The following is a 123250-nucleotide window of genomic DNA, read 5'->3' on the forward strand; positions in this document are numbered from 1 at the left end:
ACGCAAGTGAAGTTTTATAGCTTTAGATTAAGTCTAGTACCGCATTACTGAGAGAGCCGCCACTCTTCTCATACAGACAATGAGATTTTCTCCTCTCGCCGATCAGAAAATGTAGTTTGGCGGGGAACAGAAAAGTTATATACGGCTATAAAAGGCACCTCATGACAAGATTTTCCAATTTACCGGCTCGGTCACCTTTTTATGGACTTCGGTCACAACACCCCGAGGGAACAGCAGTGCACTTTGGCCGATGTTGGACTGACATCGCCTGGCATTCATCAGCAGAATGAAAGCATGTCCAGTACTCCCTCTTTTTTGTATTGATGCTTTATTATTTTTGCCTAGTAATATTTGCTTCTACTTGAAACTATGTACATTGATCTATATAAATAATTCCCCCTTTTTCGACAAGATTCTCATTCGAATAGCACTAATAAAAAACACAATTACAATTTCATTAGCCCAGCCAACTACATAAATGCTGTGCTGACCCTTGAAACAACTGGTCCAAGCCAAAAAAGCAGTTCTGCACAGTGTTGTAAAATATTAACCTTTTAAGACCCTGTGGTCACATATGAGGACATTACATTTTGGCTTTGTTATGCCTTATACATCTTTCTGCTTCACTTAGACCTGTTGTCCCCATTAGTAGACACTTTTGTCTGCTATCTAGAAAGAACTGTGTGCCTTGCGCCCATTGAAAAGCTGGCATAGGCTCCAGCACCCCCCGCGACCATAATTGAATAAGCTGTTAAGAAAATAAATAAATGAATGAGTATTTATGCCATTAAACATGTCATTGTTTATCATAGACTGGCAGGACACCCTTGAAACTTTAAAAAATGTGTTTCCATATCAGATATCCAAAAAATTTATTTATTTAGTAAAATGCATGTATTATTAAATTATTTTCCATTTAAATCGTGTCTTTCTTGTACCTGCCTATGTTATGTGGATGACTAGAGCTGTCAATGTTGAAAATCACGTCTGTCTATGTATATAAACTGACCAGCTGAATACTATGGACTAACCGAGTGCTGTGGTTGGACGGCCTTTATTATAAGATCTTACCACTAATTTAGGGTTTGCTCCACTGGAAAGAAGAGCAAGAAAGAATTTGATAGATAGGGGAGAGTAATAATCATCAACTCTTTCTGACCAGAAGATGGCTTGTGTGGAATCTGCTCCCCCTAGTGCCTCAACAAACACTGACACTTTAAAATTTGACTAGGGTCCCAGTGCAGGGATTTCTTTCTGGGTTCTTGTCCAAGTAAAGGCCCACTAATATATCACCACAATGAAAAAAAAGTCCATTAATGGTGAATGAGCTGGTAATTTGGGAAACTTTGCCATGGGTGGCTTTTATAGCAACATAGACGAGTCAAAAGTTTACATACATTTGGATCAAAAATTACACGTTTAATTTGCGTCTGATTGAAGTTATGCACTTTTCCACTGCATGGTACCCTACGGTCCAGTACAGCTTTAAATCAATGATTGCACATTTTGTGGTTGTTTCCACTGGCAAGTACCCATGCTAAATTTGTTTATCCTTCTTGACCAGGGACCAATGGCCAATTTCATCACAGCCCTACCTTCAACAAACTCTCCCTCAGAAACAGATACAACTGCACCGTATTGTACTGTATTGCACTGTGCAATGGTAAAATGGATTTTTGAAGTTTGTCTTTAATCACATGGACAAGGGCAGCACAGTGACTCGGTGGGTGACACTGCAGCCTCATGGCAAGGTGGTCCTGTGTTTGATTCCCAGGTGGAGCACTTTGGGTCTTTTGTGGGTCAGTTTGTGTGGTTCCTCTGGGAGCTTCGGTTTCCTCCCACAGTCCAAAGACGTGCAAGTGAGGTGAACTGGAGATACAAAACTGTCCTTGATTGTATTTGACATTGATAAAAAAAATTTAACTAATGAACCTTGCGTAACCAGTGATTACCTGTCCTGTCATGAATGTAACCAAAGTGTGTAAAACATGACATTAATTTAAATTTTACAATTTAAAGCTTGTTTGACTGTGTACTGTCACATGTTGCATCAGTTTTTAATTCACAACAGATCTTATTTTTTAGTAAGTACTAGACTTAATTGGGAAAACCTGTAAAGATGTCAAACTTCTCCTATGTGGGTTTTAATGGAGCTGTTTTAAAAACATATTTAAACCGTGTTAAAAGTAAAGTAAAAAAAAGTAAAGTGTTTTTCTTTATGATCTGCATGTGTAGTGCTCTTATGCATCATACCTTGGCTTATGCTCGCACAAGAGGGTTTAAGTAGGAAGAAACAAGGTAATTACAAACGCAAAACAGGTGCAGAAAATCAAGGAAATTAACGGAGCTGAAACAGGGTGCACAAAAAAACTAAGTCAAAACTCCAGGGACTTAGAATGGGTGGGAAATGAACATGGCTAAGTCTTTGTAGCGCATTATTAGGGGTTTATTAGGGGTTATTCATCACTAACGTTTTGCTGGAGTTTTTGTTTAACTCAGTTTATTAACATTTTAGTTATTTTATGTTTTTTTTGGTCTGTTAATCATTTATTTACATTGATTATTAACTGTACTGTTGTATGTGCTTGTAATGTCCTTTAGTATCTTAAAATGCACTAATAATTAAACATTATTATTATTATTATTATTATTATTATTATAAATGCATAATTGGAGTTAGTTGGTTGGAGTTAGAGCTAAATAAACAGCGGTGCATAGTGCATATTAGCTAATACGTTAGCAAAATATGCTAAATGTTATGGAATCAGAAGCTCTGATTTTCTTTATACACATTTAACAACGTTCATTTTAAAAACATCTATTTTAAAAGGTGAATTTTAATAGACTGACAAACAGTCAAAGTTGTAGTAATTAATAAAAGCTTAAAAAATAGTGTAACATGAAATGGACATGGCTGAGACGGGTATAAAGTCTTTGTAGCGCATTATGTAGCTTATATGAAGGCATTAGGGGTTATTCACTCCAGCTGGCACGACTAACGTTTTACTGGAGTTTTTGTTTATCCCAGTTTATTAATATTTTATTTATTTTATGTTTTATTAGTCTGTCATTTTATATTTTATTTACATTGATTATTAATGGTACTGTTTTTGTATGTGCTTGTTGAGTCTTTAAGTATTTTAAAATGTGCTTATAAATACAATTTTATTATTATTATTATTATTATTATAAATGCATAATTGAAGTTAGTTGATGGGAGTTAAATGAGCTAAATGAATAGCTATACATTGTGCCTGTTAGCCAAAACGCTAGCTAAATATGCTAAACATTATGGAATCAGAAGCTCTGATTTTCTTTATACACATTTAACAATGTTTTAAATACATCTGACTAACAGATTAAGTTGTCTTAATTAATAAAAAGCTTAAAACAATAGTGTTATATGTAAATCTTTCATAAACAGATTCATCAGTGCACATAAACTCTACAGAACAACACTGATTCTCCTAAAAACACCTCACATGGATTGAATCTTACTTCTAACATTGCACCAGATCCACCTCACTGCCCAAAATCTTTAAAATTTCTAATCTATTACAGAAAGATTTATCACTAATCTTTACACAAAGCTACACAAGCTTTATCCGCCCCATTAAACCTGATAAAACTGCTCCTAGATCAGCGTAAATGGGAAAAGACAACAGATACAGAGGGCAAATTTGGGATCAGAGACACCCATAGGCGACACATGTGACTAATCTTCAGTCCATGTCGGTGCCATTGGCAGTGAAGTCTGGGTCAGTGGCCCCTGGCTGGGGTCACCGAGAGCCTTGTGATATGTGCTTTATTATTTCAGCCCCTCAGGGACCAAACCAGGTCCCACCAGGTTCTACCAGAAGCCGTGTGGCTTAAATAAACACGGCTACTCATAGATGGATGGACGTGATATGAGATGATTAATGGATTCTGAAAGGATGGAAACAGGTATCTAAACCAGCTCTGATGGGCAACTAACAAAGTGTTACAAGGGCCAAATAATGGATGTCTGGATTGCATTTAGGGTTAGGAGGGTATCAAACATGGACAAACAGTATCAGTGTAAAGGGACATAGGGTGCAAATTAAAGCCAGCAGAAGACGCCAGTGTCCAGGACTGTTTTACAGGACAATACAGGACAAAACCTGGACCCCTGAGCAATGAAAAAAATTAACATTCTTTAAATGTCCAATGGGACAGTGGTAGCCTAGTGGGTAAAGCTTTAGGCTATCATTCGGAAGATCGCTGGTTCAAATCCAGCCTCTGCTATGCAGCCACTGTTGGGCCCTTAACCCTCTTGGCTCCAGGGTTGCCGTACAATGGCTGACCCTGCGCTCTGACCCCAACTTCTAAAGGCGTTCTTATATATTGTTAAGTAAAGTATGGGGGATCCGAACTGGTATCAGCATCTGGAAATCATTTTGTCCAATAATGGTTTTAGTATGGTCATGTAACAGCCAACAAATAATGCAATTTCACAGGAGCAGGTGCACTCTTTTCCAATGTTGTTCCCATATTCCAGGATGATCATTCTTCTAAACATAGACCTAAATTACAAAGGGTTTGATGAACACCAGGATGAGGACATTTATAATAGCTTTATACCCAGGCCTGGGCATCTGCAACCTCATTAATCATCCTACATCCTACTACACACATACACACACACACACACGAACAGATTTTAATGATGAAGATGCCAACCCACCATCACACACGTTGACTTGTCCTGCTTGGAATGAGCCAGTGCCACCCGCACATGCTGGCACGGACTCTGTGCCAAATCTCAAGCAAACACAACAGACCACCACGACCACAATATGCTTCATCTTGAACCCCCCCACAATGAAAGAACTCCCACAATGCATCTCATATGGCATCTGCTGCATGATATCGATGACCCAACTTCTTCTTTCAGCACTGACCCTCCCTGCGCATTGCTGTCGCTCAGAGTCCAAGCGTAATCCATCACCGCTTCACCCGTGTCCTTCAGTTCCACACAAGATAAACATCGCCGCTTCTACACCGCTCCTCCGCTGTCCTCCTCGCTGCCCCTCACTTCCTGTTCCTTTCGAGCCGATTCGCTACAGTGCCGCCTCCCTTAACTCATCCGGGCTGAACAGCCGAGCAGGTGCGAAAACAAAAAAAGGATGAAGGGACGGCGAAGAAAAGAAGGGCGCCGGCATTCGGAACGGGGCAGCGAGCCGCAGTTGTGAGGTCATTCTTCTAATAGAGTTTCATTAATCAACGTCAGAGATTTCTTCGTTCAGTCATTCAGAGCCATCACGCCAACCAATCCCATCAGGTCATGAATAAATGGGGTCATAATTGTTTCGTACCCATTGTGGTATTTGTAGGATCTGGAGTGGTTGTGTCACTTATCATATGCTGAATCATATGAAGATAATGTCTTCCAATTTCAGTTATTCTAAAGGACTGGGACGAAAACCATTATTGAATATGCTAAATAACCAAAAAACAAACAAACTGTGACCTCAAAGTTGGAAGCCTAGAACTTATTTCAAATCAATGATTTTATGCACATGTTGGCAATGGGCATGGATAAATCACTTAAACCCAATTATTAGGATGGGGTACTCATACATGTAACATGTAAATGACGGAAGGCAGGATTTATAAAACCAGGCACTTGGAGAGTGATGTTGGCCAATATTGGGCTGGCCATCACTGACTATGATACCAAAATTGGAAGACACATGGGTAAGTGGCTGTTAGCTGAGAAGCCACCAGATGTACAGATGGGCCTTTCATTTCCAGAGACTTCATTACGAGAAACGTCGTACATGCTAATTTACTCGTGTCGAGGAAATTACGCTCATTAAGGAGATATTCTCTGGTTTGGCAGAAGTCTGTGGGATTTAACCTTCGTCAAGACTTTCAGAAGAGCTTCCTCGAGCACGGGATTACGTATGAGCCTTGCAAAGTCTTACAGAGTCTGACAGATGTATAATTCCGTCATCAAACCCTTGATTAAGTATTAAGTCGAAGGGTTTTGTGGGGGTGTACTTAGGCTGCGTGATTATTTGGCCCTTCTAATTAGCAAGTTGAGGTCTTTCTGATGGTGCATTCTGATGAGCATGATGGTGACCTTCGTGTACAAACCAAGGACAATAAAGGCATGATTTGCTAAGTTTGGTTGAAAAGCTCCAATGATCTTTACACAGCCTTGATCTTAACCATATTGAACACCTTTAAGATGAATAGGAACACTGATTGACAGCCAGGTCTGCTTTTCTGAAGTCAGTTAACAAAATTGGCACATTTACCTCCAGTCATACTCCATATCAGTGTAAAAAGCCTTATCAAAGACCTAAGTAAAGGCTCTTTGCTTGCCAATTTAATATTAATCATATTGTTTTAAAAGTGTGTCCACATACTTTTGGCCATACAGTATGTTTTCTTAATAGTGTTCCCTCAGGATAGAAATGAACAGAGCTATGAGTAGAACCAACTGTGTAGGATTAACCTAAACTATCAGGAGCGTATGTATTTGATCCCACTCATATGGTGGACTATCTCAGCTGGGTTCCACGGTTTTAAGTAGAGCTCAGTCCAGCACTTATAAATAAACTCCTCCTGATCCTCCACCACAAGCTCCTATAGATGATAGCGGTTTCTGCAGCGTTGGCACACAGATGCCATTCCACAGCGGTGACCAGCAGGGACACTTATATGGAAAATAATCGCTCGTTCCCCTTCGTTATCTGGTTATTCCTGGAGGTGGACGCTGTACAAAGCTTATCTGTTCTCTACCCTGTCTGTCTGATAATGGCCTCTCATTAAATCCAGAGCAGTAGGTGGGGTTGTGGTCGGCTCAGTATGATCTTACCACCCTGCACGTCTCGGTAAAGCAATGATGTTCCTACTCATGGAAGTTCCCACACACACCCCGTTTTTACTACGTTGGGTGCAAGAGTTAATGTTGCTAATAATCATTAATGATTTTGAGATTTGATTTAAAATTAAATATGTACTTAAATATTTAACACATTAAAGCTGTAACTGGCCTACTTGCTGTATAGCTCTGAAGGAAGGTACAGATTATAGTATCATGCCCACCTTCCATGCCCTTCCAGTTTCTTAAAGATTTAACCATGTACTTAAACTTGGTTATGTACTTAATTCTACACTGTCTGTTTAATAATATTCTACCCTAAAAGAAGGAGGTGTGAATTACAGTATCATGCCCACCTGCCATGCCATTAACAGTATGCAAGAACACTGCATTTTCATAAGGATATAACCATCTACAGTGCATAACATTTTTAAAAGAAAACCCACTTCAGAAAACAAAAGTAGTCTATGTAACTACAAATGCATGTTAAGACATCACTAAGCAAAGTGTATGCCGGTCATCAAGCATTTGCTGTAAGAGCCTTGACCATCATCAAGGGTCCAACAGCAGGATAAAGACCCGAAATGGAAAATAGACTGATCTTAATGTAACTGACATATTTGGAGAGAGCTGGAATATGCTAGGTGTCACAGTGGCACTGCAACTTGAGTCTTGAAGACCTGGGTTCAAACCTTTTGCTCTGTGATGGAATGGCGAGCTGCCCAAGGTGTTCACCCTGTGAATCAGATCTATCTATCTATCTATCTATCTATCTATCTATCTATCTATCTATCTATCTATCTATCTATCTAATGAATAGTGGCATCATTGTCGTCACTGTTGTTGTTGACTGTACCATACTGTACCAAGTCAACATATGGGCACGCTTCAGAGGAGGTACCCTGGGGCTTGGCCCCTGCAGTGTATTCTAATAGAGCAGTTTCTACTTTGATACCATTGCTCATAGGGCTTAATAATGTTCTTCTAATACGTAATATGTCAGTAGGAGTGCTTTCCAAATGTCATCCTAAGCACCATCCTAAAATATGACTGTACACGTCACATGCTCACAGAAACTCACAAATCATAATAATAACGATGTCCACATGGTTCACGTTGTTCTGTCCGTCTGTCCCCGGACCCTCAGTCGAAGCTGTCCCGCTGTGATAAGCCTGGTGGCATTTTCACCAGCGCTGCTACTGTCTCAGTGCCATTTCCATAAGAAAGAGGTTCCAATCCGACAGCCTTCGTCCCATCTTCGGGTTCGGGATTAGCAATCTGGTGTCTGAAATCCCTTCAAACGGAAGCACATGAAACAAGAACTGAGCAGATAAACCAGGCTCGGCGAGGGAATGCGTGCTGAGGAAGAGGAGGAGGAGGAAGATATTGTGATATGTATCAGCACTTCAGAAGATTAGCAACAGTTCAGCCGGAATAATCTTTAACCTTGTATGAAAACTCCTGGGTGTGAATGATGATAGATGTTTATAACAATAAATTGAGTGTGGGTCTGTCTGAAAAGCTAGTGAGCTGCCTTGCTGCCTACTGCCTACCTGGGCAGCTGCTTAAATAGAGAGGATTCTAATAAGACATCGAACTTATAAGGCAGATTATTTAGACGCACTACTTAGACAGCGATGACGTCACCACAGTTAGCTCTAGGCCATTCAAACCAATGGGCTGAGGTGGCACAACCCACTAGCATGCCAGCTAACATCTCCCTCTGTGTACTGAAAACATATAAACTGTCACGGACAAGCCCAAATTTGCACACAAAAAAAAAAAAATTACAGTTGTTCTCCTTAAAATTAAAAATGAATGAGAATTGATTTACATTTGAAAAGAACTCTGTTGGTTGCTCTACATTCGCTCACCATATTTGTCTTTTTTTTTTTGGGAGAAAAGTTGCCACGCTGAATGCTGGGATTGCCTTCACAGGTAAGGAAGCACACGAAGCTCCATCATTATTCAGTCAGAATATTGCTTGGCATCATTAGGCATCTCGGTAGGCAGCATTTTAAGGCATCTAAGAATTTAGACATGCTTCTTCTTAGCAGCAAATAGGGTGACGTAAAATGGCATCTATGTAGAGCTCACTAAGTATTCAGACAGACCCCCAGTGAGCAGGGTCTACTGCTGGCGGAATCATAACCAACGACAAGATAATGGGGGGGTTGATTGGGGCTAAATAGACGTATTCTTAAAGTAACATGGCTGATTCGACCCTTGTCTCATCTCGGAGCCAAAAACAGAGCGTTCTCACGTGCTATAAATCAACCATCATATAGCGCTCCTCAACCTGCCGCTCGTCGGCTCGGGAATGCCGAGGCCCCGACGTTTAAAGCGAACAGATGTTTCAGGACGACACGGTACTAAACCATCAGGGTAAAGAATTGTTTGGAAACCAATGATCATTAGAGGAGCTACAAATTGCAATCGCGGAGGAGATGCCAAGGAATCCGAGACACAAGTCGGTCATTAGAATGGCACGCTGGAACATCTGCTCATATGACGGGCCGGGCGGTGCGATAACCGATCACAGCTGAAGCTACGGCGTACGGAACTAAGCGGAGATCAATTCCTAAATCATAAATACAGTTTCATGAAGACTAAAGTACTATATTATTACAAGTGGGAAAGAACTGTAGTATTGCAGAATTATTAAGCATATAAAAATCGAACATTTGAAATAAAAAAACATTAGACCATAAGTTAAATCCACCAGATCCTCAATAGCCAAGACTGTTGCTTTCCACCAGGATCTTTTTTCCAGCCTATTTTTTTTTTCTCACATACTGCTAGGGGTACTAGCAAGGGGTACTCGAGACAGATGATTTTGATTAAAGGGGTTCAGCTGACTAGAAATGGTGGAAACCTCTGGCTTATACGATTACGAAAGAACATTAACAATTTAAAAGAAATATTTAAAAAAAAAATGTATAATATTTATTTCTTTTTCATGCATTTTCTCCCCATTTTTCTAGTGCACTCAAATTTGTCTTCCGCTGCTGAGAGATACCAGATCGCATCCGAGGAGAGCACGTCGCTGTACACGCGTCTTCCGACATGTGCTTTTTGCCCCTGCATTCTGCACAGGCGTCTCTTCCGCCGATCAGGGTCCTTACACAGCGTACAAAGACCCACCCACACATAGTCCGGCCCCCACCCTGCAGAAACAGTGGCCAATTAGTATCTGCTGCAGGCACTGCCAATTATGCCTGCTATATGGCGCCCAGCCAAACCAAGGAGTTCATAAACTCAGTGCTGGTGTGCTAGTGGAATATCCCGCTGCGCCACCTGGGTGCCAATATTTATTTTTTTTTAAATAAATTTTATAGTATGTACAGTTGTACCTTGTAACTCAACGTCTCCTAAACTCAAAATCTTTGAAACTCAACGTCCCTCATTGAGAAATTTGTACCCTTAAACATGTTATTTCAACATGTTAAATAAATGTATTTATTTAATTCCAAATTAACAATGAACAGCCACTTTGATGACGTTTTACAGCACCGCTCAAGCCGATCGCTGAACAAAGTGCAAATATGAGACGAATCTGCATTTGTGTGGAATAACCATCAGATCCATTCTGAAAGCTCCACATATCTACGTATCTGTGTTTATCTGGATTTTTCTCACTGTTTCACTTTTAAACTTGTGTTACAGCTCGAGGTTCTGAGAAATTGCAAAAATCAGCTTTTTATTTCAGTGTTTATATATAATATTTGTGTTATTTTCAGAGTGTCAAAAACAATCCCATTATTTTACATGAGCCTAAAATATATGCAAGTCCACGGGAGCATGGAACGCATTAACAGGTTTCCCATACATCCTTATGGGAAAAAATACCTTGAAACTCAATGCCTTTTACACTAAACACCACTCCTAGAACCAGTTGACGTTGAGTTTTAAGGTACCGCTGTATATTGTCATTAGCATTTGTTTTTTTTTCCTTTGATGGTGATTCTTTCTAGTACAAAAGGTGAGTAGACTTAAGCTTAAATTTTCAGTTCGAGTTTCGAGGTATGTCTTTCGTATTGTGCGCGATTATCAATTTTTTGTACAAAACGCTTTCTTTCGCTGCTTTTCTCACATTACAACCCTTGTTTTCTGTCTCTACGTTTTTTCCCCTCTCACACAGTCACCACCTGGTCTCTATTCAGCGCCTAATGGCTACGAGGCCCAGCGATCAGCTGCTCCGAATCAGCATTTAACCTACACAATACCACCATGCTTCAAAGAAGTGCCTGAAAATTACGATTAGCTGCCTCTCTGCCTGATCTCCATCTTTATGCTTTATTTTCTTTCTTTTTTTCCACCAGCAGTCAAATGAGATCAGGTTAGCCCACCTTAAAAAGGAGGAGGAGGAATCACAATGCTTCTCTTTCAGGCTGGCTGGTCTTTGGTGTGCTTTAGTTTAAGAACAGCCTTGTTATTCATCCCTGCTTTTGACAGGTAGAGGATCTGACTTACCAGTCAAGCCTCCTAGATTCCGTCTTTCGCACCCTCGACTCTTTGGTGAGCCTCTGAATCGATCACGACGTGGACAATAGGACAATAGGACAATAGGCCCAGGATGGTAGTCGTAGAGGGGGAAGGAGATTGGGAGGTGAGTAGGTGGAGATCTGGGCTGAAGTGAAACCTCGCCATTCTTCTGAGACTCAAAGAGTGAGCGCGGAGTTCAGCGCAGCGTGAATGCAGGTCCGTCCCTTCCTCCCGTCCAGCTGTATAGGTGCAAAGAAGCCCTCATTCTGCTCTTTGTGCCCAGGTTAAGCTTCATGGGTGTTGCTGAACACAGGAAGCTGGATCTTTGGTGTGCACTCGAGTGTGCAACCAAGCCAGGTCCATACAGGCCACAGGATAAGCCGGTGTGGGTGAAGGGGCCAAACGTAGCCTTACTTGCACCTGAAGTTTTACTTGTTGAAACAATATCTGATCTTCTTTTCTAACTTTGTCCTTTTGATGTCAAAGAAGGGGGGCACAAATTTGTCCAACAATGTTCCTCTATAATGGATCTTCCCTTTAGCCTGACATTAGAATGTTCAAACAAACCCCATTTCCAGAAAAGTTGGGACATTTGGAAGTCGATTGATCATTTCTGCATTTAGTGGTGTTGGCTTTTAAATATCTGGCAGGGTGGTAGTGTGTAGGATGCTTTGCGATGTGAGAATATGGTAAGCTGCCATTATTGAGGGAATTATGAATTCTACTTTTTATAAAATGAATAATATTCAAGGTTCATATTATGAATCATATTAAATCTTCATGGAAAGTTCTGGAGTGCAGACTGTCAGGCAGAACTTTATTATCCTTTAAATAAATTAAAGAACTCATTTTTACCATAAAGAATCATTATAGCAGCAAAAAGAGGAACGACTCTTGATTGGTGATGTTTGTTTGCTGATTTAGTTACACACGTAGGTTCAATAGTTTAATTACTGACTCAGTGGTTGCCTGTATGTCAATTTCCATCATATTTATAAGTAAATGATCCACTCAGACCTGCGCCTGACACACACTTTATAATTCTGGGTCCTGCGGGCGACGTTAATGCCACCGGCATGCCTGCCGAGCTGGCTAATGTCATTCTGATGGTTTTTGGGGGAGAGCAGGGAGCGACGGATATTAAAAGATAAGACGAGCCCATAAAGAATTAAGAGCTAATTTGGTTCAGCTTTCTTCCTCTATTCTTTTTGTTCAAAGTAAATTAATCTATTAGGAACGGAGGGGGGACAGGGTTTTTTGGTGTGCCCTTGATTATTTGGTTTCTTTCATCAGTGGGGTCTGGCTGTGTTTATTTGCTGGTTCTAATACAATGTTAAGTGAAGTGGTACTTTTAGGGAGGGTTTTGTTTAGTCATTAATTTTTGAGTCCAGCTGCAAAATGAAAGTCTGTACTAGATTGTGCTGCAATGTTTAACATTTTTGGTCTTATAGTACTCTTCTTAGGATTCTTGATTATATTGATACAGTGGATTCAAAAAGTATTCAGACCCCTTGACGTTTTTGCCCAACAATCTACACTTAATAGCCCATAATGTCCAAGTGAAAACATGTTTTTAGATACAGTATAAGCACTTAAATCACCCATCAGATCTCTATTAACCAGACTTAAGTTGACGAATATAAATTGTGTAATTTGTTGAGAAAAAATTACATAACGAGGGTCAGTGGAAACCAAAACCTCAAGCCATTGAGACCTGGATTCAAAATCGAGGTAAAAAGTAAAATAAAAGTTAAAAAAAAGTGGCAAGAGTAGACTAGCTGTTAAGATACTGGACTAGTAATCAAAAGGTTTCTGGTTCAAGCCCCACCACTGCCCAATTACTACTATTGGGCCCCAGAGCAAGACCGTTAACCCTCAATTGTTCAAAATCATGTTCAGTTATAACTGTACGCCGCTTTGGACTAAATGCCGAAAATGTAAATATTAGATACAGTTGTAGCCTAGTGGTTTGGGTACTGGACTAGTAATCAGAAGGTTGCTGGGTTAAGCCCCACCACCGCCAAGTTGCCACTGTTGAGCCCCTGAGCAAGGCCCTTAACCCTCAATAGCTCAAAATCGTGTTTAGTCATAACTGTACATTGCTTTGGATAAAATGGATCTGTAATGTAAATGTTAGATACAGTTGTAGCCTAGTGGTTTAGGTACTGGACTAGTAATTAAAAGGTTGCTGGTTCAAGCCCACCACTAAGTAAGGCCCTTAACCCTTAATTGCTTAGACAATATACTGTCACAGTACTGTTAGTTGCTTTGGATAAATGCCAAAAATGTAAATGTAAAAAAATGATCCATCACAGCAGCTCATAATGTGACTCAGTAGTGTGTCTGGCCCCCACGTGTCCGTATGCACCCCCTATAACGTCTGGCCATTCTCCAAATGAGACGGCATTAACTCTCGCAGCTACATCAAAATGGAAGTTGTGTTTTCCTCATGTGTTTTCATCTTGAAGCCCCTGAGATGAAGCCCTCCTTTGAATGTCTCAAAGGAACTTTACAGAATCTAGGACTGACAGACCAAAACCCCTGTTAAGCAAACCAAGGGCGACAGTGGCAAGAAAAATCTCCCTTAAAATTACAGGAAGAAACCTTGAGAGGAACCAGACTCAGCAGGGACCTCTGTCCTCCTTGGGTGGCCTGGAGAATAATTTAAATTAGACTTACACAAATCATACATGCACAAAATTTATTGAAAATAAAAGTTATAATTAGCAATAAGAATAAATAAGCAATTGGAGTTCTTCATTATTCCAGTCCAGTCTGTGAGTTCTGGACATTTTCGGTTCAACACACCAGATTCCCGTCATATCTAGCAGGAGCAGCATTGTTGGCACAGCAGTCTCAATTTTCAGTTCAATAGACTCACACAATTGTGACCTGGTTTTGTTTTGTTTGTCCACCACAAGAATCATGTGCATAAAAAATATGTTTTCTTAATCGACTCCTTGTGGGAGTGAGATAACATGTTTACAAGTCTTTGAGACTCTAAATGAGTCACTAAGTTGCCTGGGAATGATTCGATTCGCTAGTTCGCTCTCCGAAGACCCATCAGAAGCTTCATTTGAGAGTCGTTTTCATCTTCAGGTTCATTCCATCGAGCTGAAGCGGTGACGATAATGGTGGCGCTGGCATTTTCTTTCGTCTCTGGACTGGCATTATAAATGAGTAAACAAAATAATCAGCGTCCCGCTGTGTGCCCGGGGAGGGGAAGATTGACAGCGGCGTATCTTTCTGGATTCCGCTTGCAGGAACGGATGCGGGGGATTCGTTCTTGCCCTCTTTGCCATCACAAGACTTTCAGATAATAATACTGTGTACCAGTTAATAGGAAAAAGTAATTGCCCCCCTTCTCTAATCCAGACTGAATGACAATGGAACAAAGCATAGAAAACTGACTGTAGCCTGTCTGGTTTAGGGTACAGGAGAAAAGACCAACAGAAAGGTTACAGTCAGGATTTGGCTCTACTGTCCTGTTATCAAACTGTCTTGTATGCTGCCCTCCCCAAGCTGCTATTAAATGCACAGATCAGTTTAAATTCTGTACATAAAATCAATACAGTTTGTGCAATACCACCACAGAGCAGGTATTATTTGGGTGGTGGATCATTCTCAGCACTGCAGTGACACTGACATGGTGGTGGTGTGTTAGTGTGTGTTGTGCTGGTATGAGTGGATCAGATACAGCAATGCTGTGGGCAGTGTCCTGTGACCACTGATGAAGGTCTAGATGATGGCCAACTCAAACAGCAGCAATAGATGAGCGATCGTGTCTGACTCTACATCTACAAGGTGGACCAACTACGTAGGAGTGTCTAATAGAGTGGACAGTGAGTGGACATGGTATTTAAAAACTCAACACAACACACACTAACACACCACCACCATGTCAGTGTCACTGCAGGGCTGAGAATGATCCACCACCCAAATAATACCTGCTCTGTGGTGGTCCTGTGGGGGTGAAAGCAGTAATTGTAGAACTACAAAGTGCTTCTATATGGTAAGTGGAGCTGATAAAATGGACAGTGAGTGTAGAAACAAGGAAGTGGTTTTAATGTTATGGCTGATCAGTGTATGTTGGTCAAGAAAGCATCAGTTGATGGAAAAAAATGTAATTTCCCTTTAAACATCCTCTTAAATGTCTTTTTTTTTACCTCTGCATTAAAAAAATAACTCCAAATGCATTTAAATCTCAAGAATCTAAGAATTCGGCCCCACATCGTAGCAGGTCCCGCTGTTCTCCGCAGATGGACTCAGTGAAAGTGACTGTAATTACAGGCAGGACTCATTTCTGCACGGTCGTTATCTCGAGGTCAGGACACTCGCAGACCAGCTGGTCAGCAGAACCCACCAAAAAAACACCGCAGGAGTTCAAACGACCTAAAATCCACCTGCCTTTAGTATCTGTCTCCACCCAATCAAAGGGAGCCCGGAGCGCCAACCCCCCCTACCATTGATCCTGCAAGCTGTCCCAGATCAGACAGAGAGGAAACTCCACGAGCGAAACATTAACATATAAAGAGGGGCAGGGATGGGGAGAGGGGGATCGTTGAGCCTTGTTCCGTCAGGCCCTCGGGCCTTTTTTAAATGGCTGATAAGAGGCGACCCAGGTCCCCAAGCTTCATCAAAAGGGAACAGGATTCGCCGTCGGTCATCCGTCAGCTGTACCTGCGAACCAGCTGGGGTACGGGGCGAATCGTCAGATGTGTCTACAAGCCTGACAATCTTGCACCATCGCTGCTTTTTAACGAGGCTATTAATTCTTTGTAGTCTTTTTTTTTTTTTTTTACTTTATAGCAACCAAAAATTGAAGTTATAAGGTGTCCATATCAAACTTGGACGTGTCAAACAATCAAAAACGATTTTATCTCCATACATTAAAAGCAATTGATCATTCATTCATTCATTCATTCATTCATGGTCTGTTTTACCATCGATTTACTCAGGGTTTCGGTGGGTCCAGTTCACTGGGCGAAAGGTAGGAAACGCCCCCAACAGGTCGCCAATCCATCACGGGACTGCATGTCTTTGGACTGTGGGAGGAAACCGGAGTACCCGGAGGAAACCCACCCAGGGAAAACATGCAAGCTCCACAGAGAAAGGACCCCGACCGTTCCACCTGAGAATCAAACCCAAGACCTTCTTGCTGTGAGGCGACAGTGCTACCCACCGGGTCACTGTGCCACCCCCAGTGATGAATCATCCGAGCATATTTAATGTATGAGAATTAGATCTGAAGTATCACTGGTAGCTCAATAGTTAAGGTACTGGACTAGTAATCAGAGGGTTCTTGGGTCAAGCCTCACCACTGCCAGATTGCCACTGTATGGCTCTTGAACAAGGTGCATAACCCTTAACTGCTAAAATGCCAGTCATGGTAAGCTGCAATGCCTCACGATTTTGCCCAATGTTTATTTTCCTATAACAGCACATCCTATTGTAAACCTTCACCACAACTTAGTTGCCAGTCTCCTCTCGCGGCTGAGATTTATAGATTCATATAGAACAGCAGGTGCTGTTGGTTCATATTTATATTCCTGTCTGCAGACTCCTCGGATATCTCGGAGACTGATGATCTTCCTCGCTCATTTAAATTCCTCCTCTCATATTATTGATGATTTTCTATGGCTTCAGACAGCTGCCGCCTACTGATCTTGATGCTAATGCCCGCGTTGATGTTGTGTCTGTGTCTGCAAGTTTATTTTTTTCCCACATAGCCAGGAAACTCAAAATTCGTACAAGATGCTAGATGGTAGTGAATCATAAAATCATCCCACTACAAATCATGTCCATAAATACTGGCAGCCCAGGTAAACCACCACCATGCTTCAAAGTGGGGACACACCCATATCTTGTGTCTCATTAAAAGTACCAGTAAAGTGTGACACTGCTAGTCCTTGAGTTTGTCGATCATTGACAGCAGACCCTCCTAAACAACCCATTGCTAGTCTGTCAGGGTACAGGCATGATTAGTGGGGGAACACCTAGGGTGTGAGGATCTCTGACTCTCTGTGAGGATCCAGCGCTGGCTGGTGTAAAGAAGCAGTTGGCGACTGCACAGTCGACGTGTTACACTGCCGTTCTTCTCAGCCAGTGTGGGGGTGGTGCAAGCAGCCTGATTACGCCAAGGTAATTACACCAAAGTAATATTTGTAATAAAATATATGATCCAATAATAGCAAGCTAATGATAGAATATATAAACCCAGTTTTGTCCACTAGGAGGCACTAGGGACAGCTAATCAAACTGTTTCTTTATAAACCATTTCCCAAACTGTTCCTACAGTTAGAAGCATGTCATTTACCTTGTATAAATTTTTATGGATAACAAAGTATGTTGCAGAAACAACTAAAATCAATCATCAGTCATGGTGTCCACATACTTTTGGCTTAATGGTGTATTTGTGGCTTCATAGCACCAGACGTGCTTTATTTTAAAGCTTTTCCTGGTTGTTTATCAGTGTATGAACTGGAAACACTGAGGGACAGTTCTCTGAGGATTAAAAATATGATATTTTTATTTTTGAGAACCATCCAATTGGAGCCAAGACCAAACAACGACCCTTTTTTTGGACCACAGATGGATGGAACAAACCCACCAATCAAGGCCGATATTAAAAAGCTTTTTATTAAATACAACCCCTGACAAATGGAAAGTCTTCGCACCTCATCCACCCGCACTGACTTTGATATATGGCTTCATTTGATTCCTAGATCCGTTCTTTGTGTTCCTGTGTCATTATATCACATTTACCAGTCTAATTACAAGACCTCCTAGAGGCTCCACCCTCAGCGGAGAGGCCTGCGCCCGCTCGCCCGCCTCCCTCTGCCACCACGAGCAACATTAGCCGCGCAGCACCTGAGACCAGTAAGATCTGTTATCAATTACCGATCCTTCATCTCCGAACTCCTCCCGGCTCGGCGTCGCACTCTCTTGATTATCGGCTCTTGTTCCCGTTCCCCGCTCTTCCCGGCTCTTGCCCCTCTCCCTCAGTTCTGCACCTAATAGTTTCCCTCTGGTGCTGTGGTATTGTTTACTTCCCGCAGTGATCAGGCTCATCCTGGAAGCTAATTTGTGACCCTCAGGCTCTCAGACTTGGGAAAAGTGGCCATGAGATGATGGCACCTGGTTCCTTCCATCTCCAACCTTATTAGGAGGCATTTTCTCTGATCCTTGATCTGTAACAGCCAGGGGCAAGTTCAGATTAGCCGGTCTGCCTGCGGGGCATGTTGGAGGAAGCCAGGACCTACAGCTCAGGATCAAACCCTGGATTCATTCTTCCTCAGTAAGTGCTTTATTACGTTCAGGGTATTGTGGGTCCAGGGCCTGCCGGATACAATGTTCACTGATCAGCCATAATATTGTGCTGCCAAAACAGCTCTGAATCCTTAAGGAAAGGACCCCACAAGACTTCTGACAGTCTACGGTGGTATCTGCTGTCATTAGCAGCAGATCCTGTTAGACAGGCCACTGCCATTAGGGGGCAGTGTTGCCATGTAGGGCTGTACTTGGTCTACAACAATAATTTGCATTTTCCCCCAATTTAGTCATATCCAATTACCCTATTGCATTACGCTTCCTCTCTACAGATGTTAACCTCCACTCTGACCGAGGACAGCTGTGACTAACACACACCCCCTCCGAAACGTGTGCAATAACCGACTGCATCTTTTCACCTGCACAAGGGATAAAATATCCATTATCTGGTACAAGTAGATACTGAAATGAAACCACGTTCCTCTAGGACCATGGTGCACCACAACGTGAGTGCAAACAATGCAATACAAAATATACAGTTCAATCAAATGAGGGCTGATTACATTGCCCAAGGGTCCAACAGTGGCATTCAGTTTGACAGAGGAGTCCGTCACCTGCCTGACTACATTGTGCCAACAGCATGGCTGTGCCCCAGTGCCCAAAGCAAGGTCCATTAGGGTATGGTTGAGTGAGTTTGGTGGAAGAACTTGACTGGTCCACTGAGAGCCCTGACCTCAACCCCAATGAACACTTTTGGGATGAACTAGAACTGAGATGGCAAGCCAGGAGCTTTCATCCATCATCCACCAAAACAACCTTTCCAGAAGAGTGGAAGCTGTTATAGCTGCCAAGGAGTGACAAACTCTTTATTATTGCAAATGTAATCAAAGCTCATGTAGGTATAATGTGTAGGTGTCCCAATACTTAGTCCACATGGTGTATGAATGGTTTTTCTTTTCCCACTGTGTTTTTCTGCTCTCATAAGTTCATAAGCAGGTTTAAAAGACATTCAGCAGCTGGTGTGGGACATGTCCACATGACCCCGGTGACCCCAGCTGCTATCCAGATGCAGGTCAGCTGTAGGGTTCAGGGTTGTTTCTGTGTGAGTTACAGCCCACCATAAAGAATGAGTGGAACGGAAAAGCTGAACCCCACGATGAACGGCAAAATCCCACCTCCTGCTTTGGTATTAATTCCTGTTAGATATTTTATGTTCAAACGTAACATGTGAGGAACGTTTCTGCCCTTTTTATTAAACATGACTTCTGGTATCAGCATCAGCACCGCTCCAGCGCTATTATTGTTTGATAATGGTCCACCACGGTCCCGCTGCATCGGCCCGACCGCTTCAGTAGAAATAAAAGCTCTTTTATTGCCGACTGTATCGTTTAGCCTGCTGAACCCGCCCCGCCCCTTTCTATTCTTTCAGCAAGTGCCATAAAAAGCAATGAGGCGGAGGAATATGTTTACCATATGGCCCCTGGTTGTTAAAAAGGAAAAAAGAGGTTTAAAAATGTAGTAAGTCCTATAGAAAAAGGGGCACAGTGTGAATAGTTCCCAGACATTGGGGCAGGAAGGTGGGATCGTTAATTTAAATTAAAACAAATAGTCAATATATTTAAATACAATATTTAATTCCAAGAATATCTGGGACTGTAAGATGAAAAAAAAAACGTATATTTGACCAATATTAAATGACCAAACCTTTAAAGCCTCAAATGTAAAACAATCAAGTGTCACGAGGGGCTAACGGATGAGACAAGAGGGGGCGGACACATACGCAGAGATGTAAAATTAAACAAAGGTTTTATTGATAACACAAGCTAAACACAAAGGCTAGTAACATAGCTAGTAACGAGAGCTAAACACAGGAGCTAAACACAAGCTAAACACAAAGGCTAGTAACGAGAGCTAAACACAGGAGCTAAACACAAGCTAAACACAAAGGCTAGTAACGAGAGCTAAACACAAAGGCTAGTAACGAGAGCTAAACACAGGAGCTAAACACAAGCTAAACACAAAGGCTAGTAACGAGAGCTAAACACAGGAGCTAAACACAAGCTAAACACAAAGGCTAGTAACGAGAGCTAAACACAAAGGCTAGTAACGAGAGCTAGTAACGGGAGCTAAACAAACACAGGCGCTTAAACACAGGCGCTTAAACACAGGCGCTTAAACACAGGCGCTTAAACACAGGCGCTAACCCAAACCAAACCAAATAGTTCCCCAAAGTCTGTACAAAAGCTGCTTCCTTAAATAAGGAGCAGCTGGGACCAATTAGTTCAAATGAACCAATCAGGAACAGGGGTGTGGCAGGAGACAGCGTGTGCTCCCAGTGAGAGAGGGGTGTGGTACTTGTGCACACAGAAGCACACTGGAGCACACAAAGGCTCCAAATGTGACATCAAGATGATAGTTTTTTTGTTTGTCTCTGGCCCGACGATCTTTCTAACCACAGTATATGTTTTAATGTTTTTACTGTGCATCAATGCATTCCAAGTAAGTTTTAGCCCAAAGTACCTGTCAGCTTGTCTCGTCGATGTGACTTAATACAGTCTTAATTTTAATTATAGACACAGTGTACTTCCAAAACCACATTTTTGGATCTTCAGTTCTCATTGAGAAGCTCATTGCAGCCCAAATGAAGATCCTCTACCCATCCTTGCTCATAAGACTTTTATACCCAAGCGTGGTGGCATCACTTGTCAACTCGAGTTGCTCCTGTACCAACTTTTCTGGCTTTAATTAAGGAATGAGTGAATATTTACAAGTTGATTAAGCCAATGTTCCGCCCCGGGACTTCAATCGTCATTATCAATGTACAATGCCTTACTTTGGTTCTTATATACCAGCACTGTCGCCTCACAGCATGAAGGTCCTGGGTTCGGTCCCCAAGGTGGGGCGGTCCGGGTCCTTTCTGTGTGGAGTTTGCATGTTCTCCCCGTGTCCGTGTGGGTTCCCTCCCACAGTCCAAGGACATGCGAGTGAGGTGAACTGGAGACACTAAATTGTCCATGACTGTGTTCGATATAAACTTGTGAACTGACGAATCTTGTGTAATGAGTAACTACCGTTCCTGTCATGATGGTAACCAAAGTGTAAAACATGACGTTAAAATCCTAATAAATAAATAAATAAACAATAACAGTAACATAAGCTGCGGTGTCGCATCAACTACTTTTTCCGTCTCCGAACAAAAAGCCCTCTGAACAGTGGACCAGAGAGGGACTGTTTTACTACCACTTTGTCCTACTCAGGGTCTTGATGGGTCCGATTCACTAAGCAAAAGACAGGAAACACCCTGGACAGGTCACCTAGTGGGGACCTCAGTATCTCCAGTTAACCAGACTGCACGTCTTTAAACTGTGGGCGAAAACCAGAACACCTGGAGGAAACCCACACAAAAAGGACCCAGAACGTTCCACCTGGGAATCGAACCCAAGACCTTCTTGCTGTGAGGCGACAATGCTACTCACAGAGCCACCTATTTCTGATGGAACATCTATGGACCAGAGTCTTTCTGATTATGGACACCCCATGGCTTTGTCACCCTTTCCAGCCTGATATGTTTTAATATCTTTCTTTTTAATTGTTAATTTCAGTAAATAAAACAAATGTTTCTGTCTTTTAATTGTTTGTTTCTGAATTTTTATTTTGTTTCTGTCATTTGTTAAGCACTTTATATTATAAACACTTTTTCAAGCCACTGAATCAAACCAGGCGCTCTGGGTTCTTTTGCATAAAATATAACATAACACCACTATTATATTCACATGATTACCTTTCATGTACATCACAGACAGCAGCTCATAGCACGCGGTGAAAATGGGTCTTTGTTGGCGGACTGTAGCATCAGTCTCTGTAGCCGTGGCCGTGCTTCGTGCCATGTAGACTGATGGCGATTGGCTTTTTTTGAAAAGCATTAAGGAGCTCAGCCAGAGCCCTGATAATTAGGTTTACTAATCACGCTTTCATTAACCTCCAGCTTCTTTCATTCGGCCAGCTTCTCTTTCTCTTCAGTTCTTCTTTATTGTGTCTTTTTTCTCATGCAATACGTAGCGTTGTTGTTCCAATAAAAATGATCGTATAATTATGTGCACAATAATAATGGAGACTTTAGGACCTGGAATAAATCAAGCCTCCTCCATGCTGTGTCTGGCAAGGGCGTTTGGACTGGAAGCTTTCCTCTGGTGTTCGTTTGTTTCATTCTACTACCGTTTTATCCTGCTCAGGGTCGTGGAGGGTCCTGGAAATACTGGATCCACCTGTAATGCCATAACACACCCCGGATAGGACTTCATTTGGTATTGTTTAAGGTCAAAAGGTCACTTCTATTTACAATAGAAGTGCTTATAAAATATTTACCATAATTAATTACTAATTAAATTCTGTAATTAGCCATTAACCACCGACTGTTCAACTTGCTTTGCCCGACAAATAAATATACAGTTGTACCAACTCCCAAAACCAATAGACGTTGAGTTTCAAGGTATTTTTTCCCATAGGGATGTATGGGAAACCTGTTAATGCGTTCCATGGTTCTGTGGAACTGCAGATACATGTGGAGCTTTCAGACTGGATCTGATGGTTATTCCACACACACAAATGCAGATTCGTCTCATATTCGCACTTTGACGACGTCTTACTGCACCGCTCAAGCCGAGCGCTGAGCAAACACGTCGAGTTTAAGGTAAACGGCGAGTCTAAGGGTACAAATTGCCCAACATCCCTGAAATCATCAAGGAAAAATTATAGAAACCTTAATTCCTGTAATTCATTTAATTAATGAATTAATTATTTCACAGTTGCTGAATGGATGTACAGAATTTACTGTGCTTATTTACCACATACTTTTCGCCCTATATTGGCCACATACTTTTGGACTTTTGACACCAGAAATCACAAGAAAGTTCTTTATACATGCATTAGGATGGTGTGTGGACTAAATGAATGACTTTCCTCCAGTGTGGGAGTGCATTAATCTGACCCACGTTCTCTTCGTGGACAGAGTGATGGACGGCACGAGGAGCAGAGGGCAGAGCCGCGAGTGTGATGCCCATACTTCTGCTCTTGACCTTGACACCCCGCTGTCTCGCTGGACCTGGTCCTGAAGGTCTTTTTTGTGCGTTTGAAAAATCGAGAGGCTGTTGCCAGGAGAAGAACGAGGGCTGCATGAAAGAATAAAACAGCAGGTCCGCATTAGCTTGAGGGAAAGTCCATTTGGATGAGAGCAGGTCTGTTTCCGGTGGGTAGAGTGACCCCCGGGTCTGGAGGGTCCGGGTTTTTAACAAGTGCACCAGGTTTGAATCATCTGCTATCATTTGTAAATTTGATGATGATGGTGTACAACCTCAATTCCAAAAAACTTGGGACAGTAGTAAAACTGTTGTATAGAAACACAGCAAGAAATTATTTGCAATTTTTCTTTGACCTGTATTGAATTAAATACAACTGAAAGATAATATATTTAAATTTTCATCTAAACAATTGTGATTTTTTTTAGTTATTTATTTTCTAAATTTTTAAATAATATTATGAACTGTAAATGGTGTATCCCAACATTTCCTCCAGTTACTTCTTGTTGTTTTTTTATGTTTTTTTATACCCAATGATGATATTATTATTATTATTATTATTATTATTATTATTATTTTGGATATTATTATTATTTTATTATTATTATTTATTATTATTATTATTTTATTTATTTACATTTTACAGCATTTTAAATCCTAATTTACCACTTTCCCAATTTTCTAATGTATTGTAATTATTTTTAAAAATCGCTGATGTTTTAAAAACCATAAACATTCATCAAGTAAAACATAAATTAGCTCTCTGTGCTGTTTTTAATTAAATATTAAAATATCTGTATTTAACTAAAAAGAACACAAATACAATATATAAAAATTTTTTGAGAACAATTGTGATTTTTTTAGTTATTTATTTTCTAAATCTTTTAGTAATGTTATGGACTGTAAATGGTGTATCCCAACATTTCCTCCAGTTATTTGTTGTTTTTATTAATGGTTTTGTATACCCAATAATAATATTATAATATTTTTTTGTTAATATTATTATTATTATTATTATAATTATTATTTTATTATTATTATTTTATTATTATTATTATTTGTTTATTTATGTATTTATTTCACAGAACTTTAGGTCCCTTTTCTAATGTTATAATGTATTTTAATTTTTTTTTTTTAATTGCTGATATTTATGAAAACCATAAAAATTGATAAAGTAAAACATGAATTAGCTAATTATCTAAATATTAAAATACCGAAATACCTGTGTTTAATTAAAAAGAACACAGATATAATATATTAAATTTTCAGCTAAACAATTGTGATATTTTTAGTTTAAAAAAGAGGATTTTATCATTTATACTATAAAAACTATTTTATAATAGTTATGCTGGTTATGAATTACAATTTGTTGTGCTTTTATGCTACTTATGCTGATTTTTGCTGGTCACTGACTAAGCGAACTATTTTTAAGATGGGTTTTGTGTTGTGGTGCTTGCAATGTTGCTCTTTTGCTGGTTATTGACTAAGATTTGTTGTGTTTTTATTCAGTTTTGGCACGTCTGCTGTTTTCTGACCAGGATTTGTCATGTTAACCTGCCAGTAACAGATCAGTTTGTAGTAGCAGAATTTTGAATTTAGCTTAGAACAAGAAGCAGCAGGTTGAAGATTAATTCTTTCTATGTTGTGTGTATAGTGTGTGGTGTTCGTGCGAGTACGCAGATGCACTGAAGTATTGAATTCTGGCTTTAATCTGCACCAGATGTGCACACGTACCTCTTCTACCTTCTTCCTCTCTCGTATTTATTGGTCCATTGTTGTAATTAAGATTGAAATTATTAAAGGCTACAAATTACTCCGACCCCATGATGTACCGTGCGGGTGATGGCAAGCAGATGGTGGTGGTGGACCTGGACCTAAAAAAAAGCCCCCTCTGATCCATTTGCATTTCATGAGGTTAAATTGTTTGTGTTGTGTCGCTATGCCTGTCAGATAGAGATCCAGACCCACTGAAGGAGGCCTGATAGTCAACCTTCTGCAAGCATCTTCACCCATTGTGTTTCAGATATGAAGGAATATCGTCTCCCCGTAGACCTGTGAGAATAGGGTGTGGGCGTTGGTAATGACATTGGATGGGGTAAAATTAAAGGGGTGAGAGAAATGGGGGATGGGATGGGGACTGGGTGGGGTTAATGTAATTATTCTCCAGGCTCAGACTTGACCCTGAACATGTGAACAATTACAGCCATGTGGTGGGATGACAGTAAATGTTTCTTCGTGTCACAAAATCATGTTCAACAACCTGTGTGGGCAGAATTACGAATATAATGGAGCGTGATATAGTGCACGTCATATAAAAAACATACCATTTGCTTTGAAGAAGGTCAGTTACCTCTTTAGTGACCCATTTTGTTGTCGGAGTTTGTTTTTGGACAGTGCATGACCGTCCACTGGATTTTAAACATCCGTGAGTAATAAACATGACTATAACAGGCAAATACACTGATCAGCCATAACCTAAACACACTGTCCATTTTATCAGCTCCACTTACCATATAGAAGCACTTTGTAGTTCTACAATTACTGACTGTAGTCCATCTGTTTACTTTCACCCTGTTTTTCAATGACCACCACAGAGCAGGTATCATTTATGTGCTGGATCATTCTCAGCACTGCAGTGACACTGACATGGTGGTGGTGTGTTAGTGTGTGTTGTGCTGGTATGAGTGGATCAGACACAGCAGTTTTTAAATACCGTGTCCACTCACTGTCCACTCTATTAGACACTCCTACCTAGTTGGTCCTTGTAGATGTAAAGTCAGACCTGATTGCTCATCTATTGCTGCTGTTTGAGTTGGTCATCTTCTAGACCTTCATCAGTGGTCACAGGACGCTGCCCACGGGGCGCTGTTGGCTGAATATTTTTGATGGTGGACTATTCTCAGTCCAGCAGTGACAGTGAGGTGTTTAAAAACTCCAGCAGCGCTGCTGTGTCTGATCCACTCATACCAGCACAACACACACTAACACACCACCACCATGTAAATGTCACTGCAGTGCTGAGAATGATCCACCACCTAAATAATACCTGCTCTGTGGTATAACAAAGCATGCAGAGAAATATATGGACTACAGTCAGTAATTGTAGAACTACAAAGTGCCTCTTTATGGTAAGTGGAGTGTGTAGAAACAAGGAGGTGGTTTTAATGTTATGGCTGATCGGTGTATAAGCTTTCTTGTTATTAATATCGCTCTTATAGCTCCAGTACAAAACACTGAACACGTCTTGACTGATTGATTTAGGAAATTGTGTACATTAAAAATTCAGGGTTTGGGGTTTTAATCAGATCACAGAGGGTGAAAGGCAGGGCGCACAGACAACGCCCCCTAGACACGCTGAAAATTTGGGGTCACCGAGGTCGCGTTTATTAATTACCTTTATTATCAGATAAGAGACGTGAATGAGAGTCATTTATCTGCCGCACTGAGAGATTCCCTACAGAGCTCACCTCTAACCTGATTTTCACACGTACTCATCCCTAATGTGTTCATCTCCAGCCTCCGTGTGTGTGTGTGTGTGTGTGTCTTTAAAGATTTGAAATTCAAGCATGGCAAAAAATGGTGAATGACTGGATCATATTCTTGATCTTTTATGAATGCGTAGGTGCTCAACCTCACCAGCATGTACTCAGAATGTGTTGGTCTTCATTTCCTCGGGATGAACCCTTAAGGTGGGTTGTTGATCCACCCATCCTCTGTGGCTATCCTATTGTTCAGTTTTGGTTTGTTTGTGGTTTACCTCGTTGTGGCTGCTGCTAGTAATCCAAGGGGCCACAGATGAGAGTCGGTGCTTGGTTAGGCCAGTAACAAAAGAAGATCTGTTAATGAACTTATTTACAACACACACACACATACACACACACACACACACACACACACTGATGTAGAAGATGACCTCACTGTGTAAATACCAAGCTCTTAAATGAAGACTATTGTGTCTACAGCTAATGATGTGTGAAACATTTAAATAGGATTAAATGGACTGTGACGCTCGTCTGAGCTCTCCGATCATTACGGCGTGTCTTTTATTCATTAATTCTTGTTTTGTTCTTTTAATCTTTCTTTTACATGGACTCAGAATTAAGAAATTATTGTTATTATTGTTATTATTATTATTATTATTATTATTACTATTATTATTATTATTATTATTATTATTATTGATTGTGGTGGTAGTATTAGTAATATTATTATTATTATTTTTATTAATATTATTATTTTTACTATTAATATTATTATTGTTATTATTATTATTATTATTATTATTATTAATATTATTAGTGGTAGTAGTAGTAGTAGTGCTGTTATTATTAGTAGTAATAGTAGTATTGTTATTATTAGTAGGATTAATAGTAATATTATTATTATTATTAATACTATTATTATTAATATTATTAGTGGTAGTATTTGTAGTAACATTGTTATTATTAGTAGTAATAATATTATTATTATTATTATTATTATTATTATTATTATTATTATTATTATTATTAGTGGTAGTAGTTGTAGTAACATTGTTATTATTAGTAGTAGTAATATTATTATTATTATTATTATTATTATTATTATTAGTGGTAGTAGTTGTAGTAACATTGTTATTATTAGTAGTAGTAATATTATTATTATTATTATTATTATTATTATTATTAGTGGTAGTAGTTGTAGTAACATTGTTATTATTAGTAGTAGTAATAGTATTATTATTATTGTTAATATATAATAATATTAATATATATTGCAACCCACCAAACCACCCCAGTTTATTAAATCAAAACGAGCTAGAATATAAAGAATTTTATTGTACTGTACATGTTTACATGTATTTTCTTTTGTACCCAGAATTACTGAACACAAAGTATAATAAATTCGGGACAGCATGACAGCTTATCACAAACTCAACTACTCAAACATACTTACTTACCTACACCTGAGGACAGCAGTACACTTACTGGCATGTTTTGAAAGGTGGCAGGAAATGTACCTTAAAGTAAAACAAAAAGACACAAAAAGAACTTCACAAACCCCCAAGACGTCCTCCAAACCTAGGAGCCCTGGTCCCTGAAGCTGTGCAGGATGTGGGGATGATTCTTACGAATTATGTTACGTGAAATGATCTGAACGGCAAGGATTCAATGTCTGACCATTGCACGAATTAAACCACTAGAGGGCGCGCTTACTCAGTTTACAGAAATGTACCACTATCCTATCATGACCACTAGATGGAGACATTGTTCCAGGATTCAGAATGTCACATCAACACCCCAGTTATGTCATAACAATAATAATAATAATGATTATTATTATTATTACTTTAAACATTATTATTATTACTATTATTATTATTATTATTACTTTAAATATTATTATTATTACTATTATTATTATTACTATTATTATTATTACTTTAAATATTATTATTATTATTACTATTATTATTATTACTATTATTATTTTTACTTTAAATATTGTTATTATTACTATTATTATTATTATAAATATTATTACTTTAAACATTATTATTATTATTATTATTGCTTTAAATATTATTATTACTATTATTATTACTGTTATTATTATTATTATTACTTTAAATATTATTATTATTATTATTACTATTATTATTATTATTACTTTAAATATTATTATTGCTTTAAATATTATTATTATTCCTATTATTATTATTATTACTTTAAATATTATTATTATTATTATTATTATTATTATTATTATTATTATTATGGCAGTAGAACATCTATATTTATTTAATTTTAATTTATTTTTCTTTTCTTTTCTTTTTTTTTTTTTTTTTTGCCGTGGAAACTGAACCCATCATGTCCCTGACCAAGATAAAGTATTGGTAAAACATACAAATGAAAAGAAAATATTAGCATTTGATTTTATTTTATTTTTAATGTATTTTTGTCTTTTAAATGTAGATTTCTAGTAACTAAAAAAACTATAAATCTTTACCTGGATGAACAAAAGTTACTGAGATGGACGACAGTGTGACAAGCAACATTTCTTTAATAGTTTTTAATAAATACACAAGCAGAAGTTCATGTGAACAGCTTTCTCATGTTACACAGAGAGGTGATATTTTAACTCGGCCATCATAAGAGTTTTTACATCCTCCTCTGACCACTGAAACAGTATTTACACACAGTAGGATGAGTAGTATGCAAGTATGGAACAGTGCTAGACTCTCTCACTCAGTCACTCACTCAGTCAGTTAACAGTAGTAGAAGTTTTAACACTGTAATACAGTATCTAGTATTTGAATGGTCTGGTTTAGAAAATGAGGTTATGAACCAGTGTGATGCTAATATAATAGTTACAGGTTTTAAAAGTGTAATGTGTTCATGACAAACGCTACTCTAATCTATTAAGGTTGCCTAAAAAGGACAAAATATTTAGTAAAAGTTCAGTCTCATCACATGTGACACAAGGCTTTTATATATATGCAATGGAAAATCAATGCCACAATGATGATGCAGATGATGCAGGAGTTTAGACAATCAGCAAAGATTTTGATTCACCTTAAACGAACCTAAATGATTTTTAAAGACGTGCCATTGACATTGACACACAATATGATAAAATGCAAATGGTCACGTACAGTGTATCAGAATCTAAACTTGCTAAAGTTTCATCTACAAATTTAGGTCAGCAATTAATAAAACAAGAGCAAACTGCTCCTGGGAGTTGATGGGACAGTGGTAGCCTAGTGGGTAAGAGCTCTTGGGACAGTGGAAGTCTAGTGGATAGGGCTTTTGGGACAGTGGTAGCTTAGTGTGTAGGGCCTAGTGGGTAGAGCTCTTGGGACAGTGGTGGCCTAGTGGGTAGAGCCTAGTGGGTAGAGCTCTTGGGACAGTGGTACCCTAGTGGGTAGAGCTCTTGGGACAGTGGTAGCCTAGTAGGTAGAGCTCTTGGGACAGTGGTACCCTAGTGGGTAGAGCTCTTGGGACAGTGGTAGCCTAGTGTGTAGGGCCTAGTGGGTAGAGCTCTTGGGACAGTGGTACCCTAGTGGGTAGAGCTCTTGGGACAGTGGTAGCCTAGTGGGTAGAGCTCTTGGGACAGTGGTAGCCTAGTGTGTAGGGCCTAGTGGGTAGAGCTCTTGGGACAGTGGTACCCTAGTGGGTAGAGCTCTTGGGACAGTGGTAGCCTAGTGTGTAGGGCCTAGTGGGTAGAGCTCTTGGGACAGTGGTGGCCTAGTGGGTAGAGCCTAATGGGTAGAGCTCTTGGGACAGTGGTACCCTAGTGGGTAGAGCTCCTGGGACAGTGGTGGCCTAGTGGGTAGAGCTCTTGGGACAGTGGTAGCCTAATGTGTAGGGCCTAGTGGGTAGAGCTCTTGGGACAGTGGTACCCTAGTGGGTAGAGCTCCTGGGACAGTGGTAGCCTAGTGGGTAGAGCTCTTGGGACAGTGGTAGCCTAATGTGTAGGGCCTAGTGGGTAGAGCTCTTGGGACAGTGGTACCCTAGTAGGTAGGGCTCTTGGGACAGTGGTAGCCTAGTGTGTAGGGCCTAGTGGGTAGAGCTCTTGGGACAGTGGTAGCCTAGTGTGTAGGGCCTAGTGGGTAGAGCTCTTGGGACAGTGGTACCCTAGTAGGTAGAGCTCTTGGGACAGTGGTACCCTAGTAGGTAGAGCTCTTGGGACAGTGGTACCCTAGTGTGTAGGTCCTAGTGGGTAGAGCTTTTGGGACAGTGGTACCCTAGTGGGAAGGGCTCTTGGGACAGTGGTACCCTAGTAGGTAGGGCTCTTGGGACAGTGGTAGCCTAGTGTGTAGGGCCTAGTGGGTAGAGCTCTTGGGACAGTGGTAGCCTAGTGTGTAGGGCCTAGTGGGTAGAGCTCTTGGGACAGTGGTACCCTAGTAGGTAGAGCTCTTGGGACAGTGGTACCCTAGTAGGTAGAGCTCTTGGGACAGTGGTACCCTAGTGTGTAGGTCCTAGTGGGTAGAGCTTTTGGGACAGTGGTACCCTAGTGGGAAGGGCTCTTGGGACAGTGGTAGCCTAGTGGGTAGGGCCTAGTGGGTAGAGCTCTTGGGACAGTGGTACCCTAGTGGGTAGGGCTCTTGGGACAGTGGTAGCCTAGTGGGTAGAGCTCTTGGGACAGTGGTACCCTAGTGGGTAGGGCTCTTGTGTCAGTGGTACCCTAGTGTGTAGGGCCTAGTGGGTAGAGCTCTTGGGACAGTGGTACCCTAGTGGGTAGAGCTCTTGGGACAGTGGTACCCTAGTGGGTAGAGCTCTTGGGACAGTGGTACCCTAGTGGGTAGGGCTTTGGACTTTCAACTGAAAGGTTGAGAGGTTGAATCCCAGCTCTTGGGCCCTTGAGGCTGACCCTGTGCTCTGACCCCAGCTTTTAAACAAGCATTTACTTATACAGTCAAACATTACCCAGTGTGACTACAAGTCAGGTACCAAAGCGCTTTGCACCCAGTCGAAAAGGCTAAATTAGAATCTGAATTCATATATGTATACTTTGTCAGGACCAAGTTAGCTTAGCTCGCTAACTAAGACTCAGACAGACAAGGGAAACTTCCCCATACGTAAAGAACTTGAATTGGTCCCCCGAGTAAATTTCGGTACGTTAATAAATTGCATTTATTAGACCTGCACCAGCCACAAGTCAGCCCAGTGGCTCAATCAAATGCTAAACTACAATGGCAGCTCACTGATTGAAATTGGATTGACCACGCCTAGTTTACAAAGCGATGTAAAGTGAAGGTTTCTGCTGTTATCAACAAGACAAATCCATAATAACCAAGAGATCAGACAGATCAGACGACATGTTGCGTTAATGGTAATTTATTGTTCATTTTAATGCTTGGGGATTTCCCTACAAACTCCTACATGGTCCTTGGTGTGTTTGGGATACAGATCATGACCTTGCGTTCACATGATGGGCTTACAGTGTTTAAGATGGAGGCGTTTTATACCGGCGAAGCCATTTCAAGTATCAAGTAACAAGGCAACGATGACTCTACATCCACCACAGTAAATGCCTGATCAGATTTTAATCCATGCAAACTGCTATTAAGATTCCCTTCAGTCAGAAGTACAGTAGTTAGCATTAAAACACATAGAAGACGGCATTCGGTACGATAATGCCCTCATGCTGTTACAGTATATGAGTGAAAAAACACAGTGTTTAATCATGAAGACGTAAAACCAGCACGGTGAAGACTGACCGAACGATTAGTCGTGTGCTCAAATCCTTCAACTGCACTAAAACCCTACGTGGAATAGTTGATGCTGTCAAAAGTTGACCTAATAAGCATTAAAAAGTTAAACAATAGTTCAATCGTTCATTTAAAGCACAGTACTGTATTAAAGTAGCCAAACAGCCCGGCCATTAGGAGGTGCACTTGTCAGTGTACTCTCAGTGCAGGTCCCAAGCCCGGATAAAATACAAAGGATCTTCAAAAAGTTTCCGCACTTTTACATTTCCATTGGAAGCGATGAGGGCGGTAGAAGGAGTAATCGGTCTGCTTTGGTCTACACTTTTAGTCTGGATTTATCACCATCTGATTTCCACCTTTTTGAACCGCTTAATAAAAAAGAAGCTTTAAGGGGGAGAAGATTTTCATATGATGATAGCACATCATCATCACAGCTATGCGCCCAACCAAAAACATTTGTTACTGATGGCATTAAAAAGTTGGTACAACGCTGGAAAAAAGCATCACAAAGGAAGGTGACTGTGTACAAAAGTACATAAGATATAGTTTGTTTTTGTGATGTCAAATTCCTAATAAATAGATTTTTAAAAGTGTGGAAACTTTTTGAAGAACCCTTGTAAGAAGGGTTGAGTTATGAAGTGGGCATATGTGCCAGGTCTGGAATGCTGACCAGAAAGTCCACTTTGGTGACCCGTAAAATACAGGAGCTAAAAAATAATGATTTAATTATTAATAATTAATTTAAATTAATTAAAACAAACTGGGGTTTTTTATTTGTATAATGTATATTAAAGTATAATTAGCATGGTAAACATATAGATTGATGCATCCCAATGACAGCAATATAAAAGTATCAGTGTAATCACTATAGTTTAGTATTTATATTATACGTTTATGTATAACGCATTTTAAAGGCCTAGCTAAGAGTGTTTCATTACGATCTCGTACATAAAATCTGTGGATATATTCAGGTTACATATCTGCCATTTAACAAACACTTATACTAAGCAGGCAATTGAGGGTTAAGGGCTTTGTTTAGGGGGGCAAAAGGGGCAACTTGGCATTGATAACTTCAGTCATGAATCACTAGTCCAGTATCTGAACTGCTGAGCTACGACTACTGATGAATAAAACACAATAAATAGTAGATCTAGTTAATTAGAATTATGCTAATTGTCAGAAGCTTTAAGAAGTTGTTTTTATGCTGTAAATCTGTTGCTAAATTAATACTAGATAAAGGGTTAACTAGCTACCTAAAATGCAGCCAGCTTTATAATGTATAATGTGTAATTTACAGTTAAATGCTACATTGCTACATGGTCAGTATGGTTTCTTTATCTTTTTTTGCTTTATCAGCAATGCTAGCACACCTCTGTAGAATGAAATCAAGCTAACTAACAACTCTAGCAATGAACTGCTTTGAAATGTACATCTATATATAATCTAGCTAGCGAATAGCTGCTGTACAGTCTGTTTTGATAGTCTTTCATGCTACACGTTAGCACAAAACGAACTAACTAAGGCTAAATACTGACACAGTACTTACAGTATTGATCCTGGGAAGATTCGCTTCATTTTTTGACAGCATCAACTATTCACGCTACACTTCTATTAATAATAAACGAACGTTCATCAACATACGTCTGTTACTTTTCCAAACCAGGCTAAGCTAACACTCAAGTCTTGCATTTTTTAAAACATGTTTTATTATAAAATGAGTCTATTTGGTGAGTTGTATTTACAGAAGTGTCGCAGGCATTCGCTTCTATCTGGTTAGCTTAAATCTTAACGGCTATAGGAATGGTAAATACATAGCACCATTTTGTTGACAAAAAAAAGGAAAAAATGTATTAAAAATAAACGTAATGTCCATTTAGAAGCAGAAAACCGTTCTGTTTAGCTACGTGTGAGTCCTCGGTATGTGTTGCCTCTCTAAATGATTAAAGCTGTCTTATTTAGTGTCACAATTAATACATGCTTAGGTTAAAATACTTCAAACGTTTTTATAACTTCTTGGCAGTGTAAGAAAAACACAATTGAAACACAAAATAGCTAATAATGCACCTGCCTCTGACAAACGCACACTTAATAGGCACTTAATTAGCCGAAAAACAAACAAAAAAAACAAGCTTTGTCAACACACAACAATACTATGTACATAAATGTAAAAAGTGTTATAAATAGTTTTAAACCATCGATACTATTTACATCAAACAATAACCGTCATTTGTTACACGTCTTCGCCGGGTGATGATTTCTACACGACACTTATTCTATAACATACGGTGTTTAAACATCGCAGACGTGATGCAGTACTGTAGATTCAGAGCTCAGACGTCCGGAGGCCGCGCCTACAGGGGGCGCCCTGCTCATTCTCGCTTCCTCAGGATGATGTAGATCAAGCCGCTGATGAACGCCAGAGGGAACGCCACCCAGGCCAGGATGTAGGAATAACCGTAGGACATGTTCGAGGGCACCCAGTTGGGATTCATGACCGTGTAGATGATGCCGCCGCTCATCACGAACAGGCCTAGAAGTGGAAGAGTGGAGAAAAACACAGAGCCTTTAGGTTTAATCGTGTACATACGGACGCCCGACCGGCTGAGATTCGAGCCTGCTATGATTGTCTTGTTTCTGAACTTGTGGTTGTTCCAAAGGAAAGAGGGAAGTGTGTATGTTTAATTAGTCAGGAAACAGTTGCATTAACGATGGCGTGGACTAATCTCATTCAAATCAAAAGGACGTGTCAGTTATAGCAGTTGTCACCAACCACCGGGCCGCGAACCCGAAGAATAAATAATTAGAGCAATTAAATTTCCAACACTCTTCGGGTGTTATTGTCTCCAATCACCACTAGGTGGGAGCAGCGTCTCATTGCATCGAAAAAAGCTCAGGATTTACACTGACCTTCCATTCTATAGTTATTCTATTTTAAATCCCCCCTCCCTCGTTGGTCCTCGTATAACACCTTTAGATTTAATCATGTACATACAGACGCCCGACCGGCTGAGATTCGAACCTGCTAAGACTGTCTTGTATCAGGGTGACACAGAGCCGGCGACACCACTACCGTGTTTGTTGCTCTGCTGTTTTGCATGTTAGCTTCACATGCGTTTTCATAATGCAAACTCCATGAGGAAATAAAAGCCAGTCTGGTGGTGCGAGTGTAAAAATCTAAAAGTGCCCCCCCACCCCATTTAAATTCCTGAAACGTTCTCGTCCGAGCAGGACCAGACATCTATTACGTTTCTTTACAGACGGAGCCAGCGCTGTCTTCTTCCTCTGCTGCAGCTCCAGTAAATCACATTACCAGCATGATGAAGCACTTTCTAAACCCTGACTTAGTCTGGCTGGACGTGAGCCACCCCCGCCACGCCAGTCCTGACATTTCGCTCGTGTCTGTACCTTTGTTTCCGACGCCAACACTGTGGGCACCTGGAAAAACCAGAAACCAAACTGCCCACTCAATTACTCTTCGACATATTTGTCTTGGAAAGAATCATTATATTTCTTTAACTAATCTAAATCATGAACGATAAACCTGGGGAAGAAATGTAGTTTGTCTAGGAGTGACTTCATGAAGAAGAACACTGTATATAGCAATTATTCTTACATAAATATGTCTTTGTATGTCATCTTTTTTATTATTTATTTACTTATTTATATATTTATTTATGGTGCTTGGGTAGCACATCTGTAATTACTAGCCCACTAGACCACTACAGCCCACAGGGATTGGAATCCAGATCTCAGCAGTGCTATCAGCCGTCCGGGCATCTACACAGACACGAATGGTTATGTCAGTTGGGGATGGCTAAAGTCACGCAATGGACAGGTGCCCTGTCCAGTACTTGCTTTGCTTTGCGAAGAGGGTTATTATTTTTTTATTAATTTGATTGCACAGTCCATGGCCCAGCATTGCATTTTTTTCCCTAAATGCTGCCCCCAACAAGGAAAAGTTTGGACACCTAATATAATATAATTAATATAATATAATATGATGTAATTAATATAATATAATATAATATAATATAATATAATATAATATAATATAATATAATATAATTAATATAATATAATATAATATAATATAATATAATATAATATAATATAATATAATATATATAAAATAATATAATATAATTTGTTTTCTTATTTACTGATGAATTCTGATACCACAATAACTCAAAACTCTTACATTAGGGAATAATTGTCAGTGTCACATTTACATTTACACTTACACTACATTTACACTAAAATTTATGTTTTTAGTGTTAGATGGCATAAAATGACTAGTTTTACTTATATTCATTTTTTCTACTGTTTTATTCATCAAATTAATCAATTTTTAAACAGTTATGGACAGTTTCATGGCCAAAATGCACTGTATGGCCGATGAACATGTGAATAAAAATGTATTTATTAATATTTATGTAATTTTTTTTATTAAATAGTACAAAGTAAAATTTAACCATGATCATGTAGTCTGAGTCTTCAGAATGACTTCGTACCGACTTCCAGTAACCGTGACCGTGTGTATTAAATGATTTAATCAGAACAGTCAGTAAGTGGGTGTGGAATTCATGTCCAGTCTGCTGTGTAACACCGGGTCATAACCGAACCAGAGCCTCAGGTTTCACACAGCAGGAGCAGATTGGATTAAATTAGAATTAAATATTTCTAGACATGTTCTAAAAAGTTCTTACAGTTTAGGTAGATGATTTATAATCGTGTTTCCTAGTCTGGGCGAGGTGGACCGGAATAACCACAGACTGCTGCTGTCCAGTGAAATGATTTATCGATATCTGCCATCTCACTGAGTAACTGAATAGAAAAAAATTACATCTAATTGCTCCTTTTGTTTCTTGTCAAGGGTTTTTGTTTGATTTCCAAATAATTTAATAATTTATAATTTAATAATTTATTTATTTTTATTTATTTTTTATTGTTATTTATTTATTTATTTTTATTATTATATTATTATTATTTTTTTTTTAATTACATTTTTTTTTTATAGTTCAAGTCCCACTGTAGGCTACATTTGTTTTGTTTCATTGATTTCCTTGCTTTCTACTTTCAAGCTTGAGGCTCTGAGTTTCTGTTTATTGTTTACTGACTTTTTCATAATTTATCCTCTACTTTTATTGTTTTGATTTATTTATTTATTTTGTTTTCTCGCCAGTTTTAATCTCAGCTCTGCTACCGACAGGCTGGGCGCCCATACATACGATGATTGGCTCGTCCGAAGTGACCTTCGCTGGCTGAACAATGGCATCTGTACAGAGATGGGGGATAATGGAGATCAGTGCGTGACTCTCCATGCGTGATACAGATCTTTATATCAACCAGTTTCATGCAGATAAAAAAGAAGCAGTCCTCTGAGTCAGGAGTGGAGGCTTTATGGTAACATTTGAAGTTTGGATTAACATTTGTACAATTGAATTACTGCTAACAAATGGGATCAGTCTAGCTTCATTTGTGGCATCCTTAGAAATGCACTGCAGTTTTATTACATATTATTCATAGACACAAGAATCAAGCAGGACTAATTTCGCCTCAAAAATATGCTCAGTTATCTAGAACATACCTTAACGTCACCATGACCTTGCGTCAGCTTGCGAATAAAGCCTAGAGTACACTTCTATAGCTTATCTAACCTCGTGAACCGACTTGCATGTGATCAGATTAGCGTCTGCATTCCTACATATTCAACAGCAACAATACTGTTCTGGGGTTGCCTGCACACTGTGTCAAAAAAGATCCTTATGATCCTTTGATAATACATGTATTGTGCTTTTACTTATTTTCAGAGTTTTTTTAATGAAGAAGGTGTTTTTCATAGTTGTGCTATGAGCCAGCCTGATGTCTAGACAGACATGATTGGCTGTCTGGTATTAATGCCTTGCGTCCAGTGTTTCCCAGTGGAACCAGACCTGTTACGACCCTCAAGTTGTTGGTTTTTGTTTATTCAGTCCGCAACAGTGCATCATTGTAGGTTCATTTAACATTTTAATGCATTTAAATATTAAATATACTATATTGCCAATTCTGGTCAAGTTCTGGACACCCATAATTTTTTAAGTTCAGGTCTTTTAACCACACCGATAATAACTGGTGTATAAAATCAATCATGTACAGTTTCTTATGTGCTTCTACCTTTAGTACACAGTTGGTTTGATTGGGCGAGTTTGGTAATGGTAATGGTCACATGATTCTGAGATCTGAGTAATATACGTTCAGTACAAAATATAAAAGTGATCTAAAGGTCCAAAGCTGCACAAGGCTTGAGAATCCATTTTTTATTTTGTTGTTTCTATTTTTTATTTTATTCATTTATTGTTAATATTATATTATTATTAATAATAATAATTATTATTATTATTATTTTATTTTTTATAATTTATAATTTATTTATTTATTGTTAATATTATATTATTATTAATAATTTTTATTATTTTTTATTAATTTTTTATTTTATTCATTTACTGTTAATATTTTATTATTATTAATAATAATTTTTATTTTTATTGATTTTTTATTTTATTTATTTATTGTTAATATTATATTATTATTAATAATAATTATTATTATTTATTTATTTTTAATTTTTTTCATTTATTGCTAATATTTTATTATTATTAATTATTATTATTTGAGTCCCACTTTGGGCTGCTTATTTGTTTGGTTTTATTGATTTCATTGCTTTCTACTTTCCAGTTTGAGGCTCTGAGTTTTGTTTCTGTTGTTTACCTGGTTTTCCATTCTCTAGTTTTTCTTAATTTATCCTCTAGTTTTATTGTTTTTATTTATTTACACTTATACTTTACTATTATACAATTATGTTTCCTGGTTAGGTTTCTTTTATTTAAAACTATTTTTTATGCAGTTCATGCATTATTGTACCCCTGTGCAAAATGTGACGTCAACAAAAACATTCAGTAGTCTTGATTTGATGGTAATGGTCACATGATTCTGAGATCTAACTAATATACATTTAGTACAAAACATAAAAGTGTCCTAAAAGTCCAAAGCTGCACAAGGCTCGAGAAAACTTTATTAATTTGGAATATTATGTGCATCATTTACCAATCTGAACATGATTTCAGTTCTTAAATACCAATAAGAACAATGTTTGCACTTGGATGTTGGATGTCCCTTATTAAGACATAATTCACAGAACTGTACAAACAGCTCACTGCCAATAATAAACAACCCAACATGGTGCCAAAGTCGCCAATGATGAGACACACCATCGTCACACACCTGAATTAATGTCAATATGTAAAGAAGAAAAAAAAAAGTGTACAAGCTGCTTAGTGTGTATAATTTAGCTTCATGAGGCATGAACTGGATGTACTACAGTGTCACTACGATGCCAAAACCTGCTGAACAAGTTCATGAGGCTCCACAGGAACCAGTCACTTAATTACCTACGAATGAAAGCCATTTGGATGATGTAGCTGAAACTATTTGTTGCCAATTTTCCGGATAATCTAGTCATAACCAATTACCCAATCGCATTTCACATTCTCTATTAAGCCATCAATGTTTGTATACATGCAAAATTTTACCTAGCACGTTAAAATGTGTACATTTTCTGCACACTGTTTTGTCCGTATGTCCTGATTCTGATTCTCTACTGCTGCTGACCTCCACTCCTGACCGAGGAGAGCCGTGACTAGCACACACACCCTCTGATGTGTGCAGTAGCCGACCGCTTCATTTCACCAGCACAAGGTTGGTTTGTATGGTGATCCGTATCGTGCATGAAGAATCACACACTTATCTCCATTATCTCCCGTATCTGTGCAGGCACCATCGACCAGCCATAAGAGGTCATGACTAAGGAATCCTCACTGGCATTCCCACCCTCTGGTAGGAATATAATCTCTAGGGTTTTTTTTATAGACGAATCATTTACTTCTGATGGTATTGGTGGGTGGGTGTGTGTCCTGTGATTCTACAAATAATCAGCCAGCCACATTAATCCAACCCAACATGTGACTGTGATTCAGGTGCATCTTTAAATCTGAAGACACTTCAAATTTACCGCAGTAACATTTAACTGTGCGTGAAAGTTTTTCCAAGACTCACAAGCCAAGATCTGGAAGGCGCCGGTTAGGAAGAAGCGTCCGCCCTTCTGCAGAGTGAAGAGCTGGCAGAAGAACAAGATGAGCGACAGGAAGCTGAAGATGATCGACAGGATCATGACCGCCTGCACTGCCTGGATCCAAACTGCAGAGACGAAAATATGAATTAGACATAAATTCATTACAGAAACCTTTTAAATATTAATATTAATAATAACGGGCAAAGGTAGGTCAGGGATTACGGTACCGGCCTAGTAATAAAAAGGTTGCCGGTTCAAGTCCCATGGTCAGCAAGCTGCCACTGTTGGGCTTCTAAGCAAGGACCTTAACCCTTAATTATGACTGTATTCAGTCGACTCCACTAAATGGCACAGATGTAAATGTAATGTAAATACCAATGGCTTTGAAATGAGATTTCAACCTGATACATTTCAACCTGGCCGCTTTCTCCTGACCAGGGTTGCTGCGGATCTAGTTTCCTTGGGAAACACTGGGCGCAAGGCAGGAATACCCTGACAGGGCAGCAATCCATTGCAGGGCTTTGGCCATCTTCCCCTTCAATACATGGTAGCCAATCATGTCTGTGTAGTCGCCTGGCTGTTTGATAGCACCGCTGAGATTCATACTCTGATCTCAGAAACAGAGGACTCATTTTAATCATAAATATTCATTCTTTCAGTTAGTACAGGTTGAATACAAAATGACTAAAACAGAATCTGACCCACTTTAAGTCCTTTAAAGATAAAACTGTCCCTTAAACCGGGCATAGAAGAGTCCAGGCTTTTTTCAGTTCCTACCAGAGAGTTTTTATGGTGCACTCTAAAACCGGGACGTATCCTGTTCCTAAAAGCTGTAGACACTCAAAACCATACCGGCTCTCTAAATATCGATCCCTCGCTCATCCTCGAGCCGGGGAAACGTAAATGAGGCCTGCTGGCTCTCTCCGGCACTCAGAATTGATGGCTTTAAAAGCGCTGCCAGCGTGCATCCACCGTTCCAGGCATTTTCCATTAGATCGACGGGGCATTGCTCACCCGGGTGCATGAATAATTTTGCTCGGCGTTTTCTAAAATCCAGGAAATGCTTTTTTGCTATTAGGCTCATGAGCTAAGCACAGGGAGGCCTAAGATCAGATACAGAAGATGAACACAGCCAGGCTGATTTCTGACTGCGAGTATTTATCAGACCCTTAAATGTAGGTTGACGATATTTTGGACACTTGGCAGAATGGCCTGCAATTCAAAACCAACATCATTTTACCACTTACTATGGTTCCAGGGTTGTTTTATACAAATTCTGCACTGTTATAAAAGATATCAGGCCAAATTAGGGAAGGGAAATGCCCTCTGTACCTGAACCTTCCCTCTCCAACAATAACTCTCTGACATTTATTGACACTCTTACTACCAACCTACTTCTGTTTTATTAGAAGACTAGAAAGCCAATCTGGTGGATTAGCTCTGTGTTTATAGGAGTAAATATTCACTTCACCTATACTGGTTTATTTAAACTTGATTCAGTCTATATGATCAGTTTATGGTAGAATATACACCGACTAGGCATAACATTATGAGCACTGACAGGTGAAGTGAATAACACTAAATATCTCTTCATCACGGCCTGTTAGTGGGTGGGATATATTAGGCAGCAAGTGAACATTTTATCCTACTGTAGCTCAGATTGCTGAAGAAGTTAATGCTGGTTCTGATAAAAAGGTGTCAGAATACACAGAGCATCACAGTTTGTTGTGTATAGGGCAGCAAAAGGGGGACCAACACAACATTAGGAAGGTGGTCATGATGTTATGCTTGATCGGTGTATACTGCCAAGTTAATTACATTATGCTCTTTCATTAAATAAATCATCAGTGATTAAATACGGTGTGTAAACACTCAGGCGCCAATCTGTGTTGACATTACAGTCTTGTTTAGTGTTTACAAAAGGCTTAGACACACGTCTTGACCCGTCTGACAAGTTCTAACAAGTCTTTGTAGGCTTAAATGTCCATTGTCAGCTGAAGACAGTTCCAGAGTGAAAATTCCAGAGTGTTTTCTGATTCTTGAAGCTTGTGCTAAAACTTGACAACAAAGGGCGGGTAATTATGAATCTAAATAAGTAAATGTGGCAGTCAGTTAGAAAACTAGACCTGAGAAAAAGCTGGCTTGTTCAGCAGAACAACTACATTCAAGCAGAAGCTTTTGAAATGACCCTCATAGTCCCTTGACGTAATCATTAAAATCTGTAAAAAGATCTTAAAAATGCTGTGCATGCAAGTCCTGAGCGAGTACGATATCTAAACATCAGCACATCACAGAACTACAATGTTTTAGGTTCATCAAACCTCACCATTGATGGAGAAGATGAAGTACTGACAGCTTTTTCCCCACTTAGATGAATTATTAAAAGCAAAAGATCGAGCAGTCTGGAGATACAGAGCAGACTGACTCGGCAGAACAAGAACGAAGAAACTGATGAAGATCTTCAGATGTAACTGGACGTCTCGACAAACAAAGATCAGACAAACTGTCCAGACTAGGGTCTGGTTCTTTATGGATTTGAAAGCTGGACAATAAAAATACAGAAAGAATAGTGATGCCTCCAAATCAAACCTCTCACTCCAAGCCCAGACAATCAAACCGAAGCTCTTTTATTTTATGGGAAGGAAAATTACGCTTGGCCGAGTTGAAGATAAAAGAGAAATAGGACAGCCAGCAACTAGATGGAAGGATACCATTAGAGGAATAATTTATGAGCCATTAATAAGACTGAGAACCATACAGTAGACAGGATGTTCTGAAGAAACACCATCTATATGGACGCCAGGCGTCGGAATAGACTTAATGATACACAATTATAATAATAATAATAGTAATAATAATAATAATAATAATAATAATATGATGAATAATAATATGAATAGTAATAATAATAATGATGATAATAATAATAATATTGATAATAATAATAATAATATGAATAGTAATAATAATAATAATGATAATAATAATAATAATAACAATAATATTAATAATGATAATGATAATAATAATAATAATGATTATAATGATAACAATGTTAATAATGATAATAGTAATATTAATAATAATGATAATAACAACAATAATAATAATGATAACAATAATAATAATATTAATAATAAATCTGTTTAGTTATTTTGTTTATTTTTAATGGTTGGACATTACTGCCAAGTTCACTACATTATGTTTTTTTCATTAAATAATTGTTTTAAAATGGTTTTTACTTCATTTTTTTGGAACTCTCAACTCACTTTCTAACCCGTTTACCATAATCAGGGTCACGGGGGGTTCTGGAGCCTATCCCAACTCTTAATGGGCACAAGGCACACAGAAACACCCTGAACAATGTGCCAGTTCATCGCAGGGTCTTTTAATGATAAATTGAATAAATTACAAAATTAAAGTCACACCACTAGATAATAAAAGCCCTCAATGATGAGTCGATGAACATCAATATAAATGTCCAATAGAACCATTCTCAGTGATTTTTACCAAAGTACTTATAAAGCTGCTTTCCAAAAATGTCTCTAGTTAAAACTACTAGGGATTTTAGGGATTTTAGCCACACTTGTTGACTTTACGTGTTCCAGCATGGCTCTGTCCCTGCACACAAAGCTAGATCTATAAAGTCATGCTGTGACAGGTTTGTTGCTGACCTCCACTGGCCTGCACTGAACCCTGATCCCCTTGTTTAACCCAATAGGAACGAATTGGAACACTGATTGCAAACCAGACGTCACAAATACTCTTATGACTCCATGTGGTCTCTGACCACAAACCCATTGAGCAAACTCAAGATGAATTGGAATGTTGACTGTGAGCCAGGCCCTCTCGTGCAATGTTAACCAATGTGCACACACTCCAAATCCACCTGAAAAGCGTTCCAATAAAAGTAAAGGTTGTTATACTCTCACGGTGTCGGGTAACCTCACGTTAACGCCCACGGTTACGGAATAAGACATCCAACAGGCTTTCCACATAAGGTGGCCACATACTTCTGGCCCTAAAAGTGTCCACCACTGTGAATGCGTGATCTGTCGCCTGTGTGTGAATCACATGTTCTATTTCTACGTGAGTACTCGTGTGCTATGCGTTTCTATTTCTTGTCGAAGGTTCATGCATGTAGTTTCAGGTTTCTGTGTCTCTTTTCGGCAACCGACATGCCAACCTGCTCACACCTCTCAGCCCGGCCTGAGCTCACTCTGCAGCGCATCGCATTTTTCGATACGGCCAAAAGTATTCGGACACCCGACCATGAGCTTGTCGGACGTCCCAATTAGAAAACAAATGGTATTGAAATAGAGTGACAGCCACTCTTCTGAGAAGGCTTCTCACAACATTTTGAAGTATGTCTGTTGGAATTTGTGCCCATTCCGTCAGAAGAACATTTATATAACTGGGCACTAAGGTCGGTCAAGAAAGCCTAAACTGATGTTCCAGTTCATTTCAAAGCTGTTCAGTGGGGTTGAGGTCAAGGCTCTGTGCAGGCCACTGGAGTGTCTATAGAGGAGTACAGTCATGCTAGAACAGGAAAAGGGCCTTCCATTAACTGATTTATTACACCTGCTATAGGCTGAAACACATCGTGTCTTATTCTGTTGCAACAAATGTCCAACATCACTGTTTTTAATTTCATTCATTACAAAAAAATGCACTATATATCCAAAAGTAGTGGACACCTGGCCATAAGCTTATCTGTGATGGATTTAATGATGGTGGAAATATGAACTTTGGTCAAAAGTGTCCACATTTTAGCTTATGTGTGAAGGTACCATTCTGTCTATTCTGAGAAAATCCATGGTAAGTAAGATGCTTGACTAGCCTGCCTGCAGTCCAGATCTGTCTCCTATAGAAAACGTATGGCGCATCATGAATAGGAGAAACAGACGACAACATTCATGTCCGAACCGTTAAAATGTCATTGACACAAATGATACTTGTAATAACAGAGTGTCCCTTGTTTGCGAGTACAAAGCTAAAATGACCCGGCTGTGTTTGTTAACAAAGAAAGGAACATAAATCAGGCTGCAGTGTGTTTGGAACAAAACCAGCAGACATATTGTCTCTCAGTGAATCAGCTAAATGCAAATACAATAACAATTCAATACGGCAGGAACAAAACCACCATTTATTTAGATGCATAAGCATATATGGACACACAACACTGATCAAAAGCTTTGGTTTGGGTTCGCTTAACATACGGTGGTACTCCCATGCCCTTATCTTAACTCGGCATCGTAAATTAATTTCAGGGATGTACACGAGTGAATGAGTGATGGATTGTTTAGGTGCTCAGGACACGACATAACCCTGATCAGGATTACCAACAAGGAGTGAATGATATGACACTGACTGACCAGAAGCTCCTGTGTAAGAACATGATTTGGGCTGCTTGGTGTTAAACTATATTTATTTATTTTTTACTTATATTTTAGTGTTAAAATATATTTAAGTACTTGCAATAAAGACGTACTACATTTTTATAATTGTAGTTTTTATATTATATATATTTTTATATTATACATTAATGTATATTTTATATATAACAATAAAAATTATATATATATATATATATATATATATATATATATATATATATATATATACATAAATAATTTTGTATTGTAAATAGTTTATTTTATATTTTATAGTATTTTTATTTCCATCTTCATTGTAAGTACTTTTAATAATTAAATAATATTTTAAATTACATAAAAAATATTTTTACATTAAATAACTTAATTATATATATAGTTTCTATATATAGTTTTATATATATAATCTAAAAAATTTAATTATATAAAAATAATTTTTACATTCCATTACTTAATTTTATATATAGTTTTTTATTTATTTGTATTTATTTATTTATATATATTGTAAGTACATATAATAATTAAAAAGTATTTTAAATTATAATAAAAAAATGTCATTATATAAAAATTATTTTAACATTTAATTACTTAAATGACATAAATATAAAATATTACAGTTTATTTTTTTTTTTTTTTTTTTTTTTCGAGAGACGGGGTCCAATCCAAATAAGTGATGGTTCAGAGATTTGGTCAAGAACCAGACAATCTCAAATTGGAGGCACATTTTTTAATACATCCTTGAAGGACATTAACAACATTAAATTTGGCCAAAATCCAGATAAACTATTAACGTCTGGCAACAACAAGCAGCCCACAAACGTCAATGTCTCACCTTTGACCTCAATGATTTCATCATTTTTAACAACAGGCCTCCTAATCTTTCAGGATTTCCATAGAATGAAGATGAACGTTATCACTTTGTCAAATTTCGGTTGGATTTTACGTTTCCTTCAATCACTGGGATGTGCAGCTTTCTATAAATATACATGAACTTTAAGTAAACAGCCTGAGCGATGTTTCCTTCCCTCTGCGTGTTGCCAGAACCGTCTCATGTCCGACGTTTGGAGTTTCCTGGCATCTAAATTTACAGTAGGTTTGCAATAACTTAATGTGACCTAACACACACAGTGTGCAAAACACAAAAGCTTGCAAAGCACTTCCTAAGCTAGGACTCCACTGAACCACAGTCAAAACCATTATCTGCAAATTTAATACGGAAGTGTTTAACTTAATAAATTCTTCTTTTTAGAATCAGAGACAACAGATCTTGAACACCTAAACATAAACAGTTTACAAACTCCTGACGTAGCAAGCTTATCTCAGGTCAGTGTTCATGACTCCATACAATATACAAGGCTAAATAAATACAGTTCCACAAAGGGGGCCACAAAGGTGCCATACTCAACACATATTCAACCAATCATAGCTTGTTTGGGGTTGGCTGTACAGCCTTGCCGCCATTAATAAACAGACAATGATTTTATTTTCACTCCAAGCTGTCTTTAATCCAGTCAGTCATTACCTTGTGTGTGTGTGTGTGTGTGTGTGTGTGTGTTCATGCCCCCTAGAAACTGCTGCTCTCTCTGATCTTTTATTATGCCCCACTGCTCTCCTGCCACTGTCTGAATTTAATCCATGGGTGTGGTCCAACCGAGAGGCACGCCATGTCAAACATTTGATAGTCAGAGGATCTCCCAAAACACACACACACACACACACACACACACACACACACACACACACACACACGGTTAGATAGGCGTCTAAATTTACACCGCTCTAAATATTCCACCTATGCCATCGAACCGCCCTGCCATCTCTACCCCCAAACAAGGGTTCTGCACTCAGCCTGCACCGCAACTATTTATACGGCTCGAGCCGGGGGACCTCGCGTCCCCGTCTGCGTTCTCACCCCTAGATGGCAGGAGAAGAGGCATCAAAGCGTACGGACACGCCTATCTGAGCATGATAAACACCAGAGTCAAAAGTTCAAGGCCTCTGTGAATGAGATTGTATGTGTGCAGGCTGTAAACCGAGGTTTTATATATAGGTAAAAGTATACGTCATGAATGTATAAACTAGAAGCGGCTGATCTGAAGATACAATATTAATGTCGGGGTACATTAACACCATGATACTATGGTGTTATGATACTCATGGTGTTGAAGGCATCATGGATGCTTTTATAGCTTCATTGTTACTGACTGTACAGGAGTTACAGACATGACATCTAGCTCTTCCATAACTAATAGATCACAAATTTAAATTTATATATAAATTGTTTTAATTTTATTATTAATTTTTAATCCACACCAAAACTGAAATTTTTTTACTATTTTTTACCCAATTTTAATCATCATTGCAATTTCTTTGTCACAGTAAGAATATCTACACTGGCTGAAGGCCATTGGGTACCACAGACCTTTTCAAACATGTGTTCACACCTATGGAAAATCCCACTATGCTCTATTTATTAATTATATATATATTTGTATTCTTCTGATGGGTCAATGTATGGATGGACGGATGGATAGGTAGGTGAAAGAGTGGATGGATGGATGGATGGATGGATAGGTAAGCGGATGGATGAATGGATGGATGGATGGATGAATGGATGGATAGGTAAGCGGGTGGATGGTTGGATGGATGAATGGATGGATAGGTAAGTGGGTGGATGGATGGATGGATAGATAGATGTGCACATGTCTGAGCCATGACATATCATTGTCATTTATAACTTTAGCCACAATATTTAAAGCATATAATTAATTTCATACATCTGTTGGCACAATAGGTATCACTGAGACAGTTAAATAAGCTCAGTTAGGAGAGGGTGCCCACATGCAGCTCTAGGGACAGAGGTAGCCTAGTGGGATATCAGTCAGACGATTGTCGGGTTAAATCTAGGCTCTGCTATGCAGCCACTGTTGGGCCCTTCAGCAACGTCCTTAAACCTGTCTGTTCCAGGGGCGGCACACAATGACCAACCCTGCGCTTTGACCCTAGCATCCAAACATTAAAAGAATTGAATTGTACTGTACATGTGTATATGAATATATGACAAATAAAGGTATTCTTCACTCTTCTGTAAAGAATAGAGGTTGGACTATTGGACTGCGAATTGTGACCTCCTGATTATAGGGCGAAAGAATGCCCACAAGATTACTGGGACGTTGTGCAAACACGAACATCATTCAGCTTAATCTGATTGATGCAAACGTCCAATCAATCCACATTTCAGTGGTCCGTAAGAAGGATGTTTCAGTACTCAATCAGATTGTGTTTACTGACCATTTAAAATACCTTAACTAATAACTTAACTAATTCTAAAGCACTGACATCTAAGTATACCCACCATACACCAAAATATACATCCATATTCTGGTACCGACCACACAACAACTCCCACCCACACCCATTTGGAAAGTTTCCTACCTCCGGTGTCTGCATCCACGCATTTGTACGTTTCGATTGTAGTGCAGTTCACCCACAAGTCTGAGCTACTGGTAGAGCTGGTAGTCCAGGCCTGTGTAAAGGAACAAACAAATCACGTCACGACATGTCATGCCTTAAGAATGAATCAGTTATGACGAATACATGCATGATGATGGTTCATACTCACACTGACTATAGTGGAGACGAAGAGCAGTGCCAGGACTGCAACGTGCAGGAGTACGATGCCACACAGCAGGATCAGCATGGTTCCTCCTCGAGCTTCCTGCACACACAGAGTCACGGTTTAATATCCGACGCTACAGGTTTCGTCATTTCTGTCGACTTTTTGATGAATGGGTGGGTGCTGGCGGTTCTCATGAATAATGAACTCACTGTGTGAGCTTGGAACCTGGATATAGTGCAGGCTCTATACTAAAACGGACTAAAATAGTACTAACACAGAGACTTCTCACTCTGTAGAGGGACTGACGGTTGAAGTCACAGGGTTACATATGCTTGTAAGGGATCAATTGCATGTCTGGCAGTCTTGTGACTGCCATCCTCTGTCCAAAAACTTTTGAATTTCATGTGTTTATTATGGGTTTTATAAAGATTTAAGTTTATAAATATCAAATATGTTTGACTACATCCATTAGACTGAACCATAGATCTGTATCTATTTCTTAGTTCTGTATAGATCTAAGAAAATAGATATATAGAAGATCATCTGTTCAACAGACCGTCTGGAACAGTGGTCACTTAGCCATGGTTGGAAAGAAAACCCAAACTCGGTCCTTTTTATCAGATGAAACCAGGTCTGCTATAAATTAGAAGCTACTGGAACACCGGTGTCACAGCTTTACATTGGCAAGGAATTAGAGGTTGCCAAAGCCACAAAAAAGCCACAAAAAAGAAGCCCCTGTTTTAAAAAAAAATCTGTAGGTTTGTAGACAAGTTATTTGGTCACAGTGACCAGAAGTAGGTTGGTAGGTGGTGGGGAAAAAGTGAAGCATTTAAACCCAACAACGCTTTACCTAATGTCAATCATGTGATGACTGTACTAGGCATGGGTGGCTGTTTTGCTGGTGGAAATAATGAAACTTGGATGCAATTCAGTGTTCCAGTAGTACAATGACTTGAAACTTTTAGAATGGGTAAATCAGGCTTTGGGAATGGCATGGTCAAATTCCTGACCACAACCCCCAGACACCGATGATTAAATTCCTTATTTTGCGGATTTTCTCATTATTAAAAATAAGTAAACACGTCCATTACAGGAAACAAACTGTTGGTATATTTTAATTGAGCAATGAACAGAAAATGTGCATTAAAATGCCATGTTACATGTTTTAAACCATGGATTTAAACCAATCAACAAAACATGACATCGGACCAGCAGTCTGTGGACTGTAATAGAACGTCAAGTCTGTGTCAGAAAAACAACACATTTCATTATGTGTTCAAAGATCTAACCAGGGTTGTGCCAGATGCTTCATGTTGGCCATTAAAAGCAGCTGTGACTGATTCTGTCAAATCATGAGAGCCTACAATAATCTAATCTGTACTTCAGACTAATACAACATCTGAGCTTAAAGTGTCAAATACATAAACTAGAATAACAGACACAGACCTACAGACAGACTAAAGCGCCTCAGTCCTGATAAATAGACTAAAATGCCCATGATGAATGTTTTTGATTGTCACATAACACTGCTTACCCAATGGGTTGGTTGGCAGGTAGATCAATATTATATTAGCACACAACTTATTTATTGTTTACTAGCCGCTTTGTACAGATCATGGAGGCGATGGGTCGGGAAACACCCTGGAATTGGTGCCAATTCAAACCAAGGGCAACACACTCAAAGGTTCACTTACTTTACTTCAGTGCAATTTACAGCAGCGAGCAAGGCATAAACACAACCTGCCAATCCATCGCAGGTTGGCTTTGGCCATCCCCAAATTATGTCTGCGTAGATGCCTGGCCGACCGATAGCACCACTGAGATTCAAACCCAGCGATGGTGGGCTAATGTGATAGACCACTGGCACAGTTAAACATATACTATAAGACCATATATATAAGATGTTTGATATCCTATTACACCCAGTCCCTTCCTTTCAGATAGAACAGTTTCCATTTTCCACAAGATTTAGGGGTGTGTCTGTGGGGAATTTTGGCACAGCCGGTCAAAAAGTGTTTATTTTTAGGCCTGCTTGCAATCGAGGTTCTAATTCATTCCGAAAGTGTTAATTGGGGTTGAGGTCAGGACTCACCGGAGTGCCACCAAGTATTTTTGGACCTCGCTTTGTACACAGGGGCACAGTTGTAGTTGAAAGCGTATCATTTATCTTATAGTACTGATTTTATACATCTGTTAGAAATGGGTGTGGCGTAAACACCTGAAATCAGTAATAATCGCCCACATATAATTTATCCACATGATTTTGTACAAGTCTGAAAGAAAGGATCCTAATGCATCCATGTCCAAACTTTTGCCACTATAGAGAGATGGATTGATTGATCATAGAGTTGCCTCTAAACGTACATATATTAAGCAGAAATTAAAAAACAGACCTACTGTACATTGGAGCAGAATATGAGAGAAACCTATTACCAACAGTAGTACAACCACAATTACACTAAATCACTAAATTTAACCTTTGGGAATATACCTTCATATCCTGTATTGTGTCTGGTATCAATTAGATGAGTGTATACATGATGTATAGATAAGAGTACAGAGACAGCACAGACAGATGTTTTGAGCCCAAAACTGTCAAATGAAAGTCATGATGGACAGTCTAAAATTTAACAGTTGTTTTTGTTGAGCAGCACTTAGGAATTCTATATCATATATATCTAAAGGTGTTGGGCAGGTTTTTTTTTAATATAGCGCTTTTAGGAATTATCTAATCATTTAAGTCACGCTTTTAGTTTCTACTGATAACTGACTCACATTCCATTATTTCTTTTCATTTAGCACTTGGGATTGAAGCCTAATACAATAGTCTAACAAATATTATGCATTAACAGATGGATGGACTGAGTCTGCTGATGAGCACCCCAGACAGACTGATGAATAAATTGCATTTAATTTGGTCACTGTGGACAGGATTGTATGCAGTGATACACAGACAAAACACAGATGGATACACAGACATAAAAAATAAAAAAGACAGCCAGACTTTATCAACAGTGTATTTATATTCTGGACTTTTACCCTGCTGTCAAACTACAAGCTTTAAATCTGACTATTGAACTGCTGTCAAACTAAACGTGGACTTTTATGGTCCTGACTCACTTATGATTTGGGGAAATAAGAGCCGAGAAAATTTTTATAATTTAAGTGGACATGGGTGCAGCATTTAGTATTTGATCCTAGAGAGGGTCAGTGGAGAATCTATGACTAGTACATATTTATAGAAGGTCGAAGGTTGAGCTTTGGTCACTACAGGTACATTCAGACTTATATATCTTTTTTAACATTCTTAAATTATAGGAAAGTTTTAAATAAGAGAAACAATGGGCACAATAATTAAAAGTAAGTTTCACTTCATATATTTAATCTAAATAAATAAATAAACACACAGATTTTATAGAGTTCTCATTATAGTCCACAATTTTTACAGACTCGTTTTATTTTCCATGTAATTTACATGAACACACAACACACACACACACACACACACACACACACACACACACACACACACACACACACACACACACACGACTGCACAATAATGACAGACGCGTCTCTAAAACTTGTTTGTTTAAAGCGAAAGTGCGCAACCCGAAGAAAGACGCGCAACCCGAAGATGCGCAATACGCTTCCCATCCTGATCCTCCACATTTTATCTCGATTTAAATCAATCAAGAACACAGAAAAGCGTCACATGAACTTACCGAGATCCAGGTGATAATAAATCCAGGTGATCAAAGTGAGGAAGAGCGGTAAAAGCTCGCGAAAGCAGCAGCAGGTTATAGGTTTTACTCCCCAAGTCGGATTGGCGGATACAGACTGACCTACAGACTGACCAAGACGGACTGACACAACGCTAGACAGCGAGAGAGAGAGAGAGAGAGACGGACTGGACCGGATTAAAACTCAGCTCTGCACTTTTTAAAGCTCCAGACTCTACAAAGGGACAACGCCCTCTGGTGACGTCACATCGGGGCAAGGGTGCGTCCGAAATTGCGCACCGTCCCAACTCCCGGTGGGATTTTAGGGAGATCACCTTTCATACGTGACACCAGGAAAAATCGTTTCATAGCCTGCAATGTGTACAGTATAGCCAAAAGTATGTGGACACCCCTTCAGGTGTTTACGCCACTTTCTGCGTGGACTTTGCATGTTCTCCACGTGTCTGCGTGGGATTCCTCACACAAAGGCACGTAAATGAATGAATTGAAGATTGACATTAAATTTAAACTGGACTAATGATGTGTGGCCTGTAACTACATGTCCCTTTATGAATGGAAACATTTATTTATTTATTTATTAATATATTTATTTATTTATTTATTATATATTTATTATAATTCATGACAGGACAGGTAGTTAATCCCTACACAGACAAGGGGACAACATACAAACTCCACACAGAAAGGACCCGCACAGCCCCACCTGGGGATCAAACCCAGGACCTTCTCGCTGTGAGATGACATTGCTACCCACCAAGTCACCGTGCCACCCCATGAACGGAAACAATGTGTAAAACCTCAAAATCGTAATAAATTAATACATAAATAAACTGCTAACAGGTGTATAAAATCAACAGTGTAAAAGAATGGTAACATCATGGTCCAACATCAGTGCATGGCCATACGAATGCCTTTTAGGTAGAATGCACACAAATCCCCACAGACACAATCTAAAATCATGGAAAAGGCCCTCTCAAAAAGTAGTTACATTACTGTTAATTATATTATTACTTTTAGATCATTTTTATTATTATTACCAACGGTCCACTGCTAAGTCTACGTCTATCTTTGTATTTTACTACGTTTGCAAGCAGCAGACCCAGATAGCATACGGATGTGGGCCACTTCTGGCAACGTTACGGCACTGCCGGCTCACTGCCGGCATCGGCAAACAGCATATGAGCCAAAAGTGGCCCACATATAGGAAATGCTTATATGGCCCACATGTCCCAAAACAGATCTGGGCCACATCTGGCAAAGACATGGCACCACTGGCAAACTAAGTGAGCCAGTAATACTGGCTCATATATTAAAAATGGTAATGTCCCACTTTCTAAAGCATTCAAATGCATTAATTTGCAAATAAATAAAACAAAAACGACAACATTTGCAAAATTAATGAAAATTAATATTACTACTGTAACTAAGAACAATAAGATACACTGTAAAACATAAGTTATGTGAACTCATTTCTTCTTTTCAACTCAAATTGTCACGACAAGTTTTGGATTTTGAACTCAGGTTATTAAGTTTTCAGAAAATCTAACGTAAAATAATCAGTTGTCTTGACTACTTGTGAGTTTTTCTATGTTGTCAATGTTCATTTAACTCATGTCTGTAAGTTATCAGTTAAACAAAAGGTGGGGAAAGAGTGGGCCATTCCTATAGGTGGGACCGTTTTTGAGTTAGACAGAACAATAGTATTTTTTAAAACGTTTAAACCATGGGAGCATGGGGCTAACCAATTTTTTTCACAGACGAAAAGCCATTAATATTAATACTGATAAAAACAAGAATAACACACGTTATACGATAGTGGACTACATTTAGCGGCGGAGGGACACACCTGACTCTGGACTACAGTTTGAGGCGGATTGATACACCGAGTGGAGTTTGGCAAGTTGGAGCGTTTACTACTGAAAGCATCAATGGCGGGAAGCAGGTGAGTTTATCAAAGTTTAAAACCTGTGTGATAAAAAGTGAAATTGTGTACGTCGACCATTAAATGTGACAGAACTGACGGATTTACTCGTTTCGTTATGTTTACCGAGGCCATGAACGCTTAACATTAGGTTAACAGTTAGCTACTATACCACTTGGGTCCATGGCAGATATTTTAAATAATGGTTGTGTTGGTTTGTGCTGTAATGAGTATAACGGAACGTTAACTGGGGTGAAATAAACTTTGGTTTGCTTTTAAACGAAACGTCTGCATGCGTGCTCGGGTAAGCTAATAGTGGAAAAGATTGTTAGCTAGCTAGCTAATTCGTTAGCCATCCACTTTCAAAAGTAAATAATGACTTGTAATAATGTGCGTTTTTACACTGTGTTGATCTGCTGAGCGTTAAAGAATTTGGTTTTCTTTTTAAAGTTAATTGACCTATGTAGGGATGAATGAAGAGAGCTAAATATCTCCCTATCCAGATAATAATTTTATTCACATACATTTTTGAGAACACAATTTAGCATTCTTGTTTTTTCTCTCTGCAGAGTTCTGAAGATCCCTTTCATGAAGTGGAAATGGTCAAGGAAGAATACTACTGTTTTTATTTTGGGTACACATTGCTGTTTTTAAAAGATGTACCAAGAGCCAAGGTGAAAACTTATGAAATATTTGTTGTTTAAATAAATGTTATTTATAAACAGAAGTTGTAAGTTGATTCATTATAAAGTTTAAAGAAACTGGGAAACATTTATTAGTCAAGTCTAGAAATGACGAACATAAGCACTGTTAACTTTAGACAATAAGTTATGTGAATATAGCTGAAGTTTTATGAACTTAAAAGTGTGTGTTAAAATAGTGAGGAATTGTACGTTTGACTAGATAGTTCATTTTCTAAAATGGATAAAATAAACATATTAAGTTATTTTGACTCAGTGCATCAAGTTGAAACAATGAATAAAGTGAGACATTTAAATGTTTGTTGTATTGTTATATTGATGGAAAACATGATTAAGTGATGATTATTAAATCACAGGGTGTGATGATTAATGGGATTGGGAGAGGGGCATCAGTAACATTTGGATCTGGGCCACATATGGCATGGTAACAGCCCAGTTGTTTTACATGTGGTTGAGTTGTGGGTCATTTCTGGCCCTGCTGGTTTAAAGGTGGCTGAGATGTGGCCCTTTTATGGCTGTAAAACGGCCGAGTTCCGGCAACCGCATCTGGCCCTCATCTGTGCCATCATTCCATGTGGTATTTGGGCCGCAAGTAAGTGCCGGACGTGGCCCAGATTCGGGCCATATCAAATTTGCTATCTCGGATAATGTTGCTAGTTTATAAAAAAAAAAAGTTTAAAACATGCTAGTTTTTTTTTTTCAGCAGTGTAGCAGCAGTGTAGCAGCACTACTCTCTGTAAAACTGACATTTTACTCTTAACAATTTCACATTGTAACTACATCTTCTGTTATTTTACCCTGAAGTGGTTCCGACGGAAACCTGTTTCCACTTTTGAGGTTAAAGACTGCAAGTCGAGACTGCAGTGCCAACAATGCTGCTCCTGCTAGATGAGATGGACACCTGGAACCTTATGTTTGTATGATTTCTTTAAATCCTATTTATTTAAAGTATCCGCCAGGCCACCCAAGAAGGATGGAGGTCCCTGCTGACTATTGTTCCTCTCAAGGTTTCTTCCTGTAATTTTAAGGGAGTTTTTACTTGTCACTGTTGCCCTCGGCTTGCTCAACAGGGGTTTTTTGGTCTGTTGGTCCTGGATTCTGTAAAGCTGCTTTGAGACAATGTCCATTGTAAAAAGCGCTATATAAATACATTTGACTTGACTTGTCAGCGCTAAGTAACAGAAATATTTGATCATTTGATTATGCTTAGCAGCGCCACTTAGCCTAAATTGCTAGGATTTTAGAAGCAGAAGGGTGGTTCTATTACTGGTATTATATTAGCATGACTAACATTAGTTCATGTTGGCTAACAACAATATAATTATCTACATAGCGTAGGGTAACTATTTGTAGTCACTAAGATTAGCATTATTGCTACTATATTACTGCACTAGTGTAGAAAAACACTTAGCCTACCTTCAGTACAGATTTATAGTACAGATAAAACAGCATTTTGTGGTATTTAAGTATGATATATTACAAAATTCAAAAGCAGGCTGGTTTTAGTCAGTTTATGGTTAAAATATTCCCTTTTTTAGTGCTCTGGTTTATTGGGCACCACTGGGGGTTTGTACCCTGGATTTATTGCTAGTTTACCTGCTTCTTATTAAATAACTCGATTCAGTGAACATATTATTACATTATTTTTATATAGTCTGAGTCTTTGATAACTGGATCAGTTGCAGTGATAAAAACACTCTCTATGATGTTTTTAGATAGTCAGATATTGGTACAACAGCTAATTATTTTTAATCCTGTTATTTAGTAATAATAGCCTTATGTCATCTCAACAAAGCTGGCTGACTCCTTCATGACCACGCCCTTCTACAACTTTTAAATTCTAGGATTAAACAACGTTGGCACACTTTGTATTTTGGCCGTACGTAATGCATCCCGGTGCTATTTAATGGGTACTATGGTTTCCGACTGACTAATCCTTCTGGAGGACTATTTTTGTAGACTGTTCGGCGTAGAAGTGTGTGATTTTGGACGCAGTCAGAGCTTCCTAATTATATCTCGGGCACGCGCGGTGAGTAACGGCTAAGGAAAACTACTGGGCTCTTAGTCATGAGCCCTCGTGTTTATACTATGTCATGGGGCATCGCCGGTTCTCATGGATACCAAAAAGAAAGCAAGCAATGTTCACTACACGGCGGGAACTTAATCCATGGCTCTATGGAGACTGAAAACAGTTGACGTGAATACAGTTGAGAGGAAAACGTTTGTGAACCCTTTAAAATAATGTATTTATTTAAGAAAAAGAAATTGTGTTTTATGTATTCATTTTCATCCATATCCTTTCATCCTGGTTTGTGTCTTGGGGGTTTCAACCCTATCTGGAACACCCTGGACAAGCCGAGTCGACACACACCTACTCACTCATACACATCTGGGGGCAATTTACTGTACAATTACAACGTTACGAGTACTGTACAATTGTCCAGCGTGTTTTTGGAATGTGGGCAGTGGGGTATACCAAACTCGAACTCATGAAGACACATGGAGAAAATAAAAAAGTCCTGACAGACAGTAAACAAAGATGAAGACTGAACTCAGTTTCTATGGTCCCACTTGCGCCAACGTGCCTCCACTGATAGACTGATAGCACACAAAAGTCTTTTTGATGCATTTTCGAATACAGAATCAATATACGGTTGTTTGCTGTAACATTTTGGTTCTTATGACCTCTTATAGGATTGCCTGTTGTGCTCTTGGTGTGATTGTTGCAGGTTGCAGGTATCAGCAGTACCAAATCGTCCAATCAATTGATTTCTTATGATTAAACAAAGGTACTTTCTGTGCATTTATCAAAGGCATAGGTCACATGATGGGTATGTCTATAAACCACAGCTCCTAATTTATGTAATTAGATGGAACTCTTGATTTAAAAAAAAAAAATCTATCTATCTATAATTTATCTATCTGTCTATCTGTCTATCTATCTATCTATCTATCTATCTATCTATCTATCTATCTATCTATCTATCTATCTATCTATCTATCTATCTATCTATAGTCTATCTATAATTTATCTATCTATCTATCTATAATCTATCTATCTATCTATAATCTATCTATCTATCTATCTATCTAATGTTATCTATCTATCTATCTATCTATCTAAATGGCAGGTAGTAAGGTTGACGTTTTGAGATGCTAGTAACGTTTTACAGACAGGTAGAAAACATGCAAAAGTCCTAAAAAAACTAAAATAACATCCTAAATTGTGGTTTTTGGATGAAGTAAATCTGGGATTATTTATTATGTTTATTTTCAATAGCCAGTCATTTATACCAGTCAGTATCACGTTGGTTCAGAGACCACACAGAAGCACGTGCTGCATGAATCACAGGGATTAACGTATGCACAAATTATATTCAATATTAATAAATCCAGGGGTTCACAAACTGTTTTTTTAAAAGAACGCAGTGTTTAGTTCTTGCTGAATGACTCCAGTTCTTTGAGCTCCTGTTGTCGGGGGAATGAGACACACAAACATGAGATGATGAAGGGAGGGAATCCTGCATTACAGCACTGACTCATGCCGTGTGCATTTGTATGTTTGTGTGTGTGTGTGTGTGTGTGTGTGTGTGTGTGTGTGTGTGTGTGGGTGTGTGGCTGGGCACACCCATGACTCGGCCTATGCCAGATCTGCAGGAATGTGTAGAATACCTCTAACTGCTTGACCCCGCCTCCTGCCATTTTTCTATTCATTACTTTTTTTGAAGGATGTCTATGGACAGAAAAATGCCGAGAATGCCATACTGAGTGCTGCAAGCTGTGATCTTTTTTATACTGGAGTAAATAAACGCTTAATGTTAAAAGCAAACGTCTTCTGATACACATGACTGATACGTCACAACATTGTCAGTCTGTAGCTTGGTACTTGAATCATCATATTTAAATATTTTCTTATTTTACCCCAATATAATTCACATCATTTAGCCCTGCTCACCTGCAACATGTAAAAGAAATGAGTGCAATCAGCTCTCGGTTTGTGACGGACCCCCGAGCTTACGCATTATAAGCATTTAAGAATCTCCATGCCTGTAATCATCCAGCTAAACATGGTCCCCCAGACCTAAAGTTTACAGAAAGCAAAAGACAGAGAATAAAATACCCAAGAGTGGGGCCAAGAGCTTTAATCTTCAAATGACCTTCAAATGACAAGCCTGTAACTGGGACCAGTTGTTTACCAAAGTGCACAAAGTTTTGCGAAGGTGGAAAGAAACCAGAGCACGTCCTATGGCGTCGAATGTGGCCAAATGGCTCACAGAGCCTGAAAGAAGGGTTAGAACTCAAGTTTCTAGAACCCTGATGCTGTAAATAAATGATTGACTCAATATTTATTGATTCAATAAATGATAGGCAATATGTTTGGTTTCCAAGGCTAGTGAACAACCAATCAGCCATACGTCTTGGTATTACAATATGTCATCTGCAGTGTGATTCACATGTAGGATTTGATGTAATGCCCTCTCATTGCTGCTCTGTTGGCTTTCCCATTACAGATATACACTTGGTACAGTAACCGATTACAGTGATACAATAACTGATTGTTGCTATGTACATTTTGCTTACACCCTGGTCAGTAAAATAGAACACAATGTACATATGAACTCATTTGTGTTAATGTGTTCTGGTAGGTATGGACAGCGCACTGCAAAATAAACACTTAGCCCTGACCAATGTGTCATTCATCAATTAATGATTGTGTTTATACACTCAGACACTAGCTTTATGTAGCTTTATATACCTATATATACCTTTATGTAGTTTTATATACCTATATATACTTTTATGTAGCTTTATAAACCTTTATTTTAGAAACCAAAAACAGTATTAAAGAATCAAAATAGAATTTAAGAAACAAGTGACATTAAACAATTTTTGTTGTCATGGTAACGTGGTACTCTGCACATGAGCACATTTTGGACGTGATGTGAGTGGACACGGTATTTAAAAACTCCAGCAGCGCTGCTGTGTCTGATCCACTCATACCAGCACAACACACACCACCATGTCAGTGTCACTGCAGTGCTGAGAATGATCCACCACCTAAATAATACCTGCTCCATGGTGGTCCTGTGGGGGTCCTGACCATTAAAGAACAGGGTAAAAGCAGGCTAAAAAGGTATGTCGAGTTATAAATGGACTACAGTCGGTAATTGTAGAACTACAAAGTTCTCCTATATGGTAAGTGGAGCTAATAAAATCGACAGTGAGTGTAGAAACAAGGAGGTGGTTTTAATGTTATGGTTAGTAATTCACGTGACTGAACATCTAAAATAAATAATTAGGAAGGCTTGTCATGTAATGTTTGGGTGACATTTTTCTTTTTACTTAAACAGTCTGTCTGTAATAACCTGAATACTTTTACGCAGTAACTCACTTTGACAAACTCTCAGCTTACGAACGTATCAAGTAATATGTATTAGTAGTATAAAAAAAAATGCATGCTCTTTAAAAAATGGAGCATCAATTACTGGACCTTGAGCTTCTTAAAGTACTTATCCAAATGGTTTCCAAATAATGTCATTATTCCCTTTACCATAAACCGTAAACGTCCACTGTGTATTCTGAACTGCTTTTAAGGATACTCAGATACTTAAATATTCATTGTATTGACGGACTCTCAGTCAAAATGATCAGACTGATCCACAGTAATAGCCAGACGATGATGGTGCAGTGTTATCTGTATTCCACACAATTCTGCACTTATCAGCCACTGGCTATGTTTACATGCAAAGATTATTCATTAAGACTGATGTGTTTACATGTTCATTTCAGAATCTGATGAAAATCTCCATTTACATGCACGCTACAAGTAGTCCAAAATCCAAAATGATGTGCATGTGTAGAGTACCACTTAGTGTACCCATGAGTCCAGTCAGAGTAAAAGGAGCAGAGCTTTTAGTTGGTGTGCACACCCAGACAGGACGCCAGTCCGTCGCAGGGCCATGGTAGGGTGTCCATACATCTGGACTGGTTTTTCATCAGCCTGTCTGCAGTCCAGTGCAATGCCTGGACGGACATGTATTTGTCTTCCTTTGGAAGTGACCGGATGCTTGTAACAATCATAATTTATTCGTCCATCATTGGCTTACGAACTATTAACTAACCTTAATTATATCAATTAAGGTTTTAATTTTGTGTGCTGTAGACACTATCCTCACTACCCACTGTCATGTCCTCCTTTTTGGGGTCTGATGTCCTCCTTACTGGGGCCTGATGTCCTCCTTTTTGGGGTCTGATGTCCTCCTTTTTGGGGTCTGATGTCCTCCTTACTGGGGCCTGATATCCTTCTTTTTGGGGCCTGATGTCCTTCTTTTTGGGGTCTGATGTTCTCCTTACTGGGGCCTGATGTTCTCCTTTTTGGGGCCTGAAGTCCTCCTTTTTAGGGCCTGATGTCCTCCTTTTTGTGGCCTGATATCCTTCTTTTTGGGGTCTGATGTCCTCCTTACTGGGGCCTGATGTCCTTCTTACTGGGGCCTGATGTCTTTCTTACTGGGGCCTGATGTCCTTCTTTTTGTGGCCTGATGTCCTCCTTTTTGGGGCCTGATGTCCTTCTTACTGGGGCCTGATGTCCTCCTTACTGGGGCCTGATGTCCTTCTTTTTGTGGCTTGATGTTCTCCGTACTGGGGCCTGATGTCCTTCTTTTTGGGGCCTGATGTCCTCCTTACTGGGGCCTGATGTCCTTCTTTTTGGGGCCTGATGTCCTCCTTACTGGGGCCTGATGTTCTCCTTTTTTGGGCCTGATGTTCTCCTTTTTGGGGCCTGATGTCCTCCTTTTTTATGTCCTCCTTTTTGGGGTCTGATGTCCTCATATTTAGGCTCTGATGTCCTCCTTATTGGGCCCTCATGTGCTTCTTTTGGGGGCCTGAGGTCCTCCTTTTTGGGGTCTGATGTCCTGCTTTTTGAGGCCTGATGTCCTCCTTTTTGGGTTTATGAAAGTGGTCACCCTAAGCCTCGGATATCCCGACCTCCAGGCACAGCCAATCATGTCAATATGTAAAAAGCTGGGGATTCGAACCCTGGAACATTTCTGTTTATAACCAACTGATCCTATTTTACAATTTGCACTAAAACATGACCCATAGCTCACATTCTCACAGCTGATGATTAAACACTCGAGCTCTTATAAATTTCCTTATAAAAGTGTGAGTGTGATTCAGGACAGAACCCACAGCAGCGTCAGTGCAGCCATAACAGCACCATATATGCCAATGTTTGTGGAAGGCTCACACAGTGTAGGGGGAGGTGTGTGTGTGTGTGTGTGTATGTGTGTGTGTGATTGCTGGATGCTCTAACAGTATTGTACAGTTGAACATGTTTCACACACACGTTTACCACCTGCCTTGGGTTAATGTTACACAGCGGCCAATGAGGGAAGCTGCATGTGGGTGTGTTTATCACGTGGTTATGTTATTTTGGGTTATTTCTTTCATGGTTGTTTTTTTGTGTGTGGGGGGGGGGGATTACGTAAAGAAGATATATACAGGAAACAACATGGTGCATTGTTTACATCGGTGTAATGCATCAGGTAAGCCACAATACTTTGGGTTGAATCTTAGCAGTGCTATCGGTCGGCAGGGCATTTAGACAGACATAGTTGCTTATGTCTGGAGAGGATGGCAGAAGCCCTTCATAGGATTGGTGCCCCGTCCACGGTTTCCTGGTAGAAACAGAACTGCCAACCCTGACCAGGATAAAATTTTATATTCTTACTAGGCAGAGCATTCAGCTAGCCAACTAGCTATCAGCAGGCCAGGCATCTACACAGACATGATAGGACCTTGGTCATACCCCCAGACATAACCAGTGATAGATTGGTGCCCTGTCCAGGATTCCTCTGTAGAACTAGACCTGCCAACCCCGCCCAGGATAAAGTGTTGTGTCCTTACCAGGCAGGGCACTCGGGTGGTGCAGTGGTCCGTTAGGCCAGCCCACCACTTCTAAGATCTGGGTTTCAATCTCAGCAGTTCTAATGGCTGGAAGGGCATCTACACAGACATGATTGGTTGGATGGTTGCAATATATTGGTGCCCTGTCCAGGGTTTCTCGGTAAAACTAGACCTGCCGACCTGCCCAGGATAAAGTGGTTGTATGTTCGTTTATTAACCATTTTATGAGCTATACCTACCAAACAATTACTGTCGCCCATCTGTTGCTGTAGCAGTAGACGTAGACGAAGTATACAAAGTCAAATAGCAAAATTTTGAACAACAAAAAAGACTGTTAGGAATTTTCCCCAGGAAAGCTAGCATACTACGGTTTCCCATCACCGTTATCGACAGCGCGTGGTATCTGCAGACACCTGATAGCACTGAAGGAGAAACTGTTCCCTCTGTCAGAACCAGTGTGGTTATTGTATTAAAGCTGCGTGAGGGTTATCATGTTCACACACGGTTGCTTGTCGACACAGCGGAGGAAGAGCAGCAGCTTATCGGTGAGGATTTACAGCACATCACAATTAATCCCAGCATGCACCACGCCAACATTCCTCAACACCAGCAAAACCACAAACTGGCGGCTTTGGCTGCTGGAGCTGCCTGTGTTAAGTGGGACACGATTACGTTCACGGTTCACTTATGGTTCGTGTTCTAGGATGAATGATGTAGAAGTTTTTATATTATACATATACCAATCAGCCATAACATTAAAACCACCTCCTTGTTTCTACACTCACTGTCCATTTTATCAGCTCCACTTACCATATAGAAGCACTTTGTAGTTCTACAATTACTGACTGTTGTCCATCTGTTTCTCTGCATGCTTTGTTAGCCCCCTTTCATGCTGTTCTTCAATGGTCAGGACCCCCACAGAGCAGGTATTATTTAGGTGGTGGATGATTCTCAGCACTGCAGTGACACTGACATGGTGCAGGCGTGTTAATGTGTGTTGTGCTGGTATGAATGGATCAGACACAGCAGCGCTGATGGAGTTTTAAACACCTCACTGTCACTGCTTGACTGAGACTAGTCCACCAACCAAAAATATATACAGCCAACAGCGCCCCGTGGGCAGCGTCCTGTGACCACTGATGAAGGTCTAGAAGATGACCGACTCAAACAGCAGCGATAGATGAGCGATCGTCTCTGACTTTACATCTACAAGGTGGACCAACTGGGTAGGAGCGTCTAATAGAGTGGACAGTGAGTGGACACAGTGTTTAAAAACTCCAGCAGCGTTGCTGTATCTGATCCACTCATACCAGCACAACACACACTAACACACCACCACCATGTCAGTGTCACTGCAGTGCTGAGAATCATCCACCACCTAAATAATACCTGCTCTGTGGTGGTCCTGTGGTGGTCCTGACCATTGGAGAACAGGGTGAAAGCAGGCTAAAAAGGTATGTAGATAAACAGATGGACTACAGTCAGTAATTGTAGAACTACAAAGTGCTCCTATATGGTAAGTGGCACTGATAAAATGAACAGTGAGTGTAGAAACGAGGAGGTGGTTTTAATGTTATGGCTGATCAGTGTATGTAGTAGTCAGTGCTGGTCGAATTGGCTCAACATGAAGCCAGATAAAACCCTGTGTGATCTGACAAACCTTGCCCAGGGCATCAAACGTGCCCCCAATCAACCCTGTAACGTAACCGCTGGCTAGTGTGTTTGGGTTGCCTTAACGTTTACTGTTTCCGGCTAGTCTGTGTGCATGTTTCTACCTGTCAGCAAATATTCATTACACACACAGAGTAAACAGAAGCACCAGAGCTACACCAACCCAACACTCATCACTTTAGTAGCTCTCTATTTATAATGATAAGGACTGTCCATTCTTTAGGAAGCCTGCAACACACACACACACACACATGTAGGCGTGGTCATTATAAGAATAATAGTAAAACATAAGCTAAAATAAAAATGCCACTAGCACGTCACTGGAGTTGGCTTTTGACCCTTGCTTTGGTAATAACTGAGACGGTCCTTTTTCCTCTTCAGCCCAGTGAACATGACGTTCATTATTTCTTAAATGAATTAATAATTTGGGTTCGGCTGCTTGCTGTACACGTTTTTACTGGGTCAGTCCATTCTGATAAGCTTGAGCCCAGGCAAGCCGATGGCGCTTCTGGACGTTGTCGGTTTATGGTTATGATCTTAACCTCTGTGTTTGACTGACGATGTTTTTTTGAAGTATTCCCAATTCCGTGTGATTATAACACACCCCGGACAGGATGACTTTTTTATTAAATTTTTATCTTTTTATCATTTAATCACTTCAAATATAGACACAATGTCTTCACTTAATAGACAAAAATAATAATGAACATATATCTTCAGAAATATATAGATATTGCTAAAAGGTTAAGTGCAGAAGCCAACCTTAGCTCCACTTACCATGTAGAAGCACTTTGTAGTTCTACAATTACTGACTGTTGTCCATCTGTTTCTCTGCATGCTTTGTTAGCCCCCTATCATGCTGTTCTTTAATGGTCAGGACCCCCACAGGACCACCACAGAGCATGTATTATTTAGGTGGTGGATCATTCTCAGCACTGCAGTGACACTGACATGGTGGTGGTGTGTTAGTGTGTGTTGTGCTGGTATGAGTGGATCAGACACAGCAACGCTGCTGGAGTTTTTAAATACCGTGTCCACTCACTGTGACTGTGACACTCGTCCACCTTGTAGATGTAAAGTCGGAGACGATCGCTCATCTATTGCTGCTGTTTTAGTCAGTCATCTTCTAGACCTTCATCAGTGGTCACAGGACGCTGCCAACGGGGCGCTGTTGCTGGATATATTTTTGGTTGGTGGACTATTTTCAGTCCAGCAGTGACAGTGAGGTGTTTTAAAACGCACACACCAGCACAACTGGTGGTCCTGACCATTGAAGAACAGGGTGAAAGGGGGCTAACAAAGCATGCAGACTACAGTCAGATAGACTACAGTCAGTAATTGTAGAACTACAAAGTGCTCCTATATGGTAAGTGGAGCTGATAAAATGGACAGTGAGTATAGAAACAAGGAGGTGGTTTTAATGTTATGGCTGATCAGTGTATACAGTATATAAAAACTGAAATAAATCGGAAACCTAGAGCTAATTTAATGATACAAAATAATATTTTGCTGCTATAGGCTTTTTCTGGTTCCCATTCTGCAGGGGTGTGTCATACTTCCTGTAGCTTCCCCTGAGCCTAAACTAAAAATAAGACCAGAAGGAGGGTATAAAAATCACAAAATCATCCCAGACTGTGATTCAGCAGAACGGACAGAGAGGAATTAAAGCCGGTGCTGCGTTTTTTCCGTCTGACTCTGCTGGTAAGGCTGATTTTATGAGAAGAGTAAATCGATTCAGACGAATCTTCGGGCTGGGCGGGTGGTCATCACTCCGACACAGTGCGCCTCGTGCCCCTGATTCTGTGCCAGCATCGACCCCGGGGCTCATTGTTCTGCTGTGGAAAGATCTCCCACACAAATACCAAACATTACAGCTGGACCGTCTCCCCTCAGAGTTCCTGTAAATCCTTCTCAATCTGTACAAGTGTTAGAAGCGTATAGACCTGCATTTATGATCTGTATTTAAACAAAAATATGTTTAATAAATTTATTTATTTATTCAAAAAGTGACGTCCGAAACATGTTCTAAAAAGTTCGAGCAAAAAAAAATATATAGATTTATGGCTTCTGCTTTGTGTTATTGAGTCTTAATTTGCATTTCTAGATGCAGTGGTGAGCTGTGTTTACTGACAATTGTTTACTGAAAACAACATTTACTTTTTTCCTATTTATTATATGCATTTTCTCCCATTTTTCTCCCAATTTAGTGTAGTCAATCTGTCTTCCGCTACTGGGGGATCCCTGATTGCATTCGAGGAGGGTATATTGCTCCTCCGGCCTCCTCCGACACATTTGCATTCTTTGTGGACCCCTTCTTTTCGCCTATGCTTTCTGCACAAGCGCCTCTATCTGCTAATAAGTGTCCTTATCATACACTGAGATTCCATCAAATTCTCTCAATCTTTCACTAATGTTATGGACTGTAGATGGTGAAATCCAATAATAAATTGCAACTGTGAATGGAAAATGGTAAATGGTTGGACTTTTTCTTTAAAGTCGTACACAGCGTTTGAAGACCCCACCCACTAAGTCCGGTTATCTTACCCAGCAGACATGGTGGCCAATTATTGACTGCTGCAGGCATTGCCAATTGTGCCCGCTAGATTGCGCCCAGCCGACCGGTGGCAGAAGCGAGGTGTTCAGAATCCTAGAGGAATATTCCGCTGCACATTTTTATTGGTCTCAGCCTTGCTCTTATGCACTGAGATTCCATCAAATTCTCTCAATCTTTCACTAATGTTATGGACTGTAGATGTTGAAATCGAACAATTCCTTGCCACTGTGAATGGAGAACATTGTTCTTCAATGGTTGGACTTTTGCTTTAATGCAGTTTTGCACAAAGTGGTGACCTTTGACCCATCCTTGATTGTAAAAAGCTAAGCCTTTTATTAATGCCCCACATTCCAGTGTTCCTATTCCTAATTTGCCACTTTTACTAGAATGTGTTGCAAGACATTATTAGTAATATTTTCTTTATGATTTTTTAAAATAAAATACAGTTTAATGTCCCAACTTTTTTTGGAAGTGGGTTTGTACATATACTGTAGATATATATATATATATAGCCTAAGATATAGCCAGCAGGCTGTTAAAGCAGCACCGTGTCACCTCCTGTCTTTATTTGTATGACTTATGTAATATGTAATGTAATTTCAGTTTGGATGATGGACAGACTGCAGTTGGAGCTTCTTATCAGACCGGCTCTTGACTTCCTGTTTTATCAATGAACTGAAACTGTCTTGAGGCGACGAGGTCAGGACTGTTAGCTTACAAAACCTGAATGGCATCGCTGATGTACATAGAGTTGGGGCAAGAGTGGGCGCTTGGGTGGCAATGTGGATACAATTACACCAATTGTCCTGTAAGAAAAGGTGGCATTCTGTAATGGTGCCACACCCAAAGTCTTTCAGCTCTTCAGCTCTTTCAGCTCTTACAGGACAACTGGTGTAATTTTAGCCACTTTGCCACTCGAGCATAGGGTTAGTTTCTTTTCAATTGTTCAATTCAATTGTTTCTTATGCAAGATACACTTCAGGGCCAAAAATATGTGGACACAGGGCCATGAGTTTGCTGGACATCCAATTCCCAAATCATCTGCATTAATGTGGAAGTATCCCAATTCTGTTGAGTCACTTTATTATGACCACTTCCTACTTTCAACGGCTGCAGCACGTAGCTCATGAAGGAGGTCACGTTTCGTGAGCTGGCTTAGTGGGTATATAAGGTGTGGAGGGCACCCTGGGGAGGATGCGACACGCCACACGGCTAGAAATGTCCCACATTGGTTGGAAGAGCATGGCCGAGGCATCCAAGTACAACCCTGGCCCCGTAATTCCCCAGACTTGAACCCAATTGAGCATCTGTGGGACCACTTTGATGGCCGTGTTCACTCTATGGATCCTTCTCTATGTTCCCTCCTGCAGCTGTGGGATGCACTGCAGTCAGCATGGATCCAGATACCTGTGACGACCTACCAAGACTTAATTGAGTCAGTGCTGGATATTAGCTGGTTTTATTATCATAATAATATGACTCGACAGTGTAGGTAAAAGAGCATTCTTGAGGAGAAGGTCCAATTTATACTTTAGGCATCTTCATACTAAAATTGTCAAGCCATGTCTTTAGGAACCTCACTTTGGGACGTGCTGGAGCAGGAAATCAGCAGTAATAAGGAGAATGGATATAATTAGAGAAATAATGACCAAGCCATTAAGAACCCTGAAGAACCAAACAGAAGACAAATGTTCTGGAAAAACACTATCCAAACGGTCGCCTGGAGTCTATATCAACCCTGAAATTATTAATAAATAAATCATAAAGCATTTAAATGGTCCTAAAGTTATGAAAAACCAAGCAAGGTTCATTGGAGCCAGATACTGAACCGGGTCTCTGTGACGTGAGCTCTGGTTGAAGCTCCGATATAAATAAACCACAGACATGCGAAGCTTGCTCTCTGGATTCCGAAGAGGTTTGGGGTCGGGAGCAAAGGTCGAAGGCCAACTATTTGTGTCCAGGGCTTAATACACTCAAACACAAGCGAATCTCCACGTAAACTACGGCCTGGTGGATCCAGAGAGAAGGCAGGGGCATACTACGGATCTCTCGGCATGTCTGATGATGAAGTGATGAAAGATCGGAAGGTAGATTGGATGCACCGTGAGTGATATCAGAAGCTCCTTGGGTCTGGAATGTGCTGTGGGATGGAGAGATCGTGTAGAGGAGGAAGCTGGAGAAATTAAAAGAACAAAAGAAGAACTATCAGAGAAGATAGTGCAGCGAAATAAAGGACAATAAGTAATTTAGCCCAAATTTAGCTTGTTTGCTTCTTTAGTTTGCTTTGGAGCAAGTGATGGATGTCTATGGAACCACTGCTTTATCCTGATCAGGGTTGTGGTGGGTCCAGCTTCCATGGAATCACCAGACACAATCCAGTAACACACCCTGGACTAGATGCCAATCTATCTTCCCAGCTTAGACATAGCCAATTATATCTGTATGTAGACGTCCAACTGTTGATTCAAACCCTAAATCTCAGCAGTAGTCCCCATAGACCACCATAGGACCCCCAGCACTAAAATGATACTAACATGATAATAACATGGTAGCGTTTGTTGTTTTGGTATGTGTGTAGCAGGTGCAGCAGTGTTGTTGGGATTTCATAAATATTGTTTAAATGTACTGGCCCTCCCAGTATTGACACTGTAGTACTTAAAGATCCCAACGACACTGCTAACCATAAAGCACTCATGACCACACATGAGTGTGTCATTGCCCTGGTATAAGTGTAGCAGGTGCAGCAGTGTTGTTGGGATTTTTTTAAATACTGTTTAAATGTACTGGTCTCTTTTTTTGGCTGGAGCTCTATCCCCCTCCTATATTGACTCTGTAGTGCTTAAAAATCCCAACAACACTCCTGCCCTTAAAGCACTCGCACCAGAACAACACACACTAGTATTAGTGTGTCATTGCCCTGGTATAAGTGTAGCAGGTGCAGCAGTGTTGCTGGGATTATTTAAATACTGTTTAAATGTACTGGCCTCTTTTTATGGCTGGAGCTCAACCCTCCTCCACCCCAACTGTGGTGCTTAAAAGTCCCAGAACACTGCTGCACCTAAAGCACTTGTACCAGAACAACACACACTAGTGTTAGTGTGTCACTGCCCATGTTAGTATCAATGAAGTGTTGAGAACAGTCCAGCACCCAAACATCATTTGGTCAATCAAGGGCCTTTTGAATTGATGAATGGCTTATAATCAATGAATGTACAGACCAGATCTTAAAAGGTACCTAATAAAGTGCTTGATGAGTACATATGTAATCCCTGCTAATTATTCTAATAAAAGCTGATCACTTTTTGTCCATCAGACTATATGAAAGGAAAACATCCAGACCAAGTCTTTGATTTATTCTTTAATTATGCATGTTAAATAGTTATAGGACGTGTACATTATGTGAACAAGTGAACCTGCTCCAGCATACAATGCAATGCAATACTGTGATCACTGTACTACATTAATGTGCAACACATTTATATCTTATATTTTTATACTCTTGAACACCACACAAGAGAAACAAGCTAAAGAAATCATGTCTCACAGTTTGATCAAAGAGGTATCGTGAATAGAGAAACCGTGATATATAGAAGAACTTCCACCTGGAGTGAATTAACGCTCATGAGATGCAAGATGTCAATGCAGACGGGTCTTGCTGCCAACTACATCAGCAGCTGAGAATATAACACTCATGGTAGGTAACAAAACAAAGGATCGTCAATTTTGTCCCTATAGTAACAGTATAAAAGTTAGGTCGGACTCTTATGTGTACCCCACCAGACGTGGAGCGCTGGGGAAACTCTTCCTCATGCTCATACATCTTTCCTGGTCCAGGAACAGAGAGTTGGCTTTAATCGATACGTCGTGTTCCAGAGCCACTTTGGTCTTCACCAGGTTCTGCAGAGTGCTCTCAGCCTCCATTAATCGCTCCTTTAGTCTATGAATGGTGTTCTCGATCTCCCTCACCTCACTCACTAACCTGATAAAGAGAGAGATTACGGTTCAGGATGACGCAGGCCAGATCACGTTACCGTGTTTTGATTTTATATGTATATAACAAAGAAAGAAAAACTTTAATCAAGCTTGAAGGTGCTCAAGTCTCTTAGCCCGTAGAGACATCTGTGTTCAAGAAGCTTGGAATTCATGGATTTTTTGCTGGTTCTTGGATTACATCTAAACGAATTTCTATTCACTTTAAGGTCACAGTTTTTACTTCATTCCTGACCTCAGCAAGAAGTCTATAATGCTAGTATTTCACCTTTGAGATCTGCATTTGAATCTCAGAGGTGTTATCGGCTGGCCAGGCGTCTTCAAAGATGTAATTGGCTAAGTCTCTGGAGAATAACGAGACGGCACCCTGACCAGGGTATTCCTGCCTTACGCCCAGTGTTTCCCAAGTGGTTGATAAGAATAAATAAAATATGTATTAAATACACCTGTTAGAACCGGGTGTGGCTCAGCTTAACCTTGACGTTGATGGGTTGTGCAGACCCTCACCTGTGATGTGGGTTATCTCTGCAGAGTTCCACGTTAGGCCTGCGGGTTCTCTCCTCCAGGCGGGTCTGCGCCACTTTGAGAGGGTTCTCCTTGTCCCAGATTGCCTTCTTCAGAACGTCTATGAGAATCTCGGTCTGGTGGATCTCCTGAATGGTCTGAAACGGGAGAGTCAATTGGTTTAAGGAGGATGGGGTAGAGAGTTTCTAGGGGTCAGAGGAAGGTAGCTGGTGTATGTTTGACCCATTTTTTTAATTTAGTTTGGCATTACCATGGATCATCATACTTGCTTTAACATGCGGCTGAAGTCAAACGTTTATACACGCGTGTAAGGGACGTGTACACTAGAAACACCCCACCCCGCTGTATAGTAAATCTGGTCATGAGTTTTTGGCTGTATATTATACACCGACCAGGCATAACATTATGACCACTCACAGGTGAAGTGAATAACACTGATTATCTCTTCATCCTGGCACCTGTTAGTGGGGGGGGATATATTATGCAGCAAGTGAACATTTTATCCTCAAAGTTGATGTTAGAAGCAGGAAAAATGGACCAGCGTGAGGATTTGAGCGAGTTTGACGAGGGCCAAATTGTGATGGCTAGACAACTGGGTCAGAGCAGTGGTCAGAATCTATCAAAAGTGGTAAACCGGCGACAGGGTCATGGGTGGCCAAGGCTCGTTGATGCACTTGTGGTCCGATCCAACAGACGAGCTCCTGTAGGTCAGATTGCTGAAGAAGTTAATGCTGGTTCTGATAGAAAGGTGTCAGAATACACAGTGCATCACAGGTTGTTGCGTACGGGGCAGCAAAAGGGGGACCATCACAATATTAGGAAGGCGGTCATAATGTTATGCATGATGCCTGATGCAGTATATCTGTTCACAAGTTTTTTTTCCCCCACTTTAAATTGCGTCAATGAGACGTCTGAGCTACGAAGTCACCACCCAGTTTTAAGGTTGTTTGGGGGCAGCATTTTTGCACAGACCTTTACTCTAAATTTTTTGGTCAGGTTATACACTCACACTTTGGGTACTAGTGGTTTATTAATCAGCTCTGGCTTCTGATAAGGGTTGGCAATGAATCACCACGGCCCTCAGTTACCCCTGTGTAGAACAGTGCCCAGTGTGGAGAACATTTTTGTCAATGGGCTTATCACACGCGTGTTACGGAATTCCTTTAACCACTTTTTATCAGTGTTTGAACCTACAAATGTTTGGCTTAATAACGGCGCATGCTTTAGTTACGAAATCGTAGGATCGTGATGGTTTGGAATTTAAAGAGTTGAGAAACCTGGATGATTAGGTGCATTCAGAGTGCACAGCCTCCCTCTGTATATCAGAATGAAGCCAAGATAAGATATGGACGGAGCTAAAGGCCTTCCACAGGTACAGTACTGCTGGCTGTGTCTGAATTCCATTACCGTGAATCAAAAAGATTTGCTTTAATTACAGATTTGCATTTGGGAAGCAATAACAGTGGCACAAATCACACAGCGGGTTTTTCTTTGAAGGAATGCAACCACGCCAGCACATGCTACCATGATGGATTTCTAAAATAACCACATCTCACAATAAGAGGCTCGGTCGACCCCCAGAAACGGCACAGACGGACTATGAGGCTCCTCACCTTGGCTAGATGAGCCTGTAGGCTGTTCTTGGTGTCGGCTATTTCCGAGACGCGGTTGGTAAAGGCCACGTTAACGGTGTTGAACTGGTTCCACATCTCGTTGGACGTGGTGTCGAGGAGCACCTCGATCTCGTCGCGGAGCTTGTGGGATGCGGCGCGTTGGCTCTGAGAGAGCAGGATGTTGTCGTCGGTGAACCTCGACCAGGAGTCAGGCAAGCTCAGGCTGTTCTCATAGAGGATAAATATAATTTGTTTATTATAGTGACCCATGTATTATGGTAGGGGTCTTAGTGGGCCCTAAGCCTGTCCTGGAAGCACTGGGGACAGGGCAGGGATACAAACTGGACAGGACAATCCATCACAATGTATCACACATACACTCACTCACTTTCTTAACTGCTTATCCAGTTAGGGTCGCGGGGGGGTGCTGGAGCCTATCCCAGCTTTTCAATGGGTGCAAGGCACACAGTAACACCCGGGACAGGGCACCAGTCCATCGCAGGGCAGACACACATACACACTCATTCACCTATAGGGCAATTTAGTGTCTCCAATTAACCTGACTGCATGTTTTTGGACTGTGGGACACGGGAAGAACATCTAGGAATCCACCTAGGAATTGAACCCAGGACCTTCTTGCTGTGAGGCGACAGTGCTACCCACAGAGCCACCGTGCCACCCGTTACACATACAACTCACTCATTTTTTATTATTGTTTTTTGAATTCTTAGGGTCAATTTAAAGTTGTCAGTCTACCTACTGGCATGTTTGGAGCAACCACAGGAAACTTGTAGACATTGAAGACCCACGATTCCTGACCAGTGTGCTACCATGCTACTTATATATTTAAAAAATATATATAAAACTAATAATAAATAACATTATCATAAACTTGCTTATGAGTTACACTATATGGCCAAAAGTATCTGGACACGTCTCCTAATCATTCACTTCCAGTAGTTTAGCCACAATTAAAATAATAATAATTTGGATGTTCACAATGGGAGAACTGAGGAGGAATTGAGGAGAAGCGTGTCCACATACTTTCAATCATATCGTGTATATTAAAATCTCACGATGGGTCGAGGCGCTCGATGCCTCTGTAGAAGCTGATTCCATTGGACATGTTGCGCAGCTGATGACACCGGTCGTCAATCCTCTGTGCCATGACCTTATCGTTCTGATCTCTCTCCAGTTCATGCTGAGCTGCTCGATTTGAGCTAAAATAATAATAAAAAACCAAACAGTTAGTACTCGTTCTTTACTCATGTCTGGCTTTTTTAGTCAAAAATTCAGGTCTAAGAGTGGAAGAATGTTTAGCTGGGACTTACGAGAGCTGTGCAGTGGCTTTATCCAAACATCTCCTCATTCTGTCCTGACATGACTTTATCACATCCACCTCCTACAGAGAGCTACATGTCATCTATGTACCTGTTAGATCTGTATTAAATGTATTAAAGGGTTATTGTGTCCAAAAGGGTCCAGATTTTCTGCACTTGATTGCTAGTTAGCTGGTACACACCTCCCATGGTGCATCTAAGTAACCGAATAAGGGTATATGTACTTTTCTTTTAGACCCAAGTCTAATCTAACCCTGAGGTCAGGGCATTTGGAGATTTGTGATGTCCGAGGTGAAGTTCCGCACCTTTACGAATTAAAAATGAACAATACTGTGGCTGGAAAGACCCAAACAAAAAAGGATTACAGTGAAATAAATGAGGTGGACATAATAACAGAAACCAAACAGAGTAAGAGAACAACCCAAAGCCAGTGGGTCTGCACCACATCCCATCAACTGGCGCAGCCTGGACCCATTCCAGAAAAGATAAAAAGCATGTATAGTCAGTGCAAAACCAGACCAGAGCAAGCCTGGGCATCATGGTCTTAGAGAAAAGAGAGCAGGTTGCCAACAGAGGAGCCGGCAAACACTGAGAGAAAAGCCATGACTAAATAGGAAACATTCCACCTGGAGCGAATTATTGCTCCTCGAGGTGCAGGTGATCATCATTTTCAGAGAAATCTGCACCACCTTGCTCCCTTCTGTGCCCCTAACTGGCAACCCATGGGAAGAACACATGAATATGAATCCATAGGTCATTACTGCTGGCCCATACGATAATGTGCCATCCCTGTAGCTATTATTGGGATGTCTGTGTGGGGTGTACATTTTTACTAGGTGGATAAGTTGGCCCAGTTGGACCCGTTTGGTACCAGCTACTGGGATTCGCATCAGTTTTTGTAGTTGTTTGGTCTATAATGCTGTTACGTTCTAATAATTTGATATTCAGCATCAAGAACAGCAGTTATTTATACAGGATGAGGATACATTAATGTTGTGCTTAGTCTAGATACATAATAAACCAGTATAATCAGATACTAGGAACTAAGAAGTAGCATTGTGGTAAAAGCATTGTTTTAACTACACTGTCTTTATTAGCTATCTTAATGTTTAATTATATACCGTATATAGATCACTCTACCTTGATCAGGTCCTTTTCAACATCATCATGAACCAGATCGATGGCCATCCTCTTCTCTCGGTGGAACAAGCACTCCTGAGAAACCTGCAGAGTTTACATAAAAGCCACATAAAACCTGATCCCGCTCCGCCAACCCAGACTTGCTAATCTTTAGCCAGATCACTGTGACATGACAAGGCTGGAGAATGACCCGTGTCATCTTGTTTCATGTTTGCATAGTAACTGAATCCTAATGACTTGAGATGACCCCCCTGGGAACAACCAGAACTAACAAATCAAGTGAATACCCAGGAACCTATAACAAGAGCCTATAGGAACGTCTCTACATCTTCTTCTTCTTCTTCTTTATGTTCTTCTACCATCAACCCTGCTAACACTAAGGGTCTGACTTAAAATCTAGTGAGCTGCCTTGCTGCCCACTGCCTACCTAGTGAGCTGCCTAGGTAGAGAACGATTATGTCTTTGGATGTCCCCGCCCAAGCTAAAGGAGTTAGCCTCAGGCCCATTGAACCGAGCTGGGGCAACACAACCAACTAGTATGCCAGCTAACATCTCCCTTGTTGAGGAAGCATTCGATGCTCCTTCATTATTCGGCCAGAATATAACTCAGAATAAGGCATCTCAGTAGGCAGCAGATGGAGTTTCTCCTTTTTTTGCAGCTATAAAAGCCTTCATTTCTCTGAGAATGGCCCCAGTCAAGCAAGCTTTAAATCAGCATGTGAACGGAGGCTGCTGTGGAAAAATCGACTCCCATTTTTTTTTCTTTGTGAGGCAGCCTCTAGGTCAATGGCAATGTAAAGCTTGCTTGACTGTGGACAGTGTTGCCTGTCGTCTTTAGGGACAGTGGTAGCCTAGTGGGTAGAGCTTTGGGGTATAAACCGGAAGATTGGCGGTTCAAATCCAGGCTCTACTATGCACTATGTCACTGTTGGGTCCTTAAGCAAGGCCCTTAACCCTGTCTGCTCCAGGGGTGCCGTAAGTTGGCTTCCAAACAAGCTGTGATATGCGAAGAAAGAATTTCATTGTACTGTATATGTACGTATATATGACAAATATAGTATATCTTCTTCCAGCATGGCTGACACTGAGACCACTGTTCCATGTACTTTTTAATCGGTGCATCTACCTGTAACGGTCCCTCGGTCTCTGCGAGGCCTCTCTCCAGTCTCCTCTTCACCTCGGTGAGGGCTGCAATCTCCGTCACCATGTTGTCGATCTCATGGCTCAGCTCTGACCTCCAGAACGTGATGTCGTTCAGACGTTCTCCCAAGTTCCTGCTGGTGTTCTCCTGTGTCCTACGAGTCAGCTGTTCCCGGTCCTGGATTAAACGGATGGTGTCCCTCCTCAGCCGTTCTGCACTGTTCCTGGATGATTCTGACTCACGGTAGTTGTTCTGGTTGGATTTGTACCAGTCGTCGGGGGTGAAGCGTGTCATCAGAGCTGTTCTGTTGGACGGGAAGAATACGGTCTTGGCTCGGACCAGGTCCTGGTTGTCTTTGTGGGATGTGGGGGCAATAGAGGGGATAGCACTCCCAGTCCTGAAGTACATGTTAGTCCTCCAGGGCACGTTGGCACTCTGGTTGGTGGTATAGCCCGGCTGGAGGCTTCTGTAGCTGGATGCGGTTGTAGAGATGGCCGGAAGGAAGTTGCTGCTCTTGGGCCGAGTGTATGTGGCCAACTGGGTAGATCCTATCAGTTCCATGTATGCCAGCTAGTTTTTAATGTCCTACAAAATGAGCCAAACAAGTCAACTCTCAACATCATTCTTACCTTTTTTTTATGAACAGCAAAGCATCAATTCTACCAAACCCAAAACCACTATTGGGTCAAGCATCGAACACCTTAATTTCCATTAAAACTACTGACCGTACCCAAATAATACAATCTTACCAGTGAAACCGGTCCAGAATCCCCGCTGCGCTCGAGACCGTGAGCTCGCACTGCTGTACACCTGGAGAACTGAGTGAATCAGATAGGTAGGATCACTGTGGTGCATTATTAATACACAGCACAGCTCAGACCAATCAGGACTTGAAGCAATCAGTGGCTAAAGATCTGCGAAACCTACATTATTCAAAGTGTTTCCTGAGAAGCGGTTGCTAATGGAGACAAACAACAGCACACTGACATATCAAGGTCTCTTGTTTTAAAGGGTACTTACATGGCAGTGTGGGTGAAATCTAAACTGAAGAATTTATATGTCCTTAAAATGCACTTATCAGCTGATGGAGGAGAGCTGGATATGGTTAAGATCACTGGATATGGATATGAGCACAATCCAACCCCCCCATCGTCCCAAAAAGTAATTATATAAATATGTTTGAGCTATTACCCATCAAAAACTGGTATTTGTAAACTAGATGTACTTCAGTCATGCTGAATTAACCATCCATAAAACTAAAGACAGTAGATGCACTGACACACATCATAGTTTTGGAGATCATTCCCTAGTGTAAAGCTAGTCATTAACATACTGCAGTAATTACAGCATTTAGTAGATGCTTTTATCCAGAGCAGCACATAGAATTGCTTTTTTATTTTCCCTAGCAAGCATTTCTTCATTTTGGTTTAAAGTACCAACACACTAGGAACCCAGATCTGCTGAACCCCTGTTAGAAGCTCAGATCGAAAGGAGACATCGACAAATGTGAAGTTAGTTCCCATTTTAAACTTAGGGATGAGGTGGGATTTCCTCAAACCCTGACAGGTTTCCCATTTTCGTTAGGAGACAAATTTGGACTGCAGGCAGGCCAGTCAAGCATACATACTCTGTGACATCCTGAGAAATATAGAAATATAGGTATAGCAGTAGACTGTGTTAAGCGACAAGCTAATATTCTTTATATAGTCATCACAGTAGCTCAATAGTGCTTCATGCAGTGCTGTCTGAGGGCTTGAACATGGCTCAAAGATGGCTCAAACCTTCCTTTAACATCCAGAATATGTACTGTATGTATGAGTAATGTAATTACGTTTGTTGTGCCCATCGCCCCGTGTTTCCAGGATAGTCTGCTGATTCACTGCCGGCTCACAGATAAAGTGGTTATCAAAGATGAATCAATGAATAGTTGTAATAAAAAAAAAAAGTGAGTTTTTCCCTGCCACTGTTGCCCTCAGCTTGCTCAACAGGGGTTTTTTGTCCGGGATTCTGTAAGGTTGCTTGTCTATATGGTGGTGGTGTGTTAGTGTGTGTTGTGCTGGTATGAGTGGATCAGACACAGCAGCGCTCCTGGAGTTTGTAAATACCGTGTCCACTCACTGTCCACTCTATTAGACACTCCTACCTAGTTGATCCACCTTGTAGATGTAAAGTCAGAGACAATTGTTCATCTATTGCTGCTGTTTGAGTCGGTCATCTTCTAGACATTCATCAGTGGTCAGAGGACGCTGCTCACGGGGCGCTGTTGGCTGGATATTTTGGGTTGGTGGACTATTCTCAGTGACAGTGAGGTGTTTAAAAACTCCAGCAGCGCTGCTGTGTCTGATACCAGCACAACACACACTAACACACCACCACCATGTCAGTGTCACTGCAGTGCTGAGAATGATCCACCACCTAAATAATAGCTGCTCTGTGGTGGTCCTGTGGGGGTTCTGACCATTAAAGAACAGGATGAAACGGGGCTAACAAAGTATGCAGAGAAACAGATGGACTACAGTCAGTAATTGTAGAACTACAAAGTGCTTCTATATGGTAAGTGGAGCCGATAAAATGGACAGTGAGTGTCGAAACAAGGAGGTGGTTTTAATGTTATGGCTGATCAGTGTATTTATCCAAGTCGTACTGTTTCACCTGGAAAACAGTTAGTCAATTGGTTCAGTATCTGGTGCCAATGGGGCACACCCGTCAGGAATGTGCAGAGGAAAAGGCAGTATATGAATAAATATCCTGTTTCCTATATATAGTGAATGTCCCAAATATGGACCAGCAATAGTAAAAGTGAATGTCCTCATGTAGTGCTGAATTTTGGATACAGTTTGTGTTTTTCTTACCTTCACAATTTAAGATGGTCCATCTAAGTTCAATTGTGTTTTTTTATCCTCATGTTTTATACACACAGCTAGCTAAAGCTGCTTACAGATGAGTACAAAGATCACTCCACCCTGCAAAGCCTTCCCTAGATGCCTTAAAATACATTTACAAGGACGTTCTTGGCATCCATTAGAAATGCAGCGATGCTATTGATTTAAGAAAGACGCAAATCTCAGAGTTTGGATCTTATTGCATTGTAAAAATTGTCCCAACTCTTCCCGGAAATTGGGTTTGTAGATATGCATCATAAACCATCTTACAAGCAGCTGTGGCTGTGTTCCAATAGTTCACTATGATGTGAATTGGAAAACAACCATTATTGTTTTTACAGTTTTTAATACCATTTAGTTTGACGTGGTTTGAGACACAATTTTAACTGTGATGAGGGAGAAAAAAACACACCAGTAACAGAAGCCAAGATTGTTTATTAGAAGCAGCCCTGATATAGGGTTACTATAGGATCACCTTAAGTACCAATGTACATATTATGGGAAGTCTCCCATCTTGGGGGGAAATGAGGACCACATGTTAAACATTTGGGACAGGACATTAAACCAGTGAACATGGTTGAGTGTGGGTCTTTAAAAACCTGATGCTGTTCCTTTGGTTGGTTCTACTCCATTTCCTTCATCCATCTATCCATCTATCCATCTATCCATCTATCTATCTATCTATCTATCTATCTATCTATCTATCTATCTATCTATCTATCTATCATCCAGCCAGCCAGCCAGCCAGCCAGCCATCAATTCACTCATCTATCTATCCATCCATCCATCCATCCGTCTATCTATCTATCCATCCAATCATCCATCTATCTATCCATCAATCCATCCACTCATCCATCTATCCATCCATCCACCCATCTAGCTATCCAACCATCCATCCACCCATCCATCCATCCATCCATCCATCCATCTATCTATCCATCCACCCATCTATCTATCCAACCATCCATCCATCCACTCATCCATCCAACCATCTATCTATCCATCCATCCACCCATCTATCTGTTCGTCCATCCACCCATCTATTTATTTATCCATCCAGCTATCCATCCACCCATGTTCCCATCTAGTTATCCATCCATCCATCCATCCATCCGTCTGTCTATCTATCAGGTCCATTCTGTCAGAGTTTAGCACTCAACTAAATGTCCAATTCCAGACACTAAGACTCCATTTTCATTTCCTTTATCCTGCTATGAAGTATTTGTCCATTTTTTTCTCTTAAAACAAAAAGAAATGCTTAATAATTAAGTATAAAACCCCCCAAAGAACAATCAAGTGAAAGCTCAAACATGTACAGTATCTAGAAGATCTAGATAGGCGAATGGGCTTGTCAACTAAACGTTCCTTCTCAGTGCACTACATGCAGTGGATCTGACTATTTGTGAAGCACTGATTCTGTTTAACGATTGGAATCTGCATTTTCTATCCAATAGCAACCGTATTAGTCCAAATCATTGTATCGAGATAGTTCTATCGAGGCACGGCGTGATGACAGAGCAGCGTCCGTTGCCGTGGCTACGGTGTCTAACGTAGATAATCGTCTCTCTGGTGGAAGGAAATCTGAGCTGTGAATCAGTGAGCCAGGTGGGTCACCTCTGTCCAGTTACACCGCCTTTATCAATCATTCATCCCGACAGGAAGACAGGACTCGGTGAATTCAACACACCACAATCAGACACAGGTCCTGTTACGACCACTGCATAGACTCATTCTTCACACGGAGCCGAAACCGGAGCGGGTATAGATAGCGTGTCGGTCCTGAAGAGCCTGATGATAAAGCTTTGGCTGATGGGTCTGCTCTCTTCACTGTTTTACACTAAAGAAATGAAGGCTGTCTTCAATTTTAGAGGAATTTCTGGGTGAGTCCCTGACGGCCAATTTAAGGCCATTACAACCAAGAAAGTGGACAGTCCAGCAGTCAATATCATAGAATGATACATACAGTATGTATGTCAGATTTTCATGTTTTACCACCTCTTTACCCTGCTTAGGGCCACAGTGGGTCCGGTTAGCCCAGAATCACTGGACACAATGTGGTAACACACACCATAAATAATGCCAATCCATTGCGGGGGCTCAGCCACCCCTCCTCTTCAGACACAGCCGATCATGTCTGTATGTAGACACCAGGCCATCTGATTCGAACTCTCAATCCTAGCAGTACTGCGCTAGCCTAATTTACTGCCGCACCGTCCGAGCGCCTGTCAATTTAATGAATTATTTACTACACTTATTCGCTTGCAACATTAGCTCAGTACTTATTTCTTTGATCTATTGTGAGCTGAAATGATATATCTAGTTACCACACATTAACACAAATCTTTTTATCTTGCACCAGCTCCAGTCTGGCCAGGGAGTTCCATAACCTACACGTAAAGTTGTTGACCGCTTCTTTACACCAACTAGCAGTAGATTCCTACAGAAGAGTAAGAATGTCAAGTGTGTTTCTCTACCACTTGTCCCAGAACCTGTTGCTGGTGCGGCGACAATGAGAGAAAACCCCATCCGACAAGCCCTCCCTCAGGAACAAACACTGATACTTGAACTGGGCAGCTCAAAGTTGTTGTCAATCACACAATTTTATTTTCTTGATTTTGCTGACGTTCTTGTTTCGCTTCTCCTGGAAAATCATCATGATAGCACCTGCAACCGAAAACATGAAAGGAACGTGTGGGTCCTGGCTGTGTTTTGGCAAAATGGTGTAATGTTGACATTAAAACCACCTCCTTGTTTCTACACTCACTGTCCATTTTATCAGCTCCACTTACCACATAGAAGCACTTTGTAGTTTTACAATTACTGACTGTAGTCCATCTGTTTCTCTGCATACTGTTTTAGCCCTCTTTCACCCTGTTCTTCAATGGTCAGGACCCCCACAGGACCACTACAGAGCAGGTATTATTTGGGTGGTGGATCATTCTCAGCACTGCAGTGACACTGACATGGTGGTGGTGTGTTAGTGTGTGTTGTGCTGGTATGAGTGGATGTTTTTAAACACCTCACTGTCACTGCTGGACTGAGAATAGTCTACCAACCAAAATTATCCAGCCAACAGCGCCCCGTGTGCAGCGTCCTGTGACCACTGATGAAGGTCTAGAAGATGACCAACTCAAACAGCAGCAATAGATGAGCGATCATCTCTGATTTTACATCTACATGGTGGACCAACTAGGTAGGAGTGTCTAATAGAGTGGACAGTGAGTGGACACGGTATTTAAAAACTCCAGCAGCGCTGCTGTGTCTGATCCACTCACACCAGCACAACACACACTAACACACCACCACCATGTCAGTGTCACTGCAGGGCTGAAAATGATCCACTACCACAGTATTTGGCAGAAACATTTGGCTTGTTAATAATCCTGATGTACTAGCATATTCCATTGTAGTGAGATTGTTAATGCTTCCGTTCTGCTGCCTTGTTCCTCAGCCAGTATCCAGTAGCGTTTACACCGTTATGGCTTCCTGGCAGGTAAAATAACACAGCATGATTTTCCTGCCAATAGCAATAGATTCTGCTGATAGCTAGAAGTTATTTACACCAGCGCGGTGGATGTGCGGCTTAATTTCCTTCATTAATTCTCCAGAGTTGCATGCTTGCAATCAGATCAGACACGATACAATACATCAGGCTCATCTGGCATGGTTAGAGTTAGAGTCTGCTATGCGAAATTTGTCCTCTAGTCCGACGTGTTTAGCCTAGCACGGGAGTGAAACATTATAGCGGCCTATATATGTAACGGCCTCGCGTCTTTCAGCTGATTCGAGTGCTTCGCCGCATGCCGCGCATGTACGAGGGGCCGAAACTGAACCTGGAGGATTGATAGCGCTCGACCTGATGAGCTGAAACTATCAAGCATGTTTGCAAGCTGCAAGACAAATAAGGATCTTGGGAAAATTCTTGCAATGAGACGTCATTACCCTGTTTACATTTGTATCCTACATAAGCAGAGTAAACAGGTTCTTCAAAGCAGTTTCAAACAGGACCACAAAGCAGTAGATCCCCTCAAAATGATGGTCCAACACTTGAAGTAACAAAGAAACATTATATAGATATACACTGAAGCTCTCAAAACAGATCTGACCCTCCAAAGCATAGTATCTGCTTACCAGTGGGTACTTTAACTCATCTGTGTTGTCTTAGGGGTCAAAAATGACCCATCAATGTCATACTCTGTAGATTTAAACCCCTCAATCTTATTAAAACCTGAGATTTGACCCCAGATACTCATAAAGTTTGTGAAAATGAGAGGTTGTTACATTCTGCAAAAGCGACAATAAAAGGAAACCACATCCGACCCTCCCTCCTTCAGACACAGCCACTGATGTATGAACTGGGCGGCTCGAAGTCATGTTTTGGTGGGCTATCCAAGAGTTTGCTTCTGTGATAGTACCTATAACCAAAAACCTGACATGTTTGACACTCTGCTTTGCTTGTTCCTCTGGCTTTAAAAATGTAAAATGTATTTAAATTCATGCACTTAGCAAGAGGAGCCGATTCCAAACAAGACAGCTAAATTGGGTATTAGGTGTACTGGCCGGCAAGTGCAAATCGATTAGGCGAGGAGCTGAAGGCATCCGAGGACTCAGCAGGATGGGTTTCATCCGAGCAGATACCAGGAGGGAGGGAGGAATGGAGGAAAGAGATTGAGAACCTGGATTGTTGGCACTGAGGGCAGCATTGCTGAGGTCAGGTTTCAGCCAGGCTAAGGGTGTGGCAGGTACCTGGGAAAAGAGGAGGGGGTGTTGGATTCTTAAACGGATCCAACACCCTCCTTCTGCTTTGAATGTACCCCTGTGCATAATGCCAGGTGAAGAAAAGTAAAGGAAATCCAGTGGGCTGCACAGAGCCCTGACTTTGACACCAATGAGGAAATCTGGGACAAACTAGGACGCTGAATGTGTCCCAGGCTATCATGCAATGAATCTTGGGAAGTATTTTTTGAATAAAATGCACATCAGAATTTTACAATATATGTTTATTTATATTTTGTATTACATCAATTATTAATACAGTTATTTGTTGTTTTTTTGGATAAATAAAGTCTTTTTTGTCTTATCCGGGATTGTTCAAAAGCCGGGGTCAAGCACAGGTTTTTTTTTTTTTGTGTGTGTGTGTGTGCGTCTGGCTCATGTTGATCCACCCATAAGGACTCAAGGAAGACAGGCATCAAGGCACCAATGTGATGGAATGATGGCTCTTGATGTCGTCAAAAGGGGACTAAAGACCTTCACTACCTTCATGTGTGTTCTTAGACTGTTGTCTATTTGTACTAAAGTAAGGACAAACACAGTGGAGGAGTACTTTTGTGGAGTTTGCATGTTCTCCCTGTGTCTGTATGGGTTTCCTCTCACAGTCTTTAACTGGAGATAAATTGGCCAAAATTGCCCTAGGTATGAGTGTGTGTGTGTGAATGTGTGTGTGTGTTTGCCCTGTGATGGACTGGCAACCTGTCCGGGGTGTTTCCTACCTTTCGCCCAGTGAATTGGACCCACAGGACCCTGAACTGGATAAAGCAGTGGTAAAACAGACAATGAATGAATGACATTTACATGTAAATAAGTGTTCAAATTTCAAGGCAGTAGGGGGTTACGGTACGGTACCTGACTAGCAATCAAAAGGTCCTTGGTTTAAGCCTCACCTCTGCCTAGTCACTACGGTTGGAGCCTTCTAGTCGCTTTGGATAAAAGTGTCTGTTAAATGCTGCATGTAAAAATTTGTAAAGGTGCCAAGTCCTGCCTGATTAAAAAGCAATAAGATTTGTTAATTTAATTTCAGGCAGAAAATCTTCAAATCAGCGAGACACTTTAAGTCCGAGCAGCCTGTATGAGATATATAGTAGTAGGAGTGAGTGGAGTGGAGTGGAGAAGTTCTGCTCTTATTTTTGGTACGGAATGTCACAGTTATGCAGCTGCATCATCCGAACGCACGCCTGTTACATTCCAAACAATCATAAATCTCTAAATAGATTTCAATATAGTTCACATTTTAACTTGACACAAAAGGTCAGCGTTACTAGTGTCATGTTTGCATGTAAGAAATGTAAAGACTAGAGGGGAAAATAACGTTTCAATTAATCTTATGGTCATTTGGGTGGCGCAGTGGTCCAGGGTTTAAATCCAGGGTTAGTGGTGCTATCGGTCGTCGAACGTCTAAATACGTTGGCGTCCTCTTTGGGGTGTGTTACTGCACTGTGTCCAGTAATTCAGAGGAAAGTAGTATCGGTATCGGTCTGATATTGGCCCAAATAACTGGATCGGATATCGGAAGGAAAGAAACGTGTAATCCGATCCGATACTGTTGCTTAATGTAAATAACACAATGTAAATAACACAATGTAAATAAAGTCATTGTTTGTGTGTAAAGCAAATAACACACGAAGATACGTTCCATCAGAGCGCCGTTTATTGCCAGCTCACTCTGCAACTGCCGTAACAAGGTGCATCTTAATAGCATCATTAACATGTGCCACTGATCTACAACTCATCCACAACAGCCATTCAGAAATTAAAACACACTGATCTAATTCAACTTTTAGCATTTAAAAAAATCAACTACTACTGCCACATCTAAACACATTGTTTAAACACGATAAAAATCATCTACTACTGCCACATCTAAAAACACTGTTTAAACACAATAAAAATCGCTTCATAAATGATAAAGGAGAAATGACGTATAGGTATCAGCAGTATACTCAATTTGCAAGATCGGTATTGGTATCGGAAATGTAAAAAAGTGGTATCGAGCCAGCCCTAAACCAGACCCACCGTGGTGATTTGTAATTTGCTTTGTTTACAGTTGAAGTAAGCAAACGCTAAGTAGCACGGCGGTCTATTACGATCAACCACCACCGCTCAGACGGACTGAAAGATATGTGGATATGTGTTCTGTGGTCAGATGATTCCAAACTGAATCTCTCTATATCTGGTTTTGTTGATACCCAGGAGTATATCGGAGTATATTTTAGAGAGTCACATGCTGCCGACAGAGTGCGTGTGCTTGACTGGCCTGCCTGCAGTCCACATCTGTCTTACAAAGAGTAAAAAAAAAGACAACAGCGACCACGGACTGTTAAGCATGACACAAGACTGGGACAGTTCATCCCACACTAACTTGGTCAACTCCACTGGGGTTCCTTCACACCGAACGTATTAACCCGGATCCTGCTTAGTGCGTGGGGAAACAGTTATGCCAAAACAGGAAAGGCCCTTCCCAAACTGTTTTACAAAGCTGAAAGCATCTCTTGTATTTTAAATAATGGATTTTAAACACATAGCCACTTAATAACTTAATAATTAGGAAGGCGGGGTCAATCCATCACAGGGTCTCGACCTTCCCTTCATCACGTCTTTATTTAGCAGTTTGACCGGCCAATAGCACAACTAGCACCACAGGGATTCGAACCCTGGATGCTTGCAGTAGTGGGCTAGTGTAATTTACTGCTGCACCACCCAAGCCACCTAATAACTTAACAATTAGAAGAATTGTCCACATACTTTTGGCTAAACACAGGACTGTCAGACCTGAATACACACCGTACACACACTGTATAAAGGACACTTCCAGCAGGCGTGTGTGTGTGTGTGACAGTAGACAGCGAGCCCGAGCCCAGTCCCGCCGAGGATGAATACATGGTTCTGTTTAATGTGCCAGTCATCACATTCCTGCCGAGGCACAGCCGAGTGGGGGCACGGGGCAACGGCAGTCGGGCCTGGCAACTGACTGCTGATCACACACACACACACACACACACACGTCAGATCAGCGTACTGTATAATGATGGTGCCCAGTGCCGGATGGTATTCTCTGATGTAGGTGTGTTAGCAACCCGGGTGTGTTTTTAAACAGACCAGGCGAGCAACAGAAGTGTGTAAGGCGTCGTCAGGCAAATAGGGTGCATTATAAATCATATACACCGATCAGCCATAACATTAAAACCACCTCCTTGTTTCTACACTCACTGTCCATTTTATCAGCTCCACTTACCATATAGAAGCACTTTGTAGTTCTACAATTACTGACTGCTTTCATGCTGTTCTTCAATGGTCAGGACCCCCACAGGACCTCCACAGAGCAGGTATTATTTGGGTGGTGGATCATTCTCAGCACTGCACTGACACTGACATGGTGGTGGTGTGTTAGTGTGTGTTGTGCTGGTACGAGTGGATCAGACACAGCACCGCTGCTGGAGTTTTTAAATACCGTGTCCACTCACTGTCCACTCTATTAGACACTCCTACCTGGTTGGTCCACCTTGTAGATGTAAAGTCAGAGATGATCGCTCATCTATTGCTGCTGTTTGAGTCGGTCATCTTCTAGACATTCAACAGTGGTCACAGGACGCTGCCCACAGTGCGCTGTTGGCTGGATGTTTTTGGTTGGTGGATTATTCTCAGTCCAGCAGTGACAGTGAGGTGTTTAAAAACTCCAGCAGCGCTGCTGTGTCTGATCCGCTGACTTGGTGACTCGAGACCTATGATCAACCCAATACTTCAAAGATGTGTCCACATATTTTTGGTCATATGGTTCATATTATCTCACACCCTTGGTCTGACCAGAACATGAGAACTGTTTACAGTACATCAGCAATACTCAAACCCAATACTCAAAGTTTTTCCTTTGGGCGTCGCCTCTAATCCCTTGGTTTGGGTTTGAGCAGAGATGGATGGACTTCCTGCCACACATACAGGATTTCCTGTCAATCAGAACCACCAGAACCAACTGTGAGGCTTTACATTCCGTTTTATTTAGGAAAGGAAGTGTTTATTAGGATTGAATGTCTCTGAAACCCTAGAAAGTGAAAAAGTTGGTGCACAATTGTGTAAACACAATTCCAAAAAAGTAGGGACAGTAAGACATGTCAATAACAACCCTCCCTATTTATCCGGGCTCGGGACCGGCACTACAATGCACTGGTCTGTGCATCCCAGCGGCCGGGTAACTATGGGACAATTCAGTGTCTCCGATTAGCCTTGCGGCATGTCTTTGGACTGTGGGAGGAAACCGGAGCACCCGGAGGAAACCCACACGGACACGGGGAGACACATGCAAACTCTGCACAGAAAGGACCCGGACCGGCCCACCTGGGGATCGAACGCAGGACCTTCTTGCTGTGAGGCGACAGTGCTACCCACTTAGCCACCGTGCCGCCCTGGTAAAACACGGAAATAATATATATATATATATTTTACATTCTAAGTTTTATATAAAAAAAATACTTAGCTTCTAAAGATGAAAGAAGGAAAATCTTTACTGAAAAGTTTACCTGTCAAACAGTGCAAGTACCTTCCACCACAAACACTGTGTCCATGACTGACCCCAATCAGGATAAATATTATTAAAAATAAGTAACAAATTCACCATAAAAACAGATTTAATTTGATCATTCTCTATAAAACTGAATTAAAACCCTCTGCTTTTGATATAAACACATGGACTAAAATGGACTGTGTGATTTTCCCTGAAGGCAGAAGTCCATTTTCCCTCGTGAAGCAGCTAATAACGCCGCCGCCGAACACTGAGACCGATTGTCCATGAAAAGTCACTTGTGCAGCATGGGAGCGTCTCGCCCCTCCTTCACATTCCAGCTCTAGCTGAACCCAAGCCTACAAGACCAAAGGATTGGAAATATTCAGAAGAATCAGAGACTTTGTGTTGCGAGCTGACATTTCATCTCTCGCTTTGTCCCGTCCCTCCTCAATCTCCCGTCCTGAAATGTTACCCTGCCCGGCTGTACTGTAGAATCCGGAGCGAGCGTCCGAACCGGTGTCCGTCAGGCGTCTATAATTGATATTTCCCTCCAGAGAATGGTTCTGTTCTTTCTGAAGACAGTAAGCGGCAGTCAGGATGAAGAACTATCACACTGTCGGCCATTTTTTCTTGTTCTGAGAGGACAATCGGGACGGTCAGTGACCACAAGTAAGGATTTATAGCAGAAAGTGTTCAGGGTTTTTTCAGCAATCCCAAATGTCGTCGAGTAGTCAAGTTAGCTTTGGTGAATAATGGGTCCGTTTGCGTACTGCCTACCTGGGCAGCTGCCTAAATAGGCAGATTATTTAGACGCACTACTTAGAAGGTGATTATGTCATCGCAGTTTTAGCTTACTAAGCTAACACAGTCTTCCTCCGTATATCGAAGAAGGTTAAATTGTCACTGACAAACCCAAAACTGCAAATAAATGACACTTCTAACTATTAAGAATGACTTCTATCTTTTGTGAGAAAAGTTGTGCCGCACTGAATGCTGGGATTGTCTTCTATTCAGTCAGATTATCACTCAGAATATACTGTATTTATATTTATATTTTCAGCATTTAGCAGACGCTTTTATCCAAAGCGACTTACAGTACTGTGACATTATACAGTCTGAGCAACTGAGGGTTAAAGGGCCTTGCTCAAGGGCCCAACAGCAGTAACCTGGCAGTAGTGAGGCTCAAACCAGCGACTTTCTGATTACTAGTCCAGTACCTTAACCGCTAGGCTACAACTGCCCTGCCTCAGAATAAGGCGCCTCAGTATGCAGCATTTTGAGGCGTCTAAGAATTTAGACAGGCCTCTTTTCGGGAGCGTGTAGGATGACCCAAAGTTTGGGCGGCACGGTGGCTAAGTGGGTAGCACCGTCGCCTCACAGCAAGAAGATCCTGGGTTCGATCCCCAGGAGGGGCGGTCCGGGTCCTTTCTGTGTGGAGTTTGCATGTTCTCCCTGTGTCTGCGTGGGTTTCCTCCGGGCTAATTGGAGAATCTGAAGACTCCTAACGGGAGCAGCCGAGGAAATAGAGTAGGATCCAAAGTAAAATTTTTTAAGCCTGTACTAGATCTATAACGCTACCGTAGTAAGGAGTGGGTTCCCTTAAGGCATAGGTTCGAATCCCATTTTTTTAAGTGTGTGTGTTTGTTTGTATGGAGCCCTGCTGGTCACATCATGTATTAATAAAAATAATGTATATATTTATTTATTTATTAGGATTTTAACATCATGTTTTACACACTTTGGTTACATTCATGACAGGACAGGTAGTTACTGGTTACCCATGATTCATTAGTTCAAGTATTTAACGTCAAACACGGTCACGGACAATTTAGTATCATCAATTCACCTCACTTGCACGTCTTTGGACTGTGGGAGGAAACCAGAACTCCCGGAGGAAAACCACGCAGACACTGGGAGAACATGCAAACTCCACACAGAATCGAACCCAGGACCTTCTTGCTGTGAGGCCACGCCTTACCATACTAAGTCGTAGCCATGCATTAGGATCTCGTTCCTGTGCCTTACTTAGTCGTGGCCACATGTTATTTTTATTTATACAAGATGTCACCACCGGGGCTTGGTATGTTTGTATATGTGTGTGTGTGTGTGTGTGTGTGAGAGATTTGGAAAGGGGGGGGTTTAAACCCAAACCCATGCCCTTACCATGAATACATAATTAACTACATGCATCTAGAACCTCTATGCATCCTACAAGACATTACAGAGACCAAACGTCAAACACAAAGCACACGCAATGTCAGTATTTGATTGGTCAGGTGGAAACCTGTTCGTTTTCGGTCGCATTCTGACCGCCGTGACCTTTACGGCATTATTTTAGTGCAAACAAGGCCAGAGACCGAACAGCTGGGAATGTGAGCTCGGCTATGTGTATATAGAATTAAGAAGAAGGTACACGGTCCCTCCTGCGAGGCCGTAGCATACTGCGCCTCTTTTAGCCCGAAAGGCATGTCGTCCGGCCACGTGACGGATAATAAATGCTGCGTGCCACTGTCCAGACCGCTGTGTGGGCTAGCATGGGATAGGAGAGGAATTTAGCTGTTTGACTGACTGACTGATGCCCATTGTTGAAAAGTGCATGTGTGGGATGGGGTTTTGGATTTCTGTACACTAGGGGGAGGTAAAAAAGCAGGTAGTAATACGTCAACAAAATCTAAGAAGTATAGAAATGAGATATTCTGCTGTCGCAATTTTTATTCACACCCATATTCAGACAAATTTGACCACTTATATTGAGGCTGTTTAGCCATCCGTGCTGCAGGTTTAACAACTGGACAGTTATAAATTATAAAACTAATAATAATAATAATAAAATATGAATATTATATTAGTAGAATACATAGCTATATGTTTTATCATGTAAACTAAATGGCTGAAAGTATGTGGACACTTCTAGTACCTGAGTTTAGGTGTAAAAAAAATAAATGCCTCAAATGTTACATCAACAGTTTGTACAAGACCTGTTCCTGTGTCTGTGGGTCTGTCTGAAAACCTACCGAGCTGCCCTGCTGCCTACTGCCAACCTGCACTGTAAAAAATAAAAAAAAATTTACAGTTTTTCCCTGTATTTATAAAAGACAGAATTTTTTTGTAAAATTACAAGAATAAACTGTATATTGAAAAGTGTCATGTGATTTACCATAAAAAATCTGTATAAATGAAATACATAAAAAATCTGTTTTTTAACAGTTTTTAGATGACACTTTTAACAAAACTAACTGTAAAAATAAAGTTATCTTCATTGACAAAAATAGCAGAATCTTCTGTAATTTTCAAAAAAAAAAACTTTTGTTATACCGATATATCACTGTCAAATAAATAAAAATACTGTTAATAATGCATTTAAAAAAGTACAATTGCAAAAAAAAATATGTGAGCAAAAGAAATATTTTGTAATTTTGCATTTCTTAACCACTACTTTATATACATAAATTGGAAAAACAAAGGTATTGCCTACCTTATTAGACAGGCAACAATACAATTTAAACAGATTTTAACTTTTACTTTATTTATGCATTTGTATTAATTTAAAGATTTAATTGTTAAATAAGTGCATTTATACAAACTGTGTAAAACTATAGTCAAATTTAAAATGTTATTAACTGTGATTTATTCTCACATTTATAATATTTAAATCAAGCATAATTTACCCATCCCCACATTCCCCAATAAACAGAAAGAGGTATTACAGTTCATCTGTGCAACATGTTGGGTGCACATTCCAACCAGAGCACCACAGATATAAAATGATGCTCTAACCTCCCAGTTACACACTTTTGAGTGCCTGTTGGTTTTGCATAAAGAATATATGCTGGTGTGACACAAATCAATTACATTATAGATTTAAACATGACTGCATTGTGTTTATTAGTTAACTTAACTTAGTTGCTTTATTTCCCTGGAACTACTTAATGCAATGAGTTTATCAGGTGAAACCGGATATGACGCACCGGGGATTACGCAATACATCGTGAAGGCACATTGTATTTCAATGGCATCTCAGGTTAATGTGAAGCTTTACAAAATCTTTTTCCATGTCTAATTGCATGCTAGTCATGATGTTTATCTTATTATATTGTTTAATATAGCTCTTTAGTTGAATAATATTCAAGTTTTATTGCTGTACATGCTTTATTTGTTTAAAAATGCTAACGCTAATTCGCGCGTGCTAATGCTAACGCTAACGGCGGACCTGCTTATAGTGATTTATTTATTAACATCTTTTCAGAGTTTCTGTGAATCATATTGAAGTCTTGAGACAGATTTTAATAGATTGCCGTTGGCTGACTGTATATTAAGTCCGGTTGCGCTGTGTGTGATAACGTTGCATTGCCGTGGTGCTAGCTAGTGCTAAGCTAGTCAAGTTCAACAGCCAGTATTCTCAACTTGTGGCAGTAAGATTCTTTCCCGAAAGGTAAAAATGGCTTAAATTACTTCATGCAGAAATATATTAGAAGAAGGTAGAAAATAAAAAGATGTGTAATATTTGCGGTGCCAGTGCATTAAAAAACATGGACACACAACCTAGCTAAGCTGTGAGCAGGCAGCTCGAGCCTGAGGGGAACTTCATGCTTTATGTTTGGCGCTCACGTTCTGCACAGACTTAAAAACAAAGTGATTCTGTAACGTTAGTATCATTAGAAACCTGAGTTTTGTGACTGTTATCCTCGAAAGCACACACATGTGAACAGTGTTGGATAATCAATGAATTTGTAATGTTAAAGTCTTTACTATAGAAATAATATTTTAGTTATTTACAACAAAACAACTGATGTCTTGTATCTTCTGTTTACATGGTTGGAAATGTGTATTTGCAGTTGGACTGACCTTTTACTGGTCATTTTTTTTCTACATTTTATGCTAAATTGAAGAATATTGAGCTACTTTTGACTGAACACTGAGTTAAGTTTAGATTAAGTGAAGAAGAAAAAATGTGGAAATTCTTATTATTTATTCTGTTTGGTTCTTTTACTTACTTTTTAGTTTTATGTGTTTTATGTCTATTTTCTTATTTAAGCTGGTAATTTCTTTATAAATATTTGTCTTGCTGATTTTGATTTCCTTTAGTTTTCTTTAGTAATTTTTATTTATATATCATTTTAATAGTATCCAATTTCATCTACAATTTAGGATTCCTCCAATCACGCAATACCATCAGTGTTAGGAGGGTGAAGGTAAGCACAAGTTTCCTCTGAATTGTTACAGCAACCACCCCATCTTTTCGGGCCAATGTACGTCTGAGTTAAAATATAAGTTGAAGTGAGATGTCAGATATGTTAAGTCCTAAATGAAAATTTGTGTACTGTTAAGTTTAAGAAAGTGATTTTCCCCCCTGTTCCATTGTAGGATGGTGATATGGCTGCAACTGAACGCGGGATTGAGGAGACTGTTCTTGGGATCTATGTGACTAGAGTTGAGGGAGCTGAAGCCATGGACCCCCTTGCCAATACTGGAGTGGTATTAGACGGTGGTGTGGTTCTAGAAGACTTGGGCAGTGTGTTCCTTGCCTTTGCAGTTCGGGCTGATTTATGCCTTATATATTTATAACCTTATGATTTAGAACTTGTTACCCTCCTACATACAGACACTTTTGATGTACTCCAAAAACTGTTTCTGGAACTAGATGCTAACAAACTGTCTCATAAAGCTATTCAGTGAGATGTAGTCCATACTGAGTATTACACTTGTGACGTACTGTTTATCGAATTCCACTGTGGTTGCACTTTCTGAAAACTTTAATGTTGGCACTGACTTTTGTTTTGCAGACATTTCACTTAACTGTGTGCTGCTTTGTTAAACATTTTCCATTGAAATGAATTCTGATTGCACTTATTGTATGCTGTATTGTGTTAGACATCTGATTCTTACACTGATCAGCCATAACATTAAAACCTCCTTGTTTCTACACTCACTGTTTATTTGTGTGAAAATTATTTGGGTCAAAAATAGCTAAACTGTGGTGGATTTTGATCTATTTTGAAGCTGAAATTAACAAAAGCTATTTATATACTGCATTTATAAAGTTCTATATATGTTCTGAAGTTCTATATAACATGTAACAGCTGCAAAATTTCACAGTAAGTATTATGCAGACAAATCTTAACTAACTTAAAATTTTTGTATTTTGTATATTTTTTTAAATGAAGAATAACAATTTAAAAGTACAATTAACTTATGTTTTAGAGAAAGAAAATGCTTTTATTTTGACAGTTTATTAATGTATTTAGATAATAAAAAAAGACAATTTAACAGATATTTTTTGCAATACCTGCAACAGTTCATTTAAAATTGGGCTTTTGCTAAGTAAAATTACATGTTTTTTTTTGTTTTATATGCAAATATTTTGTGAAAACAGAAGTAATTATCTGTACTTAAACTTTTCTTTATCATTTATAAAGATAAATATTCTGTTTTTTTAGAGGTGTATGACACTGTTCTAACAATTAATATATGTTGAAAGTAGAAGATTTCATGAAATTATAGGACAATTTCCTGTAAAATTACAGTGATAGATGTTAATTATGGTAAATATAATTACAGTTTTTTTTACAGTTTATCTCCGTTTTAAATTTTACAGTTTTTTCCTGTTTTTTTACAGACATTCTCTGCTGCCAGAAAAATACCGTTTTTTTACGCTTTTTTTTTTTTTACAGTGTGGGCATCTGCCTGGATAGAGACGATTCTAATAAGACATCAAAATCATAAGGTAGATTATTCAGACAGCAATTACAGTGATTACCAAGCTAACAGAGTTAGCCTCAGGCCATTCAAACCCATGAACTGAGGTGGCACAACCCGCTAGCATGCCAGCTAACATATCCTGCCGTGTACCGAAGCGGTTAGTCACCGACACGCCAATATTGGCAAACAAATGACACTTGTATAATGATACCTTTTTATAAAGTATAGTCAATGAGAACTCTGTTGGGGCGGCTTAGTGGGTGGCACTGTCACCTTACAGCAAGAAGGTCCTGGGTTCGATCCCCAGGCGGGGCGGAGATGCATGTTCTCCCCGTGTCTGCATGGGTTTCCTCCCACAGTCCAAAAAACGTGCAGTCAGGTTAACTGGAGGTGCTGAATTGCCCTATAGGTGAATGTGTGTGTGTGTGTGTGTGTGTGTGCCCTGCGATGGACTGGCACCCCATCCAGGGTGTTACTGTGTGCCTTGCACCCATTGAAAAGCTGGGATAGGTTCCAGCACCCCCCTGCAAACCTAATTGGATAAGCGGATAAGAAAACGAATGAATGAAAGAACTCTGTTGGTCGCTCCGGATTAGTTTGCCATGTTTGTAGTATTTTTGTAAAAAGAAAAGTTGTGCCGCACTGAATGCTGGGATTGCCTTCATTGCTGATGAAGCATCGGATGCTCCCTCATTATTCAGTCAGATTATCGTTTAGAATTAAGGCACCTCAGTAGGCAGCATTTTAAGGTATCTAAGACTTTAGACATGCCCTCTTCTCTAGAGTGCAAAGGTTGGCGTAAAATGTGTCCATGTAGAGAGCTCACTAGGTTTTCAGACAGGTACTCTGGTTTCCTGCCAACAGAACATGCAGAAGGTAAACTGGCTGCTCTAAACTGCACCAAAGTGAGAGTGTATGAATTAATATGTAGTTTTATCTCTGTGCTATGTGATAGACTGGCACCCTGTTTCCAGGTAATTCTGGACCCACCGCATACCCGGCTAAGATGAAACAGTTAATAAATAAATGACCGTGAGTAGAGTCCATTTAGAGTTCATTATACCAGAACAGAAATGGATATTCGGTAACATCATCTCGCCACGTTCTCCAAAGCCGGGTTGAAATCTAAGCTGCTCGCGATGCCGATCCTATACGGGAATCAAAGTCATTACACTCCGATGGCAACATGCCCAGATAGATTTATTATGCTGGTATACTTGAGGTGCCATACGACACTGAACTGGAGTCAGTATGAACCATGCATGGATTGCACTGGCACCCAGTGTACCACATGTATTCTTATACTTTGTCTCTATGCGCTCGGTCCAGTTTATTCAGTCTCTAGTGGATGACGACTGTTTATTTAATTATTTATTTGACAGATTTTACCGTAATGTGGGCATCACACGCAGTGCCTTGAGCCTGCCAGTAATAGTGTAGTCGTCACGCCCATAGTACCACCAAGACTGAGCAAATGAATGCCTTTATTTGTTATATATACATATGTGAAGAAATAATTTCGTTCTACTGTACACCTGTATAGCCCTGAGATGGACTGGCGCCCCGTCTAGGGTGTTACTGTGTGCCTTGCGGCCATTGAAAAGCTGGAATAGGCTCCAGCACCAGCCCGCGATCCTAATTGGATAAGCGGTTAAGAAGGTGAGTGAGTGTACATCTGTATATCCCAGCTTGTTTGTCAGCCATTGTATGGCGCCCCTGGAGCAGACAGGGTTAAGAGCCTTGCTCAAGGGCCCAACAGTTGCAGCATGGCAGAGCCTGGATTCAAACTCTGAGCCTTTCAATTTATAGGCCAAAGCTCTACCCACTAGGCTACCACTGTCCCAAATTTAGAGTAATAAGTAATATAATACAACTGCCCTTAATGTAAGCAGTACATGCGGCAGTATATTGAAAATACTAGTGGGAGCTCAGGTGGCGCGGCGGTAAAATACGCTAGCACACCAGAGATGGGATTTCGAATACGGCTGGGCTTTGCGGCTATATGAACAACGTTTGGCTGTTGTTCATACAAGGAAGGGAGTCAAATAGGGACCTCATAACCTCATGATGCTGGCTGGATGATGGCGTCTGCACAGAGTAGAGGAATAATGCTGATCAGGGTGTGGCTCTCCATACTCAAGGCTGATCCGCATATGGACTCGCCTTGTGCAGGTAAAAATATGCAGTCGGGTACTGTGCACGTATCGGAGGGGGCATGTTTCAGTTCGCTCTCCTCAGTCAGGGCGAGGGTCAGCACCAGTAGAGAGGAAGCATAACAAAATCGGGTAAAAATTGGACACGCTTAAAATCGGCAGAAAAAGGGAGAAAATGCATTAAAAATAAAGGAAATACTAGTAAAATATGCCGCTTATTTTTAAAAGACATACAAAACATCAATAATTCTCAATTCTCTGAAGTTCTTTTGACAGGGAGGCTCCAAAATTGCCTAAATTTCCATCTGGATCAATGAAGTATCAATCTAGCCATAAGTGCGCTTTTAGTGCTGGTCCCAAGCCCAGATAAAAAAAAGAAGGGTTGCACCAGGAAGGGCATCAGGTGTAAAAACGGTGCCAAATCAGGTATGCGAACAAGAACGATCAACTGTGGCAGCCAGAAAAAATTGGTATATCATAGATCTTTATATTTTTGCCTATTTTACTTGCACTAAGAAAAACAAAACAAACGCAACTGTGAGTGTTCTTCCAAACAACCATGCGGATGTTAAAGTAATACAAATCCAGATAACGAGACTATAACGAACTATAGATAGTCCTTTAATGACATGCCTGCACCGTGATCCATTTACGGAATAGGGACTGCAAACCGAGACGAACGGTCCCGTGATGATCGGGCATGGTTTGTCCCTTTATGGTTCTGTACTCGGTACTATGACACGTATACTATGGCATGGCAAGAACACACGTCATTCGAAACCGTAATGAGGGCGTAGCAGCTGCTCGGGGTAGAATATCATAACATTGAGCACCGCCGTGCTGAACGGAGGGGAACGGTAAACAGAAGAGCTGAAATAGCACGTCTGATTGGTGGTTAGCATAGTGTACGTGTAGCAAGTGTAGTTATTCATTCATTTTATCCCAGCCTTTCAACGGGCGCAAGGCACAAAGTAACACCCTGGATGGGATGCCAGTCCATCGCAGGGCAGACACACACACATAAACACACCCATTCACTTATAGGGCAATTCAGTGTCTCCAATGTTTTTGGACTGTGGGAGGAAACCGGAGCTCCCGGAGGAAACCCACGCAGACACGGGGATAACATGCAAACTCTGCACAAATCCCCGACTGGGGATCGACCCCAGGACCTTCCTGCTGTGAGGCGACAGGCTGGGCTCGCCCAGATTTAACCAAGGTCCACAAGTCCCAATGTTGCTATGTGCCACCCAATCTACCCCCACTATACTGCACCACCCAAGTGTCAACTTACATCTCAAGTACGCTGACCCTAGGTGCTAACGGGCAGTTGGGCATCTGCACTGACGTGATTGGCAAACGTCTGAGGTGGGGATGGCTGAAGCAGCCAATTTTGTATCTCCCAAGTGTATTTACCTCACTTGGACTGTGGGAGGAACCCGGCGCTCCTGAAGGACATGGGGAGAACATACAAACTCCAGACCAGAATGGACCCAGACCACTACACCTGGGAATCGAGCCCAGGAGCTTTTTGTCATGAGGTGACAGTGCTACCCACTGATCCACCGTGTCACCCTCCCCCCCCCTTTATTTAGTTTAAATATGGAGCATATGCCAGCTTTTCAGTGGGCGCAAGGCACACAGTAACACCCTGTCTCCAATTAACCTGACTGCATGTTTTTGGACTCTGGAGAACATGCAAACTCCGCACAGAAAGGATCCGGACCGCCCCGCCTGGGGATCGAACCCAGAACCTTACTGCTGTGAGGCGACAGTGCCACCCACCGAGCCACTGTGCCAACCCTGGCTGAACCACCCAGACTTAAAAATTATGATCACATGTATGTAAATCACCATACTGTATGTAGTACTCTTTACTAAGAGTTTAATTGGGATATAAGGGGGCGACCATGCGCTCCTTCTGCTGCTTAGGTTTAATACAACAATGGCACACAAGAGCTGGTGATACGCCCGTGCACATACAGTAGAGGTAACCACAGTATTCATATAGTAAAGTCACCACCCAAAAAACAAAGCGCATCAGTGCATTTGTCTGTAAATCTGTACCGCAAACTATTACATCCAGTGTCTTTGTGGACGAAGGATGAATAGAAAAAGTCCTCCCATCCATCATGTCTCTAATAAACCCGCTGTTCCGTTCCCTCTCACATGATTCGCTTCTTCTCTGCCCACTGCCCGAACACAAAGGGGACAAAGAATTCGCTGAGAAAAACAGCAATACTGTCCTGCTTTGTTTCTCAGCCTACTGGCATTGGCATCATACCATCATCCTACTTTCAAAATGAATGCAAATGTATATGGAAAAAAAAAAGTACGACCACCACTAGAGCTTAAAAGATTATTATGGATGATCATTTTTATGTTTTATCATTGTTTTATGATTGACAGGGTCAGAGCGGGTCCGGCGATCCTGGAATCACTGGGCACGGTGTAGTAAATGCTTTGTGGAACTGTCTGATAACAATTGGGGATTCGAACCCTGGATCTCAACAGCAGTGGGCTGGAGTAACATTGGAAGAAGAAGAATGCCTTTATTCGGCTCAGAGTGCAGGGTCAGTCATTGTTCGGCGTCTCTGGAGCTCAAGGGTCCAACAGTGGCTGCATAGCAGAGCCGGGATTTGAACCAACAATCTTCCCACTGACAGCCCAAACCTTCACCCACTAGGCTGCCACTTTCTCAACCACAGTCTAACGTCATTATAAAAGAACTAATAAAATAATTGTTCAATGTGTTTGGGAAGGCCTACAAAGCCAATTCTAAGGATTTAGGTCTCCACTGAACCACAAGAAGAGTCATCATAATAAAATGATAGATCTACTGATGATGGAAGGGGATGGGCAGCCTGCTACAATGTCTCCATTTTTCAAATACAACAAACATTTCACTCTAATAACAGGTGGCTTGGTGGGTGGCACTGTCATCTCAAAGCAAGCATCTTGGATCTCGGGTTTGAATCCTAGATGGAGTGATCTGGGTCCTTTCCGAATCTCAGCTCTGGGCGCCCTCAAGCAGGCACAATTGGCAGTGCCTGCAGCTGACAAAATTGGCCACTAGTCTGCTGGGTGTGAAAAGATTAGGTTAAAAAGAGGACGGGGTCTTCGACGCTGGGTGAGGACCTTGGTTAGTAGCACGAGGCATCTGTACAGATGTTGAGGAACACTGAGACTGGCGAATCCACCAAAGTATGGGTAAAGAGCACGTGTCAGGCAAGTATACCCTTCTCAGATGTGATCCCCAGTAGTGGAAAACTAATTGGCTACGATCAGCCATAAGCAGCAGTGCTGGAGTTTTTAAACACCTCACTGTCACTGCCAGACTGAGAATAGTCCACCAACCAAAAATATCCAGCCAACAGCGCCCCAAAGGGCAGCGTCCTGTGACCACTGAGGAAGGTCTAGAAGATGACCGACTCAAACAGAAGCGGTAGATGATCGATCGTCTCTGACTTTACATCTACAAGGTGGACCGACTAGGTAGGAGTGTCTAATAGAGTGGACAGTGAGTGGACACGGTATTTAAAAACTCCAGCAGCGCTGCTGTGTCTGATCCACTCATACCAGCACAACACACACTAACACACCACCACCATGTCAGTGTCACTGCAGTGCTGAGAATGATCCACCACCTAAATAATACCTGCTCTGTGGTGGTCCTGTGGGGGTCCTGACCATTGAAGAACAGCATGAAAGGGGGTAACAAAGCATGCAGAGAAACAGATGGACTAGTCAGTAATTGTAGAACTACACAGTGCTTCTATATGGTAAGTGGAGCTGATAAATGGACAGTGAGTGTAGAAACAAGGATAACTTTGTTTAAGCGGGACCTCATTTCTTGTTTAACGCTGCTATAAAAAAAAATACTACATGAGGAAATCTCGCCTCCTGATAACGTCTCTGGCTCGGCACTTACTTTTCCTTCCACTTTCACAACAAAGTGCTTAGGATTTCCAGAAGATACGTTTGCACGAACTTCCTGTCTGGAATGAACCTCCAAACATTGACAGTTCATGCTGAAAAGCGCCAAGAATAATTACAATGAAGGTTTACGGCCCGATGGAAACTCGCTGTAAATGTACGTACTGTACGTGTGAGAGAAAATGACCACTACGGGGCTATAGATAGCAACAATGGTCGCACTGTATGTGTGTGTGTGTTGAAGTTTTCAGGAATGCGTTTGGCCTTTGGTCGTGATTCTGGTAATACCCGAAGCATGTGTGGCTCGCAGTACTAGGCGGCCTTTATCATTTATAAATACACCCACTGCACTGGACATGGTCTGGACTCCCACTCTTCCCTCTCCATGTGTGTGTGTGTGTGTTAACATAATGTTAACATTTATTTTCCTTCATTCATTTATTTTCACACACCAATTCAGCTCAATCAACATTCACACAAACTTAGGTCCAATTTAAAACAATCCATTTTATCTGCTTTACACAGACACAGGCAAAAATCTGCCCTATTCGGGAAAATTTCTGCCCTATAGGGCAAAAATCCTCATATATAGGGAAAATTTCTGCCCTATAGGGCAAAAATCCTCATATATAGGGAAAATGTCTGCCCTATAGGGCAAAAATCTGCCCTATTCGGGAAAATGTCTGCCCTATAGGGCAAAAATCCTCATATATAGGGCAAATGTCTGCCCTATAGGGCAAAAATCCTCAAAAATAGGGAACATTTCTGCTTTATAGGGCAAAAATCCTCATATATAGGGAAAATTTCTGTCCTAATGGGGAAAATTTCTGCCCTATAGGGCAAAAATCCTCAAAAATAGGGAACATTTCTGCTTTATAGGGCAAAAATCCTCATATATAGGGAAAATTTCTGTCCTAATGGGGAAAATTTCTGCCCTATAGGGCAAAAATCCTCATATATAGGGCAAATTTCTGCCCTATAGGGCAAAAATCCTCATGTATGGGGAAAATTTCTGCCCTATAAGGCAAAAATCTGCCCTATAGGGCAAAAATCCTCATATATAGGGCAAATTTCTGCCCTGTTGGGGAAAATTTCTGCCCTGTAGGGCAAAAATCCTCATATATAGACAAAATTTCTGCCCTATAGGGCAAAAATCCTCATATATAGGAAAAATTTCTGCCCTATAGGGCAAAAATCTGCCCTAATGAGGAAAATTTCTGCCCTATAGGGCAAAAATCCTCATATATAGGAAAAATTTCTGCCCTATAGGGCAAAAATCTGCCCTAATGGGGAAAATTTCTGCCCTATAGGGCAAAAATCCTCATATATAGGACAAATTTCTGCCCTATAGGGGAAAAATCCTCATATATAGACAAAATTTCTGCCCTATAAGGCAAAAAATCCTCATATATAGGAAAAATTTCTGACCTATAGGGCAAAAAATCCTCATATATAGGGCAAAAATCCTCATATATAGGAAAAATTTCTGCCCTAATGGGGAAAATTTCTGCCCTAATGGGGAAAAATCCTCATATATAGGGAAAATTTCTGCCCTATAGGGCAAAAATCCTCATATATAGGGCAAAAATCCTCATATATAGGGCAAAAATCCTCATAAATGGGGAAAATTTCTGCCCTATAGGGCAAAAATCCTCATATAAAATTTCTGCCCTAATGGGGAAAATTTCTGCCCTAATGGGGAAAATTTCTGCCCTATAGAGCAAAAATCTGCCCTAATGGGGAAAATTTCTGCCCTATAGGGCAAAAATCCTCATATATAGGGCAAATTTCTGCCCTATAGGGGAAAAATCCTCATATATAGGGCAAATTTCTGCCCTTTAGGGCAAAAATCCTCATATATAGGGAAAATTTCTGCCCTATAGGGCAAAAATCTGCCCTAATGGGGAAAATTTCTGCCCTATAGGGCAAAAATCCTCATATATAGACAAAATTTCTGCCCTATAGGGCAAAAATCCTCATATATAGGAAAAATTTCTGCCCTATAGGGCAAAAAATCGTCATATATAGGGCAAAAATCCTCATATATAGGAAAAATTTCTGCCCTAATGGGGAAAATTTCTGCCCTAATGGGGAAAAATCCTCATATATAGGGAAAATTTCTGCCCTATAGGGCAAAAATCTGCCCTAATGGGGAAAATTTCTGCCCTATAGGGCAAAAATCCTCATATATAGGAAAAATTTCTGCCCTATAGGGGAAAAATCCTCATATATAGACAAAATTTCTGCCCTATAGGGCAAAAATCCTCATATGTAGGAAAAATTTCTGCCCTATAGGGCAAAAAATCGTCATATATAGGAAAAATTTCTGCCCTAATGGGGAAAATTTCTGCCCTAATGGGGAAAAATCCTCATATATAGGGAAAATTTCTGCCCTATAGGGCAAAAATCTGCCCTAATGGGGAAAATTTCTGCCCTATAGGGCAAAAATCCTCATATATAGGACAAATTTCTGCCCTATAGGGGAAAAATCCTCATATATAGACAAAATTTCTGCCCTATAGGGCAAAAATCCTCATATATAGGAAAAATTTCTGCCCTATAGGGCAAAAAATCGTCATATATAGGGCAAAAATCCTCATATATAGGAAAAATTTCTGCCCTAATGGGGAAAATTTCTGCCCTAATGGGGAAAAATCCTCATATATAGGGAAAATTTCTGCCCTATAGGGCAAAAATCTGCCCTAATGGGGAAAATTTCTGCCCTATAGGGCAAAAATCCTCATATATAGGGCAAAAATCCTCATAAATGGGGAAAATTTCTGCCCTATAGGGCAAAAATCCTCATATATAGGACAAATTTCTGCCCTATAGGGGAAAAATCCTCATATATAGGGCAAATTTCTGCCCTAATGGGGAAAATTTCTGCCCTATAGAGCAAATTTCTGCCCTAATGGGGAAAATTTCTGCCCTATAGAGCAAAAATCTGCCCTAATGGGGAAAATTTCTGCCCTATAGGGCAAAAATCCTCATATATAGGGCAAATTTCTGCCCTATAGGGGAAAAATCCTCATATATAGGGAAAATTTCTGCCCTATTGGGGAAAATTTCTGCCCTATAGGGCAAAAATCCTCATATATAGGGCAAATTTCTGCCCTATAGGGGAAAAATCCTCATATATAGGGAAAATTTCTGCCCTATTGGGGAAAATTTCTGCCCTATAGGGCAAAAATCCTCATATATAGGGCAAATTTCTGCCCTTTAGGGCAAAAATCCTCATATATAGGGAAAATTTCTGCCCCATAGGACAAATTTCTGCCCTAATGGGGAAAATTTCTGCCCTATAGGGCAAAAAAATCCTCATATATAGGGAAAATTTCTGCCCTATAGTGGAAAAATCCTCATATATAGGAAAAATTTCTGCCCTATTGGGGAAAATTTCTGCCCTATAGGGCAAAAATCCTCATATATAGGGAAAATTTCTGCCCTATTGGGGAAAATTTCTGCCCTATTGGGGAAAATTTCTGCCCTATTGGGGAAAATTTCTGCCCTATAGGGCAAAAATCCTCATATATAGGGAAAATTTCTGCCCTATTGGGGAAAATTTCTGCCCTATAGGGCAAAAATCCTCATATATAGGGCAAAAATCCTCATAAATGGGGAAAATTTCTGCCCTATAGGGCAAAAATCCTCATATATAGGACAAATTTCTGCCCTATAGGGGAAAAATCCTCATATATAGGGCAAATTTCTGCCCTAATGGGGAAAATTTCTGCCCTATAGAGCAAAAATCTGTCCTAATGGGGAAAATTTCTGCCCTATAGGGCAAAAATCCTCATATATAGGGAAAATTTCTGCTCTATAGGGCAAAAATCCTCATATATAGGGAAAATTTCTGCCCTTTAGGGCAAAAATCCTCATATATAGGGAAAATTTCTGCCCCATAGGGCAAATTTCTGCCCTAATGGGGAAAATTTCTGCCCTATAGGGCAAAAAATCCTCATATATAGGGCAAATTTCTGCCCTAATGGGGAAAATTTCTGCCCTATAGGGCAAAAATCCTCATAAATGGGGAAAATTTCTGCCCTATAGGGCAAAAATCCTCATATATAGGACAAATTTCTGCCCTATAGGGGAAAAATCCTCATATATAGGGAAAATTTCTGCCCCATAGGACAAATTTCTGCCCTAATGGGGAAAATTTCTGCCCTATAGGGCAAAAAAATCCTCATATATAGGGAAAATTTCTGCCCTATAGTGGAAAAATCCTCATATATAGGAAAAATTTCTGCCCTATTGGGGAAAATTTCTGCCCTATAGGGCAAAAATAGAGCAAATTTCTGCCCTAATGGGGCAAATTTCTGCCCTAATGGGGAAAATTTCTGCCCTATAGAGCAAAAATCTGCCCTAATGGGGAAAATTTCTGCCCTATAGGGCAAAAATCCTCATATATAGGGCAAATTTCTGCCCTATAGGGGAAAAATCCTCATATATAGGGAAAATTTCTGCCCTATTGGGGAAAATTTCTGCCCTATAGGGCAAAAATCCTCATATATAGGGCAAATTTCTGCCCTATAGGGGAAAAATCCTCATATATAGGGAAAATTTCTGCCCTATTGGGGAAAATTTCTGCCCTATAGGGCAAAAATCCTCATATATAGGGCAAATTTCTGCCCTTTAGGGCAAAAATCCTCATATATAGGGAAAATTTCTGCCCCATAGGACAAATTTCTGCCCTAATGGGGAAAATTTCTGCCCTATAGGGCAAAAAAATCCTCATATATAGGGAAAATTTCTGCCCTATAGTGGAAAAATCCTCATATATAGGAAAAATTTCTGCCCTATTGGGGAAAATTTATGAGGAAAAATCCTCATATATAGGAAAAATTTCTGCCCTATTGGGGAAAATTTCTGCCCTATAGGGCAAAAATAGAGCAAATTTCTGCCCTAATAGAGCAAATTTCTGCCCTAATGGGGAAAATTTCTGCCCTATAGAGCAAAAATCTGCCCTAATGGGGAAAATTTCTGCCCTATAGGGCAAAAATCCTATAGTGGAAAAATCCTCATATATAGGAAAAATTTCTGCCCTATTGGGGAAAATATATGAGGAAAAATCCTCATATATAGGAAAAATTTCTGCCCTATTGGGGAAAATTTCTGCCCTATAGGGCAAAAATAGAGCAAATTTCTGCCCTAATAGAGCAAATTTCTGCCCTAATGGGGAAAATTTCTGCCCTATAGAGCAAAAATCTGCCCTAATGGGGAAAATTTCTGCCCTATAGGGCAAAAATCCTCATATATAGGGCAAATTTCTGCCCTATAGGGGAAAAATCCTCATATATAGGGAAAATTTCTGCCCTATTGGGGAAAATTTCTGCCCTATAGGGCAAAAATCCTCATATATAGGGCAAATTTCTGCCCTATAGGGGAAAAATCCTCATATATAGGGAAAATTTCTGCCCTATTGGGGAAAATTTCTGCCCTATAGGGCAAAAATCCTCATATATAGGGCAAATTTCTGCCCTTTAGGGCAAAAATCCTCATATATAGGGAAAATTTCTGCCCCATAGGACAAATTTCTGCCCTAATGGGGAAAATTTCTGCCCTATAGGGCAAAAAAATCCTCATATATAGGGAAAATTTCTGCCCTATAGTGGAAAAATCCTCATATATAGGAAAAATTTCTGCCCTATTGGGGAAAATTTCTGCCCTATAGGGCAAAAATCCTCATATATAGGGAAAATTTCTGCCCTATTGGGGAAAATTTCTGCCCTATTGGGGAAAATTTCTGCCCTATTGGGGAAAATTTCTGCCCTATAGGGCAAAAATCCTCATATATAGGGAAAATTTCTGCCCTATTGGGGAAAATTTCTGCCCTATAGGGCAAAAATCCTCATATATAGGGCAAAAATCCTCATAAATGGGGAAAATTTCTGCCCTATAGGGCAAAAATCCTCATATATAGGACAAATTTCTGCCCTATAGGGGAAAAATCCTCATATATAGGGCAAATTTCTGCCCTAATGGGGAAAATTTCTGCCCTATAGAGCAAAAATCTGTCCTAATGGGGAAAATTTCTGCCCTATAGGGCAAAAATCCTCATATATAGGGAAAATTTCTGCTCTATAGGGCAAAAATCCTCATATATAGGGAAAATTTCTGCCCTTTAGGGCAAAAATCCTCATATATAGGGAAAATTTCTGCCCCATAGGGCAAATTTCTGCCCTAATGGGGAAAATTTCTGCCCTATAGGGCAAAAAATCCTCATATATAGGGCAAATTTCTGCCCTAATGGGGAAAATTTCTGCCCTATAGGGCAAAAATCCTCATATATAGGGAAAATTTCTGCCCTATAGGGCAAAAATCCTCATATATAGGGAAAATTTCTGCCCTATCTGGGAAAATTTCTGCCCTATAGTTCAAAAATCCTCATATATAGGAAAAATTTCTGCCCTAATGGGGAAAATTTCTGCCCTATAGAGCAAAAATCTGCCCTAATGGGGAAAATTTCTGCCCTATAGGGCAAAAATCCTCATATATAGGACAAATTTCTGCCCTATAGGGCAAAAATCTGCCCTAATGGGGAAAATTTCTGCCCTATAGGGCAAAAATCCTCATATATAGGACAAATTTCTGCCCTATAGGGGAAAAATCCTCATATATAGGGCAAATTTCTGCCCTAATGGGGAAAATTTCTGCCCTATAGAGCAAAAATCTGCCTTAATGGGGAAAATCTCTGCCCTATAGGGCAAAAATCCTCATATATAGGGCAAAAATCTGCCCTAATGGGGAAAATTTCTGCCCCATAGGGCAAAAATCCTCATATATAGGGCAAATTTCTGCCCTAATGGGGAATATTTCTGCCCTATAGGGCAAAAATCCTCATATATAGGGAAAATTTCTGCCCTATAGGGCAAAAATCCTCATATATAGGGAAAATTTCTGCCCTATAGAGCAAAAATCTGCCCTAATGGGGAAAATTTCTGCCCTATAGAGCAAAAATCTGCCCTAATGGGGAAAATTTCTGCCCTATAGGGCAAAAATCCTCATATATAGGGAAAATTTCTGCCCTAATGGGGAACATTTCTGCCCTATAGGGCAAAAATCCTCATATATAGGGAAAATTTCTGCCCTAATGGGGAACATTTCTGCCCTATAGGGCAAAAATCCTCATATATAGGGAAAATTTCTGCCCTATAGGGCAAAAATCTGCCCTAATGGGGAAAATTTCTGCCCTATAGGGCAAAAATCCTCATATATAGGACAAATTTCTGCTCTATAGGGCAAAAATCTGCCCTAATGGGGCAAATTTCTGCCCTATAGGGCAAAAATCCTCATATATAGGGCAAAAATCTGCCCTAATGGGGAACATTTCTGCCCTATAGGGCAAAAATCCTCATATATAGGGCAAATTTCTGCCCTAATGGGGAACATTTCTGCCCTATAGGGCAAAAATCCTCATATATAGGGCAAATTTCTGCCCTAATGGGGCAAAAATCCTCATATATAGGGAAAATTTCTGCCCTATAGGAGAAAAAGCCTCATATATAGGGCAAATTTCTGCCCTATAGAGCAAAAAAATCCTCATATATAGGGCAAATTTCTGCCCTAATGGGGAAAATTTCTGCCCTATAGGGCAAAAATCCTCATATATAGGGAAAATTTCTGCCCTATAGGGCAAAAATCTGCCCTATAGGGCAAAAATCCTCATATATAGGGAAAATTTCTGCCCTATAGGGCAAAAATCTGCCCTAATGGGGAAAATTTCAAAGATTTTTGCCCAATAGGGCCAATTTTTTACCCTATATATGGCAATTTTTTTTTGCTATGTATGCATTCCCGCCCTTATATGTATGTATGTTCTGGAAAAAAAAAGACAGTCAAAATATAAAATTTTTATTGTAGCAGCTGAGTTAAACATCACGTCTCTGCAAATCTACAGTCCTTCTCAAAAACAAATCTTTTGCATGCCAGACCATGACCTGATCCTTACCTGCCGCTTCCCTTCCTTTTGTTTCTATCAAGATCTGGTCTACAAGCAGCGGAGCAACCGGATGTAGAGCCCGGCGACGCCCTTGCCCGACCAGCTCCTTTGCAAGAAGACATCCAGCCTGGTGGGGAACAGAAACTTGTGAAAACGGGCTCCACTGGCCTGCTGCCTCACAGATCGGGACGGGAGAAGAAACAGACAGTGACCGAGAGTCTGATCCTCTGTCGCCCAAGAGCAGCGAAGACGAGGAGGTGGAGGAAGACGAAGGCCTGAACAGTGAACCTGTGCCGCTTCCTCAAACTGTTGTCAGAAACTTAGATGCATGTTGCTCTACCCGGGGAATCAAACCCAGAACCTTCTTGCTGTGAAGCGACCCATCGAGCCACCCCATGCTGGATGAAACGGTGTTAAATAGCCTAGCCGTTGGAGGTGCACGTATAGTTGCGCTCTCAGTGCCAGTCCTAAGCCCGGGTAACTAGGGAGGGTTGCCAGGTTATCAGGAAGGGCATCCGGGGTAAGAACGCAGTGCTAAGTCAAATAGGTGGATGAAAAGTCAGATGTTACTTCATACACATTTTAAACATAAAAATAATAAATCAAATGAAAGCATTGACACGCATACCAATGCTTCTATACAAGTCATTCAAAACCAATAGAAGACACCAGATGTTTTATGGCCCATCAATTCCTCTGTCAACCTTTGCAGGACAGGATACCAAGCATGATACCATAGCAAGAGAAAAAAATCATCACTCTTGTACTTCTCTATCTCAGCGTCCTCCTATCAGTAAGACACCCGTGCACCACCTCCGGCTGTGACCCGAACCGGGAGGAGAACGTGAACTTCCTTCCCTGAGAAGGACACACAGACACGACTGAGGGGTTTGAGTAATGGCATGCTAAGTTCAGGAGGAAAGTGTTTACAGAAATAGAGGAGTGGTTGTGCGCTTCCTCCTATTTTTCTCAACTCAAGATTATCAGATAGAGAAGGGAAACGGAGAAAGCACGGGGTCACGTGGACGTCCGTAGACCTCTCGAGTTTTTTAAGTCCTAATAAATGTGTTTTGCTTAAAAGGATCATGAGCACAGATGCCTGACCTTGTGTAAAAATGATGATGACACAAGTTCACCATTACAGAGAGTTTGAGCTGCTGAGTCTGGCTGGGTGTTGACCAGATGTCAGAGAGGAAAGGTCTGAGAATAGTCTCTCCTCTTGAATAGTGGAGCAACACTATAAAGTGAACGCCATTCTTCTTTTTCTTTCGGCTGCTCCTGCTAGGAATGGCTACAGTGGATAATTCGTCTCCCGATATTCCACCTTGGTCACACAGACCACCTGCATGTCCCTCACAGCATCCATGAACCTCCTCTTTGGCCTCCCTCTGCTCCTCCAGTCTGGTGGCTCCATCCTTCTCCCAAAAGCAGATATTTTCTGTTGATCTGACCCTTGGTCTGACTTATCTTATTGCCTGTGTAACTATTATCTTGATTGCACACTGGCTCGGTGGGTACCACTTCTTTCCACAGCACAGCAAGCAGGTCCTGGGTTCGATTCCCCAATTGAAGTGATCTGGGCAAATAAACACATAATGTAATATTCATAATTTACATCTCAACTGGAGGTCCAGTCTTCTTTACAGACTCATGTTCTTGGCGTAAACTGTTTGTTTCAGGTCTCACCTTAGCGTCTCAGCTGAGTTCAAGTCAAGTTCAGGAAAATGATGTGTAACTTATCAGATGTAGGAGACTAAGGGAAGAAAATTATTCACTTTCATTCTTAGTGTAATAGAAAATACATTTTGTAAGTAAAGTACCTGTTTGTGTGCGAGTCGTTCTTGGTTTTACACTGCCAGGGTGAGGTTAGCACGTGTGTGAGGGAGTGTGCTGGGTTTTTAAAGGCCTGGTGAGGAATTTTGTACAGACGTGTAATAGAGGGTCATTATTATGACGGGTGGTGCTGAGGGCAAAACGCAGCTTAGTACTAAAAATGCACAGCAACATTAATACAGTCACTTGTATTTGATGTACTTTGAATAGAGTCAGTCCATTAAAGGACAAATTATATATTCACAGCTGGGACAGTTTACAGCAGCCAACTCGCCTCTGTACCCAGACACAGGGAGAACATGTCTAACCCGAGACAAGGATTAAAACCCAAGGTACCCATTGCTTGAATTACTAACGGTGTGCAGGACCCACTGCACCACCGTTCCACTACAAATATAAACACTTGAAAACGAAACATAAACGGACACCTCATTAATCAGACACTGACCATTTCTGTGTTCAAGATCTAGATTGTTCTTGTATGTGTATGTGTGTATATATATGTGTATATATATATATATATATAGGTTTACACTTGAATGAGTTTTATTGGGATTTTACCAGTAAATTCGTAATTCCTGATAATGGGAATGTTTAAGCAAAGTTAAAACAAGCTCTAAACCAACAAAAATAGCAGTGTGTCTGAGCACCATCTAGTGGTTATTTTTAATTACTGACACACATGAGTACTGTAAAATGTACTGTATTACAACAGCAACATACTAATTTGACCTAATAGAAAAATTTATTTATTAATATTTATTTTAGACGTTTGTTAGTTTTTTTTTAAATAATGTTAATTTAAAATTAAATGTCCTAACTAAAACTAATAATTAATTATTATAATATTTATCACCCATGATGAAGTACAAACATTTGCTAAACGAGTTTAAACTTAAAAGCTTAAATTATTTCCTTAGAATTATCTAGAACGAAATTAAACTCGAAATTAAACTACAGCCAGGTTGCTGCCGTTGGGCCCTTGAGCAAGGCCCTTAACCCTCAATTGCTCAGACTGTATATTGTAAATGTACTGTAAGTCGCTTTAAATAAAGGCGTCTGCTAAATGCCGAAAATGTAAATGTAAACTCATTGATCATCATGTATTTATCGAACAGTCTTTACATTTGGAGATGATGGCTTTCATTGTGGTTCGGAGGAGTCCTAGTGCCCTTCCAGACTGATTGATATATTTTTATTAAAAAAAAAAAAAAAAACTGTGTTTAATTAGGTACATAAACTGACCTACTGATTCATTGATTTGTTGATCAGAGCACTTCATGTCCTCACCTAAACTCTGTGATTACTTAGAAATGCTCTTTTGTAGTTAGTTACTCAATGCTAAAGAAAAAAACATACCAAACAAGAAACTACATGTTGAGTACGTAAGCTGCTTAAAATAGTTATACAATTAGTTTAGCCCTGCCCTTTAACATAAATGAAACTGAAACTAAACGTAATTCTGATAAAGAACAAGAGACGGAAGCGCAAATATCAAATCAATCAATTATCTAAAATTTTAAGAGGTAGAACCATGCTGAGATAACAGCCTTACAGAAGCCATTGAGAAGCAGTTGCAGACAAGTGCATAATTGTTCCAACAGAGAAAAACAAGTCAAATTATAATAGAAGGTCAGAAGAAGATTTGGATTTACTGTGTGGATCATGGCGAGTAAGAGAAATCTTTTTGGTAAGTTTTGCCCCTTCATTCTTATTTTCTATTCTATAATTGATTCATGATGAATCTAAAATCTTAAAAAATGTTTCCAGCTAGAATTCTTTATGATTACTTACTTTATCCACTTGAGGAGCCACAAGAAAGCTTTTAAGAAGAACTTTTATACAGATATTCCGAAAGGCCATATGCTACTTTTGTCTAGTAATCAAGATCTTGAGATTACGCCTTACACTCCACCAAATCATAAAAACTTAAAAACTACAAATGACTTTATGGCAATTTAGAGGAAGGTAGGGCCATAAAATTATATCATACCACCTCATAACAGGTGGTTTAGTTTACTATCAATCATCTGTTCCATCTTTATTCATTCTTCCTCATATCCTCATTAGAAAGTTGCTAATGCTTTAATCACCTGAACAACTTCTGAAGAGGTTCAAGAGATCATGAGACTAAAAAATGAAATAACACATGTAACTAGAGTGTTGCATTTCCTGAAGAAAATGCGAGTGTGATTGCTGTGCAGCGGGCGGGCGGGTGCGCGTATGCAAATGCTGTTTGTGAGTCGGGAGTGTCATCAGTGGGCCGAACGATTTAGAGTTGGAACAGCGTCGATATATCAAAATATTAAAAAACAGGCGTGGCAGGTGGGCGGGGCAGGTGGGCGGGGGTGTGTATGACCATGCTGTATCCAAGTTGGGGTTGTCATTAACTGGCCGGGCGATTTACAGTTGGAACAGCGTTGATATCTCGAATGGAAGTGAATGGGACAAAAAAAAACGGGCGTGGCGGGCGAACGGGCAGGTGGATCCAAAAGCTGTGAACAAGCATTGTTGTCATTAACAGGCCGGACGATTTAGAGTTGGAACAGTGTCGATATCGAAAATTGTAGACGATAAAAGCCTGACAATTTGGCCAAAAAACGGTAACAAAATGGGCGTGGCGGGCAAACGGGCGGGTGGATCCTAAAGCTTTCTTCAAGCAGGGGTGCCATTAACAGGCCGGACGATTTAGAGCTGGAACGGCGCAGATATCTCAATTTTCAAAAATGAATGGAAGTCTATGGGAAATTTTTTTTGGAAGAACGGGATACAAAAGCTGTATACAAGCCGACCAATCCCGAATGGGCCGGACGATTTGGCGTTGGAACGGGGTCAATATTACGAAAACTGCGGACGAAGAAAGCCGGACAAAAAGCGGTGGAATAATAATAATATGACTAATCGCTTGTGCAATCACACTAATAAGTGATCAAGAAAACAAAAAGTAGTAACACATGGCCTTCTGGACTTCCATAATTTGAAGCATTTTTATTCAATATATTCAGTGCATATATCCACTTTACCTTTACATATAATGTGATTATTTCTCTGTACTGATTTATAACTGGATTATGTAGTTATTTTGTTGTGACATTCTAATCCTAGAACAAATAAGACACAATGGAAGAGGCAGAGGTCGTCGTTCTCAGCGCCCTATTCCGTATAATTGTGTCTACAAACCCAGCTACACCTATACTGGTAACAATTCTGTTTGTACTGTTTTAAAGTCTGAATACAAACACATACGTGTAAGCATGTCTAGCAAGTTCGATCAAAGGCACATGATGAAAAATTTGTCTAGGGTTAGAAGTATGTAAGTTACTGAGAGATCGTATATGACCAAACTTGGTGGCTTATTTCAGGTCATTTTCAAAAGTGATTTACCATTCCCAACAATTACAGCCGGTGTGACAAATTTAGCCGCTCTTAAACGAGTACTTGACTAAATTATCCTGTTAGTGGTCTGTATAATCCAATCATAACCCATCTGATTTATGACAAGTCCAGTCAGGGACACATCAGTTTAAAATTAGTGATGTGCAATTTGTCTATTTTGATAAATACCATGATGGGATTCACACAGAGCGGAGCTGATGTGTCCTAAATACCATCTACTATCTACTAGCCAGCAAACACACGACTTCTATTAAATGTTTTATTTAGGTTGTAAATAGGTTGGCACACGCAGGCGACAGACTTTTTCCCCCGATCGTGTATTAAATCTGTGATCCGATATACAATCTAGTGCACTGTGTAGGGAACATAAATCAATTGTCTGATATACTGTCTAGTGCACTATGTAGGGAACATAATTATTATGTAATACACTATCTAGTGCACTATGTAAGGAGTTAAGACTGATGGGAGCAGTGCTGGCTGGTCTTTGTAGTTCTTTTGGAACTACAGCGCGTTGCAACCTGCAAATATGTAAATGGAGAAATAATAGCACCTGGGTAAAGGATACAATGGGTAAAAACGGTTTAATTTTTTCATATATTACTAGTATGTAGTAATGTAGTAGTAGTGGTGATGATAGTATGTGATATTTCTCTTTTTAATTATTTATTTCTACTTTTTTTTACAGAAATAAAAAGCCATAGCGGACAGTTGCCTCATTTTGATTCTGAAAGAAGTGAACATGATGCCAATCAGCACCTGTTCCATACCAGGCAGGAGCCAGGTGGGCCATTAGGTCAAATGCACCTCTTTGCACGTTTTAATTTGTGGGCACTTATGTATGTGCACATGCACAGACGGGCACATCAGCACCTTATGTACATAAATCTGCACATTTTCTTACATTTCTTATATTTGCAGCGTGATTCACTTTAAATTAATTTTATAATTTACTTCATAATTTATATTTTACAACCGTGACTTATAATCTATACTAGCCTCGCAATGTTAACTGAAATAACACCTCAGGTCCTGTTTGGTGTTGTACGAGTTTAGGCCTAGAGCAAAGGGGAGCTCTGACTTAAGGAATGCACAGACACAGATTGAAAGTACATACAAAATTTCCTTTATTACAGTTTGGAATTTTACAAGTCACTGTCAGTTTATTCCTTTAAAAGAGATAGCTAAAACTTTCAAATGTCTATGGGTTGGTCAGGCATCAACGAAGTTGGGGGACTAACCAAAAGCTCTCGACTTAACACACGTGTACAAGAGCAAACCAAAGAAATAAAACCTATTTGGCACTTCCAAATCACCGACAAGCGTTACACACAATACTCATCACTGTGACCACAGCACAAGTTAATAATGTAGTTCCCCCCCACACTGCAGTCCTGACCAAGACCAATTACGGTTAAATATTTTAATGTTAAAAACTAATTTGTTGGAGCATTAAGGAAAAGAACAAAAAAAAAAAAAGAGAACAGCAGCTAGCACCCAATATACTGCCACCTTCCAGTCCTGATCAATCATATAAAAAAAAAACAAGATTAACAAAAACACTGATACAAAGACATGAGCACAATTCTAAAGTAGCAGCAAACAGCACAAACAGCACAATTAGTCATAGTACTACAAGCAAACAGCACAATTAGTCATAGTACTACAAGCAAACAGCACAATTAGTCATAGTACTACAAGCAAACAGCACAATTAGTCATAGTACTACAAGCAAACAGCACAATTAGTCATAGTACTACAAGCAAACAGCACAATTAGTCATAGTACTACAAGCAAACAGCACAATTAGTCATAGTACTACAAGCAAACAGCACAATTAGTCATAGTACTACAAGCAAACAGCACAATTAGTCATAGTACTACAAGCAAACAGCACAATTAGTCATAGTACTACAAGCAAACAGCACAATTAGTCATAGTACTACAAGCAAACAGCATAATTAGTCATAGTACTACAAGCAAACAGCATAATTAGTCATAGTAGAAAATGTAATCAGGGTAAAGCACTGCAAGAAATAAGCTACACTCACGTGCTAATGGCGGCCGTTAGCCATAAGGCTAACGCAATCGAGCCAAGCTAACCCTAAGCCCACCGGATGCTCCTTATTAATAGAATTATACAGTTCGCTTTAACAATAGCATTATTTATAATGTGTTATTTTATAATAACGCAAAGGATTACTGAGAATACTGCATAATAGGGCTCGACATACCTCCTCCGTGTTCCTGGTCGGCAACCGGCATAAGCAACCGTCCCTCTGGACTCGTCCGTAAACACACACCCCGACGCTATGGGAGTACACAGTACACAGACCCACAGTACACAGACCCATTTAAACCGGACCAGAGTTGACATACTATTACGCCAAACAACAGATTTACACCTACCCGTGCCGCGTGGCTCACAACATGTGCCGTCTCCTCGAACACGCTGCTCCTAGCTCCCTTAGCTTAGCAACCAGCCGGTTCAAACGCTCCATGGACCCAAAGGCGCCCGCCTAAATGCCTTCCCCAGAACATTAGGGAGGCTAACTAATTGCCTGTTCCGCCCCGCAATAATTAAAAATACATTACACCTGCTACACATCTATCCATCCATCCATCTATCTATCTATCTATCTATCTATCTATCTATCTATCTATCTATCTATCTATCTATCTATCTACCTATCTATCTATCTATCTATCTGTCTATCTATCTATCTATCTATCTATCTATCTATCTATCTATCTATCTATCTGTATATCTATCTGTCTATCTATCTATCTATCTATCTATCTATCTATCTATCTGTATATCTATCTATCTATCTATCTATCTGTCTATCTATCTATCTGTCTATCTATCTATCTGTATATCTATCTATCTATCTATCTATCTATCTATCTATCTATCTATCTATCTATCTGTATATCTATCTATCTATCTATCTATCTATCTATCTATCTATCTATCTATCTATCTATCTATCTATCTGTCTATCTATCTGTATATCTATCTATCTATCTATCTATCTATCTATCTATCTATCTGTATATCTATCTATCTATCTATCTATCTATCTATCTATCTATCTATCTATCTATCTATCTATCTATCTATCTATCTGTATATCTATCTATCTATCTATCTATCTATCTATCTATCTGTCTGTCTGTCTATCTATCTATCTATCTATCTATCTATCTGTCTGTCTGTCTATCTATATATCTGTATATCTATCTATCTATCTATCTATATATCTATCTATCTATCTATCTATCTATCTATCTATCTATCTATCTGTATATCTATCTATCTATCTATCTATCTATCTATCTATCTGTCTGTCTGTCTATCTATCTATCTATCTATCTATCTATCTATCTATCTATCTATCTATCTATCTATCTATCTATCTATCTATCTGTATATCTATCTATCTATCTATCTATCTATCTATCTATCTATCTATCTGTATATCTATCTGTATATCTATCTATCTATCTATCTATCTATCTATCTATCTATCTATCTATCTATCTATCTGTCTGTCAATCTATCTATCTATCTATCTATCTATCTATCTATCTATCTATCTATCTATCTGTATATCTATCTATCTATCTATCTATCTGTCTGTCTGTCTGTCTGTCTGTCTGTCTGTCTGTCTGTCTATCTATCTATCTATCTATCTATCTATCTATCTGTATATCTATCTATCTATCTATCTATCTATCTGTATATCTATCTGTATATCTATCTATCTATCTATCTATCTATCTATCTATCTATCTATCTATCTATCTATCTGTCTGTCTGTCTGTCTATCTATCTTTCTATCTATCTATCTATCTATCTATCTATCTATCTATCTATCTATCTATCTATCTATCTATCTATCTATCTGTATATCTATCTATCTATCTATCTATCTGTATATCTATCTGTATATCTATCTATCTATCTATCTATCTATCTATCTATCTATCTATCTATCTATCTATCTATCTGTCAATCTATCTATCTATCTATCTATCTATCTATCTATCTATCTATCTATCTATCTATCTGTCAATCTATCTATCTATCTATCTATCTATCTATCTATCTATCTATCTATCTATCTATCTATCTATCTATCTATCTATCTATCTATCTATCTGTATATCTATCTATCTATCTGTCTGTCTGTCTGTCTGTCTGTCTGTCTGTCTGTCTGTCTGTCTATCTATCTATCTATCAATCTATCTAATCTATCTAATCTATCTATCTATCTATCTATCTATCTATCTATCTGTATATCTATCTATCTATCTATCTATCTATCTGTATATCTATCTATCTATCTATCTATCTGTATATCTATCTATCTATCTATCTATCTATCTATCTATCTATCTATCTATCTATCTATCTATCTATCTATCTATCTATCTGTATATCTATCTATCTATCTATCTATCTATCTGTATATCTATCTATCTATCTATCTATCTATCTATCTATCTATCTATCTATCTGTATATCTATCTGTCTGTCTGTCTGTCTGTCTGTCTGTCTATCTATCTATCTATCAATCTATCTAATCTATCTATCTATCTATCTATCTATCTATCTATCTATCTATCTATCTATCTATCTATCTATCTATCTATCTATCTGTATATCTATCTATCTATCTATCTATCTATCTGTATATCTATCTGTATATCTATCTATCTATCTATCTATCTATCTATCTATCTATCTATCTATCTATCTATCTGTCAATCTATCTATCTATCTATCTATCTATCTATCTATCTATCTATCTATCTGTATATCTATCTATCTATCTGTCTGTCTGTCTGTCTGTCTGTCTGTCTGTCTGTCTATCTATCTATCTATCAATCTATCTAATCTATCTAATCTATCTATCTATCTATCTATCTATCTATCTATCTATCTATCTATCTATCTATCTATCTATCTATCTATCTATCTATCTATCTATCTATCTATCTATCTATCTATCTATATGCCCCCAAGACTTATGCCAATAAACAATTATACGCTGAACTATAACTTAATTATAAGACGGATGACCTACTGTACATACATGCCTTATTGGTGTATTTGTCTTATTTCTTCCATTTTGTCAGTAAACAGTTAAGTAGAGAAAACACCAATACAATACCAATACACTATAATCTAGTGTCAGTGACAGTGATTCTGTTTGTCTAGGAGCTGTCCTATATTTAGCCTATAGTTTAGACATCCAGTTAGTTAACGCATGTCTAAGTTAATTATAATTGCTAGTGTGCCCAGGAGTCTGAGTATTTAATTCTTTAAAGATTTTTTTATACAAAATTTTCACAATTAATTGATTAATATATTTTGCTTTTGGTATTTATATTGAAAATGAGGTCAACTGGGTCTGCTTAGTATTGCTATGAATAACAGTATGGAAGGATGTTAATTATTTTTACATGTATGAATAAATTTATATAAATGTTATATTTGTATATAATAATGGTAACATTATTATTACAATTATTAACAATAATATAAATAATAAATCAACAATAATAAAATTTTTACAAATAATGCTATTAATAACAATCATTATTGTTCTTGTTGTATAACAAATATTAATTATATTAATAAAACTGTTGTTGACTAAGGGATCTTTTTTTTCTCAGCAACGCAGTCAACAAGCAGAGAACATCAGTTCACTCCACGAAAAAGAAAACATGATCTCCAGCCATACATATCAAATACAACACAAGACAATCGATCATCATCTGTTGATCATGCTGGTGAGTGTTATGTATAATATACTGTCAATATAGAAAGTTTTCAGACCAGTTGAGTGTGTTATGTATTTGATGAATGAATATAATTAATACAATTCAATTTTTACCATTAGTGCACACTTAATCATTCATAAGAATCCAAATGAGTTTCACTACAGTCAAAAAGTTAAATTTCTCATTCACAAAAGTATTCAAAGAGTAGTTTTTTCTTTTTTTACTAGAGGTGTTTTACATAGGGTTTATTGTGTAATCATTTTGCAGCACTATAATATTAGAATTAATATTTAAAATGTTAATAAATTATGTAATTGTGTTTTTTGGCTGACTTGATCATGTATAACATTTCTGGTTTTCTTCAGGAGACCAATGTAATATCGAGAGACATGTGCTGGAGATGATTGTTATGGACCTCCATACACCAAGCCTTGTCCAAGAAAAGGGATTTTGCTCTTTTATGAATGCCTTACATCCCCGTTCAGGTGCCAGGCTAAATGCCTCCTGGATCAAAAACGAACTTTTTGAAATGTATAGTTATACACGAAAAGAGGTTCAGAGAGAAGTCAGTAATGCTGAAAACCTGGTGCTTTCTGCTGAACTCTGGATCTCCAGCAAAGAAACATCATGTCTGACTGTAACTTGTCACTTCATTAATAAGAACTGGGAACTGAAATCGTATGTACTAGACACGGCTCACCTTTTTGATAAGGACACCCCAGATAACGTTCATCATCAACTTTGGAGAATTTCAAAGAAATGGCAAATACAAGATAAGATTCAGGTGGTGGTGGCAAACGTAGATGGAATGAAAAAGGCAGAACCAAAACTAAGGTGGACATACATTCCTTGTTTTGGCCACACAATAAACAAGGTCTTCCAAGAAGTAATGAACAACCAAACCTGGATGCCACTACTAAGGAAATGCCGCCACATTGTGGAGTTTCTCCACCAGGATATAGGAAGTTCATGGTGCCACCAGTTGGTCCAATCTCCTGGTCTTAACTGGCTTCCAACACTTAACATGGTGAAGAAAATAGGTGAGCACTGGACGAAAATCTCTAATATTTTACGTGACGATCATGGGAATGACATTTGGCT

At 40.0% G+C, this 123250-nt stretch overlaps 2 protein-coding genes and 3 long non-coding RNA genes across 6 annotated transcripts; 2 read left to right on the plus strand and 3 right to left on the minus strand.

Moving 5' to 3' along the window:
* Window positions 1-29706: 29706 nt before the first annotated feature.
* pmp22b (peripheral myelin protein 22b) lies at window positions 29707-53890 on the minus strand. The gene is made up of 5 exons (XM_063002776.1): window positions 53723-53890; window positions 50001-50096; window positions 49814-49904; window positions 40970-41110; window positions 29707-35405 (listed from the first exon to the last, which is right to left on the minus strand). The coding sequence occupies exons 2-5, from the start codon at window positions 50076-50078 to the stop codon at window positions 35245-35247; spliced, it is 471 nt and encodes a 156-aa protein (XP_062858846.1). The 5' UTR covers window positions 50079-50096; window positions 53723-53890; the 3' UTR covers window positions 29707-35244.
* A 1617-nt stretch (window positions 53891-55507) lies between these two features.
* LOC134321806 (uncharacterized) lies at window positions 55508-57460 on the plus strand. Its single transcript, XR_010013921.1, has 3 exons — window positions 55508-55682; window positions 56231-56335; window positions 57167-57460. It is a non-coding gene; the product is annotated as an uncharacterized LOC134321806 (long non-coding RNA).
* A 14377-nt stretch (window positions 57461-71837) lies between these two features.
* tekt3 (tektin 3) lies at window positions 71838-79053 on the minus strand. Its single transcript, XM_063003547.1, has 8 exons — window positions 78991-79053; window positions 78227-78826; window positions 77101-77184; window positions 75952-76022; window positions 75697-75840; window positions 74621-74843; window positions 72990-73144; window positions 71838-72471 (listed from the first exon to the last, which is right to left on the minus strand). Exons 2-8 carry the CDS (start codon window positions 78800-78802, stop codon window positions 72255-72257), a joined length of 1470 nt encoding a protein of 489 aa, XP_062859617.1. The 5' UTR covers window positions 78803-78826; window positions 78991-79053; the 3' UTR covers window positions 71838-72254.
* A 16465-nt stretch (window positions 79054-95518) lies between these two features.
* On the plus strand, window positions 95519-96322 carry LOC134321722 (uncharacterized). The gene is made up of 2 exons (XR_010013886.1): window positions 95519-95589; window positions 95762-96322. It is a non-coding gene; the product is annotated as an uncharacterized LOC134321722 (long non-coding RNA).
* Window positions 96323-117459: 21137 nt separating this feature from the next.
* LOC134321723 (uncharacterized) lies at window positions 117460-118856 on the minus strand. Of its 2 annotated transcripts, none has more exons than XR_010013887.1 (3): window positions 118766-118856; window positions 118591-118666; window positions 117460-117877 (listed from the first exon to the last, which is right to left on the minus strand). It is a non-coding gene; the product is annotated as an uncharacterized LOC134321723 (long non-coding RNA). The 2 variants fall into 2 exon arrangements; XR_010013888.1 differs by having other exon boundaries at window positions 118408-118666.
* Window positions 118857-123250: the final 4394 nt, after the last annotated feature.

The sequence above is a fragment of the Trichomycterus rosablanca genome, chromosome 10 (genome assembly GCF_030014385.1).
Source record: "Trichomycterus rosablanca isolate fTriRos1 chromosome 10, fTriRos1.hap1, whole genome shotgun sequence".
NCBI classification, from domain to species: Eukaryota; Metazoa; Chordata; class Actinopteri; order Siluriformes; family Trichomycteridae; genus Trichomycterus; species Trichomycterus rosablanca.

Coding starts and splice junctions, on each gene's coding strand:
- pmp22b (XM_063002776.1), bottom strand. CDS start 50,078: ATGCTGATCCTGCTGTGTGGCATCGTACTCCTGCACGTTGCAGTCCTG. Junction 41,111..49,813: donor CGTGGATGCAGACACCGGAG/GTAGGAAACTTT, acceptor TCGTCTCTGCAG/TTTGGATCCAGGCAGTGCAG. Junction 35,406..40,969: donor CGCCTTCCAGATCTTGGCTT/GTGAGTCTTGGA, acceptor TTCCACTTCTAG/GCCTGTTCGTGATGAGCGGC.
- tekt3 (XM_063003547.1), bottom strand. CDS start 78,802: ATGGAACTGATAGGATCTACCCAGTTGGCCACATACACTCGGCCCAAG. Junction 73,145..74,620: donor TACAGGCTCATCTAGCCAAG/GTGAGGAGCCTC, acceptor CTCCCGTTTCAG/ACCATTCAGGAGATCCACCA. Junction 72,472..72,989: donor AGAGATAACCCACATCACAG/GTGAGGGTCTGC, acceptor TCTCTTTATCAG/GTTAGTGAGTGAGGTGAGGG.